Source organism: Sceloporus occidentalis, unplaced genomic scaffold (assembly GCF_023333645.1).
Source record: "Sceloporus occidentalis isolate IW3139 unplaced genomic scaffold, rSceOcc1.0.p SCAF_177, whole genome shotgun sequence".
Taxonomy (NCBI): Eukaryota; Metazoa; Chordata; class Lepidosauria; order Squamata; family Phrynosomatidae; genus Sceloporus; species Sceloporus occidentalis.
The window spans coordinates 873,224-1,017,402 of NW_028317157.1; the positions used below are offsets into that span (position 1 = coordinate 873,224).

Below are 144,179 nucleotides of genomic sequence, written 5' to 3' on the forward strand. Positions count from 1 at the left end.
CAGACCGGTCTCGTTGTTGCCATTTCTGGGTAAGGTGATCGAGAGAGCGGTCACCTTCCAACTCCAAGCAGTCTTGGATGAAACCGATTATCTGGACCCATTTCAAGCTGGCTTCAGATCGGGATATGGAGTTGAGACTGCCATGGTCGCCTTAGTCGATGATCTCCGTCTGAGCATCAACAGGGGAAGTGTGACCTTGTTGGAGCTCTTGGTCATCTCAGCGGCTTTTGATACCATTGACCACGGTATCTTTCTGGAACGCCTGAGAGAGCTGGGCATCGGGGGCACTGCGCTCCAGTGGTTCCGGTCCTACCTCTCGGGCAGATTCCAGATGGTGCAGTTGGGGGACACTTGCTCCTCTAAGAGGGAACTGACATCTGGCGTCCCTCAGGGAGCTATTTTGTCCCCCACTTTATTTAACATTTACATGAAACCGCTGGAAGAGATCATCCGGAGACACGGGGCGCGGGGTTATCAGTACGCTGATGACACCCAAATATGCCTCTCTGTGTCCCCGACTGATGCAGTGACTAAGGATGGCGTCTCTCCTCTGAATGCCTGCCTGGAGTCGGTAATGGGCTGGATGAGGAAAAACAAACTCAGCCTGAATCCAGAGAAAACGGAAGTGCTGGTGATAGGTTTCCCAGGCCCGAGGAAGGAAATTTATCCACCTGTCCTGAATGAGGTCACACTTCCCCTGAAGGACAAAGTTCGCAGTCTAGGAGTACTTCTGGACTCATCTCTGCAGTTGACATCTCAAGTAGATGCGACAGCCAGAAGTGTTGCTATCAGCTTCGGTTGGTACGCCAACTGCACCCCTACCTGGGCCAAAGGGACCTTGAAACAGTGGTGCACACTCTGGTAACCTCTCGCCTAGATTTCTGTAAGGCGCTCTACATGGGGCTACCCTTGTACCAAGCCCTGAAGCTTCAGTTAGTACAAAACATGGCAGCCAGATTGGTCTCCCGTGCATCCAAGTTTGACCATATAACACCTATTTTGAAAGATCTCCACTGGCTGCCCATTCGCTTCCGAGCGCAATACAAGACGTTGGTTATCACCTATGAAGCCCTACATGGCTTGGCCCCGAGTTAATTAAGGGACCTCATCTCCCCATATAATCCGCCCCGCACACTCAGAACAACTGGGAAGAACTTGCTGGAAATTCCACCTTCTAAATATGTTATTACATCCCAGATGGCCTTCTCAGCAGCGGCCCCACAAATCTGGAATAGTCTCCCCAGGAGCTCCGCCTGATCGCCCCCCTGGAAACATTTAAAAAGAGGCTTAAAACCTTCCTCTTCTGTAAAGCCTTCCCCCCTGGAAAATGAAGTTATGTACTTGATCCCATCGACTCTCTGCCTCACCCTATTCAATGATTGTTTTTATATCTGTATATTGTACATTGTGTTATTGGTTTTTATCTATTTTATGATATGTTTGTAATTGGTTTTATTTCTTTGTAAACCACTTTGATCTTTTGGAAAAGCGGTATACAAATAAAATTTATTATTATTATTATTATTATTATTATTATTATTAAATATCGTGTATACATCAAATGTAACAATGACAATTAAATCCACTTAAGTTCCAGGTTGTAGCAGTGAGAGGTGAATACTTTTGCAAGACATTGTGTATGTGCCAGTGTCCATTTATTTCAAAGGAAGTATACTATGTTATTTACACAAGATGAGGGATAAAACTATGAAGCAAAATCTCTTCATTATAACACATATAATGTGTTGGGGGGGGGGGGGGCGCAAGAGAAATCAGTACAAACTTTCAAAAATCCCAAAGTGATCAGTTGTATCAGGCAAACCACAGAACAATGTTACAAGTGTCCTACACTTACATTAAAGTAAACTAATTTACAAATTTGGCAAGTGTTTTTGGACATGGAATTAAGAGCCGTGTTTGTAATGTGAAGTTGTCCTCCTCTCTAAGAAAAGGTTTTTTCAATTGTAAAAGAGAACATGTAAAATACGTAAAAGAAAGTTTCACATTGCAATCAAAAGTCTTTATTGCATGCTCAAAAACAATATTTATTTTTCACATTTGTATACCAAAAGGAGTTTAAGGAAACATGGTTGGAAGTAGGAAGTATCCAATTTTTTTTCCTAGTCATAACAACTCCAAGGCAGAATATACTTTACAAACATTTTCACAAACATTAAGGAAACAAAATGAAAATGACATTAGTGTAAATATTCAGCAGTGACACAAACAACCAGGGTCATTCAACAAGCCTCAGGACTGAGAATATGGAGATTATCACACCAACCTCTTTCTTGCTACGGTCATGTAATCAAAAAATAAAATGGAAACATTCCGATTTTACAGCAGTCACCACCTCACTTATTTCATTTACATGACCAGGACTGCTGCCCCCATCACGCTCCCTTCCTGCCCTGTCTGTCCCTTAACTTATGCCTTACCCACCATGCCTTTAGTATTTTCTTTGTGGTTTCCCCCCCTCTTTTTTGTGCAGTTATGGAGCTCTGCAGCCCCAATTTAAGCTTTTTAAAATGACTTTTTGAAACTTCAAGGCTTCAGAGTTCTGGAGTTGGGCAAAAAACTGATTTTAAAAAATAGTGAGGAGGAGGAGGAAGAGGAGGAGGAGGAGGAGGAGGAAAAGAGGGAGAGGTGACAGTGACACCATGTGTCTGTCAGTCATGCGAATGCCCTGGGAATGACTTTTCGCACCTGGGGAATTGTGCAATTGGCAGCTCATTCACAGATTTCCCCATGAATGAAAAGGAATGGATCAAGGACAGGGCAACTATGGGAGGGAAGTGATGTTATGTGATCAGCATTGCCGATGCTGCTTCCTTCTCAATGAAATCACGTTTTAAAAACTGGGTGTGATATTCTCCTATATCTGAATCCAGATTTCAACAGCACTGCACTGAGAATAGGCAGTACACTAAGCTTGACAAAGGTTAGAGATATTGAGATGCTCCACCTGCTAGAGATAAAATCAAAATACAAAACTAATAGGGAACAATATTGGTTGCAGTTTTGCTGCAAGCAAGGAAATAAAGAAAACCACTGATATTAATTAAACTGAAAAATCTTTTATTTGTATTATCAAGATATAAAGTGCTAGTAAACAGCAAAAGGTTTATGCTGGCATTCCATTAACAATGGTTTGCTCCATATGTCAAACTTTTGTTGCATTGAAGACAGTGAGTTCCGTCATGAGGGTTATATGATCCTGGACTGCAAATCACTATAATGAAAATATTAAAATATCATAAATTTAATCCAGAGTATGTATATGTTGTATTGTAATCTATCTTAATTATTCATATGAAAGTCCAGGTTCAAATCATGTCAAGTTAGTCATAGGATCTCAGTTTGGAAAGTCCACAGCCTTAGAGTTTGGAGAGCTACTGCCAGTTTGAGTAGTGGCATTGGCTAACTCCTTGCATCTTGATTTCCTTTTTAGCAGACAATCTACAAAGCTTTTAGAAGGAAAAGCATGCATCAGAAAAAAGAAGAGAAAAGCTGTGTGATAGATTTGCCACCTACAGATTACATAAAATGATTACTATAAAGGAGAAACAAAATATCCGACAACCAGGTAGTGCAGTTTTCAAAGCATGCATTATTAAAGGGCCTTTAGGAACAATATGGTTCAAAATTTGTACAATGAACACTCATCATCCAGCTTTCTACTGTTCTCATGGATTTATGGATGGGCTAAATACGCTGAAGCAACAATGTCTATAAAGGACATGCCATACCCTGTTCCCATTGCTTGCCACCAGCCTATTGTCTCAAAATACAAACAGAAAGCCATATGAATCTAACAGCTTTATACCTGTATATTCCATTCTAAAATATGCCAATAATGTAAGAAAAGCCAGGGGTTAGGCCAGCATGGTGTAATGGGACACTGGGAATCCTACTTGATTATGGAAACCCACTGGATGATTTTGGGCAAATCACACTCTCTCAGCCTAAGAGGAAGGCAAGGGCAAAACCTTTCTGAACAAACTCCCAAGAGAACCATGATAGTCATAAGTCAGAAATGACTTGAAGGCACATAACAACAACAAAAAGACCAAAGGCCTAATTTATCTAGTCCATCAGTTTATTAATATAGTTGTCAACCATGTGTGTATGGGAAACTCACAACAGCATATGGATGCTTGTGGTCATCTGCAACTGGTGTGCAGAAAGATATTGACTTTGACACTGGAGATACAAGAAAAGTCTTGACTATGAGCCATTGATAGCCTTATCCTCCGTTCATTTATTTAATCCAAAGTAAAGCTTTCTAATGGCAATCCTATTTATATTTATTTATGCATAATGTAAAGTGTAAACTATGTGAACATTACCCATTTATCTATATTGCATCACTCAACTTCAATGATAAACTTAGGTTTTAGCATTAACCACTTTGGACAACTGTTTGACAGTGGAATATGCTGCCTCAGAACGTGGTGGAGTCTGCTTCTTTGGAAATTTTTAAACAGAGGTTGGATGGCTATCTGTTCCAAGTGTTTTGACTGTGTATTCATGCATTGCAGGGGCTGAACTGGATGGCCCTTGTGGTCTCTTCCAACTCTATGATTCCCCACGCAGTAAGTTTGTATACCTGCTTCTCCTTTTCCCTCTATGTCCTTTCATTCCCAATAAGTGAAATTCCTCTTGGGGAATTTCTCAAACTCCTCAGTCACTCACCCCATCCTGAATCTTTTCCAATGCTATAATAATCTTTTCCAATGCACTGTACTGTATAGTCACTCTATAGACTGATATAAGGGCGGTGATACTGGAAACTTTATTTTCCATTCTTTTTTTATTTTCACCATGGAAGATCTCTTAAACACACACACACACACACACACACCACAGTCCCTGCTAGAGTTTCTCATTTAGAAAATAATATTTCAATTTCCATGTACTTAGGGAAAAGATACCCACATTTATTTTAAACAGTTTTATCCCACCTAGTAAAATAAATAAATAAATTTCTAGACTACTTTAAATGAAGCGTGCAAGGGTATAAGGTATCTGGCACACATCCCCATTAAATCTTTGCCTATAGGCTCTTCCAGGCAGGGCAAATGTGGTGGCAGATAGTGGTATTTCTTGCTATATATCCCACATTTTGGCTTTAAATGACATGTTGTCAATCACATATTTGGGGCTATTTCCACAGTATTCTGAAATATTTTGCTCCTATTCAAATGGCAGGGGATTTTTTTTCATATTTATTTTTATTAATATAACATTATATACATGCAGCATAATGTTCTTGTACTATTTGTGTACGTTTATGTTCATTATCCTGCTAATTATATTGATTATATTTATTATATTGAAATACATACATTTTCTACTTCTTACTAGTTACTATTTTCTTCTTCTTTTTTATTGTGTCTTTTATTATTATACTTCCATGGTAACATTTGTATTGCATGATTGTTTCTTGCACATTAATTCTACTTCAGCTTATTGTATTCCTGTTGTTTCCTTCATTTCTCTGGTCCTGTTATTATTAAGTTGTCATTCATTCTTTACTCTATTTCCACCTATTTTTGCAACATTTATTAAATGTTTCTCATTCCTTCTCACTCTCTTCTTCTGATTTTCCATATATCATGTTTGCTAAGCAATCCATTTTTGCTATGTCTTGTAACTTAAGTAACCATTCACCAGTAGTTGGTATATTACTTGTTTTCTAGTTATGTGCTGAAAATAGTTTTCCTGCTGTAATCATATACAGTATTTTTCCCTTGTTGTTTTCCGAGTTCTATTGGTAACTTATTTTATTTTTAAATGGCAGAGGATTTTTAACCAATACATTTGGTTGTCACGTGTCATCTTACAATTGAAGCAGGTGTGTGCAATCTCCTAGCCCTTCCTATTTTCAACATCCTTCTCTTTTCTCCCAAATGCCTCCTCATAATGTTTTTATTTTTAAAATAAAATTTGTGAGCTTGAAGGATGAAGTTGCCAAATAAGCTAGTCAATTTCAACTTTTGTTGAAGCTGCAAGATTGGGGGTAGGGGATCTTAGTGGAATTTAGGTTGACTAGTCTGTGTATGATGGCTGGTCTTTCTGAGAAGAGGAATCAACTGCTTTTGTACTGAAATGCTAGACTTTTCTTTTAAACATTCTATAGTTATAGTGCTAAGATGGTAAATCTGTAATGGTGTTATTCCTATGGAGTTATTTTTTATTCCCTTGAGCAGTAGCACCACCACCACTACCCTGATGCACACACATGCATTCACTTGCAGTGTGAACTACAGGACACTGTATATGGAGGAAGTGTGTATGTGATGGGAAAATATGCCTCCAAGAAAAAAACAAATAGAACAAACTTTTACAGTTCAACCCCTCAGGCAATATAGCTAGAAGATGGGAGGGGGGGAGAGATGGTGACAGATTAACAACCGATAAATTAACATCCCAACATTATCTTGCCTTATCACCTCCAAAATGGCACCCAAAGGCAAGAAAAGAATCCAGACCAGCTGCAGCAACAATACTGAAAATCAGGACTCCTCCAAAGCAGGGAAACAGATGAGGACAGACTCACTTTTTCCAGTGGCAGAGACAATACAACTTGTGAGTAACAGATCTCCAAATATAACTGTCTGAGTCTCAGAAATCTGATTTAAATAAAACAGTCTCCCCGATTCTTCAAAATATAAATATAAATGATTCTCCAGAACAGAGACATAACAAAGATAACAGAGAAAAACTCCCAGAACTCACTGGCAATAAAATTGCTTAGCCCTTCCATGAGATCTGGCTTTTGTCTGCAGAAACATTGATTCTTACTTTGCAGAGACTAAATGATATTGCAAACAAGTTGGATAAATTCCAATAAGCCTTTCATATGCAAAATCATCTTGGCAAACAGGGGGTTAAAATGCAGCTGATTTTTCTCACACAGAGGAAGACTGCCCAGTTTCATCAGGATGCCTGGATGTGGCCAAACATTGGCAGGTATCACAGAAAAAGCTGTTGGGGCATGTAGAATCTATATGCAAACATAGAAGATATGCACATGGAACAGAAATGCCACTGGAAGGCTCTGTTGTGTAGCTTTCGTGTAGGCTGTAAAGGAAAATTCCTCCCATGCAGAAGCTATTGGCCGGATAAAGAACTGCTGAACAATCAAGTTCTCACAAAGAGGACTTTAATCTTGAGGTTCTGATATTTACAATATAAACTATCAAAATGCTCCGCCAGAATCCTATATACAAACACCACCACACAGGAACCCACCTCATTCAATGCTCCAAAGACAGGACATTCTGTAGGCATCTATGATTGTCTCAGTCTTCAGACTAAACCTTTGTATCCTACATGCTGTTCTGAAAAGTGACTGTCCAGCTGAATTAACTTATCTCTCTGGGTCCAGAATGAGCGCCATTGTCTACGTAATCATCCTAAGGACCTTCTCCCCTATGCCAAGGAGACAGAAGTTATACCTAGGTTTGAAAGTGATCATCTTCCAATTTGGGTACAACTAAGCAACTTCACCCAGGAGACACATACAGTACCAAAGACTGCTACCAACTCCCTTTAAAGCCATCAGGAAGGACCTATAGGTGAGCAAAATGAACCCCCCCCCCAGCTAAATCAAACAATAAGTGAGGTATTGGCCTCATACCACCTTCACTGTCTTTGGAATAACCTGATGTCATGTAATGTCCTTTGATGAACTTCTGAAGAATTACAACAGTCTTGCCCAAGTGCTATTCCAATATCTAAACCAAAGAAATAGCGCACACTGGAGGCAACCACTCGCCAGGGATATGTATCCAATATTATGCCAGAAGCTGCAACAAGACTGCTTCAGCAGAAGACAGGCTACAAAAAATTGAAATCATGAAAAATGACTGGGCACAACCTATTCAGGCAGTCAAATCCAACAACTCAGCTTTATTCTGGCACATTATATCAAGTTCCCAAAGTAATGCACCAGCTACAGTGGATTGCCACATCCCCCCAGGGATCTGGGAGGAATACTTTCAAGCACTTTATAATGACACCTATGTTGAAAGTGAATCTGCAAGCTAAAATATAGAGAATAGAATCTTCCAAAGTGGGCACTGGTGACTCAGACAGAGATCAAGAAACTTGCAGAACTGAGAATGGAGAAGGCTCCAGGGAAAGAATTAATACCTTCAGAAGCCATTAAAAATAATTTGGAATTGTGGGTCTCTATTCTGGCATCTCTTTTCTTATGTATTAACAACTATGGTTGAGCACCTAAGGACCGGGGGGGGGGGGGGTGGCTTTCCTCCACCTGGCCAGAGACAGTGGCAGTGCAAGGGGGTGTCGGAGCAGGGCAACAAGCTTTAAAGCTGCTCCCTCCATCCCCTGAGCACACCTGGTTGCTAGCCCCAAGGACATTCAGCCTACCCTTCACTCCACGCTGAACCTTTCTTCCATCTGGGCCAGAGACAGCGATGGCAGAGGAGTTGGGAGGCTGCTTTCTCCCTTCTTTCATGTGGGACTCAGAGGGGAGATAAAGCATCTGGGCAGTGACTGGGTGAGAGGAAGATGATAAAGAAGGACAGCCCTGTCTGCCCTTAGCTGTCCTACTTCATTTTGCCTGTATAAATTGTTTTAATGGTGTAACTATTTTAACTGTTATTGTATACAGTATAATGTGACTACTGTTTGTATTTTTATTCTATGTTGTAATATTGTTCCTGTTGTAATCCGCCTTGATTCCTCCAGGAAAAAGGCGGAATATAAATAAATCATCATCATCATCATCATCATCATCATCATCATCATCATCGCCCCCACATTTAAAAAAGGAAAGAAGAATGATCCTGGCAACTACAGACCAATCTCTTCAACACGACCAGCAAACTTTACACAAGACACTTGCAGTGGAAACTCGAGGACTGGCTGGAACAAGAAAACATACTTGCAGAGGAACAAGCTGGCTTTAGGGAAGGCCGATCCACCAGCACCTCATTGAATAATATGCCACTTGCAACACAATCTCTATGGCCCGGTATATACGGGCCCTTTGCGACGCTCTCGTCACGTGGTAGGGTTGCCTGGGGGTGGAGTGCACACACGGATCACAACCCTAGCACGTGACGATGGTGAAACAATGGTGGCACCCTGTATACATAGGTGTTGCCATTGTTACGTAAGCACCGCACAGTATCCGCACGCTGCCACACGGCACTTACATAACCAGTGCGCCAGTGGTGTACTCGTTACACCGCCACTGCGGCTTTAAAGAACCCACTTTTTGCGGGTTCTTTTTCTGCTGGAAGGAGGCTGCAGCCGCCAAACCGTGTGGCTTCCCGCCGGCGGAAAAAAAAACACTGGGAGTCTGCCCTTTTGGGGCGGTCTGTCCCACGCCTTTGTTGCCTTTACAGACTTTAAAGCAGCTTTTTTCTCTGTATCTCGAACTAAACTATGGGAAAAACTGGAGACTTCCTCGATTGAGCGGCGTCTACTATACCTAATTCATATGCTGCATGTGAAGGGAACAAGGGTAATCTCACCAATGTCACTGTCACTGAGAAGGGCGTCAAGCAAGGTTGCGTGATAGTTCCACTTTTGTTCAACTTTTACATCAATGAAATGGTGGGTCATCTTGACAATACAAACTTCCATCCTCCAAAACTATATCGAAGTCAAATGTCAGCTCTGCTTTATGCAGATGATGCAGTAGTAATTTCAAGAATACCCATTGGTCTAAAAAGAGCACCAAAGAACACTAACAATATTGCAGAGAGGATCAGCTAGAACTCAACAATCCAAAAAACTAAAATCATGGCATTTGCTAAAAGGCCCAGGAACCATAACTGGAGTATAGATGACCACAAGATTAAACAGATCACCTGTTTCAAATATCTGGGGGTAATCTTCCATGCTACTGGTAATAGAAAAGTGCATGGGGACAGAGGAGCTCAACCGTCATCCTCAACTTTTTTATGACAAGTGGAGGCCATTATATATCGGTGGCACTCAAACTTTCTGAAGCCAAACTGATTGCACAATTGCTTTATGGATCCCAACTGGGAACTCATCCCAACCATAAACCATCACAACTTGTGCAATCCGAATTTTTAAGATCAGTATTCCAAGCTCCAAAATGTGTGTCTAATGTAAACCTGAGACTGGAGGCAGGCTTTATGAAAATGGAGGCCAGAGTATACTCAGTTACTAGCTTCTTTCCCACCAGCCTTGCTCCACTAACCCTGACTGATGAATTCCATTCTATGTGGAAGCAGATGGTGATGACTAAAATTTCATCACTGGACTTCTCTCCAGATCTTCTCCTCAGCATAGGCTATGATAAGGCTAAAGCAACCATCAAACAACAGGTGGTAGATACAGAGCGCCAAATAGATCTAGCTAGTGCCCCCAATTTTATTGCTAGTGACATTCTTAGCAAAACCCGAAGTACCTAAACACCGGAAAGCCTTTACTTTGACATGATGTCATGCCCTTCCCTTAGATATTCTTGAAGGCTGATATAAGAAGATCCCCTTTTCAAATAGAATCATAGAATCATGGAGTTGGAAGAGACCACAAGGGCCATCCAGTCCAACCCCCTGCCATGCAGGAAATCACAATCAAAGCATACCCAGCAAATGGCCATCCAGCCTCTGTTTAAAGACCTCCAAGGAAGGAGACTCCACTACACTCCAGGGGAGTGTGTTCCACTGTCAAACAGCCCTTACTGTCAGGAAGTTCCTCCTAATGTTGAGGTGGAATCTCTTTTCCTGGAGCTTGCATCCATTGTTTCGAGTCCTGTTCTCTGGAGCAGTAGAAAGCAAGCTTGCTCCCTCCTCAATATGACATTCCTTCAAATATTTAAACAGGGCTATCATATCACCCCTTAACCTTCTTTTCTCCAGGCTAAACATCCCCAGCTCCTTAAGTCGTTCCTCATAGGACATGGTTTCCAGGCCCTTCACCATTTTAGTCGCCCTCCTTTGGACACGCTCTAGTTTCTCAATGTCCTTTTTGAATTGTGGTGCCCACAACTGGACACAATATTCCAGGTGGGGTCTGACTAAAGCAGAATAGAGTGGCACTATTACTTCCCTTGATCTAGACACTATACTTTTATTGATGCAGCCTAAAATTGCATTGGCTTTTTAAACTGCCGCATTGCACTGTTGACTCATGTTCAATTTGTGGTCTACTTAGACTCCCAGATCTCTTTCACATGTAGTCTCGTTCAGCCAGGTGTCCCCCATCTGTGCATTTCATTTTTCCGCCTTAATTGAAGTACCTTACATTTCTCACTGTTGAAGTTCTTTTTGTTAGCTTGGGCCCTGCTTTCTAATCTATTCAGGTCATTTTGAATTTTGATCCTGTTCTCTGAGGTGTTAGCTATTCCTCCTAATTTGGTGTCATCTGCAAATTTGATAAATATACCCCCAATTCTGTAATCCAAGTCATTGATAAAGAAGCTGAATAGCACTGGGCCCAGGACAGAACCCTGTGGGACCCTGTTGGTCACTTCTCTCCAGGATGAAAAGGAATAATTGTTGAGGACCCTTTAGGTTTGGCCAGTCAACCAATTACAAATCCATGTAACAGTTGCTTTGTCTAGCCCCCACCCCATTTCACTAGCTTGTGTGCAAGAATGTCATGGGAAACCCTGTCAAAGGCCTTACTGAAATCAAGATATACAATATCCACAGCATTCCTTTCATCTACCAAGCTGGTAATTTTATCAAAAAAAGAGATTAGATTTATCTGGCATGACTTATTTCTCTGAAACCCATGTTGATTTTTTGTGATTCAACAACTTCCACTCCACTATCAACCTCTGCCTGGAACTATCTACTACACCATAGTGCAGTTACAAAATGGACATCTAAGCACCACACTATATATCCCTAAGAACACTGGGACTGACAAACCAACAAGATAGATCGGATCTGATGAGGACGTCACGCCTGAGAGCAAATTGGGAGCGGAAATTGAGGAAGATACAGCAACAGCAGAGTGAAATTTTGTTACAAAGCAAGGCAAGATCAATCTTTGGGAGCAATCCCACCTTCAGTTCACTCTGCTACCCAAAATGGGATGGGGAGCGTATCAACCGTACCACCAACCTTACTCTGCTCCTCTGTAATATCAGGTCAATCAAGAATGAGACTCATATTCTCATTCTTTTGGATGAGGAAGCCAACTTGGCATGCTTCGTAGAGACCTGGCTGGGAGATGATAATGCCATCACTTGGAATCTGAAGCTCCTCCAGCTGGGTACTCTGTCTGTGAGCAGGTAAGGGAAAGTGGGCAAGGGAGCGGAGTGGCTCTGGTTTATAGAGACAATCTCACTCTGACCAGAATACCTGTCTGGAAAACAGACTGCTTCAAATGTATGCACCTAAGCCTGAAGACAAGGGATAGTTTAGGGATTCTGTTGGTATACCATCCACCCCGTTGTCTAACAGACTCCCTATCCGAGCTGACAAAACTGGTCTCAGAGTTACTGCTGGAGTCACCCAGGCTTTGGTTCTGGGCGACTTCAACATTCCACTTGAGACCAGTTTATGGGAGTTTATGGAATCCATGGCAAGCTATGAAAGTGATTCTATGAGCCTATCCCAATAGTCACCGGGCCAACGCATTGTGCGGGTCATACCCTTGATGTGGTCTTTAGTACGGAACAGGAATATTAGTGGGTGGAGGTAGTGAATACCACTGCATTGTCATGGATGGATCATTTAGTGATCATGGCTGAACTGAGAGCCACTATTCGCCCTGTCGGGGGTAGAGGACCTATTAGAATGGTCCACCCTCGAAGACTAATGGAACCAGCTGGATTCCAGAAAGCCCTAGAGGGTTTAATGGTTGGTAACATTGGTCTCTGTTGAAGCCTGGCACACCTAACCATCATCAACGCATCCCTGAAGGAAGCGGTCGTTAGACCACTCCTGAAAAAAAACTTCCCTTGACCCCTTGGATATGAACATTTACAGGCCTGTTTCCTATCTGCCATTTTTGAATAAGGTAATCGAGAGGGATGTTGCTCTTCCACACCAAGTGGTCTTGGATGAAGCCGATTATCTAGATCCATTTCAAACCAGCTTCAGGACAGGATATGGGGTGGAGACTGCCATGGTTGCCTTGGCTGATGACCTTCGTCTAAGAAGAATGACCCTGTTGGTGCTTTTAGACCTCTCAGTGTCATTCGATACAATAGATCATGACATCCTCTTGGAACGCCTGAGAGAGTTAGGAATCGGAAGCATTGTATTGCATTGCGATGGTTCCGTCTCTTCTTCTCAGGCAGATTCAAGAGGGTGATGCTCAGGGACAGTTGCTCCTCAAAAGCATCCCTCAGGGCACCATCCTGTCCCCAATGCTATTTAATATATAAAGCTGCTGGGAGAAATCATTTCTCCATGTCTTGGTCAGCAGCCTCAACAACAGATGGCATTTCTTCCTTCAGTCAGTGTCTTGAAGCGGTAATGAACTGCATGAGAAAAAACAGAATCAAGCTGAATCTAGACAAAATGGAGGTACTTACAGTAAGGACCCCTAAACCGGGTATTGGGTTGCAACTTCCCCTCCTAGATGGGGTCACACTCTCCTCAAAGGACTGTGTTAGCAGTCTGGGGTGCTTCTTGATCCGTCACTACAGATGACCAATCAGGTAAATGTGACATTCAAGAGTGCCTGTTATCAGCTTCGGCTGATAAGCCAGCTGCTCCCTTTCCTGGAACCGGTAGACCTCGATACTGTAGTACATGCACTGGTAACCTCATGACTCAATTTCTGCAGTGCACTCTACATGGGGCTACCCTTGTGTTTAAATTGAGGATATAACACCAATACTGAAATCAGTCCACTGGCTGCCTATTAATTTCTGGGCACAGTACAAGGTGTTGGTTATCACCTTTAAAGCCCTACTTGGCTTGGGTCCAACCTATTTAAGGGATCGCCTACTTCCACATAATCCACCCGCAAACTCAGCTCCTCTGGGAGGAATTTATTGCAACCTTTAAAGACCAGAATAACTGCAACCTCCCAAAGGACCTTTTCCGCAACCGCTCCCAGACTGTGGAATGGGCTGCCGGACGAGATTCGTCAAATCACCAGCTTAGACAGCTTCAAAAAAGCTGTCAAGATGGATCTCTTCTGACAGGCCTTTCCTGAATAAAAGAACTCAGCCAGGATGGATCACTCCCTTATATCATGTATCATGCTGACTGTGCGGAAGGCGGGGGAGCCGAACCCTGACAGCTTTTGCAGAGAGAATGATTGCTGTATCTCCTCTCTGAATTTATCGTTGTACTGTGGGGGGAGGGGGAGGGTATGGATGTTGGGAGTGTTTCGGTCGGGGAGGCAGAGGGTAACTCTTTTGGCACGATCGGGGCTCCTATTGAGGTAATGTGGGGCAGGGGGAGGTATGGCGGTAGAAGAATGGATCAGCGTTACAGGGGAAGGCGAGATCCATGCTTAATATCTATCTCCCCTTCCTATCCCTCTTCTAACCAAAGAGATCTATGGGTCATTCCAACCGTACCACAAACCCTGTCTCTGCTCCTGTGCAATGCCAGGTCGGTTAAGAACAAGACCCACATTATCCACAACCTGCTCGAGGATAACAACTGCGACCTGGCTTGCATAACTGAGATCTGGCTTGGGCCTGAAGGGGAAGCTGTGTGGGCTCAGGCCCTACCTGCTGGGTACTCAGTGAAGGACCAGACCAGGTTAGGTGGGCGGGGGGTGGGGGGTGGGGTGTTGCCTTGGTTCATAAGAACACCTTGTCTCTAACCAGGAACCATGTTCGACAAACTTCCTTTATTGAGTGTATTTACCTGACCCTGAAGGCCAGGGACAGTTTGGGGATTCTGTTGGTCTATCGGCCACGCCGTGCGCTAACAGACTCCCTGACCGAGCTGACACAGTTGGTCTCGGAGCTGGTGCTGGAGGGACCTCAACATCCCCTTCGCGGCCAACTATGTTCCATCAGGTGTGGCTCGGGAATTCATGGATACCATGACAGCCATGGGACTGTCACAACTGGTCTCGGGGCTGACGCATTCTGCGGGTAATACACTTGATATGTTTTTTTGTACGGACATGGAAATTCCGTGGGCGGAAATAACTAATATTTCCGCCCTGTCATGGACGGATCATTTCCTGGTGGAGGCAAAAATCAAGGCATCTACCCAGATCCCTCCCGGGGGTGGCGTACCTATTAGAATGGTCCACCCTCGAAGGCTGATGGAACCCAAAAGGTTCCAGGAAGCCCTAGAGGGGTATATGGTTGGAAATGACGGAGACTCTGTTGATGCCCTGACTAACACCTGGGACACTGATCTCTCCAGGGCTATACCCAGTATCGCTCCCAAGCGCCCTCTCAGACCTGCTTCCAAAAGGAAGCCCTGGTACACGGAAGATCTCCGGGCAAGGAAGCGGGTGCTGCGACGGCTAGAGCGCGACTGGCGGAAATACCAGCTCCTAGCTGACAAGGCTCTCCTAGACCGTCTTTTGAAGGACTACGGAGAGGCAATAAGTGCAGCAAAGAACTCGTTCTTTGGTGCACGTATTGCGTCCGCGGAGTCGCATCCAGCAGAGCTGTTCAGGGTAGTGAGGGAGCTTACCCGGCTCCCTCCTGCCCTGAACCCTATTCTTGAACCATCCAAAGCCTGCTGTGACCAGTTTAACAACTTCTTCACGGATAAAACCTCTCAGCTAAGGGAAGGTCTTGATGCTAGTATTAGAGCAGATACTAGAGTAGAGGTCTCCAGAGCCTCCGTGGACTCGATCATACTGGATCACTTTGAGTCTGTTAGTACCGAGGATGTGGACAAGATCCTTAGAAGTGTTAGGAAAATGACTTGCTCCCTCGATCCCTGTCCCTCATGGCTAGCGGCTCAGAGGGGTACGGAAGTAACTTTTATGTTACACCGTATAATTAATACATCACTGAGGGATGGGCAATTTCCATCTAGCTTGAAATTGGCCATTGTAAAACCCTTGCTAAAAAAGCCCTCCCTCGACCCCCTGATGCATAATAATTATCAGCCAGTATCGCTGTTGCCATTTTTGGGGAAGGTGATCGAGAGGGCGGTTGCAATCCAGCTTCAATCGATCTTGGATGAAACAGATTATCTAGACCCATTTCAAACCGGTTTTCAGGCGGGTTACGGGGTTGAGACTGCCATGGTCTCCTTGGTCAATGATCTCCGTCTGGGCATGGACAGGGGTAGCGTGTCCCTGTTAGTGCTCTTAGACATCTCAGCGGCTTTCGATACCATAGACCATGGTATCCTTCTGGAGCGCCTGGAAGAGTTGGGAATCGGGGGCACTGTGCTCCAGTGGTTCCGTTCCTACCTCTCCGGGAGGTTCCAGATGGTGCAGCTGGGGGACGTGTGCTCCGATAAGAGGGCGCTTACATCTGGTGTCCCTCAAGGAGCCATTCTGTCCCCCATGCTCTTTAACATTTACATGAAACCGCTGGGAGAGATCATCCGGAGGCATGGGGCGCGGGGTTATCAGTACGCTGATGACACCCAAATAGTCTTCTGTATGTCTCCGACTGATGCAGTGACCAAGGTTGGCATCTCTCCTCTCGTGGACTGCCTGGAATCGGTAATGGGCTGGATGAGGGAAAACAGACTCAGCCTGAATCCAGAGAAAACGGAAGTACTCGTGATAGGTTCTCCTGGCCCAGGGATGGCGGTGTTTCCACCTGTCCTGAATGGGATCACGCTTCCTGTGAAGGACTCAGTACGCAGTCTGGGGGTGCTCCTTGACTCGTCGCTCCACCTAACATCTCAGGTGGATGCAACGGTCAGGAGCACCTGTTATCAGCTTCGGCTGATAGGCCAGCTGCGTCCCTACCTGGGCCGCGGGGACCTTGAAACAATAGTACATGCTCTGGTAACCTCTCGTTTGGATTTCTGCAATGCCCTCTACATGGGGCAACCCTTGTACCATACCTGGAAGCTGCAATTGGTGCAGAATATGGCAGCAAGACTGGTCACTGGCACATCCAGGGCCAGTCACATAACACCGGTCCTTAAAGACCTTCATTGGCTGCCTATTCGCTTCCGGGTGCAATACAAGGTGTTGGTTATCACCTATAAAGCCTTAAATGGCTTGGGCCCAGGGTACTTAGAGGACCGCCTCTCCCCATACAATCTGCCCCGCACACTCAGATCTGCCAGGAAGCATTTATTGAAGGTTCCAGAGGTCAGATTGGCTACCACCACCCAGAGGGCCTTCTCCAGCTCGGCCCCAAAACTCTGGAACTCGCTTCCCGAAAAGCTCCGCTCGGCCACCTCCTTCAAGAAGGGGTTGAAAACACACCTTTTCGAGCAGGCATACCCTGACTCCTGACTCCTGTGATGCTCCCCTTCTCCTCCAGACAGCATTGTTGAGCTGTCATGTGTTTTGGTTTTTATTGCTATTGATGTTATTGTTGCTTATGAGATGATGTAGATGTTTTTAATGTTTGATGTTGTTTTATTGTTGTGAATTGCACTTGTTGTTAACCGCTTTGATTTTTTAGAAAAGCGGTATATAAATAAAAATTTTATTTATTTATTTTATTTACCATTCTGCTACCACCCATTGTTTATGCCGTTATTAATAGATTATTTTAAATTAATAGTTTATTTAAAATTAATTGTAATACGTTTAATTTTTTTTAAGGGGGGATATTGTAATATTATATGTATTTAGTATTGTATCTTGGATGTTTTTTTAAACTATGTTAGCTGCTTTGATTGTTTTATTACAGAAAAGCGGGGTACAAATAAAAGTATTATTATTATTATTATTATTATTATTATTATTATTATTATTATATCGCAAATCCACAGACTGATGCAGATACTTACATGCCTCTGGTTTCCATCCTAAACACACCACCAGATCCATAGTCTACAACTAAGCCCTCTGTTACAATCGCATTTGCTCAAACCCACAAGACAGGGATGCCAAGGAATTATAACAAGCATTCCTCAGACTACAGTAATAATAATCAGATTTACCCATCACATGAAGTAAAAAACAAACAAACAAATAAACAAAGCAAGGCTTGTACCCAGGACTAATATATTACTGGACAATTTGAAGAGAGAAAATGACAGAATCCCTCTAGTGATCACATAGAGGTTCCAACTGGGATCTCTCGGGTGCATCATCAATAAACTACAACCCATTCTGAACAATAATACTACTCTTTCAAGGGCTCTGGGTGGCAGACCTTTACTTGCCTACAGACAGCCTCCAAACCTCAAATAGTTGCTCACCCACAGGAAGACACATGGCACATATGGGGACACAGGTAATAAGCCTTGCCATAAACCTAGATGCCAACTCTGTCCACACATTTATCCAGGAAATGTCATCACCCATAATATTAGAAGGACCTTTACATGCTCATCCTCCAATGTGATTTATGTCATACTATGGCGCTTTACAGAGCGCCCAAAAAGGGCGCTCTGCCGCCGCCTGTGTTTGGTGTGCCAGGGAACCGCAGCGGACAAACCGCGCGGTTCCCCAGCACAGCAAAAAGAACCCGCAAAAAGCGGGTTCTTTTTGCAGCGCGGTTATGACGCTGCAAGGCGCCAATGGCGCACTTGTGGCATCATTTCTGTGCTGCGACGTGCGGACGCTAAGCATCCGCTACGTCAAAATGGCGGCGCCCATGTAGAATGGGCTCCGCCATTTTGTACATGCTGGAAAGGACGCCCCTTCCTAACCCTAGTACGTGCTCAGCACGTACTTTTGGGCGATGTGAAACCCGCCCATGTCATCAATGCCCATCAGCACTCTACATTGGGGAAACAGGCCAGTCTCAACACCACAGGATAAATGGACATAAGTCAGACATTAGGAATGGAAATATCTTAAAATCGGTGGCAGAAATTACCAAAAAGCTTTTTCATTATTTTGGGAAATGGAAGTATGATCCAATCATTCCATTTACCCAAGTAATGATAAACTTTCTTCATTTTCTAAAGTGAGCTGAGTCCTTTGACATTCCATGATAAAAATTTTTATATAAATTAATTCAGGGATGAAGCAGACCAGCAATAAGGAGTGGCTGGAGGATACTCCAGCCCAAAACTGCAAAGCTGGTCCCAAAACTCCTGAAGCAGGGCACTGCCATGGTCCCGAATGGGCCAATGGCAGGAGCAGATTAAATCCACTCCTTTTGCTGGTGGGTTCAGACTATTACCGGGGGCATGTGTCATTTAAACACCACATCCCCAAAGTGGCCGGAAGCCCCTCTATTTGGCCCATCTGTTTCTGGCTGTAGGTTTTCAAGTTCTAGTTCAGTTTCCAATTCTTCCGTACCTTTCTCCTTCTTTTCTGTCTGATATGTGAATCAGATCCCGTTCTCTCAAGCCTTCTTCTGCTTGTTGGTATTGCACTGATCTTTTATTTACTTCATTTTGTACTTCTTTGACTTTTTATTTTTAAATTTCATCATTTGAATCTAAAGGATATTCCTTCTAATTTCTCCTATCTGTAAAGAATGCCACTTTGCTTTAGCAATGTAGTCAAGAAATTATAGCCCTTTCTCTTTTTCAGTCATCTCATACACATACAAGATCTTGTATTTTTGTTGATAGTTTAATCACAAAATCTTGTCTCTCATCTTCTTTCTTACACAATAAATCTAGAGACTGTTTCTGTTTCACAATCTGTGAATTTATTTAGGAAATTTTATCAATTTTTCATTTAAGCTGTTCCAAACTCTTTCCTACAGATTTTGCCAAATACAGGATCAGATATTCTTATAAATTCTCATTGAGTTCTTTTAAGCATCTTATTTTTAGAAATTTTCTTTTGGTTTTAATTCTTGCAATGCTCTTTCATTTAAAGCATGTTCCTGCTCAATTGCCATTTTAGTCATTTTCTCCTGCACTATTTGTTTTCTCTTCCAAAATTTCCAACCTATCATTTGTTTGTCTTCGCTCATTTTGTCCTTTGATTGTTTAATGCCTTAAAAAAAATGTTTTTATAACTTGTCGAATTTCTGATCTCATTCCCACATTTCATGATGCATAGATTTAATTTCCTCTAATATTGTTGTTTATTCTGTCATTATTGGGTTTTGTTTTTGTGATGGTCTTCTTTGGTACTGTTTGTTAGCTTTTCCCATTCCTGAATCCACATCTGCCTCCTTATGTTTTAAGACTCTTCCTCCTCTACCACCATCTTCTTTTTAATTTTTCTTCTTATGGTATTTTTGTTATTTTTAATTAATTTCTTATTTGGTTGTTTTATGGTATTTTAGCATTCACTTTGCTTTGATATATTTTCTTTCTTTCTTTCTTTCTTTCGTGTGTGTGTGTGTGTGTGTGTGTGTGTGTGTATTTGTTCTTGTGTTGTCATTTATTTCTTTTTCCAGTCTGCTTTCTTATTTAAATTGATTTTAGAAAGAGAAATTTTCTGAAATTGTGTACATTTTCCTTGTTATAATTTCTGTGAATTTGTGTGAATTTCTGTAAGAGAGTTCAACTATTTTTTGTATGTATTTTTGGATTATTATATTTCTTTGGGCCACTATGTCTCTCCATCTCTCTCTTGTAAATATATTCTATGGCAATTCAAGAGGATGTCATGATCTATAGTGGCAAATGCCGCTGAGAGGTCCAGAAGCACCAACAGGGTCACACTACCCCTGTTGGTGCCCAGACGTAGGTCATCAGCCAGAGCAGCCATGGCAGTCTCAACTCCAAATCCTGTCTTAAAGCCAGTTTGAAATGGATCTAGATAATCGGTTTCATCCAAGACAGCTTGGAGTTGAAGAGCAACCGCTCTCTCGATCACCTTGTTCAGAAATAGCAGTAAAGAGACTGGTCTGCAGTTCTTCATATCTAGGGGGTCAAGGGAGGGTTTTTTCAGGAGCCGCTTCTAACTGCCGCTTCCTTCAAACAAGATGGAACATGACCTTCTAATGATGATCTCCCTTAAGAACACCCTCAAGGCGTCTCCCCCGGATGGCCAGCCACGAAGGGCAAGGGTCGAGAGGGCAAGTTGTTTTCCTCACTCTCCCAAGGAGCTCGTCCACACATTGAAACTGATCCAGTATAACCACATCAGCGGAGTTGCTGGACACCTCATCAGTTGATTCTGTTGTAACTCCGGCATCCAAGTCGACTCTTATCTGAGAGATTTTATCTGCAAAGTAGTTGTTAAATGCATCACAGCAGGCTGTTGTTGGGTTATGTAAAGGGTTCTGCACAGGTGGAACCTGTGTCAGTTCCCTCACCACCTTAAACAGTTCTGCTGGACGAGACTCTGCAGACGCAATACGTGCAGAGGAGAAGGCTCTCTACGCTGCACAGGTTGCCTCTCTATAGGAACGAAGGAAATTCCTATGACGAGTCCTGTCAGATAAGAGTCGGGTTTTTCGCCAGACACGCTCTAGTCGTTGTCCAACCCGCTTCATCTTTCTAAGTTCTTTTGTATACCAGGGTCAGAGGTTTGAAGCGGGCTGGCAAGGACGCTTGGGAGCGATCGTGTCGATAGCCTTGGTAAGATCATTATTCCAGTTATTAACCAAAGCTTCGACAGAATCATTGGCTTTACCAACCAATGAACCCTCCAAGGCTTTCTGGAATCCATTTGGTTCCATTAGCCTTTGAGAGTGGACCATTCTAATGGGTCCTCCACCCCTGACAGGATGGACAGTGGCTCTGAGTTCAGCCTTGATCAGGAAATGATCTGTCCATGTCAATGGCCAGATTTTTGTTACCTCTACCCACGGATATTACTAAAGACCACACTGAGTGTATGACCCGCACAATAAGTAGGCCTGCTGACCAATTGGGATAGGCCCATGTTTGTCATGGATTCCATGAACTCCCAAGCTGGACCTGTAAGATTTAATAGATTGGTCTCGAGTGGGATGTTGAAGTCGCCTAGAACCAAAAGTTTGGGCGACTCCAACAGCAACTCTGAGACCAGCTGTGTCAGCTTGGTTAGGGAGTCTGTTAAACAACGGGGTGGACGGTATACCAACAGAATCCCCAAACTATCCTTGGTCTTCAGACTCAGGGACATACACTCGAAGTGGACCGCTTTCTGGACAGGTATCCTGGTCAAGGTAAGGTTGTTTTTGTGAACCAGAGCCACTCCAACCCCTCGCCCACTTCCCCATACCTGCTCAATGACCGAATACCCGGCTGGCAGTTATTGCACTGTCCTCTCCCAACCAGGTCTTGGTAAAGCAAGCCAGGTTGGCCTCTTCTTCTAAGAGAAGGTTGTAGATGATATGAGTCTTATTTTTGACCGATCTGGCATTACAAAGGAGCAAGGCAAGGTTTTGTGGCATGCTTGGTAGGCTCTCCAATCCATTTTGGGGAACAGAGTGGACTGAAGGTGGGATAGCTTTCAAATATCTATCCTGGCCTCCATTGCAACAAACTTTCACTCTGTTACTGCCATATTTTCCTTTCCCCTGTACAACTTCAATCCTTGCTCCCAGCTCATATCCAGCCATAAATGCTCATCCCTTAATCAAAGAAGCATCCAGATCTCACACAAGGGTTCTTAGACTATCGCCACTGAACTGAAAAAGGAACTGGCTCTTTTGAGAGATAAAAATCATTGATGAAAGCAACTGACAGAGGAGAAGGACTGAAAAATATGACTGAAGAGGTTAAATCAACAGACTTAATTACAATATGTACTAACTGGTGGAACCAATTTAGAATTGAAATAATGGAGCAGAACATTGAGATGGCACACTGAACTCTGAAAAGGAAATCCAAATATAATAATAAACCAAGAGATGTGAACTTTGGCGTAGTACAGACATCCCAAAAAGGGAGGCCTGCCGGCGCCTGTTTTTCCTCCGCAGGGAAGCCTCAGCTGCCAAACCCTGTGAAAAGCAGCCAAAACAATGCCACGCGGTGCTTACGTAACATGTATACAGGGCGCCGCCATTGTTACATCCTCGTCACATGTGAGGGTTGCAGGGCATGTGGGCCTTCCGCCCCCAGGCAACCCTAGCAGGTGACAGGGGACTCACAAAAGGCCCTTCTGTACCGGGCCTTTGATTTACAGCTGAAAGCACTAAAGAGCTCATGTTTAAAGCATTGATAGCAGTGCCTACCCTGGAAAATAAGGGGTCAGGATTTATTGACTGACACTTTAAAATAGAGAGATCAACTGAAACCTATATCTAAACAATTAATTGAGGTTGGACAAAATTTACTTGAGGATTTCTGACAAGGGAAGATGTTTAAAGCTACAAATGTCAAAGATGGTCAGAGCATGTGGCAGCCACTGGGAATTCAGAGGAGAAGCGGAAAAGATGGTGGTAGGAATCAGGAGAAGAGGAGGAGGTAGAAGCAAAAGCTGAAAAGATAGGCAAAACGGAACAAGGGGAAGGAAGGAAGAGAACACTGAGGAATAAAAAAATGGGTATGCCCAGTTAGTTGTAAGAAATCTTAAATGGATAGACATACTTATATGACAGAATTCAAAGATATAACCACGAGAGTAAGACCTTGTAGCAACTTTGAGACTAACTAAAGAAGTTAGCAACATGAACTTTCACAGACTTAAGCCTACTTCCTCAGATGCATTAGGTGGAGTGGTAAGTCAGGGACTGCCTGGCTCACCACTCCACCTAATACTTATATGGAATAAATAAATAAAATCTGAATAAAGAGAGATGTTTAAACTATAATAATATAATTTTAATAAAACTGTTATTAAAAGTGGCATAAACAGTACTAGCATATGGGTTTAAGTAAAAGGAAAGATAGGCCCTTAGTTAAGGGAAGTATTATACATCAGAATATATTATGTTTACCTGTTTAGCGGGGGAAAGAGGGATTTGTATGGAGCAATTGAAGGAAGAAGTTTAGTTCAGAAAATGGCAAATGTTGATAGAGAATTTAAAAGAGAAAGGGAGTATGAGGTTCTGAATAGGACTATTAAATAGATACTCCATACAAATGCTAAAGGAAATTATAAAAAACTAATTGTGAGAAGGAATAGCATGTAACAACTTATATACGGTATAAGAGGATTTTGGAATTTTGTTCCAAACTGATTAGTAAATGATTATATCATGTTATTATTTCAATGTTCCATATGAAATGTAGAAACTGTGGTAATTGTATGACACTTGGAATAGAGGAAATAAAACCTATTTTAAAAGACACCATCTATACATCATCTTATACAGGTTTTCTTTTATACTACATTTTCCCCATACATGCATATGGACATGACACTATGTCCAAGATTTTATACTCACTTTATTATGCACTCTTCTACAAGCTTACCTTATGTCTCCAATTTCAGAAGACATTTATACACTTTTTAAATTAGATGGCCATCATCTTTACACAACTCTTAATAAAACTCATTTTCTGTAACCCCTGTTGATGCACTTCCCTTGTCTTGATTAAATCTGTCCTTACATTTCAAATTTGCAAACCAATCAGGATCTTTGCCTTCCTTAAGAATCAACTGTCTTGATTCAAGCTTTCACTTATCAAAAGATCAACATAGTGAAACCAAATACGAAATATCATCAGAATGCAACCATCTCCATTTTTAACTCATTCTTTCCCTTAAAAGGCTTCTACTGCTTTCTTGCCACTGACAATTATCCAGATGTTTCCTTCATAACAGAAGCATTATTTTGGCCAGATGGCATGCACTTGTCAGACTTGGGCAGGAAACTCAGGGGGTGTTCCCACTTGGCAGATAAAACGGATTATATTGGCGTGATTCTGATTATGTTCCGGAAATAATTCGAATTTTTTCCATCGTTTCCATTACGAAAAGGGGCAAATTACCTCGATTCATTTAGACCCTGTTTTCGTTCCCATTTATTTTAAATCGCTTTATTTTAAAGCGGATTAATTTGATCCCCGTTCCCATTTGTGTCTGCAAGCTGTCAATCAAGCGCGTAAGTTGCAGACGTCACAAGTCTTGGTTTTTTTTTTGGGGGGGGGGGCAGCCAATGAAAATCGGCTGCATCCAAGGCTCTTCTGTTGTGTCTCCCCAGACTAGAAGGAACCTCTGTTCGTCCTAAACCCCTTGCTCTTCTGTGTCTCCCCATATTAACTGCCATAACTCAGTGCTAGGGAATCCTAGGAATGGTAGTTTATTATGGCACCAGCACTCTCTGGCAGAGGAGGATAAATGTCTCACAAACACAACAGTTCCCATAATTCCTTAGTACTGAGCCAGGGCAGGTTAAGTGGTCTCAAACTGTAATCTTTCAAAAGTGGGTTTTGAACTACAGATGAGTTTTTTTTCCATAAATTAAAAAAGTTGTTACTTTATAATTTACTTTAGAAACACACACACACACACACACACACACACAAATATAAAACCTACTGTTTCAGTAGAGAGAGACTCTGCATCCAAAGCCCAGGCTTGGCAAATCGGATCAAGGGGGAAAGGTAGCAGCTTCAGTGGGGAGAGACTCTTTGGGGAAGAGAGAAGAGAAGGCTCGATCCTCCCCCCCTCAGATCCCTGGGTCTCCAGGCTCTCCTTTGTCTTCCCATAGTTCCTCTGAGAAAGAGAGAAGGAGCCTCCATTCCCCCAAATCCCTTTGCCTGCGCCACTGCTCCCTGGGCTGTCTGGGGGGCGATCAAGCAGGCATGTACTGCAAAGCCCATCTGCTGCTCAGGGGTTCAGGCAGAGGCAAAAAAAGAAAAAAGAATAGTTAAAAATGGTGTTCAATGGGTCTCCTCACACATCGGTCTATGAATGTGGAGCAGAGAGGAGGTTGCAATCTACTGGGGTAAAGGCTATGCGAATGGAAGAAAACGGCGCTGGCGCTGCAGAAAGAGAACAAAGAGGGTGACACCCCCAGGCCAGCCCCCTGAGCACTGCTCCTCCCATCTCCAGGTTCCTGAATTAGACACCCTTGTCGTGCCCATTTGGATACCCCGGGAGCAAAAATAATCCACGTTAAAACCTACTGTTTTTTAAAACTGGTTTACAGGCATATAATCCGGATTATATAATAAAACCCAAATCAGATTTGAAAGTGAATGGAAACAATTCCGGGGCAATGCAGATCGGATTCAGGGATAATCAGAATGATGCCCCCTTAATTCGCATCCTAATTGGCATTTTAGGCCAGTGGGAACGCCACCTAAGTTGTACAGGATACTTAGTTGTTCTGGTTGCAGCTGTAGGAGTTTTGGTGGGAGTTGGACAGGACCCTGTAGGATTCCCTCTCTTCTTGGGACAATTTAAGCTGGCCATCTCCCTATTTAATAAGGGTTCCCTTAAGGGAGCTGAGGAGTCTAGGCATTCAGGGGATGTTCAGCCTCACCCCAAGATGGCATATGTCGTGCCAAGACTGCAGACACACATCCTGCTCCAATTTACTGTCACCTTGCAGGTTTCCCAAAAGATGTTCTCAGAAGAGTATCTGAACACACAGAAGATATGGAAGGTGGAGCATCAGATGGCAAAGACATTAGCTGGTCCATCTGAACACCATGTGAACATTAGAAATAACTATCATGATGAAGTACTATCATTGTAGTTACACCTGGTACATTGACACTGTAACCAATTAAGTTGTGGCTGTTTCAAAGCATAATGCACAAGAGATTAAATATTTCATCTAATATATTTTAACCTTACATTCCTTCCCTTCACAACAGTCCAAGAAGCATTTTTCTTTTCAGTTCAGCTCTAAGTAGAGGGTATGGAGAAGTAAGCATTAGGTTTATATCCACTCACTTATATAACCATATCATTCTAAAAACTAAATACCAGTACAGCCCAAGACACACTTCAAGACAAATAGGGTTGCCACTGCCATTCCTGGTTTACTTTATTATATGACTGTCCATACTTACGTCCAGTAAACTAAACTAAAGTAATTCTCAGAGCACAGCTCAAAGCATCTTCCCAACCGACCAAAAAAGCTCAACAATGTTCTATGTAAAGGTGCTCCCAGGACTAGTGCTTTCCAGATCTTTTGAACTAACAGCTGATGGTCAGGGATGATGCAACTTAAAGTCCAAATCATATAGAGGGCCTGTTGTTCTGCACTAGCTTTGCCAGAGCTGGTCAGACAAGTGCAAGGATTGACCAACTACCCTCCTTCCAAGACATAAGAATTGTGTCCTAAGCTGTGCACCCGATATTAGTTGAAGATTTGCACTGTTCAGCTGCCTGAAAAACAAACAAACCAGTAACAGACTTTAGGGGCTTTCTTCTAGACTCCAGGTTTTGGATGAAAAGAACTTACAACACTTTGATGGGGCAGTGAAAAGCATGCAAGAACACGAGTTCCCTTTAACAATAAAAAAATAATGAAAAATGCTATTTTGGGTCAACTCTAGCTGTGACTTCTTAAAATAAGACTATAAGGAGGGTGAGTGGACATACTTCTTTTCTAGGACATGTACTACACTTCAACCATTTGTCCAGGAGAAAATTCAAAATGTCATCCATTCTGAGTATGTCTAAGAAGCATGAATTTATATTTATATTAGTGTTTTTAGCTGTTATTTTGTAATGTCCTAGATTTTTCTGGAATGTCCTATACTTTGCAGTGCCTTGTCCTCCTTTGCAGTTATGACATCTGGTCACCCTGGCTATAAAACAAGTATTCACAAGGAATAAGGGGTGCAAATAAAGGGTTCATCCTTCAATATGTTAAAAGAACTGTAGTGCTACAGGTATATGTACAAGATAGTTTTGGCATCCTAAGTGAAGGCAAACAATGGAATGAATCCTTAGTGAATAGGCTGGTGCTTATTTCAGTACTAGGAAACTAATCATTTTTGCACACAGCTATGTAAATCTCAACTGTTCTTACAGGACATCAGCTCTCATAGGCCCAAAGCAAATGGCTAAGAAAAAGTGGCTTCTGGCCGCTTCAGGGGTGGGGCATGCAGATGCCCCAAAAACATCCGGAAGCCACGTGGAGAGCATACAAAGAGAGCTACAACCTGGAAGAGCTGGCACAAAAAGGAACAGTAAATGCGGTGGCCCAGATTGGGACCGGCTATGTGCGGTCACCATGGTCTCATGCTGATTAGGGGCCAACTGGGGCCAGAGTGGCTAGAGGCCACTCCAAGCTTCATCTGCATGATCCCATGGTTTTCAGCAAGGCAGCTCACATCCTGTTCAGTAGTTACAAGCTGGACTTATTATTTTGGATGTTTACAGTCACCAATGACTGAATTTAATCCCCCCCCCCCCAAAAAAAAAAAAAAAAAAAAACCCTAACAATTCAGTGTGGCAGTGCTTCATGAAACCCTTCCGTTGAGGCACTGCCAATCTGAAACAGTAGGCTTTGGGGAGCTGGTATTATCAGATGCAACAGTGCTCTGTCATGGTAGTTACTTCTGACAGTGCAGGCTCACTGCCAACATGTATAAGCATTGCGGCGTATCCTACTTCATAGAAGTTCCTATCATGCAATTTCACAAAATACAAATCTTTTCATGCTAATGTTACCCTAGGATCCAAACCCCACTCACCCCTCATTGATTTATGAAAAATTAATATCAAAAAGGGCTGTTACATGCAGATAGCCTTAAGGGGTCACCCTAGCGCAGAACAACAGCCATACTATATTAGGAAATCCGGATGGCTCAGCTTGGGGGAAGCCAAGGCATTTAGCCATGATGGGATCATCCAAGACTGGAATCTGAATCATTCTTTTCACCAAGGAGTGTGATGGTGGATGCCGGACCAGGAAATTACTTGCATACAACATAACAACAACATCTGGTCATTCTCACATATCGCATTTCATTCATCATCCAGGAAGTGGGGATATGGGGCAAAAAGGATCAGTGAACCCTACTTCCTGGAACATGAATCGAAGCACCTAGATTGGGCTAGATTGAAGCACTTACAATGGGCTCTATAGGCTAACGGTTACTCCAGCTCAGACATCAGAAGGGCTGCCAGACCCAGAAAAACCCAGAAAAGTGAAGACAAATAGCCACCCAAAGGGAAGGTATTTTTATCATACAGCAAAGGAGTTACAGACAGGATAGGTAAAGTGGTGAGGAAACAACCTACAAATGGTCTACAAACCAACCAAGAAAATCCAGCAAATGCTGCGCTCAGCATAGGACAGGAGAGACCCTCTCATGGCCGCAGGAGTTTACTGCATACTGTGAAGCTGTGGACAAGTCTACATATGGACCACCAAACGCAGTGTTCAAACACGGATCAAGGAACATGAGAGATATTGCAGATTGGGTCAGCCAGAAAAATCAGCAGTAGCAGAACACATTATAAACCATCCTGGGCATACATTGCTGTTTGAAAACTCTGAAATTCTGGATCATGCCAACAACTGTCAGGTCAGAATGCACAGGGAAGCCATTGAAATCTATAAACACCTGGACAACTTCAACAGGAAAGAAGAAACCCCTAAACTAAACAAAGTTTGGCTACCAGTCCTGAAAAACACCAAAATCAAGGCCCAACAAATGCAAATAAAAATCACCCAAAGTGAGGGTTTTTCCCCCAGCAGACAATGGATCATTAATTAAATAGACACCCTGAGGCCTTGCCATTCAGCAAGAGAACAATACACAGATTAACATGCAAATCACTTCTCCTCAAACAACAGTATATATACCCCGCTCACTTCCATGCCAGCATTTTCTGAATATGCCGGCCACAGCTGCTGGCAAAATGTCAGGAAAAACTCTTCTACAACAGGGCCTCATAGTCGAAAAAACCCACAAAAAATGAAAATTAATTCTGAACCTGCTTCTGGACCTCTTTAATATCCAGAACTGGTATACAAGGCTTAAAATCCCTGGCTTTACGTTACCTAAGCACTCTCACTCCTATTGATCTAAATCAATTTCCCCACTGAATGCAATGTTTGGGTTCCCTCTCAAGATGCCCTTCAGCCTAGGTAACACTTTGCAATTTGTTCATTTATCCTAAGAGGTATTTTCTGTTTGATTCTAGTTTTTAGAATAAATATACAATATGCCATATTATGCACATTATTATTAAACTATATCATATAATAATGTGGCTTAGTGGTGAAGATGCCAATTCTGATGACTGGAAGATCAGAAGGTTGGCAATTTGGGGCCTAAGTGCTGCATGATGGAGAGAGTTCCTGTCACTAGTTCCAGCCTAGCAGTTCAAAAGCATGCAAATGCAAGTAGATAAATAGGTGCCACTTCGGTGGGCAGGTAATGGCATTCGGTGCAGTTATGCTGGCCACATGACCACTGGAGTAGCCCTCAGGTAACACTGGCTGTTTCGCTTAGTAACAGAGATGACGACCGCCCCCTACATTCCATTACGACTAGAGATTCATGTCAAGGGACTACCTTTATCTTTACCTTTATATCATATAATTATACTATATTATTTAATGTACTTTATATAATATAGTATAAAATGTTAATATGTTCTATTACACACTATTTTATTTAATGAATTTGTAATTGGTTGACCAGCCAAACCTAAAGGGTGCTCAGCAATGGGTCTCTTCATCCTGGAAAGAAGTGACCAGTGGGATGCCACAGGGTTCTGTTCTGGGCCTACTGCTATTCAACATCTTTATCAATGACTTGGATGAAGGAATAGAAGGCATGCTTATCAAATTTGCAGATGACACCAAATTAGGAGGAGTAGCTAATACCCCAGAGGACAGGCTGAAAATTCAAGAAGACCTGAATATATTAGAAAGCTGGGCCAAAGCTAACAAACAAAATTTCAACACGGAGAAATCTAAGGTACTGTACTACATTTAGGGCAGAAAAATGAAACGCGTAGATATAGAATGGTGGACACCTGGCTTAACAAGATTATGTGTGAAAGAGATCTAGGAGTCCTAGTAGACCACAGCTTTGTACATGAGTCAACAGTGTGATGTGGCAGGTAAAAAGGCCAATGCAATTTTAAGCTGCATCAATAGAAGGTTGATGTCTAGATCAGGGGATGTAATGTCTATTCTGCTTTGATCAGGCCTCACCTAGAATACTGTGTCCAGTTCTGGGCACCACAATTCAAAAAGGATGTTGACAAATTAGAGTGTGTCCAGAGGAGGGCCACCAAAATGGTGAAGGGTCTGGAAAGCATGCCTTATGAGGAACGACTTAGGGAGCTGGGTATGTTTAGCCTGGAAAAGAGATGGTTAAGGGGTGATATGATAGCCCTATTCAAGTATTCGAATGGGTGTCAGATTGAGGATGGAGTAAGCTTGTTTTCTGTTGCTAGACTAGAACACGGAGCAATGGATGCAAGCTACAGGAAAAGAGATTTCACCTCAACATTAGGAGGAACCTTTTGACTGTAAGAGCCGTTTGACAGTGGAATAAACTGCACTCCCTGGGAGTGTGGTGGAGTCTCCTTGCTTGGAAGTCTTTAAACAGAGGATGGACGGCCATCTGTCAGGGATGCTTTAATTGTCAGGGAGTTGGACTTGATGGCCCTTGTGATCTCTTTCAACTCTAGGATTCTATGTTTTCTTTTGAAATAATAATAATAATAATAATAATAATAATAATAATATTTATACTCCACCTTTAGCCAAGGGAATCAAGGCGGATTACAACATAAATGATATTTAATGACATTCATAATAAAAATGTCATGTTCCAGTGTACCAAGTTAGAACTGCAGCCTAAAATTCAGCATGAGCCTTGGAATAAAACAGTGACATGCAGACTGAGACAGAATTCATCTGCCATCTAGTTGAACCATAATACTGAGAACATAGTTCAAATTCCTAAATAAATTTCAAATCTTTTTTTAAAATAACAAATACATAAATGGGCAGGATGGGGCACAAATGACTGCACTGGGGCAGGATAGGCACTATTTCATGCAATCCCAAATGTTATTTTAGTAAGGGAGGAATCTAGCCAGTTGAATAGTTACACTATAAATACGTCTAGAGACATTAACAGTAGTAGGGGACAATTGCTCACTTGTTATTTATGTAATATAAATGTTAGTATGAGCTGTATACATATGTTAGTATGAGCTGTATACATAAACTGATGGTTTTTGGTCAAACCACTGCTTGCAAACAAAGCTTCTCAAGTGCCTACCAAAATATTGTGCAAGTTTACTATATTAAGCTATCTGTAAATAAGATTTAGTAATGAATAACTTTAAATTAATCATTTTTTCATGATATCAGAACTGATTTCTCAGCCTATACCATGAACTGTGCAACTGTCTATGAATACTTGAAATTATAATACAAATAGCTAACTGTTGATTCTATCTAAATAGAAAACAACTTGACAAATCTTTAAAATTCAGTTTTGGAACTGAGGTTATTGCTACATTTTTTACCTACCACAACAACTGGGACAATCTGGATGTAGCAGAGGATTAATTCCATAGCCTGGAACACAGCGATTAACCCACACCATTTGCAGAGTGCCTTCAATATAGTAGATTTCTGGTAGTGGTGCTGTCCTTTTCCCAAGAACTTCAACTTGTTGGCTAAAAAATTTTTCTATTAGGTCTTTTGCCTGAAGGAGACAGAAATTATTTTCTTGTAGAAAAATACAAAGCAATCTTTCTTCTTATCTACTAGAGAAAAACTTTAGTACAGTATCATTAACTTTGTTTTGCTAAACTTCATTGTTTAATGTAATGATGTTTGTGTTGTGTAAAATAAAAGTATACTAATTTGTTGAGTGGGAGAAATATGTTTGCCTGAGATCTTCCTTTGCATTACCAAAGGGCAGAGTTAAATAGTCTAATAACTGCAACTACATTGTAAAAAACCTTTTTCTGAGTCTTTTCCTTCTTATTTTAAGATATTAATTTTATGCATGGAAAATAGAATACAGTTGATGCTACACAACTAAACAAATTACTATTTCTATTTCAATTTTAGACACGAGTATGAACTAGAATATTTGGGGTGGAAAAAAGCTGCCCCTTCACCTCTGGGACATGTTGCATCTAAACACCATGTCCCCAAGTCGCCCAGAAGCCACCTGGTGACTTCTGGGTAACTTGGGGACATGGTGCGTGTAAATGCCATGCCCCCAAACCATCTCGAAGCCAGCTGAAGCTGCCAGTCTCCCTTGGCCCTAACTTATGAGTATGTAGGAATTCACTATTTAACAGGATCTGTGAATTATTAAATATTGTTTTTCATCTTTATGTACTTCCACAATATTATTAAATTAAGGCTGGAAATATGACCCTCTGGATATTTCTGGACTGCATCTCCCATCAGCCCATGCAAAATAAGCAGTGGTCAGGGGAGATGCAAGTTGCAGTTTAACAACACCTGGAGGGCTGTCCATACTCCATCCCTATCTTAAGGGATTTATTTCAGAAATAGCATAACCTGCTGTTTTCAAAGCAACATTTTTTAGTGGTTCCCATCCTATTCTGAAATTCCTGTTCTGAAAGGTGACAATGCTTTTCTCCCGATCAAGTGACTGAGCAAGGAGGTTTTGCTTGCCTCTCAGGTGAAGAGACCACCAGTTTTAAATAAAAACATGGTGGGCTGAGCTGTGCTGGGAGAGTGGTAGGATGGGGCTTAGCTTATTTAAGGCCTGCCCACCACCCCTCACTCTCCCCCTTTCCAAGTGCTGGCCCACACTCCCACCTCTACAGCAGTGTGAGATTTCTTCTGGTTGCTTTGGGGCCAGATGGGAATCTCCTCCCCTTTTCAAGGGCTTTTGCCTAGCCCACACTATTGTTTGGGGATTGAGACAATTGGCTAGGGTGTGGTCATAAATAGGTTACATGGCATAGGTGAGGGAGATAGAAGTTCAGGCGAACACCTCAGCACCCTCTTAAAGGGGGAAGGTGAAGTCTCTGGAACTAAATTTTAGGTCTTGTGACTAAACAAGAGGGGACAGAGACTTGCCTTGGGGCTGGCCTAAGATTTAAACCCTTGTGAGTTAAATGATGGATTCTTGGGTTGGCCTTCTGGATGTGGGCTGGCTGCGCACTTGGATCTGGATTGCCCCAGGGGAGGCTGGGGAATGTGGTCTGGAAGTAGAACATCTTCCCCAGCTATTCCCGCACTTGGTTACTCCCCCTAGTTTTCTGCAGATATCGAAGAAATATGTTAAATAGGTTGAGTTAAATAAAGTTGCCCATTTTGTAACCTAGTTCTCTGTGTCTGGTTTTGTTCCTGAGTTGGTCAGCAATGGAAGCTATGCACATGCAACACACAGCATGAAAGAACCTTGACAGCCCACACAAACAGGATACTAGAATGTATTATATAATAATTGCTTTTGTTTATAATTACTAACCTATGAACACTTGTTAAATATCACTGTATTACTATAATTAAAGGTGTCTGAGGAGTACTTCTTATATCTGTCAACAATAAGAAGTATCAGGCTAGAACTGACAAAGAATTTCAACATATAATGAGTCTAAAACAGAAGGAAATTCTCAATAGTGAACAGAAATATAAACTACAGGTTGGAAACATCATAACATGATAGCACTAAAATGACATTTAGCAGTTGTGCATCTCAGAAAGATTTTGGTCCAGACAGCTAATAAAATGTAATGGTCTATGTGCGCACACACGCGCACGCACTCGCACACACACACACACACACACACACAGGTGAACAAAAAGATTTGGTAAAAACAACCCAATCTCTGCATAATGAAGAATGTGATTGCCAAAACAAGAGCAGGAGCAGCCTGTGGCACAGACAGTTAACAACTATTATGAAAGATTACAGTATAATAAACAAGAACAATAAATCAGTCATAGGGCCAAAATAAAATGTAGAAAATATATCTGAAGAATTAAAGGATCCGTTAAAAACAGATGTATACTACTAAGCAGTTGTAATTAATTTTAAAACAAAACAAAACAAAAAAATAAAACCAAGGATATCATTAGGGAAGAATGCAAAAAGGCTACATTTGACAGCCAAAAGGAAAGAAAACCTGATGGGCATACTGAAGAAACTTTTCAAATAGGCCCAAAACAGATGGGCGAAATTATGCAGTTTCTGGCTGTATTTGGGGCGTAGTGTTCAGATGACACATGGCCTGAGTGTGGATGGATATTGTGCTGATGAAGAGCCATCACCAAAAAAACTGGGCAAAAAAGAAGCAGGAAGAAACCACTCCTTCCTGTTGCCCAGTTCAGAACTGCAGTGGCAGCCTGAACTGGGGCCAGGTGTGTATGCGTGTTGTGGTCCTGGCATGAATGGTGCCACCGCAGCCGCCCCACAGTCCTTTTGGCCCATAGTTAACAATGAATGAAAATAGAAGAAGAAAGAAACAGGGTCAGATATCTGACTACAACTGATTAGTGAACTATATGTAGAAACAAAGGAAACTATCATAATAATCAATGCAAAGAAATGGAGGAGCACAAAAAGGGTGAATGAGATACTCCTTCCAAGAAACTTAAGAAAGCAAATGGAAATTTAATTGAAGAGTAGAGACAGGCAAACACATCACATAACCACTACAAAATTGAGAAAAGGTGAAGCAATATATGGAAGAACTACACAGAAGAGATGAAAGAGTGGATGGTTTTAAACAGAAGCTGGATGGCCATCTGTCAGGACTGTTTTGATTGTGTATTCCTGTATGGCAGGGAGTTGGACTGGATGGCCCTTGTGCTCCCTTCCAACTCTATGATTCTGTGATTCTATATATGCCTAATTCATTCCAAGAAGAATAGAGAAGATCATTAAATAGAGAGTCTGTAAGCATGAAGGAAATGCCATAATCACAAAAAATACACACAGGTTTCTCAAAAAACAAGTCATGCCAGACTAATCTGATCACTTTTTTGATATAATTACCAACTTGATAAATGAAGGGAATGCTGTGGATGTAGTATATCTTGATTTCTGTAAGGTGTTCAACAAAGTCCCCCATGATATTCTTGCAAACAAGCTAGTAAAATGTGGGCTAGACAATGCTACTGTTAGGTGGATTTGTAAACTGGTTGACCAGTAGAACCCAATGGGTCCTCTTCATCCTGGACAGAAGTGACGAGCATAATGCCACAGGGTTCTATCCTGGGCCCAGAGCTAGTCAGCATCTTCATTTATGACTTGGATGAAGGAATAGAGGGCATGCTTATGAAATTTGTAGATGACACCAAATTAAGAGGAGTAGCTAATACTCCAGTGGAGAGGATCAACATTCAAACTGGCATTAATAAACTAGAAAGCTGAGCCAAAACTAACAAAATGAATTTCAACAGGGAGAAATGTAAAGTACTTCACACACACAGCAAAAACAAAATGCAGAGATATAGGATGGGGGGCATCTGGCTTGACAACAGTACATGTGAAAGTGATCTAGTAGTAGACTACAAATTGAACGTGAGTCAAAAGTGTGATGTGGCAGCTAGAAAAGCCAATGCAATTCTAGGCTGCATCAACTGAAGTATTGTGTCTAGATTGAGGGAAGTAATAGTACCACTCTATGCTACATTGATCATACCTCACCTGGAATATTGTGTCCATTTCTGGGCACCACAATTCAAAAAAGGGTGTTGACAAGCAGGAATGTGTCCAGAGGAGGGTGGAAACCATGACCTAGGAGTGACTTAGAGAACTGGGTATGTTTAGCTTTGTGAAGAGAAGGTTAAGAGATGATATGATAGCCCTGTTTAAATATTTGAAGGGATATCATATTGAGGATGGAGTAAGCTTGTTTTCTGCAGCTCCGGAACAATGGATTCAAACTACAGGAAAAGAGATTCCAGCTCAACATTAGGAATAATTTCCTGATTGTGGGAGCTGTTTGACAATGCAACATGATCCATCAGAGTATGGTGGTTTCTCCTTCTTCGTAGTTTTTAAACAGAAGCTGGATGTCTACCTGTTGAGAGTTCTTTGAATATGTATTCCTGCATGGCAGGGGTTGGACTGGATAGTTGTTGTGGTCTTTTCCAACACTATGACTCTATGACTCTAGAATATCAACTCATTTGAAATGCAGAAGCATCCTAATGATACTGTGGACTGCTAAAAAGACAAATACAAATAAATGTGTACTAGAGTAGAAGCTTGTACTCTCACTAGAAACCAAAAGGACTAAACTGAGACATTCATACTTTGGACATATCATGAGAAGAAATGACTCACTACAAAATACTATAATGCTCGTTAAAGTAGAAGGTGGAAGGAAAAGAGGAAGACCATGTCCCAGATGGATAGAGTCAATCAAGGAAGCCACATCCCTGAGTCTGCAAGACCTGAGCAGGACTGTTGGTGATAGCTGTCATCCTTCGGCCTGTGAGGGAGTGAACAGGCAGGCCCAGCTCCACCAAGGCTAGCCTGAAGAAGAAGAAGTAGAGCCCTCCCTCCAGTCCATCTGCCTTGGTCCAGGCCTCAGAGGGAGAGAATAACCACTGAACCTCATCCCCTTTCCCACCACCTTTCCCTTCTCCTTTTGTGTCGTGTCTTTTAGACTGTAAGCCTGAGGGCAGGGAACCGGCTAATTAAAAATAATAATTGTAAGCAGCTCTGATAGCCTTTAGGGCTGAAGGGCGGGGTATAAATACCATTAAATAAATAAATAAATAAATAAATAAATAGGGGGACTTGGAGGTCTTTCATTCATCGGGTCATTAGTCAAAATCAACTTGACAGCAACCAAGTTGGATTCAGAAAAGTAAGAGGCACTATATACTGGATAATAGAACATTCCAAAGAATTTCAGAAGAAAATCCATCTGTGTTTCAAAGAATGCAGCATAGTCTTTGACTGTATAGTTCATAAAAATTATGGATCAATCTAAAAAAAGATTTGGGAAACAGTACAACTGATTGTTCTTATGTGTATATGTGTATAATGCTCTGGAAAGAAGCCACTGGCAGAATGTAACCTGAAGAATTTGAATGGTTTCCAACTGGCAAAAGTGTTAAACAAGGTTATCTATTTATAATTTATATGTAGAACATGGCAGATTGAAAGCTGGAATGCATCAAAAAGAAAAAGCAAAGAGGGGAAAAAACACACATTTGAAACGTGCTGGTGGAGTATTATGGAAACCAAGAACCACCAAAAAGAAAAATGAGTCCAAGAGCAAATCAGTCCTGTTTTTTTCCCCTAGAAGCCAAGCTGACTAAACTAAATGTATAATATTTAGGGAATATTATAATAAATAATGTCTCACTGAAAAAGATAAGAAAGCTGGGGGGAAATGAAAAGAGAAGGAAAAGAGAAAGACTGAATTACAGTTTATTTGACTTAATAAAGGTAGCCACAGCCCCTAGTTTCCAAGATGTGAGCAGGACTGCTGATAGCAGGATCATTTGACACTTTGTCTCTCATCGAGCTGCCTTAACCTGAGCTTACAGTACAAACCAACAACACAGCTGTACTGTCTGTAGTCCTTTAAAACCCTATAGGGCCTGATGTGAGGTTACCTGAAGGAATGTCTCCTCCCCAGGGACGTAGCCAAGGGAGGGGGTTCTTGGGTTCCGCCCCCCCCTTCCATTAGAAAAACGAATGGTGTGCGCTGCTGCGCCGCCGCACCCAAGCCCCATTATAATGGTGGCACTTAGTCTGGACGCCCCCCTTCCTAAAATCCTAGCTACGTCCCTGTCTTCCCATATATACATACTTAATTAAAATCCAAGGCCCTTCCTGCAGATGACCCACCAAATAAGGCAAAGCTATAGAAGACATGGATTTTTCATTAGTAGCATGCTAGCTGTACCAATGAACTTCTGAAAGAGGATTATCTATCATGGTGGTTTTAGTTCCATGAAAATGTATTATTCTCCCAGGGATTTTAATTTAGTTCTTTAGATATTGGTGGGTTTAATTTTGTTTTATGATTGCAGTGATTTTACTTTTTCCTGCTGGTCTAATAATGAATGAATTTATAAATAAGTTAAACAGCTCTGGATTCAATATAGATCTTTGGAGGATGTCACACCTTTGTAAGTACTGACTATCACTACTTTCTGTTATTCAGCTGTTACAAACCTGTTAAGCTGAACTGCTATCCTTTATTTAACTGCTAAGATGCACCAGGCACCTTCCCCATTTCAATTATGAAAATCTCCTATTTGACTTCACATGTACCTTGCAATGAGAATGCCAGCATGGTTTAGTGGTTTGAGTATTGTACTACAACTCTGGAGATCAGGGTTTGGTTCCTCAGTCATCCATGAAAACCTACTGGCTGATCTTGGGCAAATCACACACTGTCAGTCCCAGAAAACCCCATGATAGGTTTGTCTTAGGATAGCCATAAGTTGGAAACAACTTGAAAGTACACAACAACAACAACAACAGCAATAACAACAATCCCTTGCAGTCCCTACTTTAGGATAAATAATTTTAAAGACATTCTTTTCACAACTAGAAACAGAAAGACATTTTCTTTGTTTTATTTCCTCTCAAATGAATCCATACTACCTTTCGTAATCTTCTTGTTACATCACATATATTTTGTTGACACGTACTTTTGCTTTTTTCTGCATCTGTAGAAGAAACTGTAAAAAAAAATCACTTCATAAGGGAAACACATTCATTGTACACCAAAAGCATTCTTGTATTCCAGAGATCAGGAACCTTTTAAAAAACACTTTTAATATAGTTAGGGTGGTTTCAAATATTGTCATACCCACATGACTGAAAAGAAAGTAGTTTCACTAACGTTGTTCGCTGTTTACAGAAAGAATGCAAAGAGCAGCACATTCAAGAAGCTAAAGTGAATGGTAGAAAATAGAAAAGCATTTCCAGTCAAAGTAAACCAGGCCTTGTAAAAACAGGTTGCTTACTTGTAACTGGTTCTTCACGGAGTTGTCTGTGAACTCACATGTATGAGTTTTTCTGCACCTATACAGAAACCACTGGAAACATACAGAACTGGAGACAGTGGAGTTTATCATACGGGAGGAATGTCTCTTAATTTCGAATGAAAAGAAAGTGGGGCAAGAATGCATTCACGTGAAATCGCTAGTTCAGCGAATTTATGTGAATTTGAATTGCGTTCGAACTGACGTCCCATTGCCCGAAAATAGCTTGCCATTGCCCAAAATTGCGTATGGTAGTCTATCACATAATAACATTAAACACCATGATTGCGTTCGGATTGCCATTGAATTATACTTCCAATTTCCCTTGTCTGATAACGTCCAGTGTCTTTTTGGCAGGAACTCCGCACCCTTCCATCGTGATTCTATATAGTCTTGTTCCCACCCAATTCCAGTTTCGAGTTCAACACATCTTATAAAATCAAGGCTGAGGGAATGAGCCCTAGTGGTAAGGAGGTTGGTTTGAGTAAATTTGCAGATGACTACTGGAGGAACCAGACTTACAGGTAAGTAACCTGTTCTTCTTCTTCATGGTATCTGTGACTCATACATGTACTAGCATGTGGAACACCTAGCAATACTTCCTTTAAGGAGGTGGGAAGGAGATCATCAGCAGACCACTGATCTTCCAAAGATAGCATCCTATCTGGTTCCCCTGGAGACAAGCCATAAGCATTGGCCCAAAACAGACTGGTCAAGTGGTGTGAGGCCATGCTGGCATCATTCACACCAGGACCATGGCAACCACATGTGCCCAGTCCCAATCTTGGCCACTACCGTGGTCCTAAACCGGGCAGTCAGAAAGAGCAGATTCTGAACTTCCTGCCGGCGAATGGAGGTGTGAAGAGTGTTTTGGCTGAGCTCCACCAAAAAACTTTTCCACAGTAAAACCACAGGCTTTATTGTTACATTCTTTTCAAGCTCTAATGGCAACACCCTCTAGAAATAGGGGGGTCTAGAGGGACCTCACAGAGGCTTATTACCTACTTTTCAACAGCTCTTTCTCCAATGGACACCGGAGGGTGGAAAATTGGAGGCGAACTGAAGAGAAGCAGAGGGAGCCGAGACGAATGCCCCCGAGGCTGAAGCACCACTGCTGGTACTTTTTAAAAAAAGATAGAAGAAGGCAAGTTTTGAAATATATAAGCCTGAATGCTGCAAGATTGGATGGATGGAATAGAGAACAGGAGGACGGGGTAGCGATTTCTTTTGAAGAGGACTGAGAAGGGGAAGGAGAAAGTACAGCAAGAGATAAAATATAAAAACTTAAACAGCGCTTCCCAATTGGACAAAGACGTTTGAGAAGGGGAAGGAGAAAGGAGTAAAAACAGAAAGAGAGAGAGAAAGAGAGAGAGAGAGAAGCGACAGAATAGAGGACAGGAGGAAAGGGCAGTGATTTATTTCAAAGAAGTCTGAGAAGGGAAAAGAGAAAGGAGTAAAAACAGACAGAGAGAGACAAAGACCCGACGGAATAGAGGACAGGAGGATGGGCAGCAATTTCTTTCGATGAGGACTAAGAAGGGGAAGGAAAAGGCACCGCAAGATAAAAAATATAAAAATATAAAAACTTAAACAGCATTTCCCAGATGGACGAATGCCAGTAGAAGGGATAGAATATACCAAGTAAAGTTGGGAAAACGAAGAAAATCTTATATAACAAGGAGAAAGTGTGATCTATACAGTAAGACAGAGACTGACTCCAAGTAATCCTTTCAATAAAAAGAAGAAATCTACTCGAATCTCTTTAAAGAAAAAAAAGGAAAAGTGATGAAAGTTAAAATAAAATCAAGGAAAATGAAGAAACAGAATTAGAGCGGAGAGAACCTGAGTCCAAAAGCTACTTGTGTTCTGTAGAAGGAGAGCAAAGATCTAGAGAACTGGGAATTTAATTCCTGTTTAAATTTTTCCCCTTCTTCTTTCTCTTTGCAAATTATATTGAAAAATAGTTAAAATAACATCTAACTATATATATATATATATATATATATATATATACACACAAATACAAAAATAAAAAAATAAAAAAATAAAAACAACAACAAAGGGGAAAAATTGAATCAATTGTACAGTAGCTTAGTTGAGGGGAAGAAGACTTAAATCAAACATTTCGATTATAAGTAACTCGGCTATTGTCTGCTATCCTATTTGATTAAATAATCAGCAGGAATTAATATTATATTACATGAGTAGTAGAGCAACTTCAACGAGAGCAGTGACACAATCTAATAGAAGAAATTAATTGGATCAACCCTCAATTATGGACAAAGTTAAAAGATTAACAGCAGAGATGGAGAAGAAAATGGAAAATAATTAGAAGCAGCAGATGAAAGCAGATGGTGGGATCATTAGGTGGAAGTGACCATGTTCTCCTGGAGTTTGTTATACAGTGGAAAGGAGAAGCCAGGCATAGTCAGACACGCATCCTAGACTTTAGGAGAGCGAATTTCAGTAAACTTAGAGAAGTATTGAGGGCGATTCCATGGTCAGAAATACTAAAAGATAAAGGAGTTCAGGATGGATGGGAGTTTCTCAAAAGAGAGATAATGAAGGCACAATTTCAAACAGTTCCAGTGAGAAAGAAAAACGGGAGGTGTCTCAAGAAACCAGGATGGATGACTAAGGAACTTTCAACTGAGCTAAGTTTGAAACAGAACATGTATAAGAAATGGAAAAAAGGGGGAAATCACAAAAAAGGAATTCAAAGAAATAGCAGGCATGTGTAGGGGTAAAGTCAGAAAAGCTAAAGCGCAGAACGAACTCAGGCTTGCTAGAGAGGTTAAGAACAATAAAAAGGGCTTTTTTGGATATGTCCGCAGCAAGAGGAAGAAGAAGGAAACGGTAGGGCCACTGCGTGGAGAAGATGGCAAAATGCTAACAGGAGATAGAGAAAAGGCAGAATTACTCAACACCTTCTTTGCCTCAGTCTTCTCAGAAAAGGCAAAGGGTGCTCAACCTGAGGATAAAGGAGCAGAGGACAGAATAGGGGAATTTCAGCACAGAATAAGTAAAGAGATAGTAGAGGAACACCTTGTTAATCTAAATGAATTTAAGTCTCCGGGACCAGATGAACTCCATCCAAGGGTATTAAAAGAACTGGCAAAAGTAATATCGGAGCCATTGGCAATCATATTTGAAAACTCCTGGAGAACAGGAGAGATCCCAGCAGACTGGCGAAGGGCAAACGTTGTCCCCATCTTCAAAAAGGGGAAAAAAGAGGATCCCAACAATTATCGTCCAGTTAGTCTGACATCAGTTCTAGGAAAGATTCTGGAGCAGATCATTAAACAGAGAGTCTGTGAACATCTAGAAGGCAATGCCATAATCACAAAAAGTCAACATGGGTTTCAGAGAAACAAGTCATGCCAGACAAACCTAATCTCTTTCTTTGATAAAATTACCAGCTTGGTAGACGAAGGGAATGCTGTGGATATAGTATATCTAGATTTCAGTAAGGCCTTTGACAAGGTTTCCCATGACATTCTTGCAAACAAGCTTGTAAAATGTGGGCTAGACAAAGGAACTGTTAAATGGATCTGTAACTGGTTGACCGGCCGAACCCAAAGGGTGCTCAACAATGGCTCCTTTTCATCCTGGAGAGAAGTGACCAGTGGGGTCCCACAGGGCTCTGTCCTGGGCCCAGTGCTATTCAACATCTTTATCAATGACCTGGATGACAGAATTGGGAGCATACTTATCAAATTTGCAGATGACACCAAATTAGGAGGAATAGCTAATACCCCAGAGGACAGGATCAAGATTCAAAACGACCTGAATAGACTAGAAAGCTGGGCCAAAGCTAACAAAATGAAATTCAACACAGAGAAATGTAAGGTATTGCACTTAGGGCGGAAAAATAAAATGCACAGATATAGGATGGGTGACACCTGGCTGAATGCAACTACGTGTGAAAGGGATCTAAGAGTCCAAGTAGACCACAAGTTGAACATGAGTGAACAGTGTGATGCGGCAGCTAAAAAGGCCAATGCTATTTTAGGCTGCATCAATAGAGGTATAGTGTCTAGATCAAGAGAAGTAATAGTGCCACTGTATTCTGCTCTGGTCAGGCCCCACCTAGAATATTGTGTCCAGTTCTGGGCGCCACAATTCAAAAAGGACATTGAGAAACTGGAGCGTTTCCAAAGGAGGGCGACAAAAATGGTGAAGGGTCTGGAGACCATGCCCTATGAGGAACGACTTAGGGAGCTGGGGATGTTTAGTCTGGAGAAGGGAAGGTTAAGAGGTGATATGATAGCCCTGTTTAAATATTTGAAAGGATGTCATATTGAGGAGGGAGCAAGCTTGTTTTCTGCTGCTCCAGAGAACAGGACCCGGAACAATGGATGCAAGCTACAGGAAAAGAGATTCCACCTGAACATTAGGAGGAACTTCCTGACAGTAAGGGCTGTTCGACAGTGGAATGCACTCCCTCGGAGGGTGATAGAGTCTCCTTCCTTGGAGGTCTTTAAACAGAGGCTGGATGGCCATCTGTCAGGGATGCTTTGATTTGGATTTCCTGCATGGCAGGGGGTTGGACTGGATGGCCCTAGTGGTCTCTTCCAACTCTACGATTCTATGATTCTATGATTCTATGATTCTATGAAAGAACTGAGAAAAGATCTGAAACAAGATATAAAATCGGAACTGAAGACAGAATTAAAAGGAATTAAAGAATCACTAGAGGAAGTAGTGAAAGAGATAAATCAAGTAATAACAAGAATTGACAAATTAGAAGAAAAAACACAATCCTTAGATGAAAAAACGGCCTAGATAAAACAACACCAGGAGATGCAATTGGACATGAAGGCGTTAGAGGAACTGAAACTAAGAGAAAATTTTGTAAAAATTAAGAGGGCTAAAGGAGACAAAATATGAGGACTTGTATGAACATCTAGTTCCAGCACTGGCAGATTTTATGGAAATTCCACAGTCAGAATTTGTTAAAGAAATAAAAAAAGACCTTCAGAGTTAACTATAGAATAGCCAAAGAAAAGAATCTACCCAGGATCATAGTTATTACCTTTTTCAGAAAAAAGATTCCAGATGAGATACTCTTTTTAAGTTATGAAAGAACCTTACAAATTGAGGGGGAGGAGTTAAAATTTTTTAAAGACATCCCAAAAAGAATTCTGAAAAAGAAAGGAGATTATAAATTCATTACATCAAAGCTTAATAAAAATAAAATCCTGTATAGATGGGAGAATCTTGAAGGAATCTCTGTTAAATGGAATTTAAAATGGTACAAGCTGACGACAATACAAAGAGCAGAGGCCTTTTGGAGAAAATATGGGAAGCAAATCGAGAGGAAAAATACAGGAGATGAAGAAAAGATTGAAACAGACGGTGAAGAAGAAAACAAAAAAAAGAGAGAAAAGATCCCGACTCTAAAGAAGAACTACAAATACTGAATGAAGAGGAAGAAGAGGAAGACCAATACCCTAGTAAAGAGGAACAAGGGGGACCGATCTTTCATCAGAAGAGGAAGAAGCATTTAAGGCAGAAAAAAAGGTAAATCAAATATTTAATATAAGGAAGGAGAGTTAATAGTAAAAGTAAAGGGAACAAGAACTAGATATGGACATTTTATCCTGGAATAACACCAATAAAAAGGAAAAAAGTCTACCATTATTTAGGGAAAATCAAAAAAGATGTAATTTGCCTGCAAGAGACCCACATAAAGCAGAGAGATATAAGATTGTTAAAAAAAATAAGAAATTAGGGAATGAATTCATTTCATCTTCACCAAAGAGGAAAAAAGGAATAGTCATTTATGTTAAGTAATCAATACCAGCTAAAGAGGTGTTTAGCGATGAGAAAGGACATTATTTAGGAATTGAAATAAATACTGAAAATCAAAAAATACTTCTAGTGGGCATCTATGGCCCTCAAGAAAAAAAGAGAAAAATATTTTCAATCATTATTTAATATTATCTCCAAATTTGATTATAAAACAATTATTATGTTAGGGGATTGGAATGCAGTCATAAATCCTAATTTGGACAGATGAGGTGATAAAAAAAAGAAAAGAAACCAAGGTAAACTTCCACAAACCTTCTTTAAATTGAAGGAACATTTTGAATTATTAGATGTCTGGAGACATTTGTATGGAGAACCAAAGGACTATACATTTTATTCCGAAAGGCACAAAACTTTTTCAAGGACTGATTTCTTTCTAACTGCTAAATCTCTGTGCACCCAAATAGAGAAAATGGACATCTTACCTAAAATTCTGTCTGAGCATAATCCTATTAATCTAAGGATTAAAAAATGAAAAAGACTTATAATTGGTTTCTAAATGAAAAATTGCTACAAAACCCAGAAATAGTGGATAAAGCAAAACAAGCACTAAAATGGCATTTTGAAGAAAATACAGAAAAAGATACTAATGAGATAAATAGGTGGGAGGCCTTGAAAGCAGTAAAGAGGGGCTTTTTTATCAAAAAAAAAAAACCTTTGAATATAAAAAGAAACAGAAATAAAAACTTCAGGACATCACGATCCAATTAAAAAAGAAGGAAAAGGATTTACAAAAAGATCCTAAAAATACTGAAATCAACAAAGAGATAAAAATTCTTTGAAAACAAATTTTGATAAAAATGACAGAAGAAATTGAGAAAAAAATGAAATATCTTAAACTGAATGAATTTCAATACTCAGATAAATCGGGGAGGTGGCTTGCCCATAAATTAAGAGAGAAAAGAGAAAAAATAAATTTCCGTCAATGATGGAAAAACTATACATACAGAACAAAAAAACATAATAAAGATATTTCATAATTTTTTTGCAAAATTATATAGACAGCATACAAAAGAACAAGAAAAAATACATCAATATATAGAAAATATGGATTTGCCAAAAATTAATGAAGAACAAAGATAACTTCTGAACCAACTTATCTCCTCGATAGAAGTTATTAAAAGTATTCAAAATAGCAAAACCAGTAAATCACCAGGCCCAGATGGTCTAACATCACAATACTATAAAACTCTCCAGGATGTTCTAGTGGAACCATCAAAGGAGGTGATGAACATATTAAAAGAGGGGTATTTTCCCCCCGACCTGGAAAGAGACCATAATACTGTATCTCTAATTCCTAAAGAGGAAAAGGACCATACTTTAGTAAAGAAGTACAGGCCAATATCATTGCTGAATAATGATTATAAGCTCTTTGCAAGTATATTAGCAGAAAGACACACACAAAAAAGATAATGACAACTATTATTCAGAAAGATCAAAGGGGGTTTATTCCAAAAAGATTCATCAAAGATATTGTAGACTTGATAGAATATCATGAAGTCCACAGTGAACCCCCCCCCCCTCCTAAAACTGGCAGTTTTCTTTTTTGACATCGAGAAGGCCTTTGACAATGTCTCCTGGAAGCTATCGTATCATGTATTGGGAAAAATGAATATGGAAGACAAATTTATTGAATGAGTTAAAGCGATTTACCAGAATCAAAAAGCTAAATTATCCATAAATGGAGAGAAAAGTGAATTTATAGAAGTCAGTAAGGGGACAAGACAAGGTTGCCCCCTTTCTCCTTTGCTTTTTGTTATCATTATGGAGATATTATTGCAGAATACTTTATAAGAAATAATCGGAACATTAAGGGAATAAAAGTTGAGGGGATAGAACACAAGACAAGAGCTTTTGCAGATGACGATGGTTTCACTTAATGATCTTATTAAAGATGCACAAGATCTTTATCAAATGAGATGAAAACATTTGAATTAATTTCGAGATTAAAAATAAGTAAAGAAAAAACAACAATTTTGACAAAAAACATGAATTTGGCCGAGGTGGAGAATTTGGAATGAACTACGGGGATAAAAACAAGTAAAAAGTAAAATACTTAGGAATTTGGATAACTAATAAGAATTCTAGCCTATTTGGGAATAATTACGTTAAACTGTGGCAAAAAATCAAGAAAGATTTTGAATCTTGGAAAGATACGAAAGTATCACTCTTAGGTAAAATAGCAGCAATCAAAAATGAGTGTGCTTCCTAAAGTTTTTTTCCTATCTCAAACCAATCCAATCATCAAGAACAACATTCCATTTAAAGAATGGCAAAGGGGAATTACTAAATTTGTGTGGAATGGGAAAAAATGAGGATAAGAATGAAATACTTACAGGATACAAAGGAAAGGTGGGGGGGGGAGTTGCCATGCCTAATCTCAAGTTATACTACAGTATGAAGCTGCTTGTATAGTATGGGTAAAAGATTGGCTGACATTAGAAGATAAAGATCTATTGAACTTGAAAGGAGTTAACCTGAGATTTGGCTGGCATGCCTACCTCTTTTATGATAAGGAAAGAGTTAATCAGAATTTCAATAATCATTATGTGAGACAATCATTAATGAAGGTTTGGAAAAAGTACAAGAGGAGAATTTGTTCAAAAATCCCCTTATGGGCTTCGCCTCATGTGGCCCTCTTTAAATACAATTTGCAAAATGGTGGGGAACGGATTACATACAAAGATCTGTTATCACCTGAAGGTTCGGAATCTAGTTTGAAACCTTTAGAAGAACTTAAAGAAGAAGGTTGTAGCATCTTGGTTTTTTTATAGACAACTGAGGGAACGTTACCTGATGGATAATAAACATGAAAATATTGGGAAAGAAAAGACAGAGTTAGAGAAAGAAATAATGTTAACTAAAGGAGCATTGTTATCAAGACTATATGGAAATCTTTTGAAATTCTATACGGAGGAAGAAATCGTTAAACAAAATATGATTAAGTGGTCGCAAAATTTTGGTATGTGTTAGAGTTAGAGCAATGGGAGGTATCATGGGGAAAAAGACTAAAATACACTTGCAGCCAGAATGTTAAAGGAAATTACTGCAAAGTATTTTATCATTGGTATCTGACCCCAGATAGAATGACTAAAATATATAAAAACTGTAGCAATCTGTGCTGGAAGTATGCCAAGGAGACTGGCTCCATATACCATATGTGGTGGACCTGAGAAAAAGCTAAAAAAAACTGGAGACAGATTTATTTTGACATTAAGAAAGTTATAAAATTGAAAAACTTTAAATTTGCCCCTGAGATATGCTTACTTAATATGGTGGAGGAGGATATTGGGAAAAAATAAGATAAAGTTTTGTTTTACATGTTGTCAGCAGCAAGATTAGTGTGTGCAAGTACATGGAAGAAGAAGAATATTCCTCAACGGACGATAGGCGCTTAAACTGCTGGACTTGCTGGAAATGGATAAGCTGTCAAAAGGACTTAAAAATTACTCCTCAAAGACCTACAAAGAAGACTGGAAAGAAATAACAGATTACCTATCAAAGAAACTGGGAAAAATTAGTACACTAGGAAGGGAATTAGATTAGTGGGTTTATTTGGAAACAATTTATTTGTCTAGAGGAAGAAATATGATCGAATTTAGAGCTCTGGTTAGACAAGTAAAGACATCTAAATTAGGAATCCTCCTAAAAAGGATTTGTTTGATTAAAGCAGATTCCGGAGTTGATACAATTAAGAGAAATTACAAGACAGTAATTATAATTTTGTATAATATAGGAAAGGATTGGTCTATTTTTTCCTTTTTCTTTGAACTACAATAATTATATGAAATAGATAATCAAGTTAGTAATTAATGTAAATCTAAATTCTAATCTGGCAGTTAGGAAGTTTATGAATGATGTGAAGTGTTATTTGTATTGTGATGTAATGTACTGTTTTATATTGTATTGTATTATGTTGTATTTTATTGTATTGTATTGTCTATGTTGATGGTATGAACGAATATGATTGGTATATGTTTTTTAAACTTAATAAAAATTATATTGACCCAGTTCTTTTTTGTTGCCACAGCCTCGGCACAGCTTCAGGCCACATTTGGGGCATGTGTTGTGTAAATGGGACAACCCCAACACGGCCTGAAACTGCGTCATTTTGCCCATCTGTTTCAGGCTATTACTGTAATAGTGGGGTTCCTTCAGATATGATCTGCTGGGGAGAGGCCAAATATAAGTTTGCTGTATCAAGAGGGGGTGATCTTTTTGGTGGTGGAAGACTTTGACAAACCAGTTTTGGAGAGGGTACACGGAGAGTCATACAAATGGGATGACGTATCTCTGTATCTCTGTTGACAAAATGATGAAGAGGAAGTAATTGATAAAGGGTTAGATCTCAGTCCCGTGGGCTCTAAAATGAGTAGCGACAGCCATTATGCAATTGGGGAAAAACTCTTGAACGGGACTACCCTGAACTGGAAAGAATGCTCCAAATGTGAAGGAATCAATCGTGGAATGGAAAGTTGCTAATATAGAAGCACACTTTTCTGGGGTCCACATTAGCAAACCAGTCTCCCAGGAAGGATTTTTGAATTTGCAAGGGATGATGAATTGTAGACTCCATGCAAGTTCAGAATGGGCTTTCAGAAAGGTGAAGTACCCGTAATAGAAAGTGTTTCCAACATGAGGACTGGTTCTATGACACCCTTCTGAAGCTGACTATGTGATCATTCTCACTTGGAGTATAATACGCATTGCAACCTGGCTCCGCTCCGCTATAGAAGCGGTTCAAAAAGGCCCCCTCATTCTCACGATGAAAAGGGACCTTGTTTTGAACTGCTTTTTTTAGCTGGGAATGTCTGTTGTTCCCACTGGAGGCAGCCCTTCACCCCACCCCATCCCGAACCTCTTCCTCCTGGACCCTCTCTCGCTTCTTTTCTCTCTCTCTTCCTTCCTTCCTTCCTTCCTTCCTTCCTTCCTTCCTTCCTTCCCTCCCCTCTCCTCCCTCCCACCCTCCCTTTTTCGTGATAGAAGTGATCGCAAAATCAATCTAGTGCTAATAGATTTAGCAATGGATTGATTTTGCGATCACATGTATTGCAAAAAACCATACAAAAACTCGTCCTCCTGCTCCTCCTCCCCCCGGGTCCCCGATTACCAGGAAAAGCTACCGCCATTTGCACGGTGCTGGTGGGGCTTCTGGCATTGGTTCCGTGCCTCCTCCACTTTTCCGGGCTGACAAGGCTTCCAGTACTGCTGCTGTGTCACTGCTTGCCCGCTGCGGGCCGCCAGCATAGCAACACCACCGGAAGGCCCACCAGCCCTGGCAACAGCAACGGAGGTGCAGGCCAGGGCTTCCATGGCTTCCGGTGGTGCTGTCAGCTCCAGAACACCGGTGGAGGCCTGCCAGGAAGGTAGGAAAAAGGCAAGGAAGGAAGAAAAAGGAGGGGGAGAGGGGAAAGGAAGCCCTGCCAGCACCGGGATGTTCTGGAGGGTATAAATGGGACCTCAAGGCATAATCAGGACCTTTGTCATCAGAGCTGAAATTGACAAAGGACTAAATGGGGAAAATTTTAATGTTTCCTACAGTCCCATGGCTGGGACTGTGAACATATCTCAACTCAACATATACTGTCCTTCCTTTCAGATTTAGGGAAGGAGTGGTTATCTCGCTAGCCTACTCCAAACTATCCTCTGGGGATTCTTGGTTTCTTGTTTCCTCCATCAAAGTGTTTCTGAAGAGATTCAGACCTTCCCTTTGATGTGTCAGGCTCCTATACAGGTGGCACTGTGGTAGGCCTTGCAGGAACCAAGGGAAAAGTCACAAATCACACTCGTACAGAAACACTGGCAGGATGGGGCAACTGCCAAAATGCTGCATTTAGAGCTCTAGAAGGTTCTGGATCTCTACTGCGCTGGCTCATGAATTCACATTTCTGTAGTCTACAAATGACCCCTCAATGAACCAGTTACAGGTAAGCATCTTGTTCTTCTCACATCCTCTTACTTCACAAATACTGAGTTAAACCATGATCCAAGTCCATAATACCCCCTTCATCAATAGAGCTTCTTCTTCAAATCCAGACTCAACGGCACATCAGGACAACAAACCAATCACATCTCTCTGGTCACAATCCACAATTATTGTCATAAAGGCACGAACCAAGATAGACAATCACCCTGCCATCCAGGATGGTCTTGTCATGGATGAGTATGAATTCAAGGTCTATGAGAAAATGTATATGGTGGAAAAGGAGTGCCTTGAGTTGGAGAACAAGAGCCAATTGTCCAAATAGGGAAAGACAGTGACTCCTTGGGTACAAGGGCATGCTGCAACTATTGAAACACCTTCTACACTGATGTGAGATGGAAGGAGAGAACCCAATAATGATATGGTTGGACCCAAGTGTAAACCTGTAGTACTTTCTGTACTGAGTGGTGATAGGGAAATAAGCATTCTTGAATTAGATCTTCACAAACCAATCTCTCACCTGGAGAAAACAGAGAATGGCAGACAGTGTGACCATACTGGAACATTCTGAAGAAAGAAATGTGTTTAGAATGTGAAAACTGAGAATCAGACAGATGCTCCATTCTTTTTTTACATTGCAAAGTTCTTTGAGTAAAAGCCTTTAGATTGCAAGAAGTTAGAACTCATTTGATTGCTCCTTTACAAAGCAGCTCAATTATCTCAATAATGGTGTCTGCTATGATCTTTGAGAATGATGACGATAGGAAAATAAGCATTCCTGAATTAGATCTTCACAAACCAATATCCCATCTGGAGGAGACAGAGAATGGTAGACAGTGTGACTGTCTTGAAACATTCTGGAGAAAGAAATGTGTTGAGGATGTGAGGATTGAGAATCAGACAAGTGCTGAACAGTGGAGTGGAAAATGCCAGTAGTGTTTTGGGAAACAAATTTGATGACATAATTGATGCAGATAATTGTGAGTACCCACTGAAAGTAAATGGCATTCTACATTTAGAAGCAATGTGGTACTTAAGATCCAAAGTGTATTGGAGCAGTAACGATTCCAGTGTCAAAGACAGTAAGAATCCTTGAACTTTTAAGAGCACAGAGGGTTGACTAGTAACTAGGTTTTCCCAACAAGGATCTAGAGTAAGAAGATCTGGAGGATGATTGATTACCTGAATGATGGGAACAACTTTCAGGACCAAGACTGATGGTATTGAGAAGATGGCCTCGAATCAAAAGAAATATCATTCCCCCCCCCCACCCCCCATGAATGCCCTTGTTTGCTGACTCCGGACTGCAAAGTACCACAAAGTGCCAATCTGTTGAGCAGTTTATGTACCTGCACATAAAAAAAATCAATACCGACGTCCCGCCCTCTTCTGGGAGCTTGTTGAGGAACAGGGAAAGCTTGTCCCACAGAAGCTGTTTGTAAGCAGCCATGCATGCCTGCTAATTAGCAATCCTAGGGGAGAGGGCTGATATTATCTTGAGGCCAAGATTGTCCAACTTGAGGGGCCAGAAAGGGGCCTGTCTTATTAGAAGCTGATGGCTAGAATCAAATCTAGAGCAGGGATGAAGAGTGGAAGGAGACAGCATCCCAATTGCCAATGCAAGTAGTAGCCCTGTGTGTCCCAAGGCTGCCAATACTAAGGGGCTAGTGGTCCCTACTGGGACCAGATGTTCCAACAATTATGCAGTGAAGGCTGCCTCCCATATGCATAAAATTCTGGCCATGAAACTGAAGTTGTATGATTGTGAGAGACTGATGAAACATCTGAACTTGGTGAGACTCTCTGGGACCTTGGACAATCTCCTGACCAATCAGGAGACCAATCCCATAAGGGATGTCAGTGTCAACCTAAATGGCCCCTGCACAGAAAGGGTCAGGATGCATATAGGACTCAAACTGGAGGTGTTGCTGGGGAACAATACTGAATTCTCTTGGTTCTCTCTGAGACTGGTTCTGTAATAAAAGAGAGGTGGCAGGCATCTCACGTTTGGAGAAAGCAGAATCCAACTGCATCTCAACAGAGTACAAGGCCTGATTGACCTGACAGAGTTGTAACTTGACAATATCTCCAGAGTCAAGCAAGTACTGAACATGGGACAGGATCTGACCTGGGGAGGTCTCTTGGACTTAAAGAGTGTTGATGGCAAGAGACATAGACGGGGATGACTGGGAACTTATGGCATCCTTCTGCAGAGAGGGCTTGGGTTGATTGAACCAGTAAGCACTTTGAAGAGGAGGAAGAAAGTCAACTATGCTTATCTTTTTCTTTTTCTCATGCTCTCTTGAAACAGGTGTATTTGGAAAATTTCAATTGCGTAGTAAAGACTTACTGGTGGATGGGACCAGAGAAAGTGCCACTGTCTTGGATTCATGGATTAGCGAAAGAGCCACTATTAGATCCTGAGATGATATCAAGATGATCAAATAAGTCAGAGCAAATTCAGGGTCAGCTGTCAATTCCTGCATCATCAATGGGTGACAATAAATGGCTACTCTCACAGAGTCTGAAGTCTCCTCGAAGGCAAAAATTCAAAGACAAGCCATCCAATTTCTAAAGGCCTGCTTAGAGAATGCCTGGCAGAAGCAGCACTTACTCACTGTGAGCCTCACCAAAACGGCATACACAGTGGGAATGGCCATTGATACCAGGGTCAGAGACTCACAGTGGACACAAGATCCCTTGTGAGGTTGAGAATGACAAGATGGAAAGTTGAACAAGTCTCTCCTTTGCCATGTTGGGGATCTCTAGCATCACTACTTCAGAGTAGGAATCCACAATCTGAAGAACATCTTCTGCCAGTGGAAGACGTTCTTGCTCTTGAGAGTGGTAAGTCATCCTTGAGTGTCCATGCTCAATTTTCTCTAAGACCAAGACAAGAGAGTGTAGATTTGTGCCAGGATCTAGGGCTTGAGTCCATGAACCTTGAGATAGAGTTGCTAGACCAATTCCAAACTAGGAGGAGTAGCTAATGCCCCAGAGGACAGGATCAAAATTCAAAATGACCTTAATAGATTAGAAAGCTGGGCCAAAGCTAACAAAATAAATTTCAACATGGAGAAATGTAAAGTACTGCACTTAGGGTGGAAAAATGAAATGCACAGATATAGGATGGGGGACACCTGGCTGATTGAGACTACATGTGAAAGGGATCTGGGAGTCCTAGTCGACCACACGTTGAACATGAGTCAATAGTGCGATGCGGTAGCTAACAAGGCCAAGCGATTTTAGGTTGCACCCATAGAAGTATAGTGTCTAGATCAAGGGAAGGAATAGTGCCACTCTATTCTGCTCTGGTCAGGCCCCACCTGGAATACTTTGTCCAGTTCTGGGCACCACAATTTAAAAAGGATGTTGGGAAACTGGAGCGTGTCCAGAGGAGGGCGACTAAAATGGTGAAGGGTCTGGAAACCATGCCCTATGAGGAACGACTTAGGGAGCTGGGGAAGTTTAGCCTGGAGAAGAGAAGATTAAGAGGTGATATGATAGCCCTGTTTAATACTTGAAGGGATGTCATATTGAGGAGGGAGCTAATTTGTTTTATGCTGCTTCAGAGAACAGGACCTGGAGCAATGGATGCAAGCTACAGGACAAGAGATTCCACCTCAACATTAGGAGGAACCTCCTGACAGTAAGGGCTGTTTGACAGTGAAACACACTCCCCTGGAGTGTAGTGGAGTCTCCTTTCTTAAACAGAGGCTGGATGGCCATCTGTCGGGGATGCTTTGATTGAGATTTCCTGCATGGCAGGGGGGTTGGACTAGATGGCCCTTGCATTCTCTTCCAACTCTATGAGTCTATCATTAGAACCTGTGGTTGGGAGTGGCAGATATGAAGCATACAGAATCCACCTTGTTTTTGTCTTTTCTTTTCACTTCTTTTCTGTCCCTTCAACATTATTATTTTCTTTCTTTAGATGTGGTCTCTACCAATGTGCCAAGGACGGGATGGATCTGTCTTGATTTGTTAGCATATCTCAAGTCACATCAGCTGCAGAGGATGACAGAGATGTGAGACAACACAGTTGATATGGAAGTCTCTTGCGTTGACACCGACTGAATTGGGGAGGATGGACCCATAGTTGGATTCTGGGCTGATATGTACAGCCACAAATGGTACTGGTTTAGAGAAAGGTCCAGAATCTTTTGAGGTCTGTTTTTATATGCTCAGGCAGATGTCTGAATGGTTTCCTTGCTTTCACAAAACTTTAGAAGAGCAGCCCTGTTGCTAAGTGTCTGCCAGGTAAACCTTTGGCAGTGAATGCATTTCCCCACAATGTGGGTTTCTCCAAGGCAGAGAAAACCATCCATTACCAGAATTATCCCCCAGTACACCTTCTGAAATATCTTAGGAACCATAACCCTCAGGCATAGTGAGGTTGGAGGCTGTGAGTTCTGAGTGAAGACAATGAGGTAAAGAATAGAATGGAGTTACTGTGGCTGCACTTACTGCTTCTTTCGTCAAAACATGAGAAAGAAAAGAAGTGAGGAAAAGGAGAAAATAACTCTGAAAACCTGAGAGTAGAAAAGACACAAAGATCCTAAGCTCAGCAGGAAACACTGAGAGTTCTTAATGCATGCTGCAGCAGCAAAAAAGAAAAGAAAAGAAAGAAAGAAAAAGAAAAAAGAAAAGAAAAAAAGAAAAAAAAGACTGGGGGTTAGTAGTCCATATATATCAGCAATGAAGGGAGGGAGGCAAATTCTTGATAAAAAGGCACTTTTGTCCCCAGGACTGGGCAGTTTATCAAACAGGAGAAATTTCTCTTAAATTCGAATGAAAAGAAAGTGGGGCCAGAACGCATTGACTTAAAGTCGCTAGTTTAGCGCAATTACGTGAATGCGCATCGAACTGGCTTCCCATTGCCCGAAAATAGCATGCCATTGTCCGAATTTGCGTGTGGCAGTCTATCATGCAATAACGTGAAACCACATGATTGCGTTCGGACTGACTTCCCATTGCCTGAATTTGCGTGGAGTGGGTTATCACGCAATAACGTTAAACCTCCATGATTGCGTTCAGATTGCCATTGGATTATACTTCCAGTATCCCTTGTCTGATAAACTCCTGGGAGATTCCAACTGTTCTTGCAAAGGCACAGAGTAATCCATGTTTGTGAGTCAGAAAGACTACCAAGGAGACAGATATCTGTGCAAGTACTGCCAGTACAGGCACCCCCCGCTTTCTAATGACTCACTTTTTGAAGATTCACCCAGAACTGTGTATTCAATGCATGGTTCACTGGCCACACATTGACTGGGTTCTGGTTACAATTTAGAAGAAATTAGTGGTCATTAAAAAGAGCAAAGGTGGGGTCTGGCACCTTTAATGTGACATTGAAGAGAGAAGATGTGGAGCTTCAAATTTCTAAAAAAAGTTTCAAAGAGAAGAAACATAATAACTGATCAATCACTCTTTAAACTATTTTTTTTTCTGAAAAGTAAGTAGTTGTACAATAACAACTAACCATCTGGGCCATTTACTGCTATAAATCCTTTGAAATAGTCTTTCATTAAATTTGTCTGAAAATAGAAATGCTCTGACTAAGGGGCTGTGCAGACAACTGCAGGCCACTGCTTTTACAGCCCGATCGGGGCTGCGGCTGCACGTTGCTATGGTCCCGATCTGGCCTTTCCAGGGTGTGAAAAGGAACCGCAAAAAGCAGCTCCTTTTTCCACCCCGGAAAGGGTGTGACAGCTTTCTATTTTCAGTCGGTGCCACAGGTTTACGGTGCTCCTTCGGCGTTGTGTGATGTGGACACAGCGCAAAGGAGCGCTGTGATGCCGTGTGTCGTGTGGTGCGTCATGCGGTGTCATGCTGCCCTGGGGATGGAGCTGGGGCATGAGTCATATGGATGCTAGCCCCAAATCGGCCCTCAACCCGGCCTTTAGGGCCGATCTGCACAGAGCCTAAAATGTTTTTTCATGATACAAATGTTCTGTCAAAATAGTAACACATTTTACCTGTAAAAGTAAAAAAGATTTCATTTTGCAATCCAGCTCTTTGCATTTTCACGTGGTGACATTCTGACTTGCGTAGCGAAACCTGACAGGATAGCTCAACAACAAGTTTGGCAAGGATCTGTAGCAACTTTTTTTCAAAAGAAGTATTGTAAATACTGTTACAGGGAGCTGCATGATATCGTGCTGTAAACTCGTAGTAAAAGTTTGGATCAGCATAAGCTGCAGAAGAAAAATACAAGATTAAAATTTAAATATACAATTTTCTTCATGTTGTTTTTATTTTAAAATTGCATTAAAATTTTAAGTTGTTCTTTAATGAGCACAATAGCTTTTTATATGAAAGATTACAAATTATTTGCAGAGAAGGGACATGTATTTATTTATTTTTTGTATTTATACCCCACTCTTCAGCCCTAAAGGTTCTCAGAGCAAAAATGCTAGGTTGACAACAAATTATGCCCAGAAAGCAATAGCAACTTTGGGCATGCCCAAATGATTAGGCCCATGGACCATACTGAAAAATCTTTCCTCATATTTCAACAAACTAAAAATGTAGAGAGATCTTGTGGTACCTTTGAGGCTAAATGAAAGAAAGAGGTTGGTACAATATCTCTCTACATACTGATTCTGCAGACTAACATGATTATATCTCTGAATTCTCCCAAACTAAGAATGGTTTGTCATGCAATATAGGGGGATATTCTTATAGAAATATAAGTCCATGCTCACTGATCATTCAGAACGAATCTCAGGACTCTCTGGATCACAGAATCATAGAATCAAATCATAGAGTTGGAAGATTTCTCAAGGGCCGTCGAATCCAAACCCCTGCCATGCAGGAATACACAATCAAAGCATCCCCAATAGATGGCCATCCAGCCTCTGTTTAAAAACCTCCAAAGAAGGAGACCAAAGCAGAGTAGAGTGGCACTATTGCGTCCCTTGATCTAGACACCATACTTCTATTGATGCAGCCTAGAACCGCATTGGCCTTTTTAGCTGCCGATCACATTGTTGACTCATGTTCAACTTATGGTCCACTAGGACTCCTAGATCCCTTTCACTTTTACTAGATTACCACACTACGCTCTTATAGCACTGCTATTCCACTTTAACCGCTCTGGCTGCCTCATGTTGAATTCTGGAATTTGCAGTTTAAGAAGAGGCATTTAGAATTCTCAGCCAGAGAACTCTTAGGCCTCACTGAACTGCAAACCTCAAAGAATCCCAAGAGACAAATTCAAGGAGCAAATTGTCACCCTTCCACAGTATCTGAACAACAAAAGTATTTTTCAAACCAATTAACAATTTGCTATATCTGGATAACTCAGAAGCTCAGCAAGGAATATAGTTTTAGCTACTTTAAATAAAGTTCCTTCTCCCTTAGCCAATATTTTTAAAGAATGTCTTAGGGCTCAGTATTGTTGATCTGAATAAAAAGAAGGTGCAAGAGTTTGTTTTTATCAGTCCAATGCTCAACAGAATTAAAAAAGATTTGGCAAAAAAGGAACAAATATTCCTTTACTGGTATAGAAGCACTGCTAATTTAGATATGAAGCCTAAAAGAGATACAGCAATGTAAGGCTGATTTACTGGCCCATGCACAGCTCCCTCCTAACATACTCCTGATATTACCACTAAAATCATTACTTACTGAATGATTTTCATAGCTCACTGGAGTCATAAAACTGGAGTCATAAAATAAGGGTTATCTAGCGTAACTCCCTGCAATACAGAAACACACATCTAAAGGACTTCTGATAGACAACCATCTCAGCTCTGTTATCCATCTTCCTCCAAGGCAATCTATTCCACTCTTTAACAGATTTTACAGTGACGTTCTTCCAAATATTTGAGTTGAATCTTTTTTCTTGTCATTTGAATCTACTTGTGTTCTAGTCACTGGAGCAGCAAAAAACAAACCTGCTCCATTTTCTACATGTTTGTTGTTGTTAACTCTCCCTGAGTTGACCCTGATTCATGGCAACCCTGTGCATGAGATGTCTCCAAGTCCTCCTGTCCTCCACTGCTCTGTTAGGTCCTGTAAATTCAGACATGTGACTTCCCTAATTAAGTCTATCCAATTAGCATGAAGTCTTCCTCTCTTTCTACTTCCCTCGACTTTTCCTAGTGGAGAATTATTATTGTTTTTCATGCCTCCTCATAATGTGGCCAAATTACAACAGCCTCAGTTTCTTCATCTTGGCCATTTGTTTGTCTTTTTGGCTGTCCATGGTATCTTTAGCACTCTTTTCCAGCACCACATCTCAAATGAATTGATCTTTTTCTTATCTGCTTTCTTCACTGTTTAGCTCTCATATCTGTACATAGTGATGAGGAATACAGTGGCTTAGACGATTCTAACTTTAGTGCTCAGTTATATATTTTTACTCTTTAGGATCTTTTCTAGTTCTTTCATCATTGCCCTTCCCATTCCTAGTCTTCTTCTGATTTCTTGACTGCAGTCTTCTTTCTGATCAATGTTTGATCTAAGGTATTAGAACTCTTTTACTATTTCAATTTCCTCATTATCTAGGTTGAATAAAAGAAGGTTCTCTGTGGCCATTTTTCCCTTTATGTTCAGCGTTTAAGCCTGCCTTTTCACTTACTTCTTTGACCTTCCTTAACAATTGTTCCAAGTATGTGATGTTTTCTGCTAGTAGTATGGTGTCATCTACATATCTTAGAATGTTGATATTCCTTACTCCTATCTTTACTAGTCCTTTATCAGAGTCTAAGTGCTCTTCCTATGACATTTTCTGCATACAAGTTGAAGAAATAGGGCGAAACAATGCCTGGCCCCTTTGCCAATTGGGAACCATTGTTTCTTCTTATTCTGTTCTAACAGTAGTCTCTTATCCTAAGTACAGATCTCTCAATCAAGACTATCAGATGTAGTGGCAATTCCATGCCTTTCAGAGTCACCCATAATTTTTTGAGATCTATGCAGTTAAATGCTTTGCTATAGTCTATAAAGCACATGCTGATTTTTTTCTGGAATTCCTTGGTGTGATCTATTAGCCGTTATACGTTTAAAATGTGGTCTTCGTCTCCAAAACTCCACTTGCACCTCTAGGATTTCTATCTCCATGTATGACTGGAGTCTATGTTGCAGAATTTTGAGCATAATTTTATTTGAAGAGGAAATTAATGCTATGGTCCTATAGTTACTGCAGTCTTTTGTGTTTCCTTTTTGTGGATAGGGATGGATATTGATGATTTTGTCTATTGGCCACCATACACTTTTCTGTATTAGTTGACTTATATTAGTTAACACCAGAGTTGACATATATTAGTTAACACCGATGTAGATTATAGCAGTTCAATTGGAATATCACCTGTTCCTGGTGATTTATTTTTCCCAATTTCTCTTATGTAGCTTCAATTGCAATAGAATTTGTGGTTCATTTTCATATTTTTTTTTGTTCCATGTGTCATTCATTTTTTCATCTTTTTTATATAACTCTTCTGAGTATTGCATCCCACGTCTTTTTATTTGTTCTTGATCTTGAAGGAGGTTATTTTTATTGTCATAAAGAATCCCCACCCTTGGTTTGAACTTCCCTTTGAGTTCCCAGATCCAGTCAAACCCCCTACTATGTAGGAATACACATTCGAAGCACTCCCAACAGATCCAGCCTGTTTAAAAACCTCCAAGGAAAGGGACTACCACACTCCGACAGAGCACGATCCACTATCGAATAGCTCTTACTATCGGGACGTTTTTCCTAATGTTGAGCTAGAATCACAGTGTTGGAAGAAACCACAAGGGCCATCCAGTCCAACTCCCTGCCATGCAGGAAATCTCAATCAAAGCATCCGGGACAGATGGCCATCCAGCCTCTGTTTAAAGACACCCAAGGAAGTAGATTCCGAGGGAGTGTGTTCCACTGTCAAACAGCCATTATTGTCAGGAAGTTCCTCCTAATATTGAGGTGGGATCTCTTTTCCTGTAGCTTGCACCCATTATTCTGTGTTCTAGTCTCTGGAACAGCAGAAAGCAAGCTTGTTCCATCCTCAGTGTGACACCCCTTTGAATACTTAAACAGGGCTATCATATCACCTCTTAACCGTCTGTTCTCCAGGCTAAACATTCCCAGCTCCCTAAGCCGCCACATCACACTGTTGACTCATGTACAACTTGTGGTCTACTAGGACTCTTAGGCGTGGTACAGATCGCCCAAAAAGGGCGGTCTGCCCGCACCTTGTTTTGCTGCGCGAGGAAGCTGCAACGGACAAACCATGTGGCTTCCTCGCACAGCAAAAAGAACCCGCAAAAAGCGGGTTCTTTTTGCAGTGCCATGCAGATGCTAAGTGTCCATTACGTCAAAATGGCAGTGCCCATCAGTACAGGGCGCCACCATTTTGACGTACGGAATACATGCTAGGGTTGCGGGGCGTCTGTAAGCAACGCCCCGAGGCAACCCTAGCACGTATTCGTTACGTGCTAAAAGGCCCATCTGTACTGGGCCTTAGATCCCTTTCACATGTACTATTGTTAAGCCAGGTATCCCCTTCCTATATCTGTACATTTCATTTTCATTTTTATTTTTTGCCTAAGTGCAATATCTTACATTTTTCTATGCTGAAATTCATTTTGTATTAGCTATTCCTCCTAATTTGGTATCATCTGCAAAATGCATAAGCATGCTCTCTATGCTTTCATCCAAGTCACTGATAAAGATGTTCAATGGCACTAAAACCAGGACAGAACCCTGTGGTACCCCGCCAGTCACTTCTCTCCAGGATGAAGCCATTGGTGAGTACTCTTTGGGTTCGACTAGTCAACCAATTACAGATCCACCTAACTATAGCATTATCTAACTCACATGTTACTAGCTTCCTTGGAAGAATATTTTGGGGCACCCTGTCAAAGTCCTAACTGAAATCAAAATATGCTACATCCATAGAATTCCCTTTTTCTACCAAGCTGGTAATTTTGTCAGAAAAGGAGATCAGATTAGACTGGCATGACTTGTTTTTGAGAAACCCATGTTGACATTTTTTGCAATTATGGTATTCCCTACTAAATGCTTAAAGACTCTCTGTTTAATGTTCGGCTCTAGAATCTTTCCTGGTATTCATATCAAGCCAACCAAGCAGTAATTGTTTGGGTCCTGTTTTTTTCTCCCCCTTTTTGAAAATGGGGACAACATTTCTTCTCCTCCAATCTTCTGAGACTTTTCCTGTTCTCCAGGAATTCTCAAAGATTATTGCTATCGGTTCTGAGATTACTTCTGCCAGTTCTGTTAATACCCTTGGTTGTAGTTCATTTGGTCCTGGAGACCTGAATTCATTTACAGCAACCAGGTATTCCTGTACTACCTCTTTCCTTATTCTGTGCTACATTACTCTGCATCTGCTCCATTTTCCCTAGACTGAGCACTCTTTTCCTTTTGTGAGAAGACTGGGGCAAAAAAGGTGTTGAGTTCTTCTGCCTTTTCTGTTTCTGGTTAACAATATGCAATCTACTCCATGCAATAACCCTACCATTTGCTTTTTCTTCCTTTTGCGATAGACATACCCTTCTTTCCTTCTCCTTTTGTGTCGTGTCTTTTTAGATTGTAAGCCTGAGGGCAGGGAACTGTCTATTATCCCCTCTGTTGTAAGCCCCCCCGGATTCCCAGTGATTGGGCGGCATATAAATAAATCCTGTTATTATTATTGGCCCCATACAGACAGGCCAAAATAAAGCTGCTTCGAGTCACTTTGGAGGTATGCTGTTTTAATAATGCATGCATCCTATGAGGCCGGAAGCCACACCAAAGCTACATCCTTGTTCTAAGGAGTGCAGCATAGCTTTAGCACAGCTTCCGGCCTCTTAGGATGCATGCATCATTAAAACAGCATACAGTGGTACCTCGGGATACGAATTACCCAGGTTACGAAATTTTCAGGATACGAAAAAAAGCCATAGGAAATTATTGTTTCGGGTTAAGAAAGTTTTTTCGGGTTACGAAAAAACTTTTGGTGCTTTTCTGCGCGATTTCACACCAAATCGCGGCTTTTCCCCATTAGCGCCTATGGGGATTCGGCTTGCGAAAGCCTTTCGGGTTACGAAATTGACAGCGGAACGAATTAATTTCGTAACCCGAGGCACCACTGTACCTCCAAATTGACCCGAAGCAGCTTTATTTTGGCCTGTCTGTATGGGGCCATAATTACCCAAAAAAGTTCTCTTCAGCATTCTTAACCTCTCTAGCAAGCCTGAGCTTAATATTTGCTTTATTTTTCTCCCTTTCTCCCTGCATGTACTAGTTGTTTGTTCGAATTCCTATTTGGTGATTCTCCCTTTTCCACTTCTTTTACATGTCCCTATTAAAACTTAGCTCAGTTTAAAATTCTTCAGTCATGCATCCTAGCTGCTTGAGACACCTCTTATTTTTCTTCCTCATTGGAACTGTTTGAAACTGTGTCTTCAGTATCTCCCTTTTGAGAAACTCCCATTCATCCTGAACTCTCTTCTTTTTAACTATCCTTGAACACAAGCTCACACCCAGTATTTTCCTAAGTTTACTGAAATCAGCTTTCCAGAAGTTTATAATGTGTGTCTGACTATGCTTGGCTTCCCCTTTCCATTCTATAACAAATTTCAGACCCAGGTGATCATTCCCACCTAAGTGCCCTGCAACTTCAGCCCCATTAACCAAGTCATCCCTGTTGGTTAGTAGTTCATGATCTGTCCCACAGTCAGTGCCTGGTCTAGTTTTGGCCACCAGAATAGAGCTTCTCCATATTTTGCTTCAAACAATAATAATAATAATAATAATAATAATAATAATAATAAATTTTATTTGTATACCGCTTTTCCAAAAGATCAAAGTGGTTTACAAAGAAATAAAACCAATTACAAACATATCATAAAATAGATAAAAACCAATAACACAATGTACAATATACAGATATAAAAACAATCATTGAATAGGGTGAGGCAGAGAGTCGATGGGATCAAGTACATAACTTCATTTTCCAGGGGGGAAGGCTTTACAGAAGAGGAAGGTTTTAAGCCTCTTTTTAAATGTTTCCAGGGGGGCGATCAGGCGGAGCTCCTGGGGAGACTATTCCAGATTTGTGGGGCCGCTGCTGAGAAGGCCATCTGGGATGTAATAACATATTTAGAAGGTGGAATTTCCAGCAAGTTCTTCCCAGTTGTTCTGAGTGTGCGGGGCGGATTATATGGGGAGATGAGGTCCCTTAATTAACTCGGGGCCAAGCCATGTAGGGCTTCATAGGTGATAACCAACGTCTTGTATTGCGCTCGGAAGCGAATGGGCAGCCAGTGGAGATCTTTCAAAATAGGTGTTATATGGTCAAACTTGGATGCACGGGAGACCAATCTGGCTGCCATGTTTTGTACTAACTGAAGCTTCAGGGCTTGGTACAAGGGTAGCCCCATGTAGAGCGCCTTACAGAAATCTAGGCGAGAGGTTACCAGAGTGTGCACCACTGTTTCAAGGTCCCTTTGGCCCAGGTAGGGGTGCAGTTGGCGTACCAACCGAAGCTGATAGCAACACTTCTGGCTGTCGCATCTACTTGAGATGTCAACTGCAGAGATGAGTCCAGAAGTACTCCTAGACTGCGAACTTTGTCCTTCAGGGGAAGTGTGACCTCATTCAGGACAGGTGGATAAATTTCCTTCCTCGGGCCTGGGAAACCTATAACCAGCACTTCCGTTTTCTCTGGATTCAGGCTGAGTTTGTTTTTCCTCATCCAGCCCATTACCGACTCCAGGCAGGCATTCAGAGGAGAGACGCCATCCTTAGTCACTGCATCAGTCGGGGACACAGAGAGGCATATTTGGGTGTCATCAGCGTACTGATAACCCCGCGCCCCGTGTCTCCGGATGATCTCTTCCAGCGGTTTCATGTAAATGTTAAATAAAGTGGGGGACAAAATAGCTCCCTGAGGGACGCCAGATGTCAGTTCCCTCTTAGAGGAGCAAGTGTCCCCCAACTGCACCATCTGGAATCTGCCCGAGAGGTAGGACCGGAACCACTGGAGCGCAGTGCCCCCGATGCCCAACTCCCTATTTGATCTTTGTATTGGGTATCTGGTGATGACTAACACTTGTCATCCCTTCAAATATTTAATGCCTTTCATATAATCTTTCAAGCTTCCTCAACCTAAAAATACCAAGCTGCCTTAGCCATTACTGATAGGGCTTGGTTTCTTTCTTTAAAAAATAATTTAAAATTTCTGACTTGGAATATTAGGTAAAATATGATGTGGGTTACCACATGTCTTATGTTATGTCTTCACATGTCTTCAGTGAAATTCAAACAAAAGATGTTTTGGTTTAGCTCATGACTAGTGAAAAGCAGCAGACAACAAAGAACAGATTATCACTGAACCTGACTAGATTTCAATGTATTTAACTGGGCGCTGGACCTCCCTTTATAGTATTAAACTAAATGAAATGATATTTAAAAGAAAATACTTTAAATTCAGAATGTCTTACCATAAATAACATATTTGATTAAATAGCTTTTTTCATCTTGCTCAGTAGTTGGCTTAAATACAAGGGAACATGTGTACACTCCACTCATATCATGTTTGAAGTGTCGGAATAACAAAGTTCCTGTTGGTGTTATTTTCACAGTTGAATTTTCTGTTTAAAAGAGAGAAATAAATGTAATTTTACATAATTAGTTTTTTAAAAAAAACACACGTAAATCAAACAGTATAGGAACATTTAACATCACATCCATAAGTTCCTTATATTTTTTTTAATACCGGTTGCTTTATGTCATATGTCAACAGGTGACTTGAAAGCATACACACAAAAGACACAAAAACAAAATCCAAAATTCATCCTGTTGTGACATTTATATTAGGCAAGAAAACAGTAAGGAGACAAGCTCCCCTGGTGGCGCAGTGGTTAAATGCCTGTATTGCAACCACTCACTCAAAACCATAAGGTTGCAAGTTTAATACTAGCTAGGGCTCAACTCGACTTGGGCTTGTATCCTTCTGAGGTCGCTAAAATGAGTACCCAGCTTGTTGGGGGCAATTAGTTTATAGTTGTAAACTGCTTCGAGACTGCTTAGTTCAGTATGAAATAAATTAAGATGCTATTGCTATTGCTAAAATGGTCAACCATTTATTTCTTTTTAAACTAGTCCTATGTTCTTTGACCTTTGGCCTATATAGGATTCTATGAATTGGAGGCATACTTATCAAATTTGCACCAAACTACTAGGAGGAGTAGCTAATACCCCAGAGGACAGGATCAAAATTAAAGAAGACCTGAATAGACTAGAAAGGTGGGCCAAAGCTAACAAAATGAAATTCAACACGGAGAAATGTAAGGGTGGAAAAATGAAATGCACAGATATAGGATGGATGACACTTGGCTGAATGAGACTATGTGTGAACGGCATATGGGAGTCCAAGAAGTATAGTGTCTAGATCAAGGGAAGTAATAGTGTCGCTCTATTCTGCTCTGGTCAGCTCCCACCTGGAATATTGTGTCCAGTTCTGGGCACCACAATTTGAAAAGGATGCTGAGAAACTGGAGCGTGTCCAAAGGAGGTGAAGGGTCTGAAAACCATGCCCATATGAGGAAAGACTTAAGAGAGCTGGGGATGTTTAGCCTGAAGAAGAGAAGGTTAAGAGGTGATATGATAGCCCTGTTTAAATACTTGAAGTGATGTCATATTGAGGCGGGAGATAGCTTGTTTTCTGCTGCTCCAGAGACTAGGACCCGGAGCAATGGATGCAAGCTCCAGGACAAGAGATTCCACCTCAACATTAGGAGGAACTTCCTGACAATAATGGCTGTTCGACAGTGGAACAAACTCCCTCGGAGTGTATTGGAGTCTCCTTCCTTAGAGGTCTTTAAACAGAGGCTGGATGGCCATCTGTCGGGGAAGCTTTGATTGAGATTTCCTGCATGGCAGGGGGTTGGACTGGATAGCCCTTGTGGCCTCTTCCAACTCTACGATTCTATATATATATGATTGGTATTAAAAAGACAGGACAACACTAAATTAATTCTATCCCATAAGCTCATAAATACATTATTTTTCATGCCAGAAACATACATACCCTTCAGTAGAAATCACTGGAGCTGAGAACACTCTCCCAAAGACAGGACTATTGAGTATAAAAAGAACAGGGTCTACAGTATTTTCTTATATATACATATGCCGGCCTTTGGCAATGTAAAACTAAGATCTAGTGAACTGCACAGTCATAATCTGTGTGTGGTGTATGTGACAAGACCACGACATGTAGATAAATGTCCTTGAGGTGTAGGGTTGCCATAACTGTCAACCTCCAAACCAAGACAAATGTAAAAAAATGTAGGACAAAATTTAGCCCCCAACATAGGACACATTTTGTAAATGGAGGACACAAACAACTAAAAAAACAAAAAATTAATAAATGTTGGTTGGTTCAATTACTTTCAGTTAAGACAAAGAGAACAATAGGTATTGAAAATAATTTTAATAAATTAGATGAAATATTTTGGCAACCAGATAAAAAAAGATATCAAAATTATACAATTTGTTATTAAATAGACATATGGAACAAGAAACTATAAAGGATTATATGGTTAAATGGGCACGGGAAATAAGATGTAAGATTGAACTGGAAGAATGGCAAAATGCGTGGAAAAAGGCAAATAAATTTACGGTGGCACAAAATTTAAAAGAGAACCACATGAAAATAATGAATAGATGGTACTATACATCATGGAAATTAAAAAAGAACAAGGTTTATGTTGGAGGTGTAAAAAAGATAAAGGGACGATCTTTCATGTATGGTGGCGATGTAAAGAGATTCAGAAATATTGGAGGGAAGTTCATGAGACTATTCAGCAGATACCCCCCCCAAATTATATTTACTTAATATGACCTTGATTTTGAATGTACAGGATGAAAATAAATATTGGAGGATAATATTATATCTGGTGACTCAACTAGAGTTTCAATAGCTAAATTATGGAAATCGGAAGTGGGGCCAACATGGAATGATTGGATGCAGAAGGTGAATGAATATAGAGGACTAGACAAGATATCCTGTCATGTACAAGAGCAAGATATTACAAAAAGGAAAAAGGATCGGAAAAAAGTTTTGGTTGTATGGGAATCGAGATGGAATATGAAAACTAATATATTGGATGTTTAATAGTTTATAATTCTATGAAGACAACTTGCTTAATTAGTTCTTTATTCTTTCTTTTTTCTTTCCCCCCTCTCTTCTATATTCAGTATGATACTCTTTACAACTGCAGGTCTGTAGATGAACAAATGGCAGCTCCAACAAAGCATTTTACACAATCCTCTTATGAGCTGAGGATTTAAAAATTTAATATGTATTTAAATAATTAAGCAAGGGCAAGACTTTGTGTTAAAATAAGATGTATTGAGATTTGTTTTTTAAATGAGTCTTAGCTGATCTTTATTTTATTTTATTTTTTGTATACAGAGTACAATACATAATGAGACAGTTGGTTTTTCTCATAGTTTAAGGGAAGAGTACTCTTTAAAATTCTAAGAACCAGAGGAACATCGATGAAAACCAGTTAAGACAAGAATACAAATGTAATCTCATTTGAACTTTTATTGTAGCATCATTTGTATTATATATAACCAATAAAGATTATTTTAAAAAACCCTAAAAAACTAAAAATTAATAAATTCAAAAAGCATTAATATAAATGCATGCTTCTTAGGTATGTTCAGAATAGAGGACATTTTGACATTCTTCCTGGTCCTGGATAGAAGTTTGGGATGTAGCTTTCTGTGGTGGACTAGGACTCTGGAGTTTCCTGCCTATTGGGTGTCCTCAAGCTCAAGCAAGTCACACTCTCTCAGCCTCCTCTGCGGAAAGCCATGACAAACCTCCTCTGAACAAACCTTGCCAAGCAAAACCCAGGATAGGGTTGCTTTAGGGTCTCTATACGGTGGAAAACAACGTGAAGGTAAACAATAACAAAGAATAACAGAGCACTGTACCTTTAAGTGCAGTGGAGGGTTCAGCATGGTGTAGTGGCCTAGGACAATGGGAGACCAGGGTTCAAATCCCAGCTCAACCATGGAAACCTACAGGGTCACTTTGGGCAGCAAGTCACACTCTCTCAGCCTCTCAGAGGAAGGTAACGGCAACCCCCCCTGAAGAAACCTGCCAAGGAAACTCTTTAGGGTTGCCATAAGTTGGAAAGGAGCTGAAGGCACACAACAACAACAACAACAACAGAGGAGGGAGGGGGAGAAGAAAAATGAAGGAGAAGGAGAAAGAAGTAAATAAGGAGAAAGAAGAATAGGAAAAAGAAGATAAAAATAAGAGGAGGAGGAGGAAGAGGGGAAGAAGAGGAGGAAGAAGAAGAGGAAGAAAAGGAGGAGGAAGACTGGAAGAGAAGAGGAAGAGAAAGAGGAGGAGAAAGAAACAGAGGAAGAGGGGAAGAAAAAGCATTTGAGGAGGAGGAGGAGAAGGAGGCTCCAACTCCCCCTGCCACCGGAGATTGGCCTATTAGGCCTCTCTCTTTGATCCGTGGCTGCTGCTGCGCCATTGGTGTTGGAGTCTCCCAAGGTTTTGTTCCTGGGGGACCTCAACATCCCCTTCAAGGCCGGCTCATTAGATCTGATCGGTGAAGCTCAGGAGTTCATGACCCCCATGACAGCCATGGGTCTGTCCCAATTTGTCTCGGGTCCAACACACTGTGCTGGTAATACACTCGATGTGATCTTTCGTATGGATCAGGAATATCCGTGGTCAGAAGTAGTTCAGATCTCTGCCCTGTCATGGACAGATCACTCTCTGGTCAAAGTGGGACTGAAGGCTACTACCTACAGCCCTCTTGGGGGTGGAGGACCTATTAAAATGGTCCACCCTCGAAAGCTGATGGAACCCAAAAGGTTCCAGAAAGCTCTAGAGGGATTTATGACTGGGAATGACAGCGATTCTGTCGAAGCCCTGGTTGATACCTGGAATAACGATCTTACCAGGGCCATAGACACTATCGCTCCTGAATGTCCTTTCCAGCCTGCTTCAAATAAAAAAAACCATGGTACACGGAAAATCTACGTCAAATGAAGCGGGCTGTGCAACGATTAGAGCGCCGCTGGCGGAAACATCAATGTTTATCTGACAAGACATGCCATAGGAACATGTTGGATTCCTGTTGAGTGGCAACAGATGCAGCAAAGAACTTTTTCTATGCTGCACATATTGTGTCTGCAGAGTCTCATCCAGCAGAGCTGTTCAGGGTGGTTAAAGCACTAACTCAACTGCCTCCCACCCTGAACTTTTTATTGGAACCAACTAAGGGCTGTTGTGACGCTTTTAATGACTTCTTTGCGGATAAAATCTCTCAGATAAGGGTTGATCTAGACGCCAGCATTATGACAGAAACAGTAAGAGAGATGTCCAGTGACTCCATGGACTGTATTAAACTGGATCATTTTGAGTTTGTAAATACTGATGAAGTGGACAAGCTCCTTGGAAATGTAAGAAAGATGACGTGCCCTCTCAATCCTTGCCCATCACGGTTGACCGTTTAGGGAGGGGATGCAATGAAAATATTATTACAACTTAGAATTACTGCATCCTTTCAAGGAGGGAATATTTCCATCTAAATAAAAACAAGCAGTAGTTTAAAAAAAAAAAAAAAAAACCTCCCAAGATCCCCTGGTAAGAAACAATTATAGACCCATTTCTCTCTTACCATTCTTGGGCAAAGTGATCGAGAGGGCAGTTGCCTACCAACTCCAAGTGTCTTGGATGAAGCCGATTATCTGGATCCATTTCAAACCGGCTTCAGGGCGGGATACGGAGACGGCCATGGTCGCCTTAGTCGATGATCTCCATCTGGGCATCGACAGGGCACGTGTGACCCTGTTGGTGCTCTTGGACATCTCAGTGGCCATCGATACCATAGACCATGGTATCCTTCTGGAATGCCCAAGGGAGTTAGGTACTGGGGGCACTGCACTCCAGTGGCTCTACTAGTACCCCTCGGGCAGATTCCAGATGGTGAGGCTGGGGGACAGTTGCTCTTCTAGGAGAGAACTGACATCTGGAGGCCCTCAAGGCGCCATTCTATCCCCCATGCTGTTTAACATTTACATGAAGCCGCTAGGAGAAATCACCCAGAGACGTGGGAACGCAGTGTTATCAGTACACTGATGACAACCAAATCTATTTCTCTATGTCTCTGACTGTTGCAGTGACTAAGGATGGCATCTCTCCTCTGGATGCCTACCTTGGTTGGTAATGGACTGGATGAGGGAAAACAAACTCAAGTTGAATCCAGAGAAAACGGAGGTACTTACGACAGGTACCCCAGGTCCAGAGAATTTTGTCAACCGTTCCTGGATGGGGTCACACTTCCCTTAAAGTACAAAGTTAGCAGTTTGGGAGCACTCCTGGACCCAACTTTACAGTTATCATCCCATGTGGATATGATGGCATGGTACCAACTTCGGTTGATACGCCAGCTGCGTCCCTACCTGGACCAAAAGACCTTCAAGCAGTGGTACACGCACTGGTAATCTCTCGTTTAGATTTCTGTAATGCGCTCTACATGGGGCTACCTATGTACCAAGTTTGGAAGCTTCAAATGGTGCAAAATGCGGCAGCCAGATTGGTCACTGGAACATCTAGATCAGACCACATAACACCAGTATTAAAATCTCTTCACTGGCTACCGATTAGCTTCCAGGCGCAGTACAAGGTGTTGGTTATTACCTTTAAAGCTCTACATGGCTTGGGCCCGAGTTACTTGAGGGAACTCCTCTCCCTACACAATCCGCCCCGCACTCTCAGAACAACCGGGAAGAACTTATTAGAGTATGTAAACACCAGGTTAACAACAACTTCCCACAGGACATTTACTGCCGTAGCTCCTCATTACTACCTTAGATGCCTTTAAGAAGGCACTTAGGACGGATCTCTTCCGGCAGACCTATCTATCCAATCTGCCATGAGAGAGTTAGAAATACCCCACCTCTATTTGTAAAGATATGCATTTTAAACGATGATTTACTCTATGTATTGTATTGATAGTGATTTTACTGTTTTACTAAGAGTATTTTATATGAAATTGTAGTTTTTTTATCTTTTAATGTTGTTTGTATTGTTGTAATCTCGCCTTGATCCGCAGGGAGAGGTGGGAAATATAAATAAAAATTATTATTATTATTAGTAGTAGTAGTAGTAGTACCACTCCTTTCTGCTTTGATCATACCTCACCTGGAATACTGCATCCACCCTTCAAGATGGATGTGGAAAATCTGCAGCATCTCCAGAGGAGGGTGACCAAAATGTGAAACGATCCCCTTTGAGTAGTGGCTTAGGTAGCTGAGTATGTTTAGTCTGGAGAAGAGACGATTAAGGGTTGACATGATAGCCATGTTGAAATATTTGAAGGGATGTCATATTGGGAATGGAGCAAGCTTATTTGTTGTTGTTGTTGTTGCTGCTGCTGCTGCTGCTGCTGCAAAAACTAGGACCCAGAGCAATGAATTCAAGCTACAGGAAAAGAGATTTCACTTGAACATTATGGAGAAAGTCCAGATGGGAAGAGATGTTTAGCAGTGGAACACACTGTCTTGGAGAGTGGTAAGGTCTCCTACTTTGGAGAGTTTTAAACAGTTGATGAATGCCATCTGCCAGGAGTGTTTTGATTGTGTAATCCTGCACAGCAGACAGTTGGATTGGATGGCCCTTGTGGTCTCTCCCAACTCTATAATTTTATGATTCTACTGCTTTCTGCACACAAAAAAGCAATGTTGCACAACAAAACTACATGGGGCTGAAGCTTTAGGCAGTCCTAGGAGATTATCGCACTGCGTTCTGAGAACGTTCCTATCATCACGTGATGAGAACATTCCTGGAACAGATATTACTGCATTAGTAAACTAGAACGTGATCAGAACTGCATTTTACCGCACAGCGATTCCTGAAACCGTTCCGAGAACATATTCCACCAAGGCCGCCTCTGTCTCCTGATTGGCTGAAAGAATGACAGGCAGGGAGGCAGGGAAGCAGGCAGGCGAGCGACTGCAGTGAGGGAAGGGGTGTGTGTCTGAGAGAGAGGGGGGAAAGGAGGAGGGAGGGAAGAAGGAGGGATCTGGAGGAAGGCAGGGAGAAAGAGAAATGGGGAGAGATGAGCCTTGCATGTTACATCCCAAACCTCCTTTGCAAGGTTGGGAAGAAGGAGGAGCTCCATGCAGGTCTCTTCAAGCCGAAGAAAAGCAAGTTGCCAGGGAGGGGACTGGGCCAAGGGCAGAGCCCCGGCAGCCATAGCAGCTCTTTAAACCGGTTAGAAAAGAAGAGTCCTCTGCTGTCATCCCAATTCCCCATTTTGGCTGCTTGTCAGCCTTTTGCCTCCTGTGTGTGTGCGCATGTAATGTGTGCCTTCATAGAATCATAGAATCATAGAGTTGGAAGAGACCACAAGGGCCATCCAGTCCAACCCCATTCTGCCATGCAGGAAATCACAATCAAAGCATCCCCAACAGATGGCCATCCAGCCTCTGCTTAAAGACCTCCAAGGAAGGAGACTCCACTACACTCTGAGGAAAGAGTGTGTTCCACTGTCGAACAGCCCTTACTCTCAGGAAGTTCCTCCTAATATTGAAGTGGGATCTCTTTTCCTGGAGCTTGCATCCATTGCTCCGGGTCCTAGCCTCTGGAGCAGCAGAAAACAAGCTTGCTCCCTCATCAATGTGACATCCCTTCAAATATTTAAACAGGGCTATCAATCATATCACCTCTTAATCTTCTCTTCTCCAGGCTAAACATCCCCAGCTCCCTAAGTCGTTCCTTGTAGGGCATGGTTTCCAGACCTTTCACCATTTTAGTCGCCCTCCTTTGGACACGCTCCTTTTTGAATTGTGGTGCCCAGAACTGGACACAATATTCCAGGTGGGGCCTGTGAGCTTCCCTCCCCGCTTTAATTCTTGTCTGGCTCTTTGCTATGGAATTCTGGGAGTTGTTTGCTTGCTTTTGTGTGTTGCTCCAAACAGAGGAGCTTTTGTGGGTTCCTTCCTGGAGGGAAGGAGGAGAAAGTCCTGGGCATCCCTGCCATCCTTGCCTCCTGCAGGCCGCCAGCACAGGAGCCCCGCTGGACATGACACTAGAGGCCCCGCAGAAGCAGCAAGACCCTCTCCCTCTTGCTCTCTGCTCTGGCCCCCCTGTTTCCCTCTCTCTTTCTCTCTCTTTCCCTTCTTTCCTCTTCTCTCACTTGTCCCAACTTTCCTCCTTTCCCTCCCTCCTTCTTTCCCCCCTCACACACACACACCTTCCCTCACTGCAGTCGCTCGCCTGCCTGCCTCCCTCCCTGCCTGTCATTCTTTCAGCCAATCAGGAGACGGAGGAATGAGAGAACGGATTTGAGAACAGATAAGAATATCGCACACACCTCTGTTGGAACGTTCTCATCACGTTTCAGCTCTCTGGGAACACATTCATATCTGTACCCTCCTGGAACACATTTGGAACACATTTAAACGTTCTGAGAACCCGATTGGAACACATACGTGCGGTATACTCAAATGCGTTCCGTTCTCATCACGTGATGAGAACGTTCTCAGAACGCAGTGCGATAATCTCCCTAGTTTCTTATCCTGTTCTGCAACATTTAGGTTGTTCAGCTTTCAGACTGACAAAGGTTGTAAAACCCTTCATCATGCATAATTGTCACAGGTGCCCCTGCCCCGCTGCTGGGGTGTGGCATCCGTGGCCCTTCCATAATGCAAGCTTCCAAAGAAAAGAGATCATGCATGGCAGGGGGTTGGAGCGAATGGTCTTTGTGTTCTCTTCCAACTCTAAGATTCGATGATTCTAGGGAATGACTGCTCACAGGGACGTAACCAAGGCGGGAGGGTCTGGACCCCCCTTCCTCCTGTCCTTCAGCCTGCCGTCTTGTCCTCCAAGGCCATAGTCAGCCAACAGACTCTCCACCCGGTTGGATTAAATAGGAGCTGGATTTTTCTGCTTCTTACTAGATAGTGCACACTTTTGCATGTACGTATAAATGCACTGTCACCAGGGCGTCTCCAAAGGGGCACTCTTTCCGAACCCTAACCTGAATTGTGCATGTAAACACCCTGTTGCAGGATCACACTGAAAAGTGATAGAGCTGCCATACCCAAGCAGTGAGGGTTGTAATTCCTAAAAGAGAAACTGTGACACCTCTCATAGAGATTAGTACAACATACACAAAACAGACAGTCAAAGAGGGAGCATGGGGTGAAGTAGGGACATGATTGTTCCCAGGGATGGCCATCCAATGAAGTGGCAATTGCATGCAGTTTTGCGAAGGTGAGCAGGGATGGTGGTGGGGAACAGTTAAAAAAAAGTACCCAGTGGCATGCCTTGAAGCCACCCCATGTGGTCAGGACATGTACTCTTCAGTCGCTTTGGGAGATGCTTTTTCCTGTTCATCTGTTTTGCCCCTATGATGAATGGAAGATGAGACTTTTGTTATGTAAAATTCTTGCTGGAAGATAAATGTAGTTGCCAGATTTCTCTTTGAGGCAGCTAGGATCAGAACCCACTATGCATAAAGGGATAGTTAGAATTAGAGTTTGAGTTAGCTAAATTTATTTAGCAATTTCCTCTTCTCTTGTTTTACCGTGGGGAATTTTATTGTGGGGAATTTTGAGAACTTGTATATCTTGACAAAATTTTGGGTCTAAGTTTTTGGTCCATAAAAAATTATGACTGACAGAGAAGTGAGTGGTGGTTTGTTCTGCAATTTGCACAAACTTTAGATTGCTATTTTTCTTCTAACCTTTCTGAAGTAATCAAGAACTCAAAATTTGACTCTAGTCAGGAAATAGATAAATTTCTTCTAGGTGAGAGCAAGAAGCAGTTTCGACAAAGCTCTATAATTTTAAGCATATTAATTTTCTTCTTGGAAAGGTTTTTTGAGGAGTTGTGAACTCCAGATTTGGTGAATTTCTGTTCCATTTGTATCTGTCATTTTCAAAAAGCAGATTAATATGGACAATCACAGAGGGACACTATTTATTTCAAGAATAATATAATTTAAGAATAATACTATTAATTCTATAATATAAACAAAAATGAGAAAACAATTTGATAAGATAAATTTAACCAAAATTATTTCCTTCCTTCTTGGACATGTTATTTTGTGATTAGATCACAGTTGAGAGAAATCTATATACAAATGGCTGTGCTATGGTATGCTATGATAATTTTATATGCCAGCCATTTGCCTGATTTATTAGCATGCTCAAAATGGTGTTGCTTTGTATATTTCACCCTTTCAGCTACTTGTTGTGTGATTTTTTGATTTAGTTGATTTTTTATTATTTTTAATTCTTGGTCTAATTTTCTATCCTTGGGATTTTGTTTAAATTCTAATTCTTTTTGTTTTAACTTTTCCAATAGTTCTTTCTCTCTTTGTCTTTCAAATCTTTTTCTCCTTATTTCTTGTTGTATTAAGTGACTTCTTACAACTGCTTTGCTAGCTTCCCACACAATATGTGCTGGCATTCCAGCAGTCATGTTTTCTTGAAAAAGTAATGTAATCCACTCTTTATTTTATAAATAATCTCTTCGTATCTCAGTAAATAATTCTTCAATTTCCATGTAAATTGTTTTTATAGGATTTTAAGTCCATACTGATGGCATTGTGGTCTTGGGTAGTATTTCTATTTTCCTAATATCCTTACATAGATCCTTTGAGGCACATATAAAATCAATTCTCGACCATGTCTTAAACCTGTCTGAGAAAAAAGTAAAATCTCTGCTTGAGTTATGTATTGTTCTCCACATGTCAATTAAGCTTAATTCTTCTGTTGATTCAAATGCTGATTCAGGTAACTTCCCTTGCTTTTTCTTTCCTTCTTTTACATTAGATCTGTCTATTTTCGGGTCCCATGCCCCATTCCTGTCTCCTATTATAATTTTTTCTTACCCCATTTCATTATTATTTGACACAAATTTTTATAAAATTCTCCTTTATTTTCTTGTGGAGCATATAAATTAACTAATAATATTCTTTCAGCCTGTAATTTTATTTCAGTTCTTATAAAGTAGCCCTCTTTGTTTCTTTAGCAATACCTTTTCCTCTTACATAGATTGCCACTCCCTTTTTCTTCTGTCTCTCATTTCTGGCTGCAAACAATCCACCTAACTTTTTGTTTTCCAAAACAAATTTATCTCTTTCTTTGATTCTTTGTTTCTTGCAAACATATCCAGTTTCTGAAGGCCTTTATTTCTTGTAGAAGTTCTTCAGCATTCTCTAGAGGATCTTCTAATGTTACCTCAAGATTTTGTTTTATACTCATGACCTTTTACTTTAGTACCTCTGATATTGTTTCTTTAACCGTGTTGATTGATATCTCTAGAGTTATGATAAACACCAGTAGTGAGATTGGGCAACCTTGTCTAGTTCCTTTGTTTGGTTTGAATTCTGACTTTTTTTCATCATTTATGATCAATTGGGCAGATTGATTTTTATATATCTGCTTAAAAATCTTAATGAAATTCCAGAAGTTGTGTTTTTTTTAAAGTACTCTTTCACAGTAGATTATAATCAATATCAATAGTTAAACTTTATATAGATGATTAATGTCTAATTTTTGAAAATGTATATTACCTTTTAAAAATGCTTCTTATTTTTCAGGTTTCATTTTATGTTTTGCAGAGATCGAACAAACATTAAATAACTTTTCAAATGGGCCTGAACAGACAGGCCAAAATAAAGCTGCTTCGCGTCACATTAGAGGTATGTTGTTTAAATGATGCATGCGTCCTAAGAGGCCGGAAGACACGGCAAAGCCATGATCCAGTCCTAAGGACTGGAGTGCAGCTTTGGCACAGCTTCTGGCCTCTTAAAATGCATGTGTTATTTAAACAGCATACCTCCAAGGTAACCCGAAGCATCTTTATTTTGGCCTGTCTGTTTGGGCCCAAATAATGACTTTGAAAGATGAGGATAATCAACTGTTCAGGATTAATTCTTTTTTAATGTTCCAAGACTCATCCTCCCCCACACCCTTTTGTTCTATTCTGAATTCTGCCAACAAAATTTGGGAAATATTATTTTTATATCTTACGCATGGGCCACATACATGATAACCCTTCCCAAACCTTGGATTAATTCACACCCTGGGTCATTCTACATCATCATTAGTAATAATTCAGAATTTTGGCTTTTTCACAGAATCGTAGTTATAGAATCATAGAATTGGAAGGGGCGCTATGGACCATAGGTCCAAAAAGGCAGGTTCATACACCAGCAGAAAGTTGGATTGTTTGTCTTCGACAACAAAAATAGTGAAAAGCTATGGAACACTCTTAAAAACATGAGCGTGCCACCACAACTGATAGTCCTAATGAGAAATCTGTACTTAGTACAAGAGGCTACTGTTAGAAGAGAATATGGAGAAATAGAATTGTTCCCAATCGGCAAAGGAGTCAGGCAAGGCTGCATCTTTTCACCCTATCTGTTCAACCTTTATGCAGAAAATATCATGCAAAGAGAAGGCTTGGACACAGAAGAAGGAGGAGTGAAGATAGGAGGAAGGACTATCAACAATCCAAGATATGTACATGACAACATACTAGTAGCAGAAAACATCGCAGACATGGAACAACTACTAAGAAAAATCAAAGAAGAAAGTACAAAGGCAGGCTTACTGCTGATCTTGTGTAGATCTACACAAATTCAACCAAGACAATGAAGGAATCAAAACAGTAAAAGAAGTCCCATGCCTTGAGTCAAACATTGATCACAATGAGGACAACAGTGAAGAGATCAGAAGAAGACTTGGAATGGTGAGAGCAGCTATGAAAAAACTAGAAAAGATCCTAAAATGTAAAGATATTCAACTGAGCATGAAAGTTAGAATTGTTTAAGCCATTGTTCTTCCTTTTACTATATATGAATGCGAGAGCTGGACAATGAGGAAAGTAAAGAAGAAGAAAATCAATTCATTTGAAATGTGGTGCTTGAGGATACCACGGACAACCAAAATGACAAACAAATGGGTCCTAAAACAGATCAAGCCTAAAAACTCCCTAGAAGCCAAGATGATAAAGTTGAGGTTGTTGTACTTTGGCCACGAGAAGGCATGGCTCACTGGAAAAGACAACAATGCCAGGAAAAATGGGGGGATGTGGAAAGAAAAGAAGACTGCATGCTAGATGAATCAACTCTATTAAGGAGGTCATGGCCATGAATTTGCAGGACCTAAGCAAAGCAGTGGAAGATAGAGAGTCTTCAAGATGTCTCATCTATCGGGTCACAATGAGTTGGGATTGATTTGAAGGCAGTTAACAACAACCACAACAATGATACATAAGATTTTGCTATGTTTGCTAATCTATATTTAAAACTAATCAGTGAAAATTACTCACATTTTGTAAGGTTTGGTGAAATGCAAGCTGTGATTTATTAAGAATAAAAACAAACGTTCCAAACTATTCTTTTTGTTCACTTAGGAAGGTAGGGTGTGTGTGTATGTGTGTATTTTCACAAGCCCTAGGGAGATTAGTCTTGAACATAGCCTCACTATGTTCAGTTCAAACACAAGTGAAACAAAAATTGCTTCACTGTGATGGAATTATTTTCGAAGCATTTTCTGGTCATTTAATTATAAACTTTTGGACAAAGAGGAATTAAAAAAAGTAAATAATATATTTTGAAAGAAGATTACCACTAGAAATTAATTATCTGCCTGCCATGATTTAACTTTTTAAAAAGGAAGGTGACTATCTGAGAAGGAAGAAAAAAACTTACCTGTAACCAGATCACCTCTTGGTCCATGCCACTGAAATATTGGATCAATCAATTCTGAATTTCTCAGATGATTTGTAAGACACAGAATACGGGGACTGTTGTGATTCAATCTGACATAAACTTTTACTGAAAAATATAAAATTATCTTTTTATTAACTGTTAAGTAAAGTATATGAATTACTACTGCAATTATACCAGTATGTACAATGCAAAACTTAAAAAAAATGCTTTCAAGATGAATCCTTGGAGATAATGAGTCATGTTTTGCATCATTAACCTATCTTGCATATCCTGTTGTTTGTGCAGACAATTCTCTCGCTCTCTCTTTTACACACACACACACACACACACACACACACACAACTTTGCATTAATGCTGCTTGTAAAAAGCCAACTGGGTATGTCTCCATGTATCCATAAAGAAAAAGGAAACACATGCATTTTAAAATTTTCCAAGCAGCAAGAACATTTTGTATAGTGCAAGTGGGGAATAAGGACAGAGTTGGCAAAAGCTTTATTTTTATTGTAAAGTTTTAATACTATTTTACCTGGGAGCCACCTTGGTTCCCTTTCCAGGAGAAAAGTGGCATATAAATTAATTAAATAAATAAATATGTCAAGGATGAAATTAGAACAATAACTCCACTCAGGTTAGCATCAAAGGATGGCAGCACTTTTTCAAGAATATGCCCTGCCCAATTTTGCATTCTGTTCAGATTTGTCTCAAGGCACATCGACACAGTAGAAATGACACTTGACACCACTTTTAACTGTCATGGCCCCATCCTACAGAATCCTGGGTCTGTAGTTTGTAAGGCACCAACACTCTTTGGCAGACAAGGTAAAAGACCTTGTAAAACTAGGATTCCAAAGGATGGAGCTACAACACATGGTATCAGACTGCATTATGTCACAAAATTCTCTTACAGTATACAATCACATGCATACCTTACTGAAATCAATGTGACTTACTTTCAAGTAAGTGTAAATAGCAGAAGAGGGCAGGCTCTAGGGCATCAGGAACAGATCAACACCCCCCAACAAAACTTATAGTGGCCATACAGCCAATTCTAGGTTTCCTAAAACAAACAAACAAACACCTCCCAGAAGAAAAATAAGACAAGTACATAAAAGGAGGGGGAAATCAATTATCTCTCCTTTTTTGCTCCCTTGCAAATTCAACAGTTGGGGGCATCTGGGAGATAAGAAGGGGACTTCATACAACCTGCCACCATTGCGTGTCCCACCCAGGTATACAAAATCATAGAACAGAGTGATGTAATTATTACAGTTGTGCTTGAAGAAATCGTCATATATGTTGACCACGTTGCTCAATTAAATGTCAGGTTAATAAACCAAGATAGGCACAAGCTTGATTAACTCTTTGTTTCTGATTTGCTTTTTCTTGCGTTCAAGTGATCAAGGGCCGAAAGACAGCCCCTGCCGAAGAAGCCTTGAGACTGCAGCAAACACACATTGCAGTCCCAAAGACACCCTCTGTTGCCACCCCAAATAGGAGTGGAAACAATCCACTCCAGGATTTTTGTGGGTTTTTCGGGCTATGTGGTCGTGTTCTAGAAGATTTTCTTCCTGACGTTTCGCCAGCATCTGTGGCTGGCTGAAGATGCCAGCCACAGATGCTGGCGAAACGTCAGGAAGAAAATCTTCTAGATTAGAACATGGTCACATAGCCTGAAAAACCCACAAAAAACCATGGATGCCGGCCATGAAAGCCTTCGACAATCCACTCCTATTTGGGTAGGTTTTGGGCTACCCCAGGCGTCCCTGCCGCAACACCTGGGTGGCTTCTGAGTGTTCTGGGGGGCGTGTGTTGTCAAAATGGCACACCCCTGGGGTGGCTTGAAGCCCCCCCCCCCCATCTGATTGGCTGGGTATCTTCTGGGCAGGCACCGCCAAACGCCATGCGCCCCAAGCCTCTCGGAAGCTGGCTTTTTTGACCTGTCTGTTAGGGCCCTATGTAAGCTAGGAACCTGCACTTAGCTACAGTTTCCTAATATATGCAGACTAAGAACTATGGTTAGTAGCTTCCCAACACATCAGAATGCAAAGGTCAATTTAAAACCTGGATTCATATTCTGGCTTGTTTTGAAAGCATTAACCATTAGATTGTAAGCCTGAGAGCAGGGAACCGTCCAATTAAAAAGATTGTATGGACAGCGCTGTGTAAATTTACAGCGCTTTATAAATAAAGGTTAATAATAATAATAATAATAATAATAATAATAATAATAAACAACTTTGGATATCATCTAAACAATGGCCTCCTGGTCTGTCCCTCCAGTTATACGGAAGAGCAAAGTGGGTGCCTGCTATAAACCCTGTGTATAACATGACACTATAAACCAAAATTTCATAGTTTGAAGATTGCCCCATGATTTCATAAGTTGATACCCTAAATTAAACTAGTTTAAAAAATCTTTATTTGAATACCTGGTAAATTGGTTGATCCTACTACTTTCAGTCCATTAGGATCTTTATGGGCAGAAGAATAAACTGTCAAAGCATAACAAAAAACATGGTTGACGGAAAATAAAACTTTTTAGAAATATAAAAATACACAATTGAGTGCTTGCTAATCAGACAAAAATCAGTGGGCTTGAGCATGTACACATAAACAGATGATTGCAATATGACAGAAATAAACAAAGCATTGTTTATAAAACTGCAAATAAGTGTGACACTGCTACCTCATCTCCTCCAATCATACCCTGGTTTTGGGAAGAAAAAAAATGAATTTCAGTAAAACAGATTATTTTGTTACATCCACTCTAGGAAACACCACCTTAATTTTGGTATGGGAATGAATTGATCTTGTCTTATTTTCCTAATCTGAATACCTGGTAGAATATTAATTGACTCATATGAGAGTCACCTGACTATCATCATCAACAACAAAATCCCTTACAACTATATTTCCCATTACAGAAGGAATTATTTCATTTCTTATCTGTCTAGAAACTGGGGGTTTCTGTTAAATTTTCCATATCTTCCTTTAACTTCTGTTCTGATATTTTAATATACCTTTCAAGCATTTCATAACACTCATTGTATCAGTTCTAAAGTTATTTATTTCAAGTATTTATAAATTACTCTTCAGTCAGAAAAGGCTGTCAGAACTACCTGATGAAAACAAAAATCCTTTACATCAAGCTTGTGATCTAAAACAGAATATTTAATATAAGGAACAGTGAGCATTAATCAAAAATGGATCAGTAAGGCACTTATATTTGAGGTTTTAAAATGAACAAATATATTTAGATGTAATTAATATTTCTGTTTTGTACACTGCTTTGAATATAGAATTTAACCAGAAATGGCTGGAAATAACAAATAACTGGTTGACAGCATAATCATACACACACACACACACACACACACACACACACACACACCAGTCCCATTGAACCCAATAAAGTGACCCCCAATGCTACTGATCATTCCTTGCACAAAAGGAAAAAAGGAAAGTTGTTTCTCTGTGGCCATTTGGAAGGGTGAGTTTTTAACCTTTGTAAACTGTGAGTCACTTCTGTTGGTCAGCGGGTGGGGGGGGGGCAGAGCTAGCAGACTAATTCTATATAACTGCTGGCAGAGCTGCACACCATTAGGCACACAGATTTTTACAGTCAAGGAGGGTTTAGAGTACAGAGGAGAAGGTGACCTGAGGACAGTGTTTGAGAGGTTCTCCTTTAATTTTTCACTTTTTCTTTTTAGGGGCTAGTGGGGACTTTTGCTCAGAGGAAGTGAGAGACTTGCCTCTGGAATTAGTCAGCAGCCAGGAGCTCTCTAGATAACTATAGGCACAGTTGATTGAGGTCACTGACAGAGCTTGGGGACAAAGGCCAAGCCAACAGAGGTCCATTACATTAGTGTTTAACAGGTGACCTTTTCAGGGGGAAGCCCACAGTCTTGTTTCGGTGTTTATGCAAGACTTCCCTCTGTAGTCACCTGCAACACTTGTGGGATGTTTGTCTTCTTGCCTATTGATGTGGGGAACTTCACCTGCACCAAGTGCAAGTTGGTAGTCCTCTTGGAAGAGGACTTCAGAATCTTAGGAAGGAAGAGGTTTCCTGGACAGAATGGACTGGATGGTCTTGGATAGGGAACACAGAGGAAGTTGCTGGGGAAGAGGCCACTTCACATACACAGGAAGTAGACAGTTGGAGGAAACCAGGAATTGGCCTGGGAGCTTGCAACTACAGAATAGATTTGAAGGTCTTTCCCTTATCAGGGATGATGAGGAAGAGGAGCACGGACAGACTTCAGGGACAATGCAGGGGACCCTGGGAGTACCGCTGCAGAGAACAGCTGCTGCTAAGCCTCGGAGGAGGTGTATGGTGATGGTGGGAGACTCTTTGATGAGGGGTACTGAAGCAGTGGTTTGTGGGCCTGACACGATGTCTTGGCAGGTGTGTTGCCTCTCTGGGGCTAAAATCCGTGACAGTCAGGCTGACAAGACTTGTCAAGCCTAATTAACGATTACCCCTTCCTTTTGATCCACGTGGGAACTAATGATACTGCAAGGAATAGCCTTCAGAATAACAGAAGAGATAATAATAATAATAATAATAATAATAATAATAATAATAATAATATTTATTTATAGCCTGTTCTTCAGTCAAGGCTATCACAGCGGCTTACAAATTGGTAATTGGACATGTCCCTGCCCTCAGGCTTACAATCTAAAAAAGAAAAGACACAAAAGGAGAAGGGCATAACAGTAGGGAAGGGGGAAAGTCCAGCTCATCTGCTCTCTCACATAGGCCTCTCTCCCCCTCAAGATGGTGGTCAGAAGGAATCCTCTTCTTCTTTCAGGCGAGGTCTGTTGTTGCTGGCCTGCCTCTCTCCCCCTCAAGATGGTGGTCGGAAGGAGGCCTCTTCTTCTTTCAGGCGAGGTCTGTTGTTGCTGACCTGCCTCTCTCCCCTCAAGATGGTGGTCGGAAGGAGGCCTCTTCTTCTTTCAGGCGAGGTCTGTTGTTGCCGGCCTGCCTCTCTCCCCCTCAAGATGGTGGTCAGAAAGAGGCCTCTTCTTCTTTCAGGCGAGGTCTGTTGTTGCTGGCCTGCCTCTCTCCCCCTCAAGATGGTGGTCAGAAGGAGGCCACTTCTTCTTTCAGGCGAGGTCTGTTGTTGCCGGCCTGCCTTTCTCCCCCTCAAGATGGTGGTCGGAAGGAGGCCTCTTCTTCTTTCAGGCGAGGTCTGTTGTTGCCGGCCTGCCTTTCTCCCCCTCAAGATGGTGGTCGGAAGGAGGCCTCTTCTTCTTTCAGGCGAGGTCTGTTGTTGCCGGCCTGCCTTTCTCCCCCTCAAGATGGTGGTCGGAAGGAGGCCTCTTCTTCTTTCAGGCGAGGTCTGTTGTTGCCGGCCTGCCTTTCTCCCCCTCAAGATGGTGGTCAGAAAGAGGCCTCTTCTTCTTTCAGGCGAGGTCTGTTGTTGCTGGCCTGCCTCTCTCCCCCTCAAGATGGAGGTTGGCAAGGTCTGTTGTTGCCGGCCTGCCTCTCTCCCCCTCAAGATGGTGGTCGGAAGGAGGCCTATTCTTCTTTCAGGCGAGGTCTGTTGTTGCTGACCTGCCTCTCTCCCCTCAAGATGGTGGTCGGAAGGAGGCCTCTTCTTCTTTCAGGCGAGGTCTGTTGTTGCCGGCCTGCCTCTCTCCCCCTCAAGATGGTGGTCGGAAGGAGGCCTATTCTTCTTTCAGGCGAGGTCTGTTGTTGCCGGCCTGCCTCTCTCCCCCTCAAGATGGTGGTCAGAAGGAGGCCTATTCTTCTTTCAGGCGAGGTCTGTTGTTGCTGACCTGCCTCTCTCCCCTCAAGATGGTGGTCGGAAGGAGGCCTCTTCTTCTTTCAGGCGAGGTCTGTTGTTGCCGGCCTGCCTCTCTCCCCCTCAAGATGGTGGTCAGAAGGAGGCCTCTTCTTCTTTCAGGCGAGCCCTGTTGTTGCCGGCCTGCCTCTCTCCCCCTCAAGATGGAGGTCAGAAGGAGGCCTATTCTTCTTTCAGGCGAGGCCTGTTGTTGCTGGCCTGCCTCTCTCCCCCTCAAGATGGTGGTCGGAAGGAGGCCTATTCTTCTTTCAGGCGAGGTCTGTTGTTGCCGGCCTGCCTCTCTCCCCCTCAAGATGGTGGTCAGAAGGAGGCCTCTTCTTCTTTCAGGCGAGCCCTGTTGTTGCCGGCCTGCCTCTCTCCCCCTCAAGATGGAGGTCAGAAGGAGGCCTATTCTTCTTTCAGGCGAGGCCTGTTGTTGCCGGCCTGCCTCTCTCCCCCTCAAGATGGAGGTCGGAAGGAGGCCTATTCTTCTTTCAGGTGACGTCTGTTGTTGCCGGCCTGCCTCTCTCCCCCTCAAGATGGTGGTCAGAAGGAGGCCTCTTCTTCTTTCAGGCGAGCCCTGTTGTTGCCGGCCTGCCTCTCTCCCCCTCAAGATGGAGGTCAGAAGGAGGCCTATTCTTCTTTCAGGAGAGGCCTGTTGTTGCTGGCCTGCCTCTCTCCCCCTCAAGATGGTGGTCGGAAGGAGGCCTCTTCTTCTTTCAGGAGAGGTCTGTTGTTGCTGGCCTGCCTCTCTCCCGCTCAAGATGGAGGTTGGAAGGAGGCCTATTCATCTTTCAGGCGAGGTCTGTTGTTGCTGGCCTGCCTCTCTCCCCTCAAGATGGTGGTCGGAAGGAGGCCTCTTCTTCTTTCAAGCGAGGCCTGTTGTTGTTGGCCTGCCTCTCTGCCCCTCAAGATGGTGGTCAGAAGGAGGCCTATTCTTCTTTCAGGCGAGGCCTGTTGTTGCTGGCCTGCCTCTCTCCCCTCAAGATGGTGGTCAGAAGGAGGCCTATTCTTCTTTCAGGCGAGGTCTGTTGTTGCCGGCCTGCCTCTCTCCTCTCAAGATGGTGGTCAGAAGGAGGCCTATTCTTCTTTCAGGCGAGGCCTGTTGTTGCTGGCCTGCCTCTCTCCCCCTCAAAATGGTGGTCAGAAGGAGGCCTATTCTTCTTTCAGGCGAGGCCTGTTGTTTCTGGCCTGCCTCTCTCCTCTCAAGATGTTGGTCAGAAGGAGGCCTATTCTTCTTTCAGGCGAGGTCTGTTGTTGTTGGCCTGCCTACCTCCCCTCAAGATGGTGGTCGGAAGGAGGCCTCTTCTTCTTTCAGCCAAGGCCTGTTGTTTCTGGCCTGCCTCTCTCCCCCTCAAGATGGTGGTCAGAAGGAGGCCTCTTCTTCTTTCAGGAGAGGTCTGTTATTGCTGGCCTGCCTCCCTCCACTCAAGATGGTGGTCGGAAGGAGGCCTCTTCTTCTTTCAGCCAAGGCCTGTTGTTGTTGGCCTGCCTCTCTCCTCTCAAGATGGTGGTCAGAAGGAGGCCTCTTCTTCTTTCAGCCAAGGCCTGTTGTTGTTGGCCTGCCTCCCTCCCCTCAAGATGGTGGTCGGAAGGAGGCCTCTTCTTCTTTCAGGCGAGGCCTGTTGTTGTTGGCCTGACACTCTCTCCCCCTCAAGATGGTGGTCGGAAGGAGGCCTCTTCTTCTTTCAGCCAAGGCCTGTTGTTGTTGGCCTGCCTCTCTCCCCTCAAGATGGTGGTCGGAAGGAGGTCTCTTCTTCTTTCAGGCAAGGCCTGTTGTTGTTGGCCTGACACTCTCTCCCCCTCAAGATGGTGGTCAGAAGGAGGCCTCTTCTTCTTTCAGGAGAGGTCTGTTGTTGCTGGCCTGCCTCTCTCCCCTCAAGATGGGGGTCAGAAGGAGGCCTCTTCTTCTTTCTGGAGAGGTCTGTTGTTGCTGGCCTGCCTCCCTCCCCTCAAGATGGTGGTCGGAAGGAGGTCTCTTCTTCTTTCAGGCAAGGCTGTTGTTGTTGGCCAGCCTCCCTCCCCTCAAGATGGTGATCTGAAGGATGCCTCTTCTTCTTTCAGCCAAGGCCTGTTGTTTCTGGCCTGCCTCTCTCCCCCTCAAGATGGTGGTCAGAAGGAGGCCTCTTCTTCTTTCAATTGAGGTCTGTTGTTGCTGGCCTGCCTCCCTCCCCTCAAGATGGTGGTCAGAAGGAGGCCTCTTCTTCTTTCAATTGAGGTCTGTTGTTGTTGGCCTGCCTCCCTCCCCTCAAGATGGTGGTCGGAAGGAGGCCTCTTCTTCTTTCAGCCAAGGCCTGTTGTTTCTGGCCTGCCTCTCTCCTCTCAAGATGGTGGTCAGAAGGAGGCCTCTTCTTCTTTCAGGTGAGGCCTGTTGTTGTTGGCCTGCCTCTCTCCCCCTCAAGATGGTGGTCGGAAGGAGGCCTCTTCTTCTTTCAGGCAAGGCTTGTTGTTGCTGGCCTGTCTCTCTCCCCTCAAGATGGTGGTTGGAAAGAGACCTCTTCTTCTTTCAGGCAAGGCCTGTTGTTTCTGGCCTGCCTCTCTCCTCTCAAGATGGTGGTCAGAAGGAGGCCTCTTCTTCTTTCAGGAGAGGTCTGTTGTTGCTGGCCTGCCTCCCTCCCCTCAAGATGGTGGTCGGACGGAGGCCTCTTCTTCTTTCAGCCAAGGCCTGTTGTTTCTGGCCTGCCTCTCTCCTCTCAAGATGGTGGTCGGACGGAGGCCTCTTCTTCTTTCAGCCGAGGCCTGTTGTTGTTGGCCTGCCTCTCTCCCCTCAAGATGGTGGTCGGAAGGAGGCCTCTTCTTCTTTCAGGGGAGGCCTGTTGTTTCTGGCCTGCCTCTCTCCTCTCAAGATGGTGGTCAGAAGGAGGCCTCTTCTTCTTTCAGCCAAGGCCTGTTGTTTCTGGCCTGCCTCTCTCCTCTCAAGATGGTGGTCAGAAGGAGGCATCTTCTTCTTTCAGCCAAGACTTGTTGTTTCTGGCCTGCCTCTCTCCTCTCAAGATGGTGGTCGGACGGAGGCCTCTTCTTCTTTCAGCCAAGGCCTGTTGTTTCTGGCCTGCCTCTCTCCTCTCAAGATGGTGGTCGGACGGAGGCCTCTTCTTCTTTCAGCCGAGGCCTGTTGTTGTTGGCCTGCCTCTCTCCCCTCAAGATGGTGGTCGGAAGGAGGTCTCTTCTTCTTTCAGGCGAGGCCTGTTGTTGTTGGCCTGACACTCTCTCCCCCTCAAGATGGTGGTCAGAAGGAGGCCTCTTCTTCTTTCAGGCAAGGCTTGTTGTTGCTGGCCTCCCTCTCTCCCCTCAAGATGGTGGTCGGAAAGAGACCTCTTCTTCTTTCAGGCAAAGCCTGTTGTTTCTGGCCTGCCTCTCTCCTCTCAAGATGGTGGTCGGAAGGAGGGCTCTTCGTCTTTCAGAGCTTTGGGTAGGATGCTGAAAGAGATGGTTGCACCGTTTGTCATTTCATCTCTTCTCTCAGTGAAAGGGCATAGTCCAGGAATGGAGAGGAAAATAGCAGATGTGAATATCTGGCTCCACAGATGCTGCTGCCAAAAATGATTTGGATTCTTGGATCATTGGATGTGGTTTCATGATGATGAACTTCTGGGAAGAGATGGATTGCATCGCATGCCCGTTGGCAGAAACATTTTTGCCAATAGTCTCAAAAATTTGATCAGGGCTTTAAACTGAATTATGTATTGGAGGGAGACAGTAATTTGGAAGGCAAAAGGTCTGGAGAAAATAGTCAAATTGTCATCGAGGGAACAAGGCAACAGTGCAAGTATCCAATAGTAGGAGACAAAAAAATCTGCACTGGAAGCAAGTGGGGGAGACCCATGTTCTAAGATATCTCTACACTAATGCACAGAGCATGGGAAATAAGCAAGATGAACTTGAACTCCTAGCACAACAAAGCAGGATCAAAACTCAAAGTGACCTTAATAGATTAGAAAGGTGGGCCGAAGATAACAAAATGAATTTCAACACAGAGAAATGTACGGTACCACACTTAGGGTGGAAAAATGAAATGCATAGATACAGGATGGGGGACACTTGGCTTAAGGAGACAACATGTGAAAGGAGTCCTAGTAGACCATAAGTTGAACATGAGTCAGCTATGCGATACGGTAGTTAAAAAGGCCAATGCAATTTTAGACTGCATCAATAGATGTATAGTGTCTATACTTCTATATCAAGAGAAGTAATAGCGCCATTCTATTTTGACTTGGTCAGGCCTCACCTGCAACTGGGCACCACAGTTGAAAAAGGATGTTGTGAAACTGGAGCATGTCCAAAGGGGGGTGAGTAAAATGGTGAATGGTGTGGAAACTATGCCTTTTGAGGAATGACAGGGAGTTGGGGATGTTTAGTCTGGAGAAGGGAAGGTTAAGAGGTGATATGATAGCCCTGTTTAAATATTTGAAAGGATGTCATATTGAGGAGGGAACAAGCTTTTTTTCTGCTACTCCAGAGAACAGGACACAGAACAATGGATGCAAGCTACAGGAAAAGAGATTTCACCAAAACATTAGGAGAAACTTCATGACAATAAGAGCTGTTCAACAGTGGAATGCACTCTCTTGGGGAGCGGTGGAATCACATTCTTAGGAGGTCTTTAAACAGAGGCAGGATATCCATCTGACAGGAATGCTTTGATTGAGAATTCCTGCATGACAGGGGGTTGGACTGAATGGCCTTTGTGTCTCTTCCAACTCTATGATTCTATTGGTGTAATAGACCAGCATAGCTACACTGTTGAAGGTAGCAGTGGCAGGTAAAGAAATCCAAACATAAGGCACTGGAGAAAGAGATTGCTTTAAAATGGTAAATTTTGTGGGCCTTCCCTTGCCACTGTTATGCATATATAGAAAAACTGCAGCCACTGGCCCAAAAAACAAAAACAGGCTAACGCCTTAAACTATAATCCTGTCCCTGTCCCCTCAGCAAACAAGCCCTGCACCATAAAAATCAGATGGTCAAACAGCCATAACATGTATGTGATGTCCTGCCAGGACTGATTGAATCTCCCCCTGCATTTTCTTTCACATTGGTTCAGGCCATAGTATGTTTAGAGTAGGAAAAGTTCTTTGTATTAGTTGTGGGAGGAGCTGTAGGATCCCCTGCATTATTTCCAGATTTGGTTTGCCCTTTCCCAGCATGCTCTATTGTAGCTGGAAGCCTTTAGTTTTGGAGCAGTCTTTGCTGTGAGCAGGCAGAGAGCTGTCTTTTGGTGGCAAACAGGCCCAGACAGCCAGAAAGGGCATTTCTTACACTTTAGCCATTTTAGTTACCAATTTAGCCATTTTAGTTACCAAGTACTCAGCCAAATTAGTTACCATCAGCAAGCGAATAAAGGAATTCAGGAGCTGAAAGACCCTGCACCAGCTCCATTGAGTGAGGAGAGCAAACCAACATCAGACCCAGAAAGATGACATCCGGAAGACTGCTGAAACTATAAAGTATCTTTTGTTTAGATCTGGGGAGGAGAAAACTCTTTATTTTTGTCCTTTAAATTAAATTTCCCCCCTTTTGAACTTTACATTCAGCTTCAGAGCCTTTCTGGGTAAAAGAGTTTGATCTCACCAGGGTACCGGCGTTGCACACCCAAACCTGCCACCACCTTTAGTTGGGTGTGTCTTCACAATGTACATTCAGAAGTAAATCCCACTATTACTATGATGTTTATGTTCTGGGAAGTGGGTGTAGGATTGCAGCCTATAACTTTTAAACATTTTTAAAAGCCACACCTAGAATTTAGGTAAGGAATATGTTGGCTTAGTGGTTACCATGGCAATTCTAATGATTGGAAGATTGGAAAGTTTGCAGTTTGAGGCCCAAGTGCTATATGATGGGGTGACCTACTGTCACTAGTCCCAGCTTCTACCAACCTAGCAGTTCGAAGGCATGCAAATGCATGTTGACAAATAGGTAACACTTCAGTGGGAAGGTAACAGTGTTTGATGCAGCCATACTGGCCTTATGACCACTGGAGCCATCTTTGGACAGTGCTAGCTCTTCAGCTTAGTAATGGAGATAAACATCATCTCCTATAGCCGGTTACAACTAGACATTCATGTCAAGGGACTACTTTTACCTTTTTATTATTTAGGCAATTCTGGAGATACGTCATTTTGTGTGTTCTAGAGCAACTATAATGTTTTGATGCAATTAATATAATTTTGTTTCAATTTTCCTGGCCCTTTTTGTTTAAAAATGAACAGTTTTATCAGTTTAGCAAGCTAACATAGCCCACACATCTAAAAATCAATTCTGAACTTTTATTTTGAACATCAAAACTAAAAAAGAATTATATGAAACTGAAGAATTTGTTTCAAGCATTCTGAACCTGCTATTTTAAAGTTCCTTTCATTTCACCTGTTCAGCAGTTAATATTCCTGAGCAGGAAAAAAAGCAGATTATCCCTCCTCACCCTTCAAATGCAAATATGAGCCCCTTTTATTCCATCCAAATATCCACCCTTCAGGCACAGAGTGCCTATCTAAGAGGATAAAGATTAGTGGCCTGCCATCACAATTAAACAGAAGATCTAGGCGCGTTCCAGATGCACAAAAAGTACGTACTAGGTACGTACTAGGGTTAGGAAAGGGTGTCCAAATGGAGCAGCGCGGAAGTGACGTCCTGGTGCCATGCAAGGGAAGCTCTTTACACGGCTCTTTACACGGCTGCGCTAGCGACACAAAAGAGAAAGGGGCAGAGTGGCCCCTTTCTCTTCATCCCCGCCGCTGTCAGGTGTCCTTGGGGCATGAAGCGGCAGATCGGGGCCTCAGAGGCTGCCGCTGTGGCAGCTGAGGCCCCGATCCGGCAGGGAAAGGGGCAGGAACAGGCCACCCCAAAAGGGTGGTCTGTAAACCGCCCTTGTTAGGAATTCAAGAACTCCTAATGAACCAAATATTTTACTACTAGTTTAAATTAGTAGTATAAATTAAACAAAAATATTAAATAGAAAAATTGCGAAATATAATTTTCTAAAATTTTATTCAGATTAGAGAAACAGATTATGTTCCAGATTAAAAATAAAAGTAATCCTTTTTCAATATCAAGAAAATATTTTTCTTTTACTCCCTCATTTACTAAATATTTATTTGCCTTGAATGCTTTTCTGAACGTTTTCATTTCAAGCTGATATCTGAAAAAAGTCTGATACTTTGGCTTCTCTTTCTTGCTTTCAAAATCACTCAAATTTCTTCCAGACATTAGTTTTACTTTTACTTTCACAGAATCCTGGAAGAATTGCAGAAGACAAGTGCTAAAATATTTTCAAGTTAAATTATGGCTGATGATAAGAAAGAAAGAAAGAAAGAAAGAAAGAAAGCAAGCAGCAGTCAGGCCCCCTCCTTCTTGCCTTGATCTAGATCTGTATGAGCAGCCAGACTCTGCATTATATATCATCTATGTTGCTACATGTTGTTGTTGTTGTTGTTGTTGTTGTGTGCTATCATGAGGTTTTCTTGGCAAGATTTGTTCAGAGGTGGTTTGCCATTGCCTTTCATTGAGGCTGAGAGCATGTGACTTGTCCAAGGTTTCATAGCTGAGCCGGAAATCGAACACTGGTCTCCAGAGTTGTAGTCCAACACAAAACTACTGTGCCATGCTGGCATCCCACCTCACTATTTATGCCACCCTGTTTCTTCTGAGATTTTCATTTCCTGAGTAAAGCACTGTGTGATTTGATCATACCTCATTACTACCCACTTTAGCTCTCTCAACCCAAGCATTATAATGTTTATATGTTCCCTTTCAAAAGTCTAGGTTTCATCCTTCCCAAATTTCATGTTTCTATGTGTCGGGCAGCTTTGGACTTTCATTTCACATCTGAGCAAGTCCGCAACTGAATGTCCTTTTGGCTTGAATCCAGAACTATATAACCATCAATAGAACTATATAACATTACAAAATCATTTGTCTACACATTCTTCTATGCAAACATTAAGGATTCAGTAGCCCTGGCAAACCTCCTCCGAACAAATCTTGCCATGAAAACCTCATCACCTTAGAGTTACCTTAAGTTGGAAATTACTCAAATGTACACAATAGCCTTCTTCAGACTTGCCAACACAATGCTACAGATACTTTACACACAAACACATGGAATATCTGCTGGCAAGGGAAGTGAAAAATTGTTTTTAACGGGCCATTAGTGCAAGCAGGCTTTACAAAATGGGGTGGTATTGCAAAGATACCACCTAGGCTTGCCAAAATGAAAAGTGGGGGTGGCTCCTGTACCTTTAATGGCTGTGGTTTTTTTTAAAAAAGGCGTTTTAGCAGGTGGTGCCCATTACCGGGCTGCATGATAAGCAACAGGTGCTGAAATTCCTGCTTCTACTGTACCCCTTTAGGTCCAGGAGTCTTCTCCAGTTTTCACACTGGTCATACCATATAAATAACCATATTTGGATAAATCTCACTGTGATATTCCAACATTTTTCAAGGACAGAAATTATCTTGAAATAGCGGGAAACATTTCTGCCCCTAGATGCTCATTCACACCCTGACTAGAGAAAAGAATCAAAGCAGCCTTGCTCGCTTTACCTGAGGGGAAAGCCTGAAGCAGGGCCAAGGCCAGGAGGAGCGCGGGGCCGCCGAGTGCAGAGGATAGCCCAGCCCGCCGTCCCCGTCCCCAGCGCCGCCACATACCCCCCACACGCCCACAGAAATGCTGCAGGGCTGGCTGGCGTCGCGTGCCTGCCCTCTCGCTCCTTTTTTTACACGGGCTCCCCACAGCAAGTTCGTTGCCCCGTTGCCCTCGAACGCTCTCGTCGTCACAGTGGCAGAGAGAAGTGGGGGCGGGACAAAGGAACTGGAACTCTGCAGGCGGCAGCACTCTGGAGGCCTGGATGGCGTTCCGCGCGCGCCTTCGTAGACCCCTTTCCCATCAGAGAAGGGAGCCGAGCATCCTAACTATGGGTGGCTCTGCCCACTTCGGTTCCTGATAGGCAGAGAAGAAAGATAAAAAACAGGGGCCTGGCCCCGCCCCCATAGGCGGAGCCGCCCAAGAACCCTCAGTCTTCTTCCTGCCTTGTTCCTGTTAGGACATACCTTTCTTTGCCGCAGAGATTCTCCTTTTGGTTTGCTCCCTGGGACTTGCTGGCTCTTGTATTTACTTTTATCCACTTCCTTTGCCCTCCGTTCTACACGCGATGGCTTCAGAAAAGGAGGCCAGGACTCCAGGAGAGCGCACTTTCCCTCAGCCCGGGCCAGACCCGGCTTTGCCGGCTGCGTGCCCTGAGGCTCCGCTTTCCCTCAGTCTGGGCCAGCCCCGGCTTTGCCGGCTGCGTGCCCTGAGGCTCCCTCATTGCTCGATCAGGTGGGAGAAGCGCGTCCACAGCCGTCAGAGGGGTTTCCCCTCCCTACCGCTGCCAAGGCCAGGGCCTCCCAGACGACCCGGTCAGGGTCGCAAGAGAGATCGCCCGTGACAGTCACCGGATGCCCTTACCGGAGGGGAGCATGAGATCCCGGGCTGGTTAAAAGCCTTCCTAGAATGGGAGGCTCCAGCCATGGGAAGGGCAAGCCCATTCTTCTGGGGTGGTGGGCCTCTCAATGCCCCAGCCGTTCCACCCATGTTCATGTGGCCTGGCCTGTTTTACACAGGTCAGTTCCCCATTTCCCTTGGCGATCATGAGGGAGCCGCCCTGGCGGCATGGAGACCACAAAGGATCACGGCGAATAACCGTGGCGCCTTAGCCCCAGCGGGGGGAGACACACCTGCGGGCGGCCATCTTGACCACATGGTCTCCCATGGGGGCGGCCATCTTGGCTGCATGGTCCAGGGTGGGGGCCGCCATCTTGCCCCCGCCCCGGAAGTGAGCCACCTTGGATCTGCCACTAGCCGCCCCCCTCCAGAGAGTACCCCTTCAGGGTAAAGTGCCCTCCTTACTGCAGCAGATGGTGCTGCTGCACGGGCCCTATCACCCCTGAAGGGGCGGGTTCTTCAGGGGCGGGTGGCCTTGAGGGGCGACCTAGGAATGGGGGGGCCAGCGACGCCTCTGGCTAACTGACAGAGCGACCCCCTTCCAACCCTACCCAATCATCAGTCGATTCCAAAGGCGATGATGACCAACATTCCTACTCAGACTCAGAGTCTGAACACTCCTATCAGCCTCCCAGAAAAAGGGCTAGGTATGCCAGAAGGGCTTCCAAGCGTCAACGCTCCCACTCTTTCCACTCCTCGGATGAGGAGGCTCCTGGGGGGGGGGGAGTCTTCTGACTCACAAACCAAAGAGGGTGAACTATCCTTGGATGAAGGCAAAGAGGCCAGAGATACCCCTATGTCATCCCGACTCTTCAGCCCTGATGACTATATCCCTCTTGTCAAAAAGACTACCAAGACTCTGGTGATTTCGCTGCCGCCAGCACGGGCTGATCCTCTGGATTCAGACCTTCCCAAGGTGGTCAAAGACCTATTCCCAGTTACAGCGCCATCTGTCCAAGAGGTCCCCTGTCCATCCAACTTCATGCAGATAATCAGGGATGAATGGAATAGGCCAGCTGCTCAGAGACCTAATCTTAGTGTTCTCCGCAAACACTACATTCTCCAGTCAGCAGTCATGGACAAATTAAAGGTCCCTCTGGTAGATGCCCCCATATCAGCCTTAGTGTCATCTGTGGTTTTCAGCAGGGACGGAGAGGATACCCTCAGAAATCCTGAGGACAGGAGGGCTGAGGGAACTCTTAAAAAAGCCCACAAGGCCATGTCGATAGCCATTAGGGCGGCGACTCCTGTTTCCATGGTTATGCAAGCCAACATCCAGTGGTCCCGTGAACTCCTTGACCTCATTCCCAACCCAGACACTAAGGTCAGACAGACCATCAACAAGATTACCAAGGCATCTGCCTTTCCGGCAGACGGCACTCTAGACACGGTCCAGCAGTGCGCAAGGGCCCAAGCTGCGATTGTCGCAGTCAGACGCTAACTATGGCTAAAAAAGATTTCAAGTCAAAACAAAATTTGGCCTTTACATCCTACCTTGGCACTAAATTGTTTGGTGAGTCTCTAGAGCCAGTGTTAGTTGAAGGCAAAGACTAAAAGAAGACCTTACCTTCAGCAAAAAGAGGGACATTAAAAGGCAGTTCAGAAACTGTTCCTCCTTTTGCTCCTCCCAACTTTTCCCTTCCTCCATTTCCAACTCTAACTCCTTTCGAGCTAGAGAGTCCAATTCTAACAAATCTCATTGGGGAGACTCCAAATTCTCCAAACAAAGCCGGTCCTCCTTCCCCGCCAAGGACGGTGCAGGACATAAATCTGCCCGGAAAAACCAACAACAATGATGGGGCCCCTCCAGTAGGAGGCAGGCTTCAGGGATTCAGCCAAGCTTGGAAAAAGTCCACCACTGACAGGTGGGTCCTGGACACAGTTCGATGAGGCTACAAGACACAATTCCATCAACTTCCTCGCGACATGTTCATACCATCCCCCAAGTCAAGCGACCCTACAAAACACCGCCTCCTGCTGGAAGCCTTCGAACGTCTACTGTCTATCCGAGCCATCGAACCCGTTCCCACAGATCAGAGAGGAAAAGGATGCTTTTCAACCTTTTTCTTGGTGCCCATGAAGAATGGAACTTGGAGAGCCATCCTCAACCTGAGGGCTGTCAACCGTTTTATCCTCAAAAATAAGTTCAGAATGGAGACCTTCAAGTCCATTTTAGACAGCCTCCAGCCCGGAGACTTTCACATTCTTATCCATCCATCCTCACGGCGTTTTCTCCGATTCAAGCATGGCAAGCTCCATATTCAATACAGGTCACTTCCCTTTGGCCTGGCATCGGCCCCCAGGGTCTTCACCTAAGGTCATTATGTCTCCACGTCTACCCTTATCTGGATGACCTGCTGATCCAGGCCCCCTCCAGTCAACAGTCAATTCAGGACACCCTCGCGATCCTCAAATCATTAGAGGCCCATGGTTTTCTGATCAACTTACAAAAGATCACCCTGCTCCTGAATCAAATGATTCACCATCTGGGAGCCCTGATAGACACTCGAGCGGGCACAGTATGCCTCCCTCCCGACCGGATCAGATCCATTCGACAGGCCATCCGCAAGGTCTTAGCCTCGCCACGTCCCAACCTTCAGCTCCTGGCTCACCTGCAGGGCCTCATGATTGCAACCATCGACTGCCTGCCCTGGGCATGGTTCAATGCCAGACCCCTACAATGGCTCTTCTTACCACACCAGCGAGCCATAGCTCTCAAAAAGCTCCAGAAAATACCACTCGACAGTGAAGTGCATCAGTCACTCCGCTGGTGGACCTCCGATTCAATCCTGAAGGGGAGGCCCATCTGGAAGCCCCCGAAGATTCAGATCACCACAGATGCCAGTCTCCGGGGACTCACTGTGGGACTCACATAGTTCAGGTCAGGTGGAATTCGGCAGAACGATCCCACAGCATCAATTGGTTGGAGCTACGAGCAATCCATCTGGCACTACAGGCGTTTCGTCATCTGATCTCACACAAGGCTGTCCTGATAAGGACAGACAACATTACAACAAAGGCTCGTGTCAATCGACAGGGCGGAACGAGGTCCAGGTCTCTAATGCAAGAGTCTCAACTGCTCCTGACATGGGCCGAAAACAACCTGATGTCTCTAGATGCCGAACATCTTCAAGGAAAGTTAAACTCAAAGGCCGATTGGCTAAGTAGAACAGACATAGACCAAGCGGAGAGGAGCCTTCACCCAGAGGTGTTCCTCACCATAACAACAGAACTGGGACTCCCGATACTAGACCTGTTTGCTTCCCTGATCAATGCCAAGACTCCGAGATTCTTCTCCAGGTTCCAGATGGAGGGAGCGAAAGACATAGACGCCCTCAATTGTCGGTGGCCGAAGGGCCTTCTTTATGCCTTTGCTCAAGTCCCCCTCCTCTCCAAGTTCCTGCCCAAGGTACGGTCAACCAGATCAGAGGTAATTCTGGTAGCCCCGGCATGGCCCAGATGTCCCTGGTTCTCCAAAATCCTCAACCTCTCAACTCGGAGTTTACCTCTGCCCATCCGGCCAGACCTGCTGTCCCAGGGCCAGAACCATCATCCCGACCCAGCCTGGCTTCAGCTACACACCTGGAAATTGAGCATCACATGTTAAGCAGATATGGATACTCACTGGAGGTGGTGGAATCCATCCTGGCTTCCTGCCGTCAGTCGATGCTGAAGGTCTACGAATACACATTCAAGGCCTTCAAGAGATGGTGCAAAAGAAAAAAGAAAGATTTTATTCAGGTGTCAGTTTCCACAATACTCCAGTTCTTCCAGGATGGTAGAGACCAGGGCCTTCGTCCCAACACGGTCAAGAGACAAGTGGCGGCCATAACATCTATCCTCCCGCACGACGAGGCGGCCAAGCTCTCCCAACATCCTCACATTCGCAGATTGCTCAAAGGAGTGGCTAACAGGTCACCACCGAGGACTAAACATCATTTTCCTTCCTGGGACCTCCACCAGGTCCTCAAGGCACTAACCATCCATCCCTTTGAACCATTGAGGGAGGGTCCCCTCAAATTTCTCACCTGGAAGACGCTGATCCTCACGGCACTCACATCGGCATGCCGCGTCGCTGAGCTAGGCGCCCTCTCCGTTCGAAAAGAATTATGCATAATCAGACATGATTCAGTGCTTCTCAGACCAGACCCAGCCCTTATTCCCAAGGTGAACTCGGTGTTCCATTCTTCCCAAGACATCATTTTGCCTTCCTTCTGCTCATGTCCCTGCAAGGACTTAGAAAATATCTGGCACACCTTAGATTTCTGGAGGGCCATCAAGATTTACCTCAAGAAGACCTCGGCCTTCAGAAAGTCAGAAGCCCTCTTCATATCCTTTCAACCAAATTCAAAAGGAAAAAAGGTGTCCTCATCCACACTGGCAAGGTGGATTAAGCAGTGCATTGTCACATGTTACAAAACTCTCAATTTTAATTCACCTCAGGGCATCACCGCCCACTCAACTAGGAGTGTGGCAGCGTCGGCAGCCCTGGCCACTAATGCCCCTGTGGCTGAGATTTGCAGAGTGGCCACTTGGAAGTCACCATCCACTTTTGTCAGACATTACAAATTGGATCTTTTCCAGTCATCACAGGCGGCCTTCAGCCGGAGGGTGTTACAATAAATAATAATTTTTTAAAAAATTGTCCCTATCTCGTCCTCCGTGCCAGCTGGCCCGCCCTGACATTCAGTGGCTTTTATAAATCCCATAGTTAGGATGCTCGGCCCCCTTCTCTGATGGGAAATGGAACATTGGCCTTACCTGAGATACGTCCCTTTCCATCAGAGAAGGTACGAGCATCCTCCCCACCCTGTATTTGTCGCCTACTGGCGCGGGTGGGTTCACTGTCTTTTCCCTTTCAGTTGTTGCTGTTTTGGCTAGTCATTGACCGAGGGTTCTTGGGCAGCTCCGCCTATGGGTTCGGGGCCAGGCCCCTGTTCTTTTGTCTTTCTTCTCTGCCTATCAGGAACCGAAGTGGGTGGAGCCACCCATAGTTAGGATGCTCAGACCTTCTCTGATGGAAAGGGATGTATGTCAGGTAAGTCCAACGTTCCATTTTTCCATGTAGACGTCTCTGTCAGGTTTGCGCCGCTGTAAACTATTTTGTCTTCAGAGACTGCCTTTGACACGGAAATACCAGTTCTCTTGGCAATATAATAAAAGAGTGGTTCGGATGCTGGACGCTCTTCACAGTTACATTTTCCGTACAAATAGCTTTGATATATATTTGTAAGATGACTGCGGGAACAGTCCGTTTTTGAACTGAGTCCCGTGTTTTTTGGGCATCACAGGACGCATTGAGACAATAACTCACTTCTTTAGGATTGTTTTAACTGATAAATGGAAGCAGTACAGCTGGCCTATACTTAATGCTCTTGGCCATTCTGGCCTTAAATGCAATAATAAAATGCCTAGTCAGAAATAAATATGGCTGAATTTGGTGTATATCGTGGGTGGATGTGAGTGTGTCTGCCTTCAAGTTGCCTGTGACTCCGTGGGTTTCACACAGTTTTTTCTTAGTCAAGAAAAACATTCAGAGGTGGTTTTCCAGTTCCTTTCTCTAAAATATAGCCTTTAATTTTATTTCATAGTCATTTAAGCTTCTATAGTGGGAGTGATAAAATAATCCTTTAAATTTTTCAAAATTTGCCAGGATTCCAGCTTTAGTTACCAGTTCATTGGCTTCAAAAATACATCCTCCAATTTAGTGGATTTGACACAGAGCACAACTTCGTTCCAATATTGGCTAGATTCTGCTTTTGCAAAAAATAAGTACATCTTCCTATACATTTTCTGCTTTCAGACAGAATTCTAAAATGCAAAAACTCAATAAAAATAACAGATCTGTAATTTTTACAAGCCTGTAAGGAACAACAGTCTAGCTGAGTAGGACTGAGGAAGAGTTTGGGAGAGAAAGCACACACATATATTTATTCTTGAAGTTAATGGAATTTATTTCAGAATTGCACACTAATGCAATTTTCTGTGCATAAATAAATCTTAATATCGCCTGGGTTCCAAGGCTTCTCTAATGTTAATTAATCTCTGTTCTGTAAAACTCTTCCTGTATCCCAGGAGTGACTATTGTCTGATAAGGACATATTGTGCACATTCTCAGAAACATTATGTAAAACATTATTCTGCTTGTTTTGGACTTAAATTCTGGGAAAGGACACAGATTACAGATTTAAATTTATATGAATCATGACTATACCGGTTACAAACTACTCGATGTTTTAACGGCATGTTTTAAGTATCCGTGTAAGAGACAGGGCAATTTAGCATTTACACTTGTCCCTCCGTATTCGTCAGGGTTAGGGGCACAAGAATATGGAAAAACTGCAAATAACAAAAACACCATGTTTTTACCTGAGAGGACACGTCTCTAGGAATCTCTAGGCCTTCCATTGCAACTCTATGGTCAACGTCTGACAGACACTGACCATAGAACTGCACTGGAAGAGCCACAAATGCCTAGTAGAGTATTCTCACTGTTAGGAAGGATCGAATTAAGGGAATTTTAATTAGCTCAAATATTGCCGAGAGGTGGCCCTAACAACGCCACGTGCCTGAATCGTGTCCCAACAGTGTGTACCAGAGGTCGCCAGCACACCCCAAGAGAAGGAGACGCTGATACCAACTAAGTCCAATTAAAAGGGTATCATTGATTATAGCACAAGAAAAATCACACAGCAAAAGGGGAGCATACACACACGCACACATTCAATGCTACAGCAGGGGAGGGGTGAGTTCGGGAGATAGGTTTGAGAAAGAGAGACACCACTAGGGAATACTACCTTAGAAGTCTTCTCCGGGAAGTCCTGATGAAGCTTGGATGGACAGTGAATCACGGCCACAGGAGTGGGGAAAGAGGGCCGCGGAGGCTTAAGAGCAGAGTTCAAATTGGCGTGGACCAATTTGCAACCGAGTGATAGTGCGAGCTCAGTTTAGCTCAGTTGATTTCAGCTCAAAGCTCAATACTCAAAAAAACCAATGCTAAAAAAACCCAAGGAGGGTCTGAAAACTCAGGGTTTATATAGTGAGAAACGTATCCGGAGGCTATGGTGACTTGCTAGACAAAGGTGTTGATTGCCTGGGCTTTGTTAAGCCAAGAGCAAGCAATGTGTTACACAATGCACTCAGGTCTGGACACAATTTGGAAGGGCAACCAACTTGATTACTAAGTCGTTAAGCTGATCATTGGCCCATTAAGTGAGAAGCCAAGTCTATTGTCTTTCTTGGGCAGCAGAGGTAATTCTGGTTTGATGACTCCCAAACTTCCTATGGAAATTTCCAATTCCAGCCTTTTCTCTAGGGCTCTGCCTTTGCAGGGCGAGCTGCCTATGTGGTCTCTCTGCTTTTAGGTTAATGATGGGTCTTCTATGGGGTCAGCCAGGGGTCATAGCACAGACCGCATGTAACCAAAATTTTATTAAATCCAAACTTGGTAACATCTCTATGAATCTCTAGGTCTTTCAGTGCAACTTTTAGTTTAAACTGACCATAGAGTTGCACTGAAGGACCCAGAGTTTTCTAGAGAGAACATATTAATCAAATCCGTGAATAATTAAATCCACAAATATCAAAGCTGTTTGTTATTCTCCTGGAACTTGTTATACAGTGGAAAGGAGAAGCTAGGAATAGACACACATTCCAGACTTTAGGAGAGCTGATTTCAATAAACTTAGAGAAATACTGGGGGTGATCCCATGGTCAGGAATACTAAAAGAGAAGGGAGTTCAGGTTTCTCAAAAGGGAGATACCAAAGGCACATTTTCAAACAGTTCCAGTGAGGACGAAAAATGGGAGGTGTCTCAAGAAACCAAGATGGATGACTAAGGAACTTTCAACTGAACTAAGTTTTAAACGGAACATGTCTAAGAAATGGGGAAATGGGGAAATCACCAAAGGGGAATTCAAACAAATGACTAGTATGTATAGGGACAAAGTCAGAAAAGCTAAAGCACAGAATGAACTCAGGCTTGCTAGAGAGGTTAAGAACAATAAAAAGGGCTTTTTTGGATATTATTATTATTATTAACCTTTATTTATAAAGCGCTGTAAATTTACACAGCGCTGTACATACAATCTTTTAGTTAGATGGTTCCCTGCCCTCAGACTTACAATCTAAAAAGACACGACACAAAAGGAGAAGGAATGGTTGTGGGGAAGGGGATCAGGTCCAGCAGTTCTTCTCCACCTCCAAGGCCTGGACCAAGGCAGATGGACTGGAGGAAGGGCTTGGCATCTTAATGGATGGTTGAAAAGAGGCATCCTTGGTCAAAGAGGGGCTCACCCCTGGGAACGCTTCTCTAAACAATATAGTCTTTAACTCAGTTTTGAAACTGGGTAGAGAAGTGATGAGGTGTGCATGTGGGGGAAGAAAGTTCCAGGAGTAAGGGGTAGCAAGTGAGAAGGGATGAATTCGGGAGGGGGCAGTGGTAGTCCTACACTGTGACAGGAGACCTTGACTACCAGAGCGGAGGGTGCGAGTAGGAATGTAAGGAGAAAGAAGGGCGGATAAGTAGGGGGGGCAATCCATGGAGGGCTTTGAAAGTCAATAACAAAAGCTTGTACCGGATGCGGAAGGGGAAGGGGAGCCAATGAAGGGAGGAGAAAAGAGGAGAAACATGGTCAAAGTGGCGAGTGGATGTGACAATATGGGCAGCTGAATACTGGACAGAGATTAAAGGATGGAGGTGTGAAAGAGGAAGCCCTGTTAGAAGAAGGTTATAATAATCTAGTTGCGAAACCACTAGGGCATGGACCAGAGTCTTGGCAGTAGAGGTTGAGAGGAATGACGGATATTGGCAATGTTGTAGAGAAAGAATCTACAGACCTTGGCGGTGGCCTGGATCTGGGGAATAAAAGACAGAGAAGAGTAAAAAATGAAGCCAAGACTGCGGGCTTGATGAACCGGTTGAATAGAAGTGTCGTCGACAGAAACAGAAAAGGAATAATGAAGGGTGGGTTTAGGTGGAAAGACGAGAAGCTCAGTCTTAGACATGTTGAGCTTCAAGCGCCGAAGCCGCATGCACTGAGAGATGGCAGTCACACAAGAAGAAACTTGCTATTCAAGCCCCATCGAAAGGTCAGGGGTGGAGAGATACAGCTGAGTGTCATCGGCGTACAGATGACAGGAAAAACCATAAGAACTGATGAGTTTACCTAGGGACAGTGTGTATAGAGAGAACGGAAGGGGACCCAAGACAGAGCCCTGGGGAACTCCAACAGATAGGGGAACAGAGGACGAAGTCTGACCACCCATGACCACTGCAAAAGATCTATCTGACAAGTAAGATTTAAACCAGTCGAGAGCAGAGTCGGAGAACCCAAGGTCAGAAAGTAAATCAACCAGGAGACAGTGATCCACAGTGTCAAAGGCCGCAGACAAATCAAGAAGAATGAGAATAGAGTAGAGGCCGTTTGCCTTGGCCCGCAAGAGATCGTTTGAGTTCTTGGTGAGGGCTGTCTCTGTAGAGTGCCGTGGGCAGAAGCCAGACTGGAAAGGGTCCAGGATAGAGTTGGCTTCAATAAACTTAATACAGTGAGAATAAACGACCCATTCTAGGACCTTAGAAAGAAAAGGAAGAAGAGAAATTGGACGATAGCTAGACAAAGAAGAGGGGTTGAGAGAGGGTTTCTTCAGAATTGGGGAAACGAGAGCATGTTTGAAGTCAGAAGGGAAGGAACCCACAGAGAGAGAGAGATTAAAGATATAGAGGAGCAAGGGCAGAAGAGAAGGGGCTATAGAGATTAGGAGGCAGGAGGGAATAGGATCAAGAGAGCAGGTAGTAGGTTTGGAAGAATTTAGCAGCGTAGAGAGTTCATCCAGAGAAAGAGGGGGAAACCCAGAGAGTTTATTAGTAGAAGGTACCAGGAGGTTAGTGGTAGGGAGCAAGTCGGGAGGAACTATTTCAGATCGAATAGTAGTGACTTTTGTGATGAAATAGTTGGTGAAGTCAGTGGGGGAAAATGATGAGAAGACAGGGGGAGAGGAAGGTTTTAGTAGTGTATTGAAGCAGGAGAATAAACGCTGCAGACACCTCTCATTAGCACAGATCAGCGATTTCTAATAGTTCTGTTTTGCCATAGACAGAGCGCGTGAAAAAGATAAAAGGATGAATTGATAATGAATGAAATCGGCCGGTTCCCTAGACTTTTTCCAAAGACGTTCGGCCGCTCGAGAGCAGGACCGGAAGAACCTGATAGTGGGAGTGAGCCAGGGCTGAGGCCTAGTCATGGGGGAAGACACGCATACAGATACAGGAGCAAAGCTGTCGAGAGTTGAAGAAAGAGTGGAATTAAATAAAGACATTGCTGAATCAGCAGAGTCCCCAAGATCAAGAGAAGAGAGAGATGAATTCAAAGTCTGACTGAGATGGTCAGAGTTAACAGACTGAAGGTCGCGGAAATGGCGCTGAACAGTACGAGGAGGAGGTGGGATATAAGTAAGAGTAAAAGAAATTAAATGGTGGTCAGACAATGGAAAATCAGATGCCAGGTAGTCGGAAATGACACACTTAGCAGCAAGAATTAGGCCGAGACAGTGACCAGAGGAATGGGTTGAGGAGTTAGAATGAGGTTGAAGGCCAAAAGAAGCAAACAGGGAGCTAAGGCAAGATGAAGAAGGATTGTTGGGATTTTCAAGGTGAATATTAAAGTCACCTAGGATGAGAGAAGGGACTGCATCAAATAGAAAAAACGTCAGCCAAGATTCAAAGTCAGATAGGAACTGGGTAGCAGAACCAGGAGGGCAATAGATGACAGCAACCCGGAGCTGTAAAGGAAAAAAAGAGTCGAATAGAGTGAGACTCGAATGAAGAGAAACAATAGCTGGGCGGGGGGGGGGGGGGAGAAAGAACTTGAAACTGGCAGGAATTGGACAATAGTATACTGACCCCTCCTCCTCAACCCTCAGGGAGGCTTGTGTGTGTGAAAGAGAGACCACCAAAAGAAAGGGCAGCGGAGGTAGTGGTATAATGGGCCGGAAGCCAGGTTTCAGTAAGAGCGAGAAGGTTAAATGATCTAGAGAGAAAAAGATCATGGACAGCAGTCGCTTTCGGAGCAACAGAGCGAGAGTTCCAGATTGAACAGAGGAATGGAAGCTGGGAGATAGGAAGAGGTCGAATAGGGATCAGGTTAGGAGAGATGCATGGAGCCATGGGAAGGAAAGGATTCAGTAAGCGATAATCAAAAGAAGAGAATATAACAATGACAAAAGTAGGAATATAAAAGCCAACTGTACTTGGTAATATTGCCTAAATACCAAGATCCCTTTATGTCCGCAGCAAAAGGAAGAAGAAGGAAATGGTAGGGCCACTGCATGGAGAAGATGGCAAAATGCTAACAGGGACAGAGAAAAGGCAGAATTACTCAACACTTTATTTACTTCAGTTTTCTCAGAAAAGGCAAAGGGTACTCAACCTGAGGATAATGGAGCAGAGGACAGAATACGGGAATTTAGCACAGAATATGTAAAGAGTACAGGAATATCTGGTAAATGTAAATGAACATAAGTCTCCAGGACCAGATGAACTACATTAAAAGAACTGGCAAATGTAATATCAGAGTCATTGGCAATAATTTTGGAGAACTCCTGGAGAACAAGAGAATTCCCAGAAGACTGGAGGAGGGCAAACATTGTCCCCATCTTCAAAAGGAGAAAAAAAGAGGATCCCAACAATTATTGTCCAGTTAGTCTGACATCAATACCACGACAGATACTAAAGCAGATCTTTAAACAGAGCATCTGTGAGCATCGAGTAGGCAATGCCATAATCACAAAAAGTCAACATGGGTTTCAGAGAAACATGTTGTGCCAGACAAATCTGATCTCTTTTTTTGATAAAATTACTGGCTTGATGGACAAGGTTCCATCTGACATTCCTGCAAACAAGCTTGTAAAATGTGCACTAGACAAGGACAGGTTGCTTACCTGTAACAGTATTTCTTCGAGTGGTCATCTGCGAATACATACAAATGGGTTTCACTGCGCCTGCGCAGTGCTGCTCGGAACCTACTGGAATCACTGGGCAAAGTTTACTTTGCAACATATAGAAACTTTTTGGCGGTAACTCTGCCCACCCGTTATAAGGCCCCTGCCTTCCCGCTCTTTCCCCAGTTCCGCAATTTTTCCGCCAAGCAGGCGATAGAAAGAGCCAATAAGAGCAGGACACTGAGGGGATGGACGGGTGGGATTTGTATGTATTCACAGATGACCACTCGAAGAAATACTGTTACAGGAAAGCAACCTGTCCTTCTTCATCGTGGTCTCTGCGAATCATACAAATGGGTTTAGACTGACAAGCTTAGGTAAGTGGCGGAGAGAGTGTCCTGAAACCAAAGCTTCGGTAAACCAAGGGTATATTTATTGCAACAATAAACACCTTGAACCAGAAAAAGAGTCAGTCTCTTGTTCAAGCACAAAAACTCAACACAGCAATAACATTGCAAAACCTGAGAAGGGGACTAAAGGTCATGCAAGACCAGTCCCATTGGAATTGTGCAAACCAACATTCAACAGACTGTAAAACAGTGGTATTATGTACACAAATGCTGACAACACAAACCATCAGTAGTGCAATCAATGCAACCCTGAAACCAACACAGCCCTCCCGAAAGCTGCGTCTCGGATGGCTCTGGTGTCCAGCCTATAGTGCTTTATAAAAGTCAATGGCTGGGACCAGACAGCAGCCTTACAGACATTCTCCAAGGGAATGCCTGACAGGAATGCAGAGGATGCTGACACTGCTCTCGTGGAGTGGGACCGAACCCTGCCAGGGAGAGCTTTACCCAGCAGTTCATAGCAGAGGTGGATGGTACCAGCCACCCATTTGGAAAACCTCTGCGCAGACACGGGCAACCCCTTCTTCGGTTCCAAGTAGCATTGGAAAAGTCTCTCGGACCGACTGGAGGCAGCAGTTCTGTCCAGGTAAAACGCCAGCGCTCTCCTGACATCAAGAGAGTGCAGGCTTCGCTCAGCATCTGAAGTCGGATTGGAAGCGAGGGTCAGCAACACAATGTCCTGGCACATGTGGAAAGCAGACACAACCTTAGGCAAGAAAGTAATGTCTGTCTGAAGGACCACCTTGTCCTTGTGAAACCTCAGGAAGGCCTGGTCCCTCCACAAGGCACAGAGTTCGCCGCACGGCGGGCAGAGGTGATGGCCACAAGAAAGGCGGTTTTCCAAGTCAATAGTCTCAAGTCCGCTGTGGCCATCGGTTCAAAGGGCTTGGATTGGAGCGCGGCCAGCACCGCCTCCAAGCTCCAAGCCGGGGCCGGTACCGACACAGGAGGGTGCAGGTTGGCACATCCCTTCAGGAACCCCTTCACCAAGGGGTCCCTAAAGAAGGAAGCCCTACCCTCAAATTGGTACCTGGAACAAATGGCAGAGAGGTAGCACTTGATGGATGTGAGGCACAGCCCCTCATCCAACAGCGCCATCAAAAACTCCAGCACCACTGGAGTGGAAACTTGAGCAGGAGACAAGTCCTTTCGATCAAGGAAGAGGCTAAACCTCCTCCACTTCAGGGCATAGGACCGCTGGGTGGATGGCTTCTGTGCAGCCAGGATCACCATCCTCACTGCGTCCGGCAGTGAGGCTAGAGCTGGATTCTCCAGGCCACCAGCGCCAGGCTCTCGATGTCCGGGTGCAGAATCCAGCCGTCCTGGATCAACAGCAGGTCCGAACGGAAGTCGAGACGGAGGAAGCATCTCTTGGAGATGTGGAGAAGGGATGCGAACCAGGGCTGTCTCGGCCACCACGGCGTGATCAGGATCGCATCCGAATGGTCCGTTGTCATCTTGGACACCACCCTGATGACGAGAGGGAAGGGAAGGAAGGCGTAGAGCAGCTCTCCCGACCAAGGGAAGGCAAACGCATCTCCGAGGGATCTGTCCATTCGCCTCCTGGAGCAGAACTGGGGACAGTGGCTGTTCCATTCAGTCGCGAAGAGGTCGACTTGGGGGGGTTCCCCACCGATCGAACAGGTCGCTGATCGTCTCCAGATGGAGCCTCCACTCGTGGCACACCAAAGGGGATCTGCTTAGGCGGTCCGCCAACTCGTCCTCTCCTGGAAGGTGAATCGCCTGGAGGAGCACCTGTCTCTGGATGCTAACAGAGCCAGTCAAAGGAAAGCTCTTTCCCAGGTCCAGAGAAAGAAAGCTCTGCTAACAGAGCCAGTCAAAGGAAAGCTCTTTCCCAGGTCCAGATAAAGAAACAGAGCCAGCTAAGAAAGGGAGTTTTCCTAACCGACAGTTGGAAGACTAGATAGCAAAGGCCAGAGCAATTAAAGTCCTTTGCAACCCTTCGTGTGCATTCCAAGCAACCCAGGTCTGTGCAAACTGTTGCAATTACAAAGACTTTGCATGCTAAAGTCCTAGACAGTCAGCATTTGCAGGAGAGCTAAAAAAGGCGGGAAATCCTGGAAGCAGTCAGGCAGCCATAGCTCAGTCCTCATTGAGCAGGAGAGTCCTAATACTGTAACAGCAGAACATGGAACCTGAAGAGCTTATTGAAACTGAAATTGCAGATTCAAAAACCAAATCAGTGAGAACTAGGAAACTCACTGCAAAGATGTAACAAAATATAAAAGAAGAGTTAGCTTCTCTTCAGGAAAAGAGAAAAAATGTCTTGTCAGCTTTGCAAGGAGACATGAAGACAAGCCAACAGGCATTAAGCATTGAAGCAACATTTGAACTGAAAGAAAATATGATGCACCACTTTGTAAGCTGGAATGCACTGTTAGAGCACATGTTCCAGCTGCTAAACCGTATAAATACTCCAGAATCCTTAAACAATAAGGCAGAAATAAAGGATCAATCAGAGCTTGAAGAAGGAGACTTCAGCAAAGCTATCCGAAGTCTAGATGACCGAATTCAGCAATGGAAAAAAGAACAAGCTGAATCTCAACAGTCACCAGAGACAGCCATCGTAACAGAGGAAAAACTGTCAACCTCTCCCAGAGGCTCAAAAAAAGAAATAAAGCCTCAAACGAACAAAGCACCAAGCTTGGCATCTTCAGAAGTGACTTCATCCCGGCATTCCCACAAGACCAGGAGTTCCAAAACCACTTCCCGTAGTAGTGGCTCCTCACGAAGGTCTGTAGGAGCGGAGCTGGAGATGATAGCTCTCCAAGCAAAGGCTGAGGCAGCAGCAGCTGCTAAACAGGCAGAATTTTCCAAAAAGAAGCAGGAACTCGTAATGGAACAGACCAAAAGAAAACAAGAACTCGAAATAGAGCAAGCTAGAATGACAGCTGAATTGGAAACCTTGGAACAAATAGCAAAGTCAGAACAGCTAAAACAAAAGGCTCAGATCTTGGAACAAGGTCTGAAAGAGAAATCACTGGCATCTGACCTGTCTAACCTAGGAGAAGACCCTAAACAGAAAGTGATTTCCTATTTAGCTGGTCAACAACTAGACCTCAAGGCAAAGGAGTTTCAGCCTAAGACGCTTCTAACTCCAGCTGCTGCACCCATTGTTCAGCCTGCAGAAATACCACCTTTAGTGCAGACCTCAGCAGTAACCTCAGTGCCTGCCTCAGTGCCGTACTAGAGCCAGTCCTTCAGCAGTCAAAGAGAACCCATCACATACCCGGTTAATACCACTGTTCCTACTAACCTGGGTTACCAACAGCAACCAATCCATGCTTCACTCAGCACAAAGCCACATTTGCAAAATGTGCCAGACCCATACTTCACAACTATAACAAGGAACCCAAGGAGAGACTTAACAGACAAAGGTGTTCAAAAATTCTCAGAAAAACCTGAAGACTACATCCTCTGGAAAGCCATCTTCCAAGGAGCCATGGAAGATATGGGATTATCTGCAAAGGAAGAACTGACCCTGCTAATGGCATGGCTCGGCCCTTCATCTTCAGAGCAGGTAAAAAGAGTTTATGCTGCTCACATAGCAGACCCTTCGGCAGCCTTACAAGCTGCATGGGACAGATTGGACCAGAGATATGGAAGTGCAGCTCAGATTGAGACCTCTCTTTTATGTAGATTAAAGGACTTCCCTAAGCTCACAATGAGAGACAGCAAGAAGTTGTGGGACCTTTTAGACCTTTTACAAGAGCTACAGAATGCTAAAAATAATCCACAGTTACCTGGTTTCATTTCCTTAGACCAACATATGTCACAAGCAGACATTGTAAGAAAGCTCCCATTCCAACTCAGAGAAAAGTGGGGTCAGGAAGTCTTTGAGTATAAAAGACGACACAGCCAAGTATATCCACCCTTCTCACACTTAGTGAACTTTGTTGCCCCCATGGCTCATATGAGAAATGACCCTCAGACAGGACTTTTTGATCTTTACCAGGGTTCTGAAACTGAAAAGAGTCCTAAAGCACCTAGAGCCAAGCAAACCATCTCAGTCAAGAAAACTGAGACTTCATTCTCCAAATCAACAACTGAATCCTTGTGTCCAATACACAAGGCACTGCACCTTATCAATGACTGTAAAGAATTTCGCAAAAAAACTTATGATGATCGCATTGCCTTGTTAAAGGAACAAGAGGTATGCTTCAAGTGCTGCACATCTAAAGAGCACAGAGCCAAAGATTGTAATGAAAAGATAAAATGTCTACAATGCAACAGTACTAGACACTGTACAGCGTTACATCGAGTCCAACTACCCCAAAGCAGGAAAAAACAGCTGCTGAGCCAACAACACCTCAACCAGAGACAGTAACTTCTTCAGAAGTCAAGACAACAGGTACCGGTTGTACAGCCCTGTGTCAAGAACCAGGTAAAGTGCGATCATGCCATCCAATATGCCTGGCCAAGGTGTTCCCAAATGAGCACCCTGAAGCCTCCAGGAAGATGTACACTGTCTTAGACATACAAAGTGATACTTCACTAGCAGCTCCAGAATTCTTTGACCTCTTTGATGTCCAGACTCAAGAGATAGAATATGTCATGACAACTTGCATAGGAAATCAGGTTATGGTGGGGAGGAGCACCTCAGGTTTCATAGTGGAGAAATTGCACAATGGCGAAAGATTCGAGCTGCCTATTCTAATAGAGTGTAAGTCCATCCCCAGGAACAATGACCAGATTCCAACCAAAGCAATTGCTCTTCACCATCCTCACTTAAAACAAATAGCCCACAAGATTCCAGAGTTAGATCCTGAGGCAGAAATCCTTATTACTAATAGGTACAGACTGTCCAGATTTATTGCATATCAAGCGGCAAGTGACAGGCCCAGCAGGAACACCTTTCGCTCAAGAGACGTCTTTAGGTTGGGCCATCGTAGGTCCAGTTTGTTTGAATCGCAAAAGAATACCAACAAGAATAAAGACCTTTGCAACAACCCTAGTGGAGAGAGGTCATCCCTCTCAGCTGGAAGAATGTCCCGCTCATATCCTTATACACCAATTGGACACCACTAACTTCGAGCCTACACTTCCAAACCACCTTCCGTGATGAACAACTCGCCCCATCCATTGAAGACAAGCAGTTCCTGAGCATCATGGAACAGCACTGCAAGCAAGATGACAAAGGTAATTGGATTGCCCCATTGCCTTTCCACACATCCAGGCAGAGGTTACCCAACAACCGTAAAACAGCTTTACAACGCTTACATAACCTACGAAACAGTATGGCCAAAAAGCCACAGTTAAAAAAGGACATAATTGACTTTATAAATGGGATGGTGAACAAGGGTCACACAGAGGAGGCACCACCTTTACAAGAACACAAAGAATGTTGGTACTTGCCCTTTTTCGGAGTGTATCACCCTCAAAACCAACCCAAGTTCGTGTGGCGTTCGATTCCAGTGCTCCTTTCAAAGCAGTTTCTCTCAACAAGGTTTTGTTAACGGGACCAGACTTACTTACCAACCTTGTGGGAGTTTTGATGCGCTTCAGAAAAGAAGCCGTTGCTATGATGGCAGATATTCAACAAAGGTTTTACTCTTTCTTGGTCCAAGAGGACCACAGAGACTTTCTTCGTTTCTTATGGTTCAAAGACCCAGAAACTCAGAAGGAAATACAAGAATACAGAATAAGAGTTCATGTTTTTGGCAACAGCCTTTCACCAGCTATTGCCAACTATGGGCTGAAGAAAACAGCTATACAACAAGAGACTGCCTTTGGTCCAGAAGTAAGCCAATTTGTGTGTAGAGACTTTTATGTGGATGATGGACTAAAGTCTGTTCCTACTCCTGAAGAAGCTATTTGCTTGTTAAAGGGAACCCAAAACATGCTAGCCACCGCTAACATACGGTTGCATAAAATTGTATCCAACAACAAACAAGTGCTGCAAGCCTTTCCTACGGAAGATAGAGCAATAGGTATACAAAACCTAGATTTAGGTGCAGAAAGTTCCTACATCCAAAGGAGTTTAGGTATATGTTGGGATGTCATTAAAGACACTTTTACCTTCAGGGTGCCACGAGTAGATAAGAAATTTACTCGTCGTGGTGTGCTCTCTACAGTCAACAGCTTATTTGATCCATTAGGCTTTGTGGTGCCAGTTGTCACCCAAGGCAAACACCTGCTTAGAACACTGACCCAGGAGACAAAAGATTGGGATAGTCCCTTATCACCTCATGATCAGGAAGAGTGGAAAACATGGAAGAGCTCTCTCCAACTTCTAGAAGAAGTCAGTAATCGCCGGTTCCATATATTTGTCAGCAACAGGGTAAAACATATAAGAAAATATTCTAACCCTGAACAATGGAGATATGTACCCACAGACCTCAATCCTGCCGACCAGGGATCCAGAGCCATTCCAGCAGGCAACCTTCAAGATTCAAGCTGGCTACACGGTCCTTCATTTTTGCTAGATCCAGATTAAAAGACATTGGATAGACCCATATCAGACTTGGTCTTTCTTTGCAATGACAATGCTATTTAGAGACTTGGACTTTAATATGTATATATTCGAATATAAAATATACTAGTGTTAATACTTAAATATAAAGTTATATGGAAAACTCATTAAGAGGGTGTTCTCACTAGGCAAACCCCCGCGTTCTGAATCGAATCCTAGGAGAGGCGTTCCTACTAGAAACCGATTTAAATCTAGAACTGTTCTAGAGTAGTCCGCAATCGTTCCCACTAAAAATCGAATCGTGGAGCGGGTTAAAATTTTGAATCGTGTTTTCGTCATTTAACGCGGGTTAAAAAAGTAGTAGGGTCGGACCTACGTTTTCCCCTTGATTCGAGATAGGAACCGGGTTATTGAAATAGGAACGATCAGCCTGAGAAATCAGGTTAGCTGAAGGGGAGGAGCGGACAACAGTGGGCTGGTTCGGGGGAGTCGCCCTTTCTTGTCCCAATCCGTCATGACCGTCGCCATCTTTGTTCCTTTGTCCGCGTTGGTCAAGCGTTGATCTTGCAAAGAAAGGTAAGGACTTTATATTTTTAAAAAAAATATGTTTGGTACAGGCGCTCGATCCATGAATCGTTTAAGGGCCTGGATCCCCTGTTGTTCAAGCGCCTGTTGCATCTGTCAAACACAGCGCAGCTGTTTCCCTGTATATTTTCCTTAAGGCACTTGCCGGCTTTATTTTTTTTCCTCTGCTATGTGCTAATGATTATTAGCCTGCTGAAGTCTTACCTTTAGTTATTCGTTTATATTTCCATGGTGCTTGCTTAGTTTATTTTGTGCTGTCTTTGCATCACAGTTGTAAGTAACCACAAATTTTTACAGGGCTGCCTTAAGTTTTATCCATTGGTTTTGGACCCTGTTTTTCTGTTTTGCCATTTCTTTTCTTGCAACTGAAGACTATGAAACATATGAAATATGAACATATGACAGTTCGGCAGTAGGAGGAGGGGGGGGTTATTTGCTTGGCCATTTCTTTTCTATATACAACTCAAGCCTGTAGAGGGGGTCAGAAGCAATTCCAGCGGTAGGAGGAGGGGGATGGGTGCTTGTTCACAGCATCCTTTTGGTCCATGCCTGCCAGAACAAAGAACGGGAAAGGAGTACTTCCTGTTACCATGGAGACACATTTTAGGATTGCTTCAAAGGTGACAAAGTATCACCTTTGCTGCCTTGGAACCCTCCTCCCATTTCCGCCTACCACTCCTGAGAGAGCCATTTTTGAAAGCAACTTTTGAGGTGAAGACCTCGTGTGCTTGCTCTGACCTCATATTTTACTTTTTTAAACATTAAATTAGTGATGGAAGACAGCACAAAAATTGGTGGCAGGGACGCTAGCTGGAAAGCAGAGGAGACTAGATGTTTGATTGCTTTTTGGGGAGAACAGACAGTACAGATGCAACTTAGCAAAAATCACAGAAACATCTGTGTGTATGATAAAATAGCGGCTCAACTACGTAAACGTGGATTTAATCGTTCTGCTTCAGAATGTAGGACGAAAGCCAAGGCTTTGAAACGTGGTTACAAGAAACATGTACAGTTGTCCAAGACTAGTGGTATGGGAGCTGTAACTATTCCTTTTTTCTGCGAGCTTCAGGAGGTATTCGCTGGCGACGCCAGCGTTGAGGCGAAAAGAGTGGCTGGAGGTAATGCTCTAAGGTTTGAGAAAAAAACCGACCCTTCGGAGATGCCACCCGAGACACAAGTTCTCAGCTCAACACCTGATGCTTCTTCTGAGGATCTATTCACTCAAGGTAATATTATGTGTCTTGCTAGATTGGTGTACTGTTATATTGTTAGCAAGTACACATGTCCAGCTGTTCAAAGATTCGAAAATAATATTTACTTTGCTGTTGTGATACTGTTAGTAATAGGCAACCAATTTATACAATTACTGTATAACATACTACTGTAATATAATTGATACAACTGTGTCCTTCTCATTTTTGTTTTTTATATGCTACAGAGCCAATGCAAGACCACTTTGTATTAAACTTGACTGCAGTACAGGAAGACGAAGAAATGACTCAAATTGTTACTGAGGATGACCTGAATGGTCAGACAGGAGAGTGCATTGTGGAACATCCAATGTCTTCTGATGGGGAACAAAATGATTGTGAATTTCCAAACCTTCAGCCTGTGAAACCGAGCGGTTAGTAAATTGCTGTTCTTTCCCCAGCCATGCAATTAAAAACCCATCTTCCCTCAGTGAAAGCAACCCTACAAAATTCCTTTTGCTAACTAACATGTTTGGTTAATTATGAGAGCCTCACTGACAAAGCGCAGTCTATCATTACTTACATTTCACGATATATGTTGTATATGTATGTAAATTTTAAATTTTATTTTTATTAATTTAATTACAAATATACTTGCTATATTTTCACATATGAATTTCTAATGTATAATTTTTATGTATATATTTATATACATTTATGTGTAATATATATTATATATATACATAATTATGTATTGAAATTTAACCTAAAATAATAAAATAAATAAATAACATTACATTGTAAATATATTATATTATATTTTTTAAAATTCAAGAAATATTTTTTTGAAATAAATATATTAAAAATATTTAATATTTATTTAAAAATATAATTATTTTTCGAATTACATTTTTAAACTTTTTAAAAATAATGTTTCATCATTTGATATTATTTACATTTATATATATTTACAACAAATATATACATTTCTTTATTAATTAGTATAAAGTTATTTTTATATGTAACATTTATATAAATATAAATTTTATTTAATATATGTATTAAATTTGATTAAATTATTCGTATATAATAATATATATACATATATTTTATTTAATTATTTTCTTTATATTGTTAGCAAATTTGAGAAATATATATTTTTTAAAAATTTGAAAACATTTTACTAAAATTAACAGTTATAATTTAAATATTTTGATATTTCATGTTATTATTTATACAATTATATAAATATAAACATATATATGTATATATTTACAATATATTTCATAATGTTTTCATATCACAATAACCTAATTTAATTTAAATGAATTCATTTTTTGTATAAAATCAAATATATATTAAATATATTTTAATATATATTATATGTGAATAAAAAAATTTTGTAATAAGTTATGTTCTTATTTATACAATTATATGTATGTTTTTATTTCATTAGAATATATATATATATATATATATATATATATTATGTTATTTATATCTTTGTTATTAGTTATTTGCTGCAGGAACTATATGTATGTTGCATATTAATTTAATATATATATATTATTTTTACATTTTTCACTAAACAATTTTTTTAAATTTTTTAAATATGTTTTCATTGTATAAATTTTAATTTGAAATTGCATTATGTTTTAAATATTTTAAATATTTCTAACATAAAACATATTTATATTATATATATATTTATAATATATATAAAATATATATAATAAATATTTATAAATATTTATAAATATATATTTATATATTTATATATATAATATTTATATATAATATAATATATATATGTATGTATAATATATATATATATAATATATATAATATAATAAATTTTAAATATAATATTATATTATAATATAGTATATTTTATTATAACATAATATTATATAATATATTAAATATTATATATATATATATATAATATTTTATATTATATATATATATATATATACACGAAATAAATATATATATTTGTTTTTATATAAATATACCTATAGATTATATATATAATGAATGAAATGTATTTACATACATATAAATTAATTTTATATTATATTTCTCATAAATATTTTAAAATTGAAACATACTATACATTTATTTATTTTTATATATTTTATTAAGACAAATACATACGTATTTATATATATTTAAGATATATTTTTAATATTTAAAAGTCACATATTTAAATATGAACTTCATATGTATAACCTAAAATATATTTAATTAACAATTATGTTTTGATTTAATACAAATATTTAATATATATATTATTTTATTTCTATAAATACACATATAAATATTTGATATATAGTTAGATATATATTTAAATACTATTTAAATATATATATAAAATAAATATATATATATATATGTAATGTATGTTAAAATTACAAATTAAATTGCATTGCAATATGTTATATATTTCAAATATATATTTGTTATCCAATTGATAATATATCAGTATATAATAAATATATATTTACTTATATATATTTTTATATATTTATAATTATATACTATATCTTACATATAGATATCAACATAAACATACAATTAACATTAGAATAATACAAAAAAATTTTAGATACATATTATTCAACTTTTTAATTATATTATATGTTTTAAAAAATATAATTTACATATATAATTTGAGAACAATTCAATTGCCATGGCAAAATTAATTGTAATGTTATAATTTGATATTATTGTTATTATCGCAGTTTGCCTGTGAAGCTTATTGTTATTATTGCATTAAGCCTGCTTGTGTAGCCATTTTGGGGGAAGTACAGTGGTACCCCAGGATACGAAAGCACCGCCTTACGAAATTCCCGGGATACGAAAAAATCCCAAAGAAAAAAACTGTTCCGGGTTACGTTTTTTTTTTCGGCTTACGAAAAAAATTTTTGGTGCTTTTCGGCGCTATTTCGCACGAAATCGCGGCTTTTAGCGCTAGCGCCTATGGCATTTCGGCTTGCGAAGGCTTTTCGGGTTACGAACGGTGCCGCGGAACGGATTAAATTCGTAACCCGGGGTACCACTGTACAGGTTTGTTTGTTTTTTAATTCTCCAGTATGCTCCTGGCAGGACAAAGGACAGGAAAAAGGGGTACTTGACATTGCCATGGAGACAAATGTATGCATGCCTACCAAGGTGTGCCTTTTCTGCCTTTGCCTGCCTTGCACAAATTGAATCAATTGAGTTGCAACTGTGCAATGTAGATAACAAATTATGTTAAAAAAAAATTAAAAATTTTTTTGAATAAATAATTTTTTCCCCAAAAAGTTAGTTTTCTCATCAGACCGCTTTTCCGCATTTGCATGCCTTGCACAAATTGAATCAAATGATGTGCTACAGTGCTATGTAGAAAATAAATTTTAATTTTAATTTTAATTTTAATCAAAATTTTTAAAATTTTGAAAAAATTTAATGATTTTTAAATTTATTTTTCAGAAACTAATTCTTCTCGTCAGATTGCTTGCCTGACCCCCGCTGAGAGACTTGCTTTAATATGTAGAAGAAAAGAGAGATCAAATTGTGAAATTTTAGGTAGAGAGATGATGCAATGTTCCAGACAGAATCTGGAGAGTCTGTTGCAACACAGTAATGAGCATTTTAAGGAAGACATGCAATGGAAGAAAATGTTTCTGGAGGAAACTAGGTCCAATTTCAGGGAGCTGATTGGTGTTTTAAAAGATTTCACCAATACCTATAAGGAGGCTTGCACAAAGATGGAATCCAAAGAGCTCAGGGTTGTGAGGCGTGTTAAGAGAAAGGTTGCAGATAGATTCCAAATTACAGAACAACATCAGCCTTCTAATGAGATAGCCTCTGGCCCGATGGATACCACTCCATCCCAGCCCTTGCAAGATCTTACAAACAACCCTGGCCCAAGTAATTCTGTGGAACTTTCCAGGAAATTTCGGGCTCCAAGAGTTATTAAGAAGCCAGTTCCTTTTTCTCCATGAGTTATTTTAATTAGTTTATCTTTTGAAATATGTCACTGTATGTCAGACCTTTCTCGATTAATAATAATAAAAAAAAAACCCTGGAGTTAGTACTACTTTAGAAGTTAACATTAAATTTCGGGTGATCACAGTTTTTAAAGAAGTCTTAAATCTAGATTCCCTTAGCTGTTTTTATTAGATTAACTCAATATTACATTATAATCAAAAATACATGACTGTTGTATTTCATATTGTCCTGTACTTATCAAAAGGGCAATAAAGACAAAATACAAAATACAAAATATTACTTTTATTATTGAACTTCATCAAACATGTTTTACCAACCAATCACCAAAATCCTGGCTGGATTCATTGCAATTTGTGCCAAGCCGGTAGTAATGCATTGATGCATTGGCATGGCATATAAATAGTGCAAGAACAATGAACACTTGTCAAAGTGCATCAGACATCTTTTCAAAAGAAATCAAAGCAAAGATTGTGGGTTGTACAAGTTTAGGAACATGACTTAACCTAACATTCTTTTAGTGCAATTACAGGAAAACCAGGCATACATATCCCTTGAGAGATGTGCAAACCCACAGGTAGGTCAGACATTGTACTCTGCCACAGTTAGAGGTATCAATGCATTTAAGCATTGGCTTGGCATATTAATAGTGCAAGAACAATGAACACTTGTCAAAGTACATCAAACATCTCTTCAAATGAAATTAAAACAAACATTGCAGGTTGTACAAGTTTTGGAACATGACCTGAGATTCTTTTAGTGCAGTTTCAGGAAAACCAGGCATACATATCCCTTGTAAGATGTTCAGACATTGTAATCACCCACAGTTGGAGGTAGTAATGCATTCATGCATTTTGAAAGTGCAAGAACAGTGTAAACATTTCTAACTAATAAAACAACGTATAACAAGCAGAACAATGCTTTAACTTTTGGCAAACATGAAAACTTTTAAAAGATTATCAGAACAATTAACCAGACAGATTGGCCAAAGTATGGGCTGCAAACCACGTTTTCAGTTGTTGTACTTCGGCCTGTAATTGTTTAACTGTGGAGAAAATAATACATTTCAATTAATTGTGTAATTGCCGTGTATTGCATAACAAATATATGGAATTCTGTCTATAATATACTTACATGTCTCTGGAGATGGCAACCTAGCAATGTGTTGCTCCAATGCCTCGACTCTGTCCTCCAAAGATCTATCTGTGTGATTAAAATATATGTAAACCTAATGAATTTGTGTGTTTAACATTACTTTTAGAAATCAGAAATTGTTTAGGATTATACTCACGGCTCTGAGTGGACACCAGGTTAGAAAGGCTGTTGTCATATGCACTTAGCCTGTTCTCTATGTGCCCCAGACGCCCCTCCAAATTTAAATAAAACAGATTGATTGATCATTATATTTCATTGTATGGTGTAGTCTATATAAATAATATGACTGCAATAAAGATGAATGTTTAGATATTGTAATAACTATTTTTTAGATATTATACTTGCAGAAATGTACAATTATACAATGTACAAGTATAGGTTAATCACACATGAAATGATGACCTTTGACTGTTGCTAAGGTAAGCACAGAAAGGTCAGGAATGATGTCATTAACACAATTATTAATAGTATCAGATCTGAAACCAATGGTTCTGCAAGCTATCCCTGCCTCAGGCCGAATTCAATTGCCAAATGACCAGGTAGCCTTAATTTGACCCTCAACAATGTAAATCATAAAACAATAGAAGTATTCCATAAAAATTGTCTTCGCATTCACCCTTTTGCCCCCCTTCTGCAGGAGCTGCAACAGGTTGTGCAAATGAGTAATAAAAAGAATTTCAAATGATTAAAATTAAAAAAATGTTAATCTAAATCTAAATCCCTCCAAATCTAAATATAACATAATGATTGATCATGATATTTCACTGTATAGTGCAGTCTATATAAACAATATGACTGCAATAAAGAGGAAGGTTTAGATATTATATTAACAGATTGCTAGATATTGTAATGGCATACATTTTTTAATTGGATAATTTACAAGTGTAGGATAATTCCACATGTAATGATGACCTTTAACTGTGGGTAAGGTAAGCACAGAAAGGTCAGGAATGATGTCATTAACACAATTATAAATAGTTTCAGTTCTGAAAGCAATGGTCCTGCAAGCTATCCCTGCTTCAGGCCGAATTCAATTGCTAAATGTCCAGGTAGCCTTAATTTGACCCTCAACCATGTTAATCATAAAACAATAGAAGTATTCCATAAGAATTGTATTTGCACTCACCCATTTGCCCCCCTTCTGCCCGAACTGAAACAGGTTCTGCAAATGAAGTTTAAAAAGAATTATAAATGATTAAAATTTAAGAAATTGGTTTATTTCAAAAATTTGTCATATATGAATTTAAAGCCATGCCATGCAGGATTTCTCAATCTGCAAGTATTGAGGATGAACCTACCATCTTCATCCTCCAGTGGAGGTATTGATGAAGGGGCTGGGGAAGGTTGTTGTGCATCAATCGGGGCCAAATACAAAAAATAATTTAAATAGTACTTGTTATAAGCAGCATATTTGTTTAAAAATAGCAAAGAACACCACACCATATAGATGTCTATTTTAATAGCTGAATACATTTTATGCTGCCATGCTGGAGAAATTTTTGTGTATTAAAAAAGGATTGCACCATTTTAAAATTAATGGGATAAGATAATTATGTGTTCTGCTGCAATTGCTCTAATATACAAGCTAGAAATGCAGGAAATCTCAACCTGTTATTAATCAATCCATTAAATTAAAGAAGGCCTGTACCACTAACACGTATTTTGGCATAAAAGTAGCCAGTTACGTTGTCATAGCAAAGTATTACACATGTCTTTATTTTCTTTATATTATAATAGTTCTATATAATATTTTAATTAATAAATTTAGATATTGAATTTACAGATATTTTTTATGAAAACCCAGTGCAACCTACCATTGTCCCCCTCAGAATTGTCATCATGAGCCCTGGGGGGAGGTGGAGAGACATTTCTTCCTGCATTTTAAGATGAATATTAATTAGTTATTGGTATTTAAAAATATTTAAATCATAACTATAGCAATCATTTTCTCAAACTGATGTGTAAAGCGGAATTATACATAAAAGTAATTGTGTGCTCAGTGCTGTGTAAATGTATACGATAATAATAGTAGTAATGATAACTCTATAAATAATAATAATAATAATAATAATAATAATAATAATTACCGGCAGGAAATCTCTCCCTCGGATGCAGACTACCAGCAATCTCCCACAGTTCCTTCATGAGCTGGAACTGGGGAAACTTCTGCAGCTCTGAGGGAGGGGGGTTGGGACCAAATCTGTCCAGCAACTTGTAGAATGCCCCCTTTAAATATTTACATTTTTGGCGGACCATCTGCCCGTCCCTAATGTATCCTCCTTGTGTCCTCAGCCCTGCAGCCACCCTCCAAAAAATATGAATATTTTTTCGGGGGGTAGACTGCAGGAGCTGAGGAACCACCGAAGGGGTCTTTTTTAAGATGCAAAGCATCATATCAACTTCCTCTGTTCTCCAATACATTAATCTCTTTACTCCTTCCGCCGCCATCTTCACTACCCACAAGTCTGGGACCGGAAAACGGCCCCTTTTATACCCCCCCCCCCTCCGAGGAGTAGGAGGTCAAACAAAGGCGATGCTCAATGTGTATAGGGACACCTTCGCTTTGCAGCGCTGCTTGGCTAGGAAGAAATTTTTTGAAGTTGGCGCTCCACGTTCTCCACTCTGTAATTTCAACTTAACTGACCTTACAGGCTCTGCAAAGTGCAGAAATATGAATCATTATGGCATATGAAAATGAGGGTAACCGGGCAGAAATGCAGAAAGGGATGCTGAGTGAACAAAGGAATTTGTCTGTATATACTTTGCTAATGTTGGAGGCGCTTGATCCAATAAGAGATTAAGCGACCACAAATAGCGATTGCATTCAAACAGCACTGGGCTTAGATATGAAGAGTGCAACAGGACTGTTTTGAAATTGGAGCGCCACGCTCTGATTGGGAATAAAGCGTGGCTAATGTTACAGCACATCGCTGGTTGGGCTTTGCTGGGAAGATCGCAGCGGGATCATTTTTAAATTGGCGCTCCAAGTCCTCATTGAGAAATTGTGTTTTGCAAAGTGTTGGAGGAGGGTTGCAACCATGGTGAAAGTAATATTAACAATCACAGCAATATATCTCAGCTTTCCTAAATCTATCCAAACAGTGGTAGTGAGAATAGACAACAGGCGCTTATTAATTGGTGTTTATTTATGTAAAAATTTAACAGGTATGCATTGCAATATTTAAAGACACCAATAACGTTCACATCATAGCAAGGCTGTACAAATTATTTAAAAGCAAATTTATGTTAGAAAAACATGTTAAATGTAGGAAGCTACAGTAAATTTCTATATGAAGTTTACATTTCTGCACTTGAAGTTATGAATTGAAATACTCCACAAAGGCATCTCTTATGTTTTCCTCCTTCTCCTTCTCCTCTTGATCAGCGATATAAGTAGTAGGATCAATTACATATGTTTCAGAAGTGTTTCGTCCCAGTAATACTTCTCCATTGCTCTCTATTATGTTATGCAGAATACCACAGGTTAAAATCGCGGAGGGTAAGTTTTCAATAGACAGGTCTAGACCTTTTTGCAGTGCTTGAAATCTAGATTTCAAACGCCCGAATGATTTTTCCACCACGATCCTTGCGCGCGATAATTTCCTATTATAAACCCCCTCCCTCCTACTATGCCCAACTTGAAACGGTATAAGCAGATAAGGCTTTATAGGGTATCCACCGTCCCCCAGAAGACGCGGTCCGACCTGTTGTCCAGCAATTGTCAATGTTGGACAACCGGGAACATACAGTCCAGCTTTTAATGCGTGGTAGATGGGGGATTCTTGCAGTACAAAACAATCGTGATTGGATCCTGCATGTCCACAAAATAAGTCAATATATTGTCCATTGTGATCACATGTCGCCTGGAGAATCATGGAGTGATGCTGTTTCCGATTTATGTACTGCGCACCTTCGTGAGCAGGTGCCTTAATCTTAATGTGGCAGCCGTCAATTGCTCCAACCACCTGAGGAAACCCCAGCGCTTCAAAGCCGGACATGACCTGGGGTTGTAAAATATAAGCTTATTATTAAGTAAGTAATAGACCATTTGATGTACATTATTTATTAAAGGAGAAAACAATTACGAATTATCTTATAAAAATTCAGTCAGATAGATAGATAGATAGATAGATAGATAGATAGATGAAAGATTGATAGACAGACAGTAAAATAACTAGATAGACAGATACAGTGGTACCCCGGGATACGAATTCACCGCGTTACGAAATTTCCGGGGTACGAAAAAGTTAGATTTAAAAAAACTGTTCCGGGTTACGAAGGATTTTTCGGGTTACGAAAATCTTTTCGGCGCGTTTCGGCGTGAAATTCAAAGCGCGGCTAGCGGCTAGCGGCTAGCGGCTTTCCAGCGGCTTTTCGGGTTGCGAAATGTATCGGGTTACGAACGGCGCCGCGGAACGAATTAAATTCGTAACCCGAGGTAGCACTGTATCTAGACAGACAGACAGACAGACAGACAGACAGACGGAAGAAGTGAGTGAGAGAGAGAGAGAAAGAGAGAGAGAGAGAGATGCAGACATAGAAGAAAAAATGATAGAACAATTTTATCTGAAAATTACAAGGATATGATACAAATGGGAAAGATAAGACCACAAGAGATATATTTCAACCCACCTTTCTATAATCTCCAAGGTAAACAGCCCTCCGTAGTAGCACCATCTCCATACACAGGAAAACCTGAATTATTGCCTTGTATGCTGTAGACTTTCCAACACCAAAAAAAGTTGCAACTGTGGCATAGGAACCACTGTAGGCCAGGTAAAATATGGCCATGGCAATTTGCTTTTCTACAGGAACTGCCTTATGAAACCGTGTGTTTTGCCGGGAAAGACGGGGACACAGCTCGTCAGCAATCATTTTAAAAACCGCACGCGGCATTCTGAAGTACTTTTTCCAATTAGAGTCAGACCAGACAGTTTTCGCAAAAACGTTCCAGTGCACATCAGTCTTGGGGTATATCCACCACCTTCTAAGCATCGGTTGAAAGCTCATCTGAGCGGCTTGCAGAAAAAAAGGAAGCATTACTTCCATAATAAGAAGATAATTTCTCATTTCTGCGTCATGCTCACCGCTATCACACAATGCCATCACAGTTCTGCATTGGCCCATAAATTTTTCAATAAGCAAGATGATCAACGAAAACATATACTCAAAGTTTTGGCGATGATCCATGATTGTTGGAAATCTAAAACAAAGGGAAACCAGCTAACAGTAGGAGGGGAAGGAAGGGGAACAAATATTTAAAGGCTGAAAGTGCTTATGAAGTTTGAGCGATTAAGCGCCTTCATTGGTCCTTTAAAAAAAAAACCCGCCAAAAATACATCGATTCACAAACAGTCAATGAAATGGAAATGATGCCAAAAGATAAACCGGTTCCTAATATTCCGGATTAATGTTACGTCATGCTGACGTACTATTGATTGACAGCTCCAAATAAGGTAAGGAGGAGAAAAATGGACAGGTTGCTTACCTGTAACTGTATTTCTTCGAGTGGTCATCTGCGAATTCATACAAATGGGTTTCACTGCGCCTGCGCAGTGCTGTTCGGAAACTTCTAGAATCACTGGGCAAAGTTAACTTTGCAACATATAGAAACTTTTTGGCGGTAACTCCGCCCACCCGTTATAAGGCCCCTGTCTTCCCGCTCTTTCCCCAGTTCCGCAATTTTTTTCCGCCAAGCAGGCGATGGAAAGAGCCAATAAGAGCAGGACACTGAGGGGATGGACGGGTGGGATTTGTATGTATTCGCAGATGACCACTCGAAGAAATACAGTTACAGGTAAGCAACCTGTCCTTCTTCTTCGTGGTCTCTGCGAATCATACAAATGGGTTTAGACTGACAAGCTTAGGTATGCGGCGGAGGGAGTGTCCTGAGACCAAAGCTATGGTAAACCAAAGGTACATTTATTACAACAATAAACACCTTGAACCATAAAAGGAGTCAGTCTTTTTGATCTTGCACAAACCAAACATAGCAACAACATTGCTAAACCTGAGAAGGGGAGATAAGGTCGTGCAAGACCCATCCCATTGAAATTGTGCAAACCAACATTCAACAGAATGTAAACGCAAAGGCATTATATACACAAATGCTGAAACACAACCATCAGTAGTGCAATCAATGCAACCCTGAAACCAACACAGCCCTCCCGAAAGCTGCGTCTCGAATGGCTCTGGTGTCCAACCTATAATGTTTGATAAAAGTCAGAGGTTGGGACCAAATAGCAGCTTTGCAAACATCCTCCAAGGAAATCCCCGATAGGAATGCAGAGGATGCTGACACTGCCCTTGTGGAATGTGACCGAACCCCGCCAGGGAGAGGTTTGCCCAGGAGTTCATAGCAGAGGCGGATGGTACCGGCCACCCATTTGGAAAACCTCTGTGCAGACACGGGCAACCCCATTTTCGGTACCGAGTAGCATTGGAAAAGTCTCTCGGACCGACTGGAGGCCGCAGTTCTGTCCAGGTAAAACGCCAGCGCTCTCCTGACATCAAGAGAGTGCAGGGTCCGCTCCGCATCCGAAGTCGGGTTGGAAGCGAGGGTCGGCAACACAATGTCTTGACACATGTGGAAGGCAGACACAACTTTAGGCAAGAAAGTAATGTCTGTCCGAAGGACCACCTTGTCCTTGTGAAATCTCAGGAAGGGCTGATCCCTCCTTAAGGCACAGAGTTCGCCCGCACGGCGGGCAGAAGTGATGGCCACCAGAAAGGCGGTTTTCCAAGTCAATAGTCTCAAGTCCGCCGTGGCCATCGGCTCAAAGGGCTTGGATTGGAGCGCGGACAGTACCACCTCCAAGCTCCAAGCCGGAGCCGGTACCGACACAGGAGGATGCAAGTTGGCACACCCTTTAAGGAACCCTTTCACCAGAGGATCCCTAAAAAAAGAAGCCCTCCCCCCGAATTGATACTTAGCACAGATGGCAGACAAATAGCACTTGATGGATGCGAGGGAGAGTCCCTCATCCAAGAGCGCCATCAAAAATTCCAGCACCACTGGAGTAGAAACTTGAACAGGAGACAAGCCCTTTCGATCCAGGAAGAGGCTGAACCGCTTCCATTTCAGGGCATAGGACCGCTGAGTAGAAGGTTTTCTTGCAGCCAGTATCACCGTCCTCACCGACTCCGGAAGGGCGGTTAGGGCTGTATCCTCCAGGCCACCAACGGTAGGTTCACGATGTCCGGGTGCAAGATCTGGCCGTCCTGGGTCGACAGCAGGTCGGGACGGAAGTCGAGGCGGAGGAAGCATCTCCTGGAGAGGTGGAGAAGGGATGCGAACCACGGCTGCCTGGGCCACCACGGAGTGATCAGGATCGCATGGGAACGGTCCGCTGTCATCTTGGACACCACCCTGGTGATGAGAGGGAAGGGAGGAAAGGCGTACAGCAGCTCTCCCGTCCAAAGGAAGGCGAACGCGTCTCCGAGAGATCCGTCCATGTGCCTTCTGGAGCAGAACTGGGGACAGTGGCTGTTCCACTCGGTCACGAAGAGGTCGATCCGGGGGGTTCCCCATCGCTCGAACAGGTCGCTGACCGTCTCCGGATGGAGCCTCCACTCGTGGCACACCGAAGAGGATCTGCTTAGGCGATCTGCCAACTCGTTGTCCTCTCCTGGGAGATGAATCGCCTGGAGGAGCACCCGTCTCTGGATGCACCAGTCCCAGATGCGAAGAGTGATCTCGAGCAGGGTCCTGGACTTGGTGCCTCCTTGCTTGTTGATGTAATACATCACGGTAGTATTGTCCGTCCTGAGGAGGACCACTTTGCCTGTGACAGTGAACTCGAATGCCCTCAGAGCCTTCTCGACTGCGAGCATCTCTAGCGCATTGATGTGGAGACGTTTGTCTTGTGTCGACCACTTGTCCTTGACCACCAGGTCGAGCAGATGGGCGCCCCAGCCCTCCAGAGAGGCATCGGTTGTCAGAGTCAATTGAGGTTGAGGTTGATGAAAGGGCATCCCGACACAGACGTTGTGATCGTCCAACCACCATCTTAGGGAAGCGGCCACCGGCCTCGGTACCGTGAGCCACTTTGACGGAGGGTCTTCCATCGGAGAGAAGACTGAGAGGAACCAGGACTGGAGCGGGCGCAAGCGAAGCCGTGCCCACGGTGTCACGAAGGTCGTTGACGCCATGTGTCCCAGGGCAACTTGGACATCCCTGGCCCTCACCCTTCTGTGGGAAATGAAAGGTTTCAGTGATGCCACTAGTGTTTGGAAGCGGTCCGCGGGAAGAAAAGCGGAGCATCTTTCGGAGTCGAGGATGGCTCCGATGAACTTGGCTTGCCTGGCCGGAATGAAGTGGGACTTTTCCTTGTTGACGACCAAGCCGAGAGAGTCTAACAGGCGCAAGGCGAATGAGATTGCCTCTCGGAGATCTTGTTGAGAATCGGCGACAAATAGCCAGTCGTCCAGATAGGGGAAGACCCTGTAGCCTCTTTGATGAAGGTATGCCACCACCGGAGCCATGCACTTTGTAAAGACCCGTGGGGCCGTGGCCAGGCCGAAGGGGAGCACGTTGTAGTGATATGCGGTGGAGCCGACGGCGAAGGCGAGGAATCTCCTGTGGGCCTCCCGAATTCCAATGTGGAAGTAGGCGTCCTTCAAGTCGACCGTTGCGAACCACAAGCCCTGGTATAGAAGAGGCAAAATGGAAGCCAAAGTTACCATCCGGAACCGGCGATATTCGAGGAAGAGGTTTAACTGTCTTAAATCCAAAATGGGTCTGATGCCGCCGTCTGCCTTCGGTACCGTGAAGTATCTGGAGAAAAAGGCTCTGGAACAGTGTTCGGGGGGTAATAGAGAGATCGCCCCTTTGAGGAGCAAAGCGCGCACTTCGTCGAGAAGGGTGTCCGAGGGGGGGGTGGAAATGAAAGCTCCGGTGGGCGGGAGCTCTTCGAACTCGAGGGCGTAGCCCCTACAGACAATGTCTAGTACCCAGGAGTCGGAACAAATAGAGGCCCAAGCGTTGGTAAAGGGCCTAAGGATGTTCAGAAAATACAGAGGGGAGGCGAAGTGCGCAGGAGGTTTTCATGCCCTCTTCTTGCCTTGGTCGGGGTCTTGCCGGCGGTTTTTACGGTACCGGGAAGACTGGTTACGGCGGCCAGATGATGAAGAGGACTGGGATGGGTACCTCTGGCGCTGGGGGCCCTGTTGATGAAACTGGCGGTCCTGATAGGAGGACCTATGAAATTGGCCCTGTTGCTGCTGCCAAGGGCGAAATCGCCTGCGGAAAGGAGATGGAACGGGGGCCGACATACCGTGTTTTTTTGCCGCCGCCTTCAGCCTGAACTTACGATTAAGCTTATCGTCCGTCTCGGCATGGAACAGGCCTGAGTCATCGATGGGCATGTCCTCAATCGTGGCTCTAACGCTGGAGTTGAGGTCCGAACCCCTCAACCAGGCGTGTCTCCTCAGGGCGAGTGATGCTGCCATGGCTCTGCCCGAACACTCAACGACATTCCTGGACGCCGTGATGAGCCAGGCGCCAATGGAATGGGCTTCATCCCTGATTTCGGTCAAAGTCCGTTGGATCCCATCCGGGACGTCCGGCACAATCGGGGAGATGCCCTCCATTAGGGTTTGGACGTAGGCGCCCATACAGGCAGTGTAGTTGGTCGCCTTCACCGCCAGTGCAGCCGCTGCGTACGCCTTCCTAGCCAGGGCATCAATCTTCCTGGCCTCCTTATCCATAGGCAACGCCGCCTGACGCTGAGTAGATACCTGCTGGGAGCCCTCGACGATGGCCGAATTCTGGCGAGGATGTGAGGTCAGCCATGGTGAGTTCGGAGCCGAAACCCTGTAGAGGGACTCGATCTTACGCGGCGGGCCAAGGAGCGAAGAGGGAGCATCCCAGGAGCGTTTGACCAAAGTCTCCAGAGACGGCAGGAATGGCACGGAGGGTGTCGCATGGACCCGACCCCTTACCCTGCGCTCAACCGGGTCCCTGGCTTCCTCTTCAGGGTATGAGAGCTCGATGTCCAGAGCCCTGGACATCTTGATGACATGCTCCGCAAAAGATCTGACATCATCCGTCGGGGAGGCTACCTCCGGGTGATGCAGAAATTGAGGGGAATCACGAGCTAACTCTTCATCCCCCGAGGCGATATCAGAGCCGACGGGTTCCGGTTCGGAGTCAGACGAAAGCAGGTCGACAGCAGGCACAGGTCTGGCATGTGTAGAAGGCCGGGTCACGGGTAATCGGGAGGCAGCGGAGGAAGGTCCCGGTCGGTCGGCCCGTTCTTCGGGTCGGTGTCGATCGTGGCCACGAGCACGGTCTTGCTTCCGGGTGGGGTCCCGAACCGACGGAGGTTTAGCCAAGGCGACCTCTCTCGGGACCGGCAAAAAGAATTGGTCAGTCTCCGAATCGTAAAAGTAAGTCACATCATCGGGCTCCCGGGCCGGTGAACGCGGAGCAGGCGAAGGAGACCTCGCTGGAAGGTCACAAGGGTCCTCATCCTCCGAAAGAATAAATGGAAGAGCCGTCGAAGATGACGGATCTTGGACCAGGGAGGATTGGACAGCGGCCCCACGGTCATGGTCACGATCCCGTACAGGAGAGTGGACCTCAACGGACGGCGTGGCGAGGGATGCAATCGGCACCGGAGAGTCGGGACGGGGGCGGTCCCGAAGCTGGTCCTGATGCTGGGCCTTGCGGGGCCGAGAAGTCTCCTTGGGTAAGGCCAGTCTCTTGGATGGAGACCCTGACTTGGAACTCGGGTGACCAGTAGATGACTTGGCCTTTTTGGGGGAGGCAGAGGTCGCAGCTGGGACCGATGAATGCCTCTTCTTGCCCGACTTAGGACGAGCAGGTGCATCCGGGGGAAAAAAGAGAATTGGTGACTCCGAATTCTAGCCACCTGCCCAGCTCCATCCTTTTTCCCGGAGGAAGGCTCCTTCGGGCCCGAGGCATCGGGTTCGGAGGCGGCCCGCCTCGAAACGGAGTCATCCGGCTCGGAGGGCTTGGAACGGCCAGATGAGCCCGACTTGGACTTGGACTTCTTGGAGCTAGACGAAGTCGCCGAAGCCGCCTTATGGGACCTGTGGTCGGAGGACGCTCGGTGGGATGACCCCGACGGCTCGGAGGGGGCTCCTTCTTCGCGAGGTGGAGCAGAGGTGGCAGCAGAGCCCAAGGAACCCGATTTATGGGGGTGTTTAGCGGGCTTGGAGGTGGCACTGGGCTTAGTGGAGCCATGGGCCACAAGGGGTGCGGCGTCGGAAACCCCCGAATCCAGCACCAGCGAAGTAGAGGGAGGTGCACTGGCCGGACCATCACGGGCCGAAAGAGAAGGAGCCACGGAAGAGGTCGAGGGGGCCGAGGTAGGCCGAGGGTTCCCCTCCCGAATCTTGCCCTGGGCTATGGCGGACGTCAGCCGCGATTCCCGGTTCTTTCGGGCTTGGGAAGACATAGACTTACAGAGGCTGCAAGCCCTGGGGTCGTGGTCCCGGCCGAGACACAGCAGGCAAGAAGAATGCGGGTCCTGTACAGGAACTTTCCCTCCACAGACGTCGCATTTTTTGAACGGAGGAGACATCGTTAGTCGAAGTCGACGAGCCAAAACGAGATCCGAAATTCAATCGAAGTAGACGGTCCGAGGTCAAAAGCACGGGGGAAGAAGAGAAGCCAAAATCCAGAAAAACAGTCCGAGTCAAATAGAACCAGTGATCCAACAAGCTAGCAAGAGCGAAGTTCCAAACAGCAACCAGCACGGCGGAAAAAAGGAACTGGGGAAAGAGCGGGAAGACAGGGGCCTTATAACGGGTGGGCGGAGTTACCGCCAAAAAGTTTCTATATGTTGCAAAGTTAACTTTGCCCAGTGATTCTAGAAGTTTCCGAACAGCACTGCGCAGGCGCAGTGAAACCCATTTGTATGATTCGCAGAGACCACGAAGAAGAATGATTAATTTAAACACCGATTTATTCCAAGTAGGAACGCTTGCAGGTAAAAACTTCGATTTAAAAATCCAGATGGGAACGAAGAATAAAAGCGATTCGGAACGCGGGATAAGACCAGGGTTATTTTGAATCGGTTTGATTAAAAATGTTGTATTTTAAATCGTTATAAATCTTAAGTGAGAACACCCCCTAAGTGTTTTGGTGGGGAGTGTCATGCCTCCAGAGCATCTTTGATGCTCTGAAATGCATATTTAGTTGAGATTATATTAGACTTTCTATGTATTAGTTTAGGAGGGAAAATAGAGATCTACAGCTTTAAGAAAGACAAGGATTGTGGAAAATCCCAGGGTTTTATACTGTCTTCCTCCAGCTAAGTTTCAGGTGTGTAGTAAGATTTCAGCCAAGTCAGACCTGGAGAGAGGATTTTCCTTTGACTGTCCATTGACTGTACCTGGGAGAGAGATTTCCATATGTAGTAGCAATATAAATATGTACAAAATTTTTGGGGAAAAGTGATAATAGAAATAGAATGTATTATGAATATTAAAATAGATAGAAGTCCAAATATAGTATTGTTATCATTATATTGTTTGGGCGTAGAAAGACGCGCTGTGTCCACCACGACCACCTGCAGAGTTGAACCATGTCGACAGCACGCCAGGGAGAAGGAATCCAAAGAGATGTCTGCAAAGGTATTCAGGTCAAGAAAGAAAACATCCCTTCACCACTGCAAACTGCCATGAGCTGCTGGCTTGAGAAATAATGACAAGAGCACATCAAGCCTTCACACTACACGAGGGCTTTTTTTTTTTAAATTTTTTAAAATTTTTATTAGTAAAAAAAGAAATACAATACAATACAATACATACATACAATACATACATACAATACAATACATCCATACCACATGCATGTACATACATCTACTTACAAGCTATCATGCTTACTTTACAGACAAATAGATTCATGCGTCTATGACTCATATTCCTTCTTGTTTCCCTTACCTTATCTTCCTGTACCCTTCTAAAATAATACCTTACACAATCCTTCCTGATTTGCTTCCCTACTGCTAGGTATCTACATATCCTACCCCTTCTCTATCTTTTTCCTCGCTACTTACACTCACCTTCTTCACTTTCTTATACTTGCTATTAATTCCTATCTACCTTCCCTTTCATCTCTCCATTCTTCCTGTTCACATCCCATTATCTTACTCTCCAAGCATTCATACATTCATTGACTTCCTCCTATCTCCTAAGATCTTCAACCTTTATGACCTTCCGTATTCGACTTTTTATTTTTATTTTTAAAGTGGATCTCGTTTCCCTTTAACAATACAGTGTTCCTTTCTTTTCATATATTTTCCAATCAGCCAAGTTTGAGTTACTAATCTACTTAAAAGATATTACCGCTATCTTGCCCCACTTCCTCTCTATAAAGTTGATTACCTTACTCCATTCATCCTCTGCCTGTACACCATCCTCATATCTCAGAGCTTTAGTTAACCTGTCCATTGTAATGGCCTCATAAAGTTTAAGTATCCAGTCCTCCACATTTGGACTATTAACGTTTTTCCATTTTTGTGCGAAACATACCCGTGCCATAGTAGTCAAATAATATAATATCTTCTTTTCCTTTCCTTTAATATCATCCTCAAACATGCTCAGTAGGAAGGTTTCAGGTTTCAACTGTACTTTCTTGTCCAGAATTTGATCAATCTGCCTACTAATTGCCTGCCAGAATTTCTTTGCCTCCTTACATGCCCACCAACAGTGGTAAAAGGTGCCTACCTCTCTTTTGCACTTCCAACATAAATTGTTGTCTAATTTATAAATTTTCGCCATCTTAGCTGGGGTTACGTACCAATGAAAGAACATTTTGTAATAATTTTCTCTCATATTCTGAGAAACTGTGAGCTCAAAATTGTTTTTCCATGATTTCTCCCATTGTTCCAATTTTATAGGGTGGCCTATCTCTCTTGCCCATCTGATCATGTCTTCTTTCACGATCTCTTGTTCCATTTCAAATGTCAACAGGATTTTGTAAATTCTCCCAATCACTTTCGAGTCATTTCCCAATAATATTTTCCCTAAGTCCGAATTCCCTTGCGATGGTTCTACTTTGTGTGATTTAAGATCCTCCTTATATCTTAGTAGAATTTGGTTGTATTCAAACCAGTTGATTTTCCAGCCCTCTTCGTTGAGTTGCTCTCTAGATTTTAAGATTATTTCCCCCCTTTTCGTTTCCAATAGATTACTATATTTATACCATTTTGAGTTTGCTGTCATTTCTCTTCTGTGGAAAGCTTCTTGTGGGGAAACCCATCCCTCAATGTTTTGTGAAATCCTGTATTTATATTTATTCCAAATTTTTATGAGGGCACTCCTAATACAATGCTTCTTGAATACTCTATTCGATTTATCCTTATCATAAATTAAATAGGCATGCCAACCGAAATTGTTGCCATCGCCCTCGATTTCTAGTAGATTTGTATCTTCCAGTTTCAGCCAATCTCTAAGCCACAGCAGCCCGCATGCTTCAAAATACAGTTTGAAATTTGGTAGGCTAAGTCCCCCTTTATGTTTAGAATCCTGCAATAATTTGAATTTTACTCTTGGCTTTCTGCCCTTCCAGATAAAATGCGTCAGATCTTTGTTCCATTCTTTAAAGGGTTTCTCTGTTGAAATGATAGGAAGCATTTGGAATAGAAATAAAATTTTGGGTAGGACCATCATTTTAATACAAGCGATTCTACCAGTTATGGTAAGGTTTAGTTTATTCCATTTGATCAGGTCTTGTTTAATTTTCGCCCAAGCTTTCTTATAGTTAGTTTCAAATAGGGAATTGGTTTTGCTTGAGATCGTTAGGCCCAAATATTTGGCCTTTTTCCCTATATTAATACCAGATTTGTCCACTAACTGTTTTTGTGCTCTGGGATTCATGTTCTTCGTTAGTATGATTGATTTGGATTTGTTAATCTTACACCCTGTCATTCTTCCAAATTTCCCTAAAATCTCCATAATCGGTCCTACGCTCTCAATTGGATCTTCAAGAAAAAAAATCAGGTCGTCTGCGAACGCTCTAATTTTATAAGTTTGGTCCTTGATTTTTGTTCCTTTTACATGAACATTGCTCTTGGTTTCTTTTAGTAATAAGTCCATTACTAATAGAAATAGGAGGGGAGAGAGCGGGCAGCCCTGTCTGGTGCCTTTACTAATGTCTATAAAATTTGATTTTCCTCCATTTATCCTAATTTGAGCTTTTTGATTTTCATAAATTCTTGTTATCCAATTGATAAAATTTGGTCCGACTTGAATTTTCTCTAAGATTTTTAATAGGGTGCCCCATTTGACTGAGTCAAATGCTTTTTCCAAATCGACAAACATTATTCCCAATTGCTTATCGTTATACTTCTCGTAGTATTCCAAGATATTTAGGAGTAATCTTGAGTTATCTCTCATAAATCTATTAGGAAGGAATCCCCTCTGGTCTTTATCGATTGAGTCTTTGAGACAATATTTCAGACGATTTGCTAATATAGTGGCAAATATCTTATAATCATTGTTCAAGAGTGAGATGGGACGGTAGTTCTTAGGTTCCAGAATATCTTTCTCCTCTTTGGGTAACATTATGATCTCAGCTTCTCTCCAAGAAGTTGGAATATTGTCTTCTGTAGCATTATTCATGATTTCTTGTAGGGTTCTGCCTAGTTCAAATTTAAATGTTTTATAGAATTTGGCCGTTAGGCCGTCATTCCCTGGGGCTTTACCCACCTTGGCTGCATCAATTGCGTCCCACAGTTCTTGAATCGTTATTGGTTGATTTAGATATGCTCTTTGGTCCTCAGATAAAATTTCAGTCGATGAGGAAGTAATGTAACTCTTAATTTCTTCTTGGATTTCAGGGGTTTCTGGGACATCCTTATATAAATTTTGATAAAATTTAACAAAGGTTTCTCTGATTTTCTCTTGTTGAGTTACGATTCCCCTTTCAGAGTTGATTCTGTTTATGATTTTTTTGCCCTTCTCTTTTTTTAATTTGTAAGCTAACCATTTACCTGTTTTGTTAGCGTGTTCGAAGTGTTTTTGTTTAGCCAGTTTAAGTTTTTTCTCTAGTTCTTCAGTTGCTTCAATTTCTAATTGTTTCTGAATAGATTTGATTTCTCTTTGGATTTTCTTATCCTTTGGGAATCTCTTGAGCTCGTTTTCTTTCTCTTTAAGTAAGTTGTTTAGTTTCGTTAATTTTTGTTTTTTCTGCTTCCACTGTGTAAAGAAGCCCCTGATGACTGCCTTCCCTGCATCCCACACCATTGGTAGTCGTATTCCTTTGTTCTTGTTCTCATCTAAAAAATGATGGAACGTTCTCTTAAAATCTTCAACTATTTCTTTGTCGTTCAGTAGCTCTTCGTTTAAATACCAATTTTTCGATTTGTTTGTTTCCCTCAGATTTAAGGTGATAGGGTTATGATCCGAAAACACCCTATTCAGAATTGTCATATTAGTCACTTGGCTAATTAGATTTTGCGATACAAAAAACATGTCCAGTCTAGACAGCGACTGGTGTCTATCAGAAAAAAAGGTATAACATTTTTCTTTGGAATATAAATGCCTCCAGACTTCTATCATACCGTGGCTCTCCATCAGATTAAAAAAACTATTTGGTAATTTACCCTGTAGGTCTTTAATGTGTTTATCTGAAGCTCTATCAATTTTAGGCTGAATTACCCCATTAAAATCACCTAGAATGATCAGATTTTCATAATCAAATTCTTGTAGTAGCTTGTGCACCTTCTTGTAGAATTTGTTTTTATTATCCTGAGGGCCATATATATCCACTAACAGGCATTTCTTCCCGTTCCAGTGTATTTCAATCCCCAGATAGAAACCCTCCTTATCTCTAAACATTTCTTTGGACTCAATGTGGTTCTTAATGTAAATAATAACTCCTCTCTTACTTTTGTCAATTAATGTACTATATTCTTTACCTAATTTTGGGTTCTTGATCAGCCTTATATCTTTAGTTCTAATACGGGATTCCTGCAAGCATACGATATCAGATTGTTCTCTCTCTAAGAAGAGAAATACCTTCTTTCTCTTCTGGGGGGAGTTAAGGCCTTTGACGTTCCACGACAAGATTTTCATTCTTGCTAGAATAAATTTAAGGGATTTACCACAAAAACCAAGCTCGTCAGTCTGTAATCTATAGGTAAGTTTCAATTTTTATTAAGAAGCGGTTTGTGTCACAAAGACCAGTGTTACAAATAAAGGCTAGGCAGTAGCTGAATAAAAATCACAACTCAGCAGTAAGCATTACTTAGTGTTTAAAATCTATCAAAGGATACAAAATTACTTAATTTGGTCTTTAACCAATCGAACGGTCAGGCAGGGAGGTAGGAGTTTGGCCGTTTAGTGCTAGGCATTTAGTTTCTTTATCAGTTCTTGCTGGTTCCCGCCTCCTTCATCCTCTTCTCTTTCCCTTTCAAGTTCTTGTTGGATTTCTTTCATCAAAGCTTTGGCTTTCTCAATTGTGTTGATTCTCATTTTCTTCTGCTTCCAGGTCACCTGTACTCCTTCGATCTCCTCCCATCTGAAGGGTATATCATACTTTTTTAGGTTGTCCGTCAAGAAACTGTAATCTTTCCTTCTACGCAAGATTTTCCCCGGGATGTCCTTCAGGATCATCACTTCTCTTCCATCAATTAGTAATTTAGCTTTGTAGCTTTGCTGAAGAACTAGGTCCCTGGTTTGCTTACGTACAAAATAAACAACCACATCCCTGGGCAATTTTTTTTGTTTGGCTATATAAGAATTTAATCTGTAGACGCGGTCTAACTCCCAGGGGAATTGAGCTTCAGGTTCTTCCACGAATTTCGCTAAGATTGGAGCTAATTCAATATAGAGGTTTTCGTTGGGTTTTTCCAGTAGACCACGCAGTTTAAGACAGTTTTCTCTATGTTTTAGTTGTAATCGTAGAATTTGCTCCTGGTCTTCCAATAGTTCGCTCTTGACATCAGCCATCTTTTTCTCCATCTTGCCAGAATGTGTTTCTAAATTCTTGATTTTACCATTCATCGTGTTCATATCAGTATTTATTTTATCCAAACAGGCTCTCACTTCTCCCATTTCGGCCTTAAATTCTCTTTTTAGATCCTCATTTGATCTTTGGATTTCCGCGTTTGTTACAGCATTAAGTCTCTTCATTTCTTCCATCATATTTTCAAAGGGGTCTGTGGATTTGTTTGGATTCTCAAGTGAGGGTCTACGAAGATTGGCCAGCGACCCTTGGGTTTGGGCCGTGTGCTTACGGGTACCCAGTGCCATTCTATCAATTAAATATAAAGGGTAAGATTTAAGAGTTTGTCTGGCACAAATTTAGGATCTCAACTAAAATTAGTGATATTTGAAACTAAAGCGTTTGCGATCACTAAATATTATTGTAATTTTGTCAAGGAGATTCAGAGAAGTCTTCTTCAGCCCAATTAGTTTGTGTTGTCTGGTAGCTTTAAACCTTAAGGGAAGCCAGATTAAGATGTTGTTAATTAGAAATATTTGTTGCTTTATCTAAACCCACGCTTAAACAAGTTCACAAGTGGTTTTCAATTTAGGTGGACTATTTTAGAGGTAAATTATCTTAAACTAGGTCAGATTCAATATAAAGGTCTTACAGATAGGCTGGTATCAATAGACCCCTTAAAGTGGTGTTGAGTAACTTAAACTTGAATTGTGTCCCCTAACACGGTTTTAACTAACACGGTTTCACCACAAAGTGAGGGAGAGCCAAAGGCAAGGGAATTTAACAGAGCTAATAGTCAGGAAACAGAGGTAGGTAAGAAAAGGCAAAGCTTGTTAATTTAATTTAATATTTTAAATATTTTAAAGGAGGCAGGCAATCAGTAGGCAGAGAATTAAGATAGCCCCACCTATCTGTTTTCCAAATAAAGCTGTTCTAGCATATACGCAGAGCACCAATCAAATATACCTTAATTCTTTACTGAGAAATTTAAACCTACCTCCCTGCCCTAGAGTCACATTTCTTTACATCTAGGTCTTGCAGAACAATATAAAATACATAAATTTCTAAATTGTTAAATCTGCTGTTGCTACAAGAAAAGGAAACTTTCACCAAATACAATTAAGACACAGTTACAGTCTTACATTGAATGTTACATTTAGTAGATACAGTTTATAAAGACTAGAATTAAATTTATAAGGATTGAAATTTGGCTAGTTAGCAAAGAAAGAGAACAATTGTAAAGGATTTAATTTAGAAAGCGTTACACTTACACTCACCCACCCTTTGGTCCTCGAAAGCGTTTGTATTCAGACGGATCTGCACAATTCAACAGTGGCAGCAGCAGCAAGCGCCATCTTCCTTTCTCCTCTCCCCCTCCCTTCCACAAGCTAGTCAAATCTCAAGTCCACCTCCCCCTTCTAGCGTTTCTCTTTCCAATAGTAGTCTTCTCTCTGAGGCAAGCCCTACCATCCACAGACGTTCAGCTTCTTCTTCTCTTTAAGTCTCTTTAAACTAATGCCGCTGAAAAATGGTTCTGCTTCGGCGTCCTTTCGGCTCGGCAGGTCTTCCCTCTTCCCTCTTCTCCACGCCGCTCCCCCTCTCTCCCTCCTCCTTCTCCACCGCCAGGTTCAAACCGCACTTCACCGCAGGTTTGCACAGCATTTAAAATAAAACACAAAGGAATAAAGGGGACAGAGGGGGAAAGAGGGGGAAGCAGGAAGGGGGAGAGAGAAAGGGAGGAAGGGGAAGGGAGGGAGAGAAGGAGAGAGAGAAAGGAAGGTTTCCCTCCGACACAGTGGACTGGCGTCTCTTCACTCTTAGGCTTTCCCCCTTCAAAGCGGGTTCCTAGACTCCCAGCACTCGGCTTGACTCTTCGCCCAGGTCACAAGCTTTGGGGGTTAGATCCCAATGCGGAAGGTTTAGCTTAGATAGGTTCTTTTCTTTAGGAATTTCTCCAGATAGGTGTAGAATGGTGTAGAGTGGTGGCAGCGCTTCCGTCTTCAAGCCGCGGCTTGAGACACCTCTGCCTGCGGACGTGGCCCCTCGAGCCCCCGCGCTGTTCCAACGCTCGATTCTAACTTCTCCCAGGAGCGAGTTCTCTCTGCTCCGGTGCTGTGGGGGCTTCAGCCGAGCCCCTTTGCCTCTCCCTTACCAGGGAGTTTCTTCTGGGTGGAAGGTACCTTATGCCGACCACCCCCGTCTCCGCGGGCCGTAAGCGTCCTCCGGAGCCTTCCCTGGAGGAGGCTTCTCACGCCGCCATTACCACCGGAAGTCCCGCTGTGGGTTCTGAGCGGGAGAAGAACCATCGTTGCTGGTCCCAGCAGCTGGTGATACAGTCTCCCTCCATTCCAATTGCCACTGCTGTGGTCTTTGAGGGAGAGAAGAATCATAGTTGCCGGTCCCAGCTGCTGGTGAGGCACCCTTCATTCCAACTGCCACTGCTCTGGGCTCTGAGGGACAGTAGAACCATCGTTGCCGATCCCAGCAACTGGTGAGGCACCATTCATTCCAAGTGCCACTACTCTGGGCTCTGAGGGAGAGAAGAACCATCGTTGCTGGTCCCAGCAGCTGGTGAGACATCATTCATCCCAACTGCCACTGCTGTGGGCTCTGAGGGCGAGAAGAACCATCGTTGCCGGTCCAAGCAGCTGGTGACGCACCATTCATTCCAACAGCCGCTGCTGTGGTCTCTGAGGGAGAGAAGAACATTGGTGCAAGTTCCAGCAGCGGGTGAGGCACCATTCATTCCAACTTCCACGGCTGTGGACTCGTAGGGAGAGAAGAACCATCGTTGCTGGTCCCAGCAGCTGGTGAGGCATCTTTCCTCCATTCCAACTGGCTCTGCTGTGGGCTCTAAGGGAGAGAAGAACCATTGTTGCCAGTCCCAGGAGCTTGTGAGGCACCCTCCCTCCATTCCAACTGCCACTGGTGTGGGCTAGGACGGAGAGAAGAATAATCGTTGCCTTTCACAGCAGCTTGTGGGGCACAATTCATTCCACATGCCACTGCTGTGGGCTCTGAGGGACAGAAGAACCATCCTTGCCGGTCCCAGCAGCTTGTGATACACCATCCCTCAATTCCAACTGACACTGCTGTGGGCTTTGAGGGAGGGAAGAATCATCCTTGCGGAACCCAGCCGCTGTTGAGGCACCATTCATTCCAACTGCCACTGCTGTGGGCTATGAGGGAAAGAAGAACCATCTTCGCCGGTCCCAGCACCTGGTGAGGCACCCTCCCTCCATTCCAATTGCAACTGCTGTGGGCTCTGACGGAGAGAAGAATCATCGTTGCCGGTCCCAACATCTGGTGAGGCACCATTCATTCCAACTGCCATTGCTGTGGGCTCTCAGGGACAGTAGAACCATCGTTGACGATCCCAGCAGCTGGTGAGGCATCATTCATTCCAAGTGCCACAGCTGTGGGCTCTGAGGGAGAGAGGAACCATAGTTGCCGGTCCCAGCAGCTGGTGAGGCACCATTAATTCCAGCTTCCAATGCTGTGGGCTCTGAGGGATAGAAGAACCATAGTTGCTGGTCCCATCAGATGGTGAGGCATCCTCCCTCCATTCCAACTGCCACTGCTGTGGGCTCTGAGGGAGAGAAGAACCATTGTTGCCAGACCCAGCAGCTGATGATGCATCTTCCCTCCATTCCAACTGCCACTGGTGTTGGCTCTGACGGAGAGAAGAATCATGATTGCCGGTCCTAGCAGCTGGTGAGGCACCATTCATCACAACTGCCACTGCTGTGGGCTCTGAGGGCGAGAAGAATCATCGTTGCCGGTCCTAGCACCTGGAGAATCACCCTCATTCCATTCCAACTGCCACTGCTGTGGGCTCTGAGGGACAGAAGAACCATCGTTTCTGGTCCCAGCAACTGGTGAGGCACCCTCCCTCCTTTCCAACTGCCACTTCTGTGGGATCTGAAAGAGAGAAGAACACCGTGGCTGGTCCCAGCAGCTTCTGAGGCACCCTCCCTATGTTCCAAATGCCACTGGTTTGGGCTCTGAGGGAGAGAAGAATCATCGTTGCTGTTCCCAGCAGCTTGTGATGCACCCTCCCTCCATTCTAACTGCCACTGCTGTAGGATCTGAAAGAGAGAAGAACATCGTTGCTGGTCCCAGCAGCTTGAGAGGCACCCTCCCTCCATTCCAACAGCCACTGCTGTGTGCTCTGTTGGAGAGAAGAACCATCCTTGCCGGTCCCAGCAGCTGGTGAGACACCCTTCCTCCATTCCATCTGACAATGGTGTGGGCTGTGAGGCACAGAAGAATCATCGTTGCGGGACCCAGCCGCTGTTGAGGTACCATTCATTTCAACTGCCACTGATGTGGGCTCTGAGGGAAAGAAGAACCATCGTTGCCGGTCCCATGACCTGGGGAGGCACCCTTATTCCATTCCAACTGCCACTGCTGTGGGCTCTGAGGGACAGAAGAACCATCGTTCCTGGTCCCAGCAACTCGTGAGGCACCCTCCCTCCATTCCAACTGCCACTGCTGTGGGCTCTGAGGAAGAGAAGAACCATCGTTGTCGGTCCAATCAGCTGGTGAGGCACCCTCCCTCCATTACAACTAACATTGCTGTGGGCTCTGAGGGAGAGAAGAACCATCGTTGCTGGACCCAGCAGCTGGTGAGGCATCTTCCCTCCATTCCAACTGCCACTGGTGTGGGCTCTGACGGAGAGAAGAAACATCCTTGCCGGTCCCAGCAGCTGGTGAGGCACCATTCATTCAAACTGCCACTGCCGTGGGCTCTGAGGGAGAGAAGAACCATAGTTGCTGGTCCCATCAACTGGTGAGGCATCCTCCCTCCATTCCAACTGCCACTGCTGCAGTCTCTCAGGGAGAGAAGAACCATCCTTGCCGGTCGCAGCAGCTGGTGAGCCACCCTTCCTCCATTCCAACTGACACTGCTGTGGGCTCTGAGGGAGAGAAGAAACATCCTTGCCGGTCCCAGCACCTGGTGAGGCACCGTCCCTCCATTCCAAATGCCACTGCTGTGAGTTCTGAGCGAGAGAACAACCATTGTTGCCGGTCCCAGCAGCTGGTGAGGCACCCTCCCTCCATTCCAACTGCCACTGCTGTGCGCTCTGAGGGAGAGAAGAAACATCCTTGCCGGTCCCAGCAGCTGGTGAGACATCCTACCTCC

General features: G+C 42.6%; 1 protein-coding gene across 4 annotated transcripts; it reads right to left on the reverse strand.

Moving 5' to 3' along the window:
* Positions 1 to 2,482: 2,482 nt before the first annotated feature.
* Positions 2,483 to 90,238, reverse strand: LOC149278884 (zona pellucida-binding protein 1-like). Of its 4 annotated transcripts, none has more exons than XR_016278614.1 (9): positions 90,157 to 90,238; positions 82,575 to 82,637; positions 80,124 to 80,249; positions 65,856 to 66,005; positions 57,398 to 57,616; positions 39,303 to 39,379; positions 32,258 to 32,435; positions 9,513 to 9,705; positions 3,155 to 3,232 (listed from the first exon to the last, which is right to left on the reverse strand). XR_016278614.1 is itself a non-coding variant. In XM_089501628.1 (8 exons), the coding sequence occupies exons 1-8, from the start codon at positions 90,203 to 90,205 to the stop codon at positions 3,141 to 3,143; spliced, it is 954 nt and encodes a 317-aa protein (XP_089357754.1). In that variant the 5' UTR covers positions 90,206 to 90,238; the 3' UTR covers positions 2,483 to 3,140. The 4 variants fall into 4 exon arrangements, 2 of the variants coding, with proteins under 2 accessions (XP_089357754.1, XP_089357755.1); XR_016278615.1 differs by lacking the exon at positions 9,513 to 9,705 and adding an exon at positions 7,258 to 7,437 and having other exon boundaries at positions 3,205 to 3,232; XM_089501628.1 differs by lacking the exon at positions 9,513 to 9,705 and having other exon boundaries at positions 2,483 to 3,232.
* Between the last annotated feature and the right edge of the window lie 53,941 nt (positions 90,239 to 144,179).

What these genes read in the sequence shown, in the direction of transcription:
- LOC149278884 (XM_089501628.1), bottom strand. Translation starts at nt 90,205, where the DNA reads ATGCTCCAGTTTCACAACATCCTTTTTCAACTGTGGTGCCCAGTTGCA. An exon ending in TAACAAGAAGATTACGAAAG is followed by an intron (nt 32,436 to 39,302) that starts GTAGTATGGATT and finishes TGTCTCCTTCAG; the next exon opens with GCAAAAGACCTAATAGAAAA. An exon ending in AGATTGTCCCAGTTGTTGTG is followed by an intron (nt 3,233 to 32,257) that starts GTAGGTAAAAAA and finishes TTTTCATTATAG; the next exon opens with TGATTTGCAGTCCAGGATCA.